This window comes from Homarus americanus, unplaced genomic scaffold (genome assembly GCF_018991925.1).
Source record: "Homarus americanus isolate GMGI-L3 unplaced genomic scaffold, GMGI_Hamer_2.0 scaffold21930, whole genome shotgun sequence".
NCBI lineage: Eukaryota > Metazoa > Arthropoda > Malacostraca > Decapoda > Nephropidae > Homarus > Homarus americanus.
In genome coordinates, this window is record NW_024732309.1 from 1 (window position 1) to 142500 (window position 142500).

The 142500-nt window shown below is 42.9% G+C and overlaps 3 protein-coding genes across 8 annotated transcripts; all 3 read right to left on the reverse strand.

The window, feature by feature from the left end:
• Nucleotides 1-2136: 2136 nt before the first annotated feature.
• LOC121868457 (transcription factor HES-4-like) lies at nt 2137-5926 on the reverse strand. The gene is made up of 3 exons (XM_042369100.1): nt 5668-5926; nt 3961-4056; nt 2137-3791 (listed from the first exon to the last, which is right to left on the reverse strand). The coding sequence occupies exons 1-3, from the start codon at nt 5716-5718 to the stop codon at nt 2856-2858; spliced, it is 1083 nt and encodes a 360-aa protein (XP_042225034.1). The 5' UTR covers nt 5719-5926; the 3' UTR covers nt 2137-2855.
• Nucleotides 5927-21267: 15341 nt separating this feature from the next.
• LOC121868458 (calcium-transporting ATPase sarcoplasmic/endoplasmic reticulum type-like) lies at nt 21268-52724 on the reverse strand. 2 transcript variants are annotated; one of them, XM_042369101.1, is made up of 11 exons: nt 52643-52724; nt 45139-45320; nt 43183-43283; nt 42902-43006; nt 42492-42630; nt 39357-39499; nt 36532-36576; nt 32704-32794; nt 29379-31425; nt 27249-27366; nt 21268-25031 (listed from the first exon to the last, which is right to left on the reverse strand). In XM_042369101.1, exons 2-11 carry the CDS (start codon nt 45254-45256, stop codon nt 24831-24833), a joined length of 3108 nt encoding a protein of 1035 aa, XP_042225035.1. In that variant the 5' UTR covers nt 45257-45320; nt 52643-52724; the 3' UTR covers nt 21268-24830. The 2 variants fall into 2 exon arrangements, with proteins under 2 accessions (XP_042225035.1, XP_042225037.1); XM_042369103.1 differs by lacking the exon at nt 36532-36576.
• A 2808-nt stretch (nt 52725-55532) lies between these two features.
• LOC121868459 (calcium-transporting ATPase sarcoplasmic/endoplasmic reticulum type-like) lies at nt 55533-101298 on the reverse strand. Of its 5 annotated transcripts, XM_042369108.1 has the most exons (12): nt 101189-101298; nt 92606-92794; nt 91842-91942; nt 83095-83199; nt 73861-73999; nt 73148-73290; nt 68555-68645; nt 65235-67281; nt 64318-64435; nt 63744-63861; nt 57409-57468; nt 55533-56533 (listed from the first exon to the last, which is right to left on the reverse strand). In XM_042369108.1, the coding sequence occupies exons 2-11, from the start codon at nt 92721-92723 to the stop codon at nt 57449-57451; spliced, it is 3000 nt and encodes a 999-aa protein (XP_042225042.1). In that variant the 5' UTR covers nt 92724-92794; nt 101189-101298; the 3' UTR covers nt 55533-56533; nt 57409-57448. The 5 variants fall into 5 exon arrangements, with proteins under 5 accessions (XP_042225042.1, XP_042225040.1, XP_042225041.1 ...); XM_042369106.1 differs by lacking the exon at nt 57409-57468 and having other exon boundaries at nt 55533-56264; XM_042369107.1 differs by lacking the exon at nt 57409-57468.
• Nucleotides 101299-142500: the final 41202 nt, after the last annotated feature.

Here is a 142500-nt window from a genome sequence, read left to right on the forward strand (position 1 = left end):
AAAGAGAAGGGAGAGGTAAAGGAAGGGAGAAAAATAATAAAAACAGTTATTTTACCCATAATAAACAGATACCTTGTAAACAACACTATTGACACGACTAACCTAACCTAAACCTAACCTAAACCTAACCTAACCTAAACCTAACCTAAACCTAACCTAAACCTAAACCTAACCTAAACCTAACCTAAACCTAAACCTAACCTAAACCTAACCTAAACCTAAGCTAACCTAAACCTAACTCCAATTCCAGGGCTGCTACCTTGATAAATATTGTTCATTTTATCTCAAGAATTTATCAGATATTAGTGAATGAGAGAGAGAGAGAGAAAGAATGGAGGGGAAGAGGAGGGGGGAGGAAGGAAGAGGGAGAGGGGAGGAGGGGGAAGAGGAGGGGGGAAGAGGAGGGGGGAAGTGGAGGGGGGAAGAGGAGGGGGGAGATGGAGAGAGCGGGCGAGAGGTGTGGAGGCTGGTATGGTCAGGTGGCCGGGAGGAGGGAGGGAGGAGGAAGGAAGTGGGAAGGAGTGGGAAGGGAGTGGGAAGGAGTGGGAAGGGAGTGGACGACAGAACACAATACATGGTGAGAGAATTAAGAGACACGAGACGATAACAAAGATAGCTAGAATGTGTGTGTGTGTGTGTGTGTCAGTCTCCAACAGTCAAACGTAACTGTAGGTATTTTAATAGAACAGTCACTTGACAGTTCCTTTCCTGTTATATGATCACCAGTCACCGTCCTTGTATAATCACCAGTTATAATCCCCGCCTCTCTCAGCCTCACCGACCCCGCTACTCCGAACCCAACGCCGCTACTCTGAACCCGACCCCGCTAATGTAAGCCTTACTTGCAGTGGTCATAGAGGTGACAGTCGCCTGCTGGGGATGATCTCACTTATGTAATTGAATATTTCCTGTTCCTCGGCCCAGTAAACTCATAACAAATTTCCTTTTAAAATAACGTATGATGTTTTCCACATCTCCCGGGGGATGGTTCAAGGTCACTGGGATGCTCGACGAATGATGAGTTTACTAGAAGGTACATGAGGCGGGCATCATGAGGCGGGCATCATGAGGCGAGCATCACGAGGCGAGCATCACGAGGCGAGCATCATGAGGCGAGCATCATGAGGCGGGCATCATGAGGCGAGCATCATGAGGCGAGCATCATGAGGCGGGCATCATGAGGCGGGCATCATGAGGCGGGCATCATGAGGCGATCATCATGAGGCGATCATCATGAGGCGAGCATCATGAGGCGGGCATCACGAGGCGAGCATCATGAGGCGGGCATCATGAGGCGGGCATCATGAGGCGAGCATAATGAGGCGAGCATAATGAGGCGGGCATCATGAGGCGAGCATCATGAGGCGAGGCATCATGAGGCGAGCATCATGAGGCGGGCATCACGAGGCGGGCATCATGAGGCGAGCATCATGAGGCGGGCATCATGATGCGGGCATCATGAGGCGAGCATCATGAGGCGGGCATCATGAGGCGAGCATCATGAGGCGGGCATCATGAGGCGGGCATCATGAGGCGAGCATCATGAGACGGGCATCACGAGGCGAGCATCATGAGGCGGGCATCATGAGGCGGGCATCATGAGGCGGGCATCATGAGGCGAGCATCATGAGGCGAGCATCATGAGGCGGGCATCATGAGGCGAGCATCATGAGGCGGGCATCATGAGGCGAGCATCATGAGGCGGGCATCATGAGGCGAGCATCATGAGACGAGCATCACGAGGCGAGCATCTGTATCGCGATTCTCAGATATGTGGAATTATATTTTTCCTAACCTTAACCTAACCTGACCAGGGCTGAAAAAACACATCTAATCACTGTATATTATCAGAATAATTACCAAGTCATCTACACCCGGTACTATGTATCTTCGTCAGAGTGAGACAGCGAAGTTTTCTGACATAATAGAAACCTTTGAGAATCCATGTGTTGGGAGGGGTGTTCGTGTGTGGGGTGTGTGGGGTGTTCGTGTGTGGGGTGTGTGGGGTGTTCGTGTGTGGGGTGTGTGGGGTGTTCGTGTGTGGAGGGGTGTGTGTGTGTGTGTGTGTGTGGAGGGGTGTGTGTGTGGAGGGGGGTGTGTGTGTGTATGGTTGGGTTGAAGAATAATACCAATACACAGTTGACAATATATTTATTAGGAAATATACTTACACATGTATTTATACTCATATTTGTACTAGTCTCAATAACATAATGGAATACATAACTGTCTTTTTCTGGGGTTGAAATTGGTGAAGAGATTAGTATATTTAGGAGAGGAGGAGAGAAACGCCGTCAGCAGCAGCAGGAGGGAGACTGAGTCCTTCTGTGGGAGGCATCATCTGCTCACACAGTCAACATGTTACTAGATGGCTCACCAGTAGCCCCAGGCAGTGTTGCGTCCTTCAGTGTTGTGATATATAAGCAAACTGAAAATGTAAGCCAGGGGACGGTACTGCTCTGGGTGTGCCTCCTGTAGTAGCCGCGTCAGCACACGTTACATCAGTAGTGGCTGATATAAATCTCTCAGACACAAGTATTCACTATACACATCACAGCACCATCGGAATTAGGAACATGAAATTTTATGAACAGTACAGTGTAGTACTTTAAGATGTCCAAAGATTCTGAAGAAAAAACTACCATTTATGACAGAGAATGAAGAGATACAAACAATGCTGTACTCGGTGTTGTAAGACAGGCATACACGAATGCCCAAGGTTCAGGTACAGGATTACAAGGCACTCATGACAGGTATGGAAGATAACATTTTCATTTCCACGTCTCACAATATTTACACAATTTACTCAATATATAAATATAGAATCTGTTAACAACTGGCCACTGAGTCCAGCTTCACCAGGGGCGCCAGTGAGGGTGCTGGTGATGGTGGTGGCGGTGGACGGGGTAGGGGGCGTGGCGACCCTCTCGGAGTCCGTGACATTGACTGGGCGCTGCCGGGGCCGGAAGGACGCACTGTGTTGGTCGCTGAACTGCTGGGGTGACGACCGGCCTGGGCAGGACAGCAGCCTTGGGTTTAAGTGTTGGGGGTGAGCGTGTCAAGCTTACAGACACGGTGAAGGATCGTTGTCTGGACACTGTCTGTGGTGCAGTACGGCGGTGGGGAGTAGCCAGGTCAAGTGGGACAACCTGGGGGGCGGGCTGGTGACCTACCGTGGCCTCGGGAGAGCTGGAGTGTCCAAACGAAGATTCCAAATGAGAGGAAACTAAATGATCACTACTGGTGCAAGTTTCAGGGCTAGCGAGGTCTTCTGGTGCGTCAGGTGCTGCCTGTGGGCTGCCCCGGGCTGACTCAGGGGAGGAGGGTGCACCTGCTGCTTCCGGGGACGCGGCGTTGGTCGGGGAACTGTTTCCGGAAGAAATGGCGGTCCAGGATGGTAATACCAGCGCCAGTTGTCCCGATGGGAGGCGCGCCTGTACTAATGGCACCCCCGTCAACGACCCCTGGGGCGCCTCCTGCTGCTGTGGTGAACCTTTTGATACTGGAACTTCGTCCATCTCTGCTTCAGACTTTATGTTGGCGGGTTCTGGTGTGGTGGTGGAACTAAGGTGTGAGAGGACGCGGGCATGGAGGTCAGGAGGCAGACCATTGAGGCCGGCGAGGAACCTGCTGACCTCAGCGGCACACTGGGTGAAGCCTGCACGATACTTGGCGGTGGAGTCCGTACTCTGGTGGCGGGAGGTAGAGGTATCCTGACGGTGGAGAGCCTGCACGTGCCTCACAGTCATCTCCAGAATGTCTGCCTTCTCCAGTTTGCTGTACCGCGTCGGCTGTGGGTGAGATATAATACATTAACAAACGTAATGGCCCAAGTGGTGTACTATTACCTTCGTCGTTAAGTGTGATGAAAATATTACATTCATTGTAGTGGAATTTCTACATTTATTATTCATTGTTGGTGACAACTACAGTCAACTAAAGACACGGATGGTGACTCACGTCTTTCCTCTGGGCGGTAAGGACGAGGTTCTTCAGCTCGTTGAGGCAGTGGTTGATCCTCTCCCTTCTACGCCGTTCCATCAACGGCTTGTTGCTCTGAAGGGACACACACACACACACACACACGGTCAGTAAAATGCTTAGAAAGACCTTCATGTGTGTACTTTAGCCTCATGTACAGGTCAATAGACACGAGAGTGATTACTGAAGTCTATAAACTGTGAAGCCTAAACATGTATACCCCTGAGGTACAGAGTTACACACACACACACACACACACACACTACCAAACCCTCGAACATGAAAAACTTGTCAGTCCAAAAATTTTTATAACTAATGATAAAACAGACGCCCATCTTGGATCACCTGAAGATTAGCACCCCAGCGTATTTCAACTCGATATTAAACCTAACCAAACCTAACCTAACCAAACCTAACCTAACCCAACCAAACCAAACCCAACCTAACCAAACCCAACCTAACCTAACCCAACCAAACCCAACCCCCTACGTTGTGTTATGGTATTAAGGTGAAATAAAGCTGAAGTAATCCCAAGCTTTCTTTCAACCGTTGATAGAAACTTTCATACAGTATATAATATATTTTGAGGGAAGTTTAAGACTCATGCAACGGTGGTACAGATGATGACCCCCCGCCCCTGACTTATGAACGAAGTGTATAAATCAAATATAGGGTTTACATAAAGGTGATTTAACTAATTAAACTATCCAACCAGGAGCGAACTCGTAGCAATGGTTCTTTTTTATTAGACATTTTTAGATTTAGGCTGGAATTAAGTTAGGTTAGGAAACAGAGTAGTGGATGAGTGGAACAAATTACCAAACATCATCATTAACTCTAATACGCTGGATAGCTTCAAACACAGGTTGGGTGGATATATGAGCAATAGGGGTTGGGTGTAAACGGGACAGACTAGTATGGATCAGTATACACAGACTGACACACTTGAATGGTCCACCTCCCCTCCCAGCGTAACATACCGAACACCTGCCAGCACGCGTCACACCACCTGTTTCATTCATTATTCTTCCTCTCTTTAACTTACTCGTTAACTTTGCTCCATCTATTATGTCTCTTAGGTCAAGTTACATGAACATAGCCCGTCAGTGTCACAACTAATGGAGAGTGAGGGAGTGAGAGGGAGGGAGGGAGAGGGAGGGAGAGAGGGAGAGGCATGAGATTACCTGCAAACAACACCTCTCAATTCCAAAGATCATCTGCATGTTAGACACCCCATCTAAGGCTTAACCAACCTAACGCTAAGCTAACCTAACTTAACCAAACTCTCTAGGGTGTCTAATCTTCAGGTCCAGTTCTAATGATTAGCTTGTGATTTAGTGACGTTATTCCCTTAACCTATACTTGCATATATTTTACTTGATAAAACTAAACGAAATGAATACATACTTACATATACACAAACATACATATACACACACATACACACACACCCCTGTACTGTGAAGGGGTACATTATAGGCCTACATATCCGCACACAACCTCTAAATTACACATTACTCTGTATTCACTAAAATGCTAGTTTAATTTACAACACACAGTAAGAACAGTGGTTGTTTGAGTGAATAATTAAATGTATTCAATTTATTTACAACAATATAACACTTTACTGTATAATGTTTACGGTAATTAAAACATGTGTCAGTCCACTACACATAAGGTACCTACTCGTCTGGTCTTGTGGGTGTCTGCCATGCTGGAGTTGCTTGACGTACACATTATCACTCCACTGTCTCTTAATACCTTCCTCAGGTTAATGTCTGTCTCGCGTAAAATAATTCTTGTTTAAATTAAGGCACTAGTCCATGGGTGTAATCGAGGCACACGTCTGCAGCGCCAGTCGCGTGTCTCGGTCTGGTCTGCACGTCCGGCACGGTCTGGTCTGCACGTCCGGCACGGTCTGGTCTGCACGTCCGGCACACGTGGCCACGAGACGTCAACTGATACTCGCACACGATATTCACCCAAGGCGCACTCCAGCAGTGTTACCAGATAGCTCTAGTCACGTTATATTACCTATTTTACCATCAGTTTAATTCGTAAAAACAGTTTTAACAAATGATTGTAAAACAGATACATCGTTTGATACTGATATGACGATAATAATTCAATATTTCCTTATTTTTACTCGTTGTAAATTATATCTCGTTATCACTAGTAGGGGGTGTGATAATGACGTCATAGTACACAACCACGCCTCTTACGCGCGCTATCGTTAAACGTCATTATCACACCGACCAATCACAGCCACGAAAAATCTAAGAACACGTGAAGAGTTCCTTGATTGGGTAGCGGGTGAGGTAGGCGGGGCCATCACCCACGTGTCAGGTAGGAGGGGGGGCGGGGCTCCTCCACGTGGCTCCTCAGATATCAATTTATAAGATTCTGTTGAGTTCCCGTCAGCCATCTCCCCTCACTCTCACCCGTCTCCTTTATTTCTGTCTCTTTCTTCTATCTTCCACCTGTCCCTCACTCTTCCACCTGTCTCTCACTCTTCCACCTGTCTCTCACTCTTCCACCTGTCTCACCCTTCCACCTGTCCCTCACTCTTCCACCTGTCTCACCGTTCCACCTGTCTCTCACTCTTCCACCTGTCTTTCACTCTTCCACCTGTCCCTCACTCTTCCACCTGTCTCTCACTCTTCCACCTGTCTTTCACTCTTCCACCTGTCTCACTCTTCCACCTGCCTCTCACTCTCCACCTGTCTCTCACTCTTTCACCCTGTCCTCACCTTTCCACCTGTCTCTCACCCTTCCACCTGTCTCTCTCACTCTTCCACCTGTCCCTCACTCTTCCACCTGTCTTCCCTGTTCTCCCACCCGTCTCCTCACTCTTCCACCTGTCCCTCACTCTTCCACCTGTCTCTCACTTCCACCTGTCTCACCTCCACCTGTCTCACCCTCCACCTGTCTCTCACTCTTCCACCTGCCCTCTCACTCTTCCACCTGTCTCTCACTCTTCCACCTGTCTCTCACCTTCCACCCGTCTTCACCTTCCAATCTGTCTTTCACTCTCTTCCACCTGTCTCTCTCACTCTCTCCACCTGTCTCTCACTCTTCCACCTGTCCCCACCTTCCACCTGTCTCTCACTCTTCCACCTGTCTCTCACTCTTCCATCTGTCTCTCACTCTTCCATCTACTAACTGGCTATTAACTAACCATCTATTTGATACATTATTAAAATAGTCTAACAAAACACAAGACCAAAATAGGTTAACAGGTTCATTTGTGTCTGAGAGAGAGAGAGAGAGAGAGAGAGAGAGAGAGAGAGAGAGAGAGTTAAATTAGACAAGTCGATGGAAAACACAACATTTATAGGAAAAAACCCAAACAATAATTTCAGGACAATGCCTTTACATATATTCCCTATAGCACTTCATTATCACTTTTATCCGTAGTCATGTCAACATCCACATCACCTCGACACGTCTAACACACACACACACACACACACACACACACACACACACATACTAATAACTCATACTATCACTACTACAGGTGGATGAGTGTACTGTATTACGCGTGGATGATATAATGTTTCTAGGTTCTTGCAATGTAAAAACGAAAAGAATATATCGATGGCTGTAATATATTCGATAAGCTGAGACCAGTATCAGATATTTCCAAGTAGTGTAAATTAACCCTGAAATGCCTTAAACACCATTTAAAATTTACGATCTTGTTTAATTTACATATAAAACAAATTTTGGGAGTTTATTTCCCTCTGAGGTTACAACATACATTACATCGCTGTATAGGAATTTTGCCTAAAATTGGATGACATAAAAAATGACGCCACCGTGATTTCATAACCAGAAAATACGAGCCGATTATCTACGTTCTTTTATTTATAGACCTAAAAAGTTATTCTTGACCTTGGATCACTTTTAACAAGGAATGCACACGGGACCATACATTACCACCCATACAGATACCAATATTTAGTTCTCTACTATATTTAGGACTATTCTATATTCAACTCTTCAATACGTGGACCAAGGATGTGGATGTGTTATATAAGTCATATTATCAAGTTTCCGGACAATACACCAAGTGTTCCTTAACATTACGAAATGCAAGGATACAGTAACCCTAATCACAACTATACTGCTTACAACACTTCCCTGGATACTGTCGATAAGGAGAAAGATCTAGGCATTGTGAGAGAGATCATTTACTATGGAGGAGATGCAACAAGTGCGGGGCAGCAGGAGAGAACAATCAGAAATTTGGGAATTATTAAACGTAACCCCCACCACCCCCAATACAAAGATGGGAAAATACTCCTTCAACTGCACAGCGACTATCCAAAAACTTATTTACACTTTAATTACCCAGAAACTAATTTAATGTAAAGATCCCAGGAGCCATAACCAGAATTTTTCACCCAGTAAGGTTTTTTTTCTTCTCATAGGCGGACAATAAAAACGACATATTCAAGAGGATGCAGCTATGTGCTTCCAAATTCCACTAAAATAACTCACTTTAAGTTTTCTTCGAATGTGGCCCTGAAAACTGAAGAGCCTGTCAAGGAGCACCTTATTTTACCACGAAATATTTTATCTGAAAAGCAAAATTTAACATTCAACAAGGAATATTGTGTTTTCTTCAAATAACTACCAGCTCATGAGAGAGGAAGAACCATAACAAACTGAGGGGATGACTTAAAGGAAGAACCAGATAACTAAGAGACGTCCTCCTCGTTTCATCAAGGATCACCAAGATCTGATTGGATCCAGATTCAATCCTCTATGGCGAGAAGTGCACTGAGAAATATATTTTACGTATTCTGATTCAATCTGGAATAGAGTTTTGGTAATGGCAAGAAACATTAGACTTGTCAGTTCTATAAGAGGATGCAAGATGCTGCAATGAAAGGTGACTTAAAAGACCAAGTAATAATGGCGTAAGGGAATTCAAAGTTCCGGAAACTGTTTGAGATAATGATATACACAAGTCACCATCTACCGTTATAGAACATCACTGGATCAAGAAAATTTACCGAGTGATACCAGATGAACAACGATGCCATAGAGAAATCCGACTGCGAGAGAGATTTAGGAGTAATGATAAGTAGGAACCTTAAGCCAAGTAAACAATGTGTTTTTGCTCGTAACAAGGCTAATAAAGTACTTGGGTTCATACAAAGGAGTGTTAGTTACAAGACTAGCGAGGTCATCCTAAAACTGTATTTTGCTCTTGTGAGACCACACCTGGATTACGCAGTTCAGTTCTGGTCACCGTATTACAGAATGGATATAGAATCCTTGGAAAGAATTCAGAGGAGAATGACAAGACTAATCCTGGGCATTAGGAACCTTGAGTATAGAGACAGGTTAAAGCATCTTAATTTGCACTCCCTCGAGAGACGTAGAGCGAGGGGTGACCTGATAGAGGTGTATAAGTGGAAGGCAGGGCTAAACAAAGGGGACATTACAAAGGTACTCAAACTATCCAACCAGGAGCGAACTCGTAACAATGGTTTTAAATTAGACAAATTTAGATTTAGGCGTGAAATAGGTAAACACTGGTTTGGAAATAGAGTAGTGGATGAGTGGAACAAGTTACCAAATATCATCATTAACTCGAATACGCTGAATAGCTTCAAACATAGGTTGGATGCTCATATGATCAATAGGGGTTGGGTGTAAACGGGACTGCCCAGTATGGGCCAATAGGCTTGCTGCAGTTTCCTCCATTCTTATGTTCTTATGTTATACAGCAAACGTGATCCCGACCATCAACGCGGGAGGTAACGGCGACTCACTCAGCAGAGACGCAAGACTCCGGAGCGAGTACAAAAACAATAACTATTATATAAAACTGACTTTAAGACATACCTGAAGTGTGATGTGTTGTGGTGTGCTACGGTCCCCCCAGGAGCTGTTAACTTTCACCTACCTGGGAAAAAAAAAACAACAATCAGATAAACCTTCCGTCTCGCTTTACTTCTATAAAAATATTGGTAAAGGTTAAGGAGAATTCCGCCACTTACACCACGTTATATATTGAAAGGGTCTCGCGTATGTGTTGTTCTAAAGTAAAAATATTTATTCGGTGTAGGAAGATGATTAAATTATGTCTATGAAGGAAAACTGTATATATTTAACATGCCTCATTAAATAAACATCTAAGCATTGCACAAAAAAATGTCTGAAAAGATTCTGCCCCTCCAAACATTAATCAAATGGCAACTCTCTCCCTAACCTTCAATTGGTACACTTGTCTATTGCGTTTTAATAGGAACAGAGGTAGTGGTCTTGTGCTCACGTCGCCTTTATGGTAGGTGAAGCCTGAAACGACATTTTCACTAAAACAACTGATGCCAATACTCGTATGTTCCTCTACTCTTCACAGTCCTGTCCGGAATAAGGCTTTAATATACTCTATGTGAACCCATTGTTATGTAATATTAACCACGAGTCTCGCAAGAAAACTATCAATTTTCTCACAAGTTAATGTATCTCTTGAAGACAACGCCTTCCCTGGGTCGAGAAAAACGGCAAATTGAAATTGGTCACAGCAATTACAAGTTAAGTACCGTTTCCTTTTGTTGGCACTTTTAATTAATTAACACGCGTCCACCTAAACGTCCGTCCATCGCCAATTCCTACCGTAATCTTGGAGCAGCTCGCTAACACCAGAACGAGTTGCTCGATTTAATTAATTTTTTCCACAGCTGTTCTTCTGATGACAGTAATACAATATACGGGGCCTAAAAGAACCTCCTGGCTAAGGATAATACTAGAGAAGGATGGTCCACTCCTACGGGCGAACTCGTTTACCTCCCTTTGGTTTGCTTAATATTTACCCTATCAGTGATACAGCCATAAACAGATCCACCAATCACAATCACCTTTACATACAGCCTTCCTTTACCAAGTATTGCCGGGTAAAATTGCGATTAGGAAACCCAGGGTGGGGTCAGTGTATCTTTAGTTGAGACTGTACTGTGCCCAAAATAGGTTATTCATTGTAGATTTTCCTGTTGATCCCAAAAATGTATATATATCGTTTTAAATATTTTTGAAACACATTATTTATAAGGTTAGGTTAGGATATATTTTCGGAATCATGAAAATCTATATACAGAAACATATTTTTACATTATGGGGGATCCGGTACATGAAACCGAAAAGACCTAACCTAATAATTATGTAAATGGTATATTTTTTCATAAATCATTTCTCAAAAACAAAACAAAAATATAGTGTACTGACCACAGTCATACATGTTAGTTAATGTAAAACCAGATGATTCATGTTACACTCAACAGCCCATAAAACATGTAGCTGTAAGTTCTTTCTTGAGTCGCCTTACTGAGACACCTGTGTTTGTATATTTAAAATTACAAATGGATGCCTAAGTGTTACTGTAAGATATATATACCTGCTTACAGTCGAGACATTCAAGGTTCATTGTGAGTGATGGTGAAAGCTTCAACTGTATTTACTTTTAATGAAATTGTCAAGTCAAGTGTTAGAGTTTGCAATAGAGGTGAGGATCCTGTCTCTGCCTGGTGAAACGTTAAGAGATTTCTCCTGGTGCAACTGAAGTCATATTGCTTTGATTCACAGTCATCAGGGAATCAGATGACTATAGAGTATTGAAATTATTATCAGTTTTATATTTAAGAAAGTCATTAATCATCTGAGAGAGACCTGTCAACTACTAACTGCCCTGAATATAATGACTGGGAATGAAAGCCCCTTGTTCCCCCTAAGGCCGACTCACCATGAAACGTAACTGCCAGTATCAGTAGTTATGTCAAACTCAATCACTGATTAGATTGTAAGTGTTAACCTTAAGAAATTGATCTGACCCATGACACTGATTCCCATAGCCCAATGTGTACTGCAACTGAGTTAAATGAATATGTACACCAGTTCTTGTTGTGGCATCATGGGGTATATAACTGATGTATGAGAGCTTGCCTCTTAATGCGCCTTCCTTATCTATCAGGTACACACTGTGCCACACACCACATTAAGTGAATTTGACAAGTTGAACTTTCTTTTAATATCAGTGTCCTGTTTTAATGTAGCTGAATGTCTTATATATCAAATGATACTGTAACGTAACTAGGCGCTTTCTGTGTTGAATGACCCATTCATTCCCTTGCTGGCCGTGTTTTGTGACGTTTGGTATTTTAACTTTAATCACTTCTTCACGCTCATTCCCAGTCTATCAGGCATAGTATGTGTTGTTGCCATTGCCGAGAGTCAGTAGCCGCCTGCAAGCAAGGTGTCCGAAACATGATGTCTTTAATGGCAACAATCGCCTTAAGTATGATTAACGCCAGCAGTACGACGAAAACGATTAATAGCAACAATCGCCTATGTATGCAGGCTGTCTTGTATGGCCACCTCGTTGGTTAGGGGGTTGCCTCGGCCGCCGCAATAACTGCAGCGTCATCTGCCGGGGTGGTCCTCCGAGGGGCTCCTGCTCTCCCTAATATAACACAATAAAACACACCCATATTCAAAATGATTTTGACACTCTAGGTTACCGAAACTGTAAATTTACATTTCAAATATAAACATGGTTAGAAATTATAATCCAGCTTCCATAACTCTACTACAGAATCTACACAATATTTTCAGTATGAAAAGAAGGTTACAGCAGTGATTATTATTTCCGATAGATCACCAACTTCAAAAATATCAAAATATAGCCTTACCCATAGTGATGCTGAATTTAGCTGTTAATAAACTTAGGTTAGGATTCCTCCATCAACCTATATAAATATTAATATGAAGTTCCGTGCTCGAGCTTTCCGAATCTTTACCTAAACCTTGAATATGATGCAGGTCTCTCATTCTCTATCCTTCATTCATCAATGCTGCTATGGTCCGCTCCTTTGCCGAGACAGTTATAACTTACAGTACCTAAGTCGTTAAGGTTACCGCTCTCCAACCATCTCCTTATCCACCTCATCACAGTTGTGGGGGACAGGCCAACTTCATGTGCCATACCCCGTAAGGAGAGACCATTATCACGGAGTGGTAATGTGACCTCTGAGCACCAACTTCTCGTCTCTCCTATTCATGTTGGCTTGGTGGAGCTTCTGGTCACTCTCATCAGCGGCAAATAACAACACCACCTCGGTGAAACACACACACACATATATACTGTGTATATAGCTAGAGTATTATACGAAAAACTTCAAGGAATGAATACATTGAACTCTTGATATATGAGCTCTGTTCGCCTACTTCTTATGGTGTTCATTCGAAACCAATTTCTCTGTTGTATTCTGATATCCGACTGAATACTCCTATCACTACAGCTTTCTTCTCTCGTCAGCAGGATATTCATATCAATATCCTTCCCATCTCTCCTTTTGATGAGAATTCGTTCGAATCACACTGCTCCGTTGAGAGTTCCACTGTGTGTGTTGGTGTAGTGACCTGTCGTCCAGGAAGGGTACAACAGGCTATGCCAGTGTACCTCGAACTTCTGAACACATGAAACCGAAAAGACCTTCGTGGTGTAAAACTGGTGTAAAGCTGTGCAGCAGCTTCCACCATCTCTCTTACTGAAGAACCGACAGGAGTATATTCCTTAAGTAGGCAAATAATTATATTTTACTGCAAAAAATCAATGTGTTGCTTTGAGAAATTATCCCAAGATATCCAAGGTTGGATGTCAATAACCTACTGAGGATTAAAAACTTAACATTGAGTGGGCTTTCCTTCTCTAGTTTTAGAATCCTTGACCTGACTGAACCAACCAAAGAAACCTACCTAACACTACCTAACTTCCTTGCCGGGTGGCAGAGCCCCCAGGACTCCATGTCATATTAAATAAAATGGACTAACTTTGATATCTGGTACTAGTGAAATCACCTTTCTTGAAGCGGCATGGTGTAATTTTACATTCCGGTTGTTGCACGTTAACAAAACACGAGCAGACAACAACACACACTGTTAATGAGAGATTTTTCGAAGGAATATTGACGATAAATAATTACAGTATTTTTTGCACATACAGAGCACGTACAGGCATCAATTTAGTGTCATATGATCAGTTTTTCACCGTGTTTTACCCCACAATTTCCGTTATCCTTCATATTCTGCCCACTACAGGTTATTTATGATCATAGAGAAAAACTAAAAAAAAAAATACTTATAATTAAAATAAATAGATGTCCTATTGATTTTTATACTTAGTATGATGCAAAGAACATTTGTGGAAAATGAATAATATCAAACAACTCCTGGTGTTAGCAGTCTGCTCTAGTATTACACCAAAACCAAACCTAACCTAACCTTACCTTAATTATCAGTTGCTGGAGGATAAAGTGATAGCATTTGTAGGTACTTTGTCCAACCGAGTGCCCTTAAACGCAATGCCACAGTGAGAATTCTTTGTCTTGGCGAGTTCCGTCTTTAAGTATAAAACCAAAGTCTGGACCGACACTTTACACACTTAACGCAAGCTGGCAGAATACCATGAGCCTTAAAAATGTAAATGGCAACGGCTTCTTTTTCTAAGATACGACCGAGACGCCATAAACACTTCACTATGACATGTTATAACACTTCACTGTGACACTATATAACACTTCACTGACACTTTTTAACACTTCACTGTAACACTTCACTGATACTTTATAACACTTCACTGTGACATATAAACACATCAACAAAGCAAGTGTCAGAGCTTCATGGGACTGAATGAACTTGTCTCATTTTACTGTAAGAAGACTTCCTATCTCTCTCCCTGAATTTACAAAATACCTGATTCGCTGATCATAGAACAACCTGCCAGATACATTTAGGAGTTAGTTCATGTTCAGTACTTGCCAGCAGTGAGTAACAGACGAGACAGATCGCCCAAGAGGCTCATAAGTGGTGAAGAGAGGATAAAAGTAAAAGTAGAAACCATGCAATTATCCGGGTTTTTTCCAACTGAAAATATTATATACAAATATTTTTTTTGTTTACTATTTTACTTATAAAGACTATTATCCCATATGACTGAGTTCATTGTAACGAACAAATATCACCCCTGGTCATGAACATTTGAAACACCACTTTAAACTCTGTCTCCGCTCAGTACTCAAAGTGTCAGTTAATTGTGAAGAAACTCTGAGAATTTTCTTATTTTGTTAAACCCAGTTTACTAACTGAATAAAACAAAAAGAAAATGCCTAATGGAACACAACTATATTAAATCGTCATATTTCGAAGACGGTCACCAGGCAGAACTATCAACACACCACCAAAGCAACGTGATAAAAGTATATAACTAAAACATTATCCTTATACACTTGTGATTCACTTCAATGTTGAACTAATGTGTTATACAGGTACAGACTGAAGGTAAACTTACTAGGAGACGACAAGTTACACTTATTAAACAACTTGGGTGTTCCATGTTTTGTTTTGTATGACGGGGACTAGCCCACCCAGGCACAGGTCATCTACCCATAACGGGGCTTTGGGGGGAAAAAAAATAAGAGTAAAGAGAAATTAAAAATAGAAGAGAAAAATATTATATTAATCTACACCACGAAGATGCCTGGAAACCAGCTTTTTGAAGTGAGACAGATTGTATGAGTATGGAAACAAACACAGAAGGCAGAGCATTCCACGGTTTGGCTGTGTGAGGAAAGAAGGGTGTACTCAATGTGGCTTTAGACCATCTCGTGGCACCACTGACATGATCTTTGCTGCCCGTCAGATACAGGAAAAGCGCAGCCAACAGCGTCGTGACCTGTACATAGCTTTCATCGACCTAACCAAGGCCTTCGACTCGGTCAACAGGGAAGCCCTCTGGTGGACCCTCAACCGTTGTGAAGTAACTCCTCGATGGCATGAACGGCAGTGTCCTGCACAACGGCACCCAGTCAGAGTTCTTCCCCATCCAAACAGGGGTTAAACAAAGGTGTGTACTGGCACCAACTCTCTCTTCCATTTTCTTGGCTGCCTTCCTTACTCGTGCCAGTGCCAATTTAGCCGGCCGGCTGGACTCAAGTACTGGATGAAGGGTCTTTTCAACGTATGACGACTCCAGGCAGGAACAAAGGTGTCGGCAACTTCCATTACTTAACTTCAGTATGCAGATGAACTCACCCTTGTCGCTCACACTGAATGCGACCTACAGGAGAACCTGAACACCTACGCATAGTATGCACACTTCAGCATTGAGTTGAATGTACATAAGACTCAGGTTCTCGTTCAGCCTGCCCCTGGTTCAGACACACCTCCACCATCCATCCAGTTTAACGGTCCTACCCTCTCTAATGTTACCCACTTTCAGTACCTCGGCTCCCACCTGTTCACCACCGAGCACATCAATGAAGAGATTTGGGGCGCTGGTGATAGAGCAGTACCGCTCTTGCCAACTAGAGTCATGTAAACACAAATACCGACACTTCCCTCGACAGAAGCAGTGACCTGTGCCCTGGTGGGCTAATCCCGTAAAAAAAAAAATAATTAAAAAAAAAATGGAGTAGGTATTGTGGAACTGCCGTATAAGAACAGGAGGATCAACCAACTTTTTTTATTCACAAGAGAAATTGGAAATAAACAAACAGTTTCATGCATGTTTGAAAGAGGGCCTTAAATGACTTGAATTATATTAAATGACTTTGAACGAGTTTAAATGTGTTACCATAGTATTAAAAACCAATAAAAATAAATAATAATAATAATAATACTAAAACTAATTTATTGTTATTAACTATTGTATGTACAGAATAATTATCACGTAGTTAATTCAGGATTATTAAATAAACTAAACTCGGCTATAGAAATTATTATTCATCGTTTTAGGTAGAACTTGGATTTTAATTTTTTATTTATATAGGGAGAAAGAAAAGCTTTATTCTAGTACATTTCCATTGCAAATTTATATTTTCCTTGTATTTTAACCAATATTACCCCCATTGCCAACAATATTAGTTCAAAGTGGCAGGGCTTTGAAGTAGAGGGAAAAAGTGGGGTAAAATACTAAAAAGAACACCAAACAAACCTTTTAAACCTTACCTAGTCCTGAGTATGTGTGAGGGGTTCAATATTTCATGATACAGCATCGTGTATATACAGATGTGTCAGTGATCAAGGTACAGTGTGTGGCAAACTGTGTACATTACTCTATAATGGTCAAAATTTTAATAAAAGAAACATTCTTAACAATACTTTATTATGTAACAAAACACATGTCATCACAGTTTACAAAGAAAAGAATGGAATGGACACAGAGTACACTGAATGTCTTTAAATGGGAACTTTTTTACTGCAATTGACAAAATCTGGTTCCAACCACAAACCCTCTCTGAAGTACTTTCACAGAATTACATACAGCAATACTTTCCTTGGTAGACCAAACCTTTACCTCTGTATGTGAGATGCAAACATGATGTCACCATGCTATCTCCATCCTAGAAGGGTTGGTTACATCATTATGGAGTCGCCTGTTTCTTTACCTTCTCACCGGGCTGCTATTACTGCCACAAACATCATATTCATAAGTTAAATGATTTGGGAGAATGTTGCAGCACAAACCAGTAACAACAGACAGTGAACTCACATATAAAGGATAAATTCATTGTCTTTGTCAACATTAGCATGAGTTGCAAGAACCTGCCTCGATGTACAGTATACAGTACTGTATCTATAAATATACTGTATAGTAAATCCTCACTATAACAAACTTCACACAAACATCTCTGTACCATATATCTTGCTTTATCATTAAGATTAAAGGATAGTAAAGTAACTGTCAACTAAAAATATATACTGTATTGTGAAATACAGTAGTATATTTTATGTCAAGATTTGACCATCCTTAATAAAATATTTAAGGTTATTTTTTAATCTTCTACATAATACACTAGAGTAAAGGAGGAGAAAATGCACAATTAGGAAACTGCCACAGTGACTGTGTGTGTGGTGGTGTGAGTGATGCATCTACTTGTCTTCATGTGAGATGTGGAGTACAAGTTACATATTAACTGTAGGAGAATGACGCATTGAAAGATTCTCGTAGACTTAATAACACTGAATGTGTCCCAGAATAGTGAAGTTATGTTAGTGTACAGGTACAGTATTTGCAGAACTAATAACAAAACCAAACTGACACAAGTACTGCACTATAGTTTAGTACATGCTCTCCATGGACACATGCTTATGATAGTATCCACTTTACATAATTATCCATTTTATGAAAGCCTCAAAAACCCTAAATTATTAGTTGACAGATATTTTACTGTAATATAACACATCAAAGTTCATTACAGAGTTAATAAGTTGAACTAAATGGTGACTTCATCCAAAGTAACAAAGACAGTGCATTAAAGGTTGAAGTACAGTCACCCAAAACACTATCTCCACAAAACTGTGTTGAAAAAATACGACACAATGGACGAAGGATTTTGACAACCCTACCGAGACAACAGGAGTAACAGTGTTCATTCTGAAATTCATCAACCCCTCAATTAGATAGTTTTTTGAGTGTCTGTACAATATATACCACAAAATACACTGTGTAGCATACAGCCCTTAGTTAAACATCATATAATATGCAGATCCTTCACACTGAATATCACAGATGATAGCATAACAGTACATTCTTTACAGTGAAGTACAGAATGCTGTTTTTGTTTCATATTTTTTTTTAATATTCTTAACTTTTATCTTCTGTTTTCAGTTGCGGTGTCCCTGATTTTAATGCGACTCTTTATACCACCGTACGTGGTTGCTTCTTAATATAAAGTACAGTACTCACTTCAGCCCTAAGTATTTTGTTATAGAGAGTTCTTACCATACATATACATTAAAGAGTAAGCCAACACTTAGTTATATATTACTGTTACAGAACCATTCCCCACTCATACTACTGTACGAGTTAAATCTTCACACCAGCAATAATATATATATATATATATATATATATATATATATATATATATATATATATATATATATATATATATATATATATATATATATATATATATATATATATATATATATATATATATATATAAAGTTAAACAGGGTCAGGTCAGCAGAATATGATGTAACAAGGTGTTGTAAAACAACAACCATCATAATCTGAGGAATGCTTTAGGAATGTTAATTACCAAGCAAAGTTTGCACTATCACTAATGACTTACTGAAATATAATCCAAATACCTTGCACTTCATTTACACACTGGCCTATAATTAAGATGAACACTAGGGCAAAAAATTTCATAAGTAATCCTATTTACAGTAGTACTGTAATGGTGTCACAGTCTGTCCATCGACCTAATATATAATGACTGGAGTATCCTCAGGGCCGGATTAAGCTTATAGGGGTCTGAGGCACAGGGCCCCCTACCCTCAAGGTATATATATATATATATAGCAAGAACATAACACCCCCAAATTTATCAATGATTTCATCAATATTAAGATTGTGCAAAATAACACATTCAATGTTCATAAGAGACAGAAAATTGAGACGTTGCTAGGACATCGTCGAACGAAGTTCATGTTTTATATGCTTCAACTTCGAGAATGTTTGGATTTGGGGGCCCCTTAGAGTCAGGGGGCCTGAGGCCAGTGCCTCATAGTTAATCCGGCACTGAGTATCCTTGCTGGAAGTGACGGGTCTTAATGCATGACTGAAGTGGATACCTGAATAAATGCCAAAGCTACAGTAAATGTAGCCTCATTATGACTGCAAAGTCATTTTACAGAATAAAAAAAAAACAAGTTCAACTACAAAACACATTTTATATTTTACAATCTAACCAACCAGAATGTCTTTAATTACTCCTATAAATTAGGTTTTAATAGATATGAACAACAACTTGGGAAAATGGAGATGATCTGGTGGGAAATAAAGCATAATACCATAACAAACACATTATTTATAAGGTAATTTGGCTCCTCTTCACCTTTATTGTCGGTAAAATGTTTCCATAATAATCAGAAGTAAATCTCTAAACATATATATTAATAATTGTCCTACTACCCAAAACCCCCGAGGCCTGGATCTAAAGCCTGTGTCAAGAAATCCCAGAGATACTATGTGATAACTTAGTCAGTGTTGCAAGAGGTCAACATATGGGTGCCTCTCAACATTAATAATTAAATAAAAAATTAAATCCTTGGTGAAGCCAAGCCCTTCATCTTGTTATCAACAATGAAAAGCATATTACTTTATTTCCCACTAAATTCACAAGGTAGAACTCCCATATATCTATCTGTGAGTCCAAGAACAGAAATACTGTAGGTCTCATAACATCAACATACAGAATGTAAACTTTTCTGAAAACTAACTCTGTGACCCATCTGAAAGTTTTGCAATGGCATCTCCAAGAAGCTTTAAACCCCAAAATACATATACTATAGTGAGGATTTAGTTTGGATAATCTTGTTTTTAACATCTTAAAGAATGTCTCGTTCTTCACAACACTCAAGTGATCCCAAGAACATTAACAACCATCAATAGAAACAGTCGGAGATTGATAGTTAATAGCAGTGTTGACAATGGTCTGTACATATACTGTATAGATCTACAGTCAAATTTCTAACTCTACAGTTTTGAGTAAATGAAAGTTTTTGTTGAGATGCTTTCACATGGGTCAGTAAGAGGGGACAAAATGCACCATTATTTCTTGATCACTCCCACCCAGTATATATATTGTGGCCTAGAATGACACCACCTCCAATTCTTTTATCTGTGCCTTATTAACATAGAATTGTTTACATCGCCACGTCTTAAGGACTTTGTCAATTTTAGAAACTAAGTGCACAAAGAAAAGCAATTCCTTATTATAAAACTTGCAGTGTCTATGATTCACTCACCATTGTGTAATATCTATCAGGGTAGCAACAGTCTGTTCAATCCACAGACATGAAGTAAGTTTCAGATTCAATGATCAAGTCTACTCAAACCTCTCTCAGGGATCTACCCTCTAAAGTGATGTAAGGATAGGAAAGCCTTACGATCAGTACAGAAAATGCCAATGCTCCACAGTGCCAAACTGCCTGTTTCCTATGATCAAATTAATATCCCCTTTGTACCAATATGAGGCTACCTACATGAATAATTGTGTTCATCAAGGTATGCATTCTCCTCACTCACTAATACACTACAGAATACAAAATCTAGTCTTGTAAGTATAATCCCTTACTTGAAGTTCCAACAGTACTCTACACCTGGTAATGTGTGACAAGAATGATTATGTCGACTCTCACCTCCAGCAGTGAACCTTCCTACAGCAATTATCTTAATGTAATGGAAAAAATAAAAATAAATTGCATCACATGAACAGATAAAGGACGACCAATATGCTGTAGAAAAGTTTTCACAATAAATATCGTAAAAACTATGGGAGTAAAGAACCCATCTAAGTATAGTACCCCGAAGTTTGAAATAATTCATACTAAGCATAGTACACATATGTGGAAAAGTTATTTAGTACAATAAAAATGGATGGAAAAAAAATGGTTTAGTACAAGGTAGATGAAAACTCATATGAAGTACTGTACTGTACATGGCAATTAGGTAGAGAAGAAATCTTTATGAATTACACCAAACTCTCACTAATTTGATATTCACAATTCAATATTTTGGTTCTAAATCAATATTTCTTGTTGATATTCAAAACTGTAGATGTAAGATATACACTAAACAGATATGTAGAGTTCGCACATCCAAAGTCACACCCAGTCTTCGTTGAGATCTGTTGTCCTCAAACAATTTTGTGTTATTCTCTCAACCATGTCTCCCAAAGTTAGTTTTTCACATAGAAACACTTAAATAGCTATAAAAATAACATGAAATATATACAATTATGTAAGAAGTACAATATAAAATACAATTGAATGTGTTTGCATAATGTCCATTTCACTGACCATGGTCCACCCCACACAAGCTATCCACCACCACCATACTATACCCATTCTTATGACAGTAAAACAATAAGTATGTAAGAATACTGTATATAAAAAGACTGATTGTGGTAGAGCCATTTATTGAGAGGTTGTGGGCATGTTCTCTTCCTCAGTCATTCCTTTACAATACTCATGTTCTTTAATTTCACCCGTTTCTTGGTACTGTACAAGGTGTGCTTGGCCAAGTGCTGCCAGGTCTTATGACACTCATTCTGCATAATGTGGGGCAATTTGTAGAGAAATAATTTCTATAAGCATCTCTACATATCTAGAAGGTTCTGGTTGAATAATGTATAAGCGATTTGACTTTCTTACATATCGGCATTTTAAAAAGTAAAAATATTTAGACAGGTTGCTGCCCCCTCCACATACTCTACTGTATTCAACTATAATTATTATTATTTGTTTATTACTTCATTTGTCTTACTATAATGATTATCATGTATTAAAGTGCTTATCTAGGCACAGATTGAAAATAAGTCATTCAAATAATGTATATAGGGTAGGTTTGTGAAGACCGAAAATGGTATCCACTAATTTTGCCAGTTGCGTGTGAGGGTTTCTGGAACCTTCCCCTCGCGAGTAACAAGGAATAATAATACTGTACAGTGTTACACATTACTCTTCACCCTCAACCTGCACACATCCCTACCATAGTGCTGTACAGTACTTGTACCTAAACAGGAAACAGCTGTTTGTTAAAAATTTCACTGAACATGTTAACCTTTCAGAATGCATCTACTGCATTAAAAAGGAATGACTCTATGGTAACAGTTTATATATACAGTACATTATTTCACTACGGAACTGTGAGGTAATTTCTGTATGGTGGGGTAATTCTATATTTCAGGCTACACTAATGAGATGGACAGAGAGCCTTGACAACATCGAACTAGTGAGAGTTTAGTGTTCATTAGTAGTACAATAAAGTAGAAAATAAATCCTATTAAGTATATTAGTATTATCTCCAATTTGTGACTCTTTTACCTTAATTTTTTCATGATATTTCCATGGCATATCCTTTAAGTGCCTCATCAAACAGCTGCAGAAATGTTGAGACAATGTTTTTAGTTGATTACAAGCCTCCAAGACTTTTGAATGTTGAACAGAGATGAAGAGTACAGTAATGTAATAACTATTGTGTGTTTGTTGTTTAATACTCCGCCCTAAACTCGCATCATGCCATCCACACCCTGCTGCCCGCACCATACCACTCACACCCTGCCACCCACACCACACCACTCAGACCCTACTACCTAGGCCACATCACCCCACACCCTGCCACCCAACCTATACCACTTACATCCTGCTGGAAAACAAGCTGAAGAGACCAAGAAAAACTCATCTCTATAAACCTATCGTTGTACAGTCATTACACAGAGTAGCATTTCATCACCTCATATTTAGGCTTTACTTTTTGCTTTACATATATAATAAATTAACACAGTATCAACTCAATGGTCAATCTTGTTGCATGACATGACTAGAAATTGCCCACAAGTCTTTACAAACATTCAAATATTCTAATGTGCGCGACTTAATCACAAACATGTACGTACAGTAACGGTAAATTTCACGATTTGTTACTTTCACACTTCTGAATCAGTGTTTACTGTATGTATTAATTTTACTTGTGTGGATCTACAGAACTTAATCATCTTAGTATAGAATATAGTATGTATCAAGTATTACCAACCTTCTGTAAAAATAACAATATTTTATCATGTTGCAGACATACCACAGCCCTGGAGACTTAATAGTAACAACTAAGTAGTATAGATTAAGATAAAAACAAAGAAAAGTTAAAAGGATTATTGGTGTCAATATCTACAGTCTGATCAATCAAATTTATCAAACAGGGTGAGTTAGTTATGAGACTTTGTATTCATTCTGCGGACAAATGGATAAATTTTATCCTAAATTTAACTTAATTTTACCATGAGTAAACATTTCTTTAGAGCTTTGTAGATGAACTGCAGCAGTTAACGTCAGATCATTAAATCATATACGCACAATACTGTACACGAGTAAGTATAAGATCATGCCGACCCAAACACAGTCAACTACAGTATTAAATAAAACACATTTAGGAATACCATAAACTCTCGGGATGAAGACTTAAAAAGGGTTACGTCAAGGCTAACGAGTTCTTAGATAAACAAAGTTGACGATGAAACAGTCTTACAAAAAATTACTTGTGCTTGCTACTCGAAGAGCTAATTGCCATCACATCAACACTGCTAGACAATGGATGATGTCTCTTGTGCTAACTTGATACTGTACATCCCATCAGTGGCAGGATAACCACAGTTCATATGAAACCTGTAAAAACATCTAAAACACAATGCAGTCCACTGCACATGGATATTAGTTAAAAAATAATAATATATAATGGTTTTGCAATGTCATGCTCCAGCTGTGCTCGCCGTGCTACATACACAGTCACAAGAGGTAATGATAGTGATGAGTTGGTCAACTTTATCAAAGTTATTAAACATGGAATCTCTGTTTTCCACAATTAAAAAAAAATGAAAAATGCTAGTTATGATATAAGAAGGTTTGCTTGTAAACACCTCACACGTGGTTCACTTAAAGAGCATTTTCAACACAACATATGCCCGAACGAGTCACAATAACAACAGCTGACAACTGTAGTAGTTATAGGCCTACAACAACAACCATTTCACATACACTAATCTTTCAAACTTGTACCTTGCAGTGGCAGATGGGAACACAACTGTGCCAACACACACAACAACACTGTAAAAACTTCCCTCGTCTCCCATCACTAACGACCCTAATCCTAGCCAACTTTATAGAGATATTCTCAATAAAGAACAAACATCGTGTTCAGTAGTTCTTGACAGATTTATGTTCCAGTTAAACATAGGTACATCCTAGTGATTTAATTATTTAGACAACTGAGGTTAAAAAAAGTAATAATTGATGTATGTGATGTAGACAGCCCAGGCTAGCACAATCCAATGGCAGGAGAAGAGAGGATTCTCTCCGTCGGCGTACTTACGAGACACGAACTTAAATGTTTCGTCCAAAATAATCACAGGAAGGGATATATGCAACACGGCCATCCACTGAGCCACAGAGAGGGGCTGCACTTGGAACACCACCTGTGTATAAAAAAATTGGTGTTAGCAATGCAGTAATATATTATTATTAAAAGAGTGCAGAAAGTTTCCATTGGGACAGTGTACTTACAGCACTCTTAATGCTGAGACTTAACATTTCAACACACAAAGAAGCAGCATTACCTGCAGTACACATGGCCAAAACCTTCACTTTAACAGCTGAAAAGTTAGGCACCTATTTACAATAAGTGGACTGGGGTGTCCCTGAATCAAACCAGTTACCTTTGAGGCAGGACACAAATGCTGTATCCGCTCACCCACTGCATCCTGTATGACTAAATTGAGGAGCTCCGGACCATAATCTGCTAAGTGCTAAAATGGAAAATGGAGGAAAATAGTAATTTCGGAGGACTCTCACCCACACGTACAGTCAGTCAAAGATGCACTGACTCCACCCTGGGTCTCATGCTCGCAATTTTACCTGTCAATACTTGGTGAAGTAAGGCTGTATGTAAAGGTGATTGTGATTGGTGGATCTGTTTTTGGCTGTATCACTGACAGGATAAATATTAAACAAACCGAAGGTAGAATTTATATAATAATAAACTATTCATTGTTATTTAAGGTTCATGAGAAGTTTCCAAATGTTTGTGTATTTGTTTAAATAATGAAGAAATTATATTAATGACTTAGCAACTCAACTACAACCACAGCTGCCACAAGATTCTCACATAAAATTTACTTCACCAAGTATTGCCAAGTAAAATTGCGAGCATGAGACCCAGGGTGGAGTCAGTGCATCTTTGACTGACTGTACATGTTCCCTCTATGATTTACCCAGGGGACAGAGGAGAGGTCGGGGAATACAATGCAATACATAGCACGTTTCAGCAATATATGACTCTTAACAGGTTATGGTCCGGAGCTCCTCAATTATAAGGAAAAATGTAGCCAAGAAGATCTCAGATTAGTAGAGACTGCTGACCTCTGTGATACCAGAATAATGGTGGTGATGGGTATTTTTATATATAATGCATTAATACTAAATCTTTTAATTTTGTGTACAATTCCTGTTATCCTCAGTTAATTATGTGTACTGTATACATCTTATAGTAGTTCTTTGTGGTACAATGTCATGTTTTATGTAATTAAAGATACTCCTGTGATTTCTGGAGATGTAATAATACAGTACTTTATTCTTATATTTTGTTTAATAATAATAATAATAATAATTTACAAGTGTGTTTATTAATCCCTTCAATATATTCAAATAGTCTACATTTGTTTTAGTTTTTGAGGGGAAAGGTCTTTGTGATTGTCCCAGAATGCACAGTACTGAAAGCACATGGTAGTCCACAGGTCAATAATGAAGAAAGTTTTAAAATATACAAGAAAAATAGCAAGTTCCACTGAGAGTTATTAGAGCGTTAAGTACCGTACACCTTCCTTCAACTGACTTAATCCATACACCTTCCTTCAACTGACTTAATCCACACACCTTCCTTCAACTGACTTAATCCACACACCTTCCTTCAACTGACTTAATCCATACACCTTCCTTCAACTGGCTTAATCCACACACCTTCCTTCAACTGACTTAATCCACACACCTTCCTTCAACTGACTTAATCCACACACCTTCCTTCAACTGACTTAATCCACACACATTCCTTCAACTGACTTAATCCATACACCTTCCTTCAACTGGCTTAATCCACACACCTTCCTTCAACTGGCTTAATCCATACACCTTCCTTCAACTGGCCTTAATCCATTCCTTCAACACTTAATCCACACACCTTCCTTCAACTGACTTAATCCACACACCTTCCTTCAACTGACTTAATCCACACACCTTCCTTCAACTGACTTAATCCATACACCTTCCTTCAACTGGCTTAATCCACACACCTTCCTTCAACTGGCTTAATCCATACACCTTCCTTCAACTGGCTTAATCCACACACCTTCCTTCAACTGGCTTAATCCACACACCTTCCTTCAACTGGCTTAATCCACACACCTTCCTTCAACTGGCTTAATCCATACACCTTCCTTCAACTGACTTAATCTACACACCTTCCTTCAACTGACTTAATCCACACACCTTCCTTCAACTGACTTAACCACACACCTTCCTTCAACTGACTTAATCCATCCATCCTTCAGACCTTCCCTACAGCTGGTACTCTTAACTTATATTTCTTTCAGTTATATATAAGCTTCGTTAAGTTGTAATGAGGCGCTTCCAGCACTTACCGTGAGAATGTCAAAGTAGAGGATGAAGAAATGCAATATCATGGAGAGAGCCATCGCCGCCAGCAACCACATGTTGTACCAAGGTGGCATCATCACCAAAGACTGGTTCTCAGATAAGCTGTAGGAGTAAGGAAAATCACCAATTACTGTACTGTTGCAGGAAGAAAAGGACCTACAGGGCGAATATCAGAACTAAGAAAATGATATTAAGTGCTCAACAATAGGAACTGAGACATACCCATCATGAAACTTCTTCCTCACAGGTTCAACCACAAGCTCCACGCTGCACTGATTTCTAGTTCAGTTTCAGTGTTGAATATTCTGCATTACAGCGTTTCATTTTTCACAGACTTTTTTATTTCAATTGTGTGGTTGATGTAACTTACCATGAGCCATGATGATGTGTCATATTTACCAATTACTGGAGCACCTCAAGGCCCTATCTTAGTAAATATGGACATAGCTGTGTATGTTAATTTTGACCCAAGTGGTAGAGGTACAAAGTGCCCCCAAAATTGTGAAATAATTACCAAGTGATCATGTGTTAAGGAAGATGTGTCAGGTACATCATCCCTAAAGCTGAACTTATGATTAAGGAGCTGTGAAACTCACAGTTTGGAGGGAACAAGGTATCCCATTTTAAATGCCAATTACACTAGGCCTCTTTACCATGAATATAGACAGACTTTACCATTTAAAAATGTTACTTTTCACTTTCCAGATGCAGTAAAACAATAATTTTGGCCACAAAAAATGCCCTACTGTACCTGGTGTTTCAGCAAAATTGGTCAAAATTTATATTTGTTAAAATTTAATATAAAAATACTCCTCAACATGCTGGTTGGATCTGGACCCAAAAATTCTAAATTTGAATAGTGTAGTTAGTGTTAATTAATGGCCCTTGTAATAATTACAACTAATTTAAGACACTTAAAATACCGATTACACTATATAAGCATTCTTCGGCATTCCAGAATTCACTGACCTAAATATTCTATTCTGACGCCTCTTTTTTTTAACTCCGAAGGTGATTTTCGCTTATCCAAACGTTGGTCCGATTGAAAATTAAAATTGTGTGCAAGGCAGAGCCCAGCCCAGGAGTCAGCTGGGGTGGCCATTTTGGTCCCCCAACTGTTATACCCCCCAAAAAAATGATAACACTAAACAAAGTACATACATATACAGTACAGTACTGTACATTACCTTACATTGGGCTTTGTGATGCTTCATTATCTCAAGATTGGTTCACATTACCACAGGTTTGTGGGGTCTCCTGGTGACGGTGGAGTAGCAGAGGAATCACCACTATACTTGGATGACGTTGTGTTCAGATTCATGAAAGGGTGGATGGAGAGAAAGAGTGAGAGAGCACTTCACTTGTACCCAACAGACCAAATGACGTGAGAGGAAGTGGGATGGGGAGGGTGTGACGTCATCCGCTTTGACCAAGAGTACATTCACTTGGCCATCCCAGCTGACTCTTGAGCCATACCCCACATTCAAATACACGAATATCACCTTCAGATAGCGAAATGAGGCAAATTTTCGGACAGTTATGATTCAGTAAGCGAGGGATGCCTGTAGTATCTAAAACACCACCTATGTTATACAGTACTGTTACTACTGTACCTATAAGTTTTAAATTACATTATGTTTTACCATGAACAGAGACTGGCTTTACCATTAAACATGTCACTTTCCAAATAATAATAGGTATCTGGCCCAAAAACACCTGACTTACTATATTGTGTTTGAGGTCAGGCAGTCAAAATTTAGGTTTTCTTCAAATTTCCTATAAAGGTTCCTGTAGTCAACATGCTGGTTAAAGATATAGGTTCAAAAATTTTAAATTCAATTAGTGTTAATTAATGACCCTGGAAATAATTACTAAGTGAAGACTGAAACAATACTTGAAAAGACTTGTTGAAAAGTTTTATAGTTTGGTTTACTGTCACATAAATAGCTGCTTCAGTAAGCATGTATCTCTAGAAAATGAAAGTTCTTCCAATAAATTACCAAAATATTATTGCACACACATGTCCTTGTTGCAAAAATCATTTGTTAATGTTACAGGAATCATTATTCAGTGAGGATGTTAATGAGGGTTAAATACATAAAAGACTACAATACCTGTTAAGAGCGTTGAGCATCTCGATGGTGACCAGTACAGACAGAGCCATCGTCATAGGAGCAGGATGGGCAAATATACTGCAGTCCAATCCTATAAAGTTTTCTGGGTCAGTTGGACATGAGAGATGGTGTGACATCTGATAATAGGTAACTTGAGGGCCAGTAGGATCATACATGAACCACCATGATGCAGCAAACACAGTAGCAAACCCAACATAACAGCCAATGGCCATGTAGCGGAAGAAGAGCCAACCAGAGATGAGGGACTCGTTACCCTTACGAGGAGGTCTATCCATGATGTCAAGGTCGGGAGGGTTGAAGCCCAGGGCAGTAGCAGGTGGACCATCAGTTACCAGGTTGACCCACAGAAGCTGGACAGGGATAAGAGCCTCAGGGAGACCAAGAGCAGCTGTCAAGAAAATGGAAACAACCTCACCAATGTTGGAGGAGATCAGGTAGCGGATGAACTGCTTCATGTTGTTGTAAATAGCACGGCCCTCTTCAACAGCAGCTACAATGGTGGAGAAGTTGTCGTCGGCTAACACCATATCTGAAGCAGACTTGGCTACAGCTGTGCCTGAGCCCATAGCAATGCCAATCTCGGCTTTCTTCAAAGCAGGAGCATCATTGACGCCATCACCAGTCATGGCCGAGATTTCATTCTCTCCCTGAAGGTACTCGACAATCTTTGACTTGTGGAAGGGCTCCACCCGAGAGAAGAGACGGGCACGCATGCAGGCTGATCTCTGTTCTGCAATACTGAGCTCGTCAAATTCCCGACCAGAGTAGGAAAGACCAGCTGTGTCTTCGTTATCGCCAAAGAGTCCAATACGACGGCAAATAGCTTCAGCAGTGGCTTTATTGTCTCCTGTGATAACAATAACACGGATACCAGCAGCACGACACCTTCTGATGGCATCTCGAACTTCTTTTCTGGGCGGGTCAAGCATACCCACTACACCAACAAAGGTCATGTTGACCTCATAAGAATGGAATTTGGTAGCATCTGCAAGGTCCATCTGCTGAGGCGATACTGGACTATCAATAGTAGCCAGGGCTAGGCAACGGAGAGTGTCACGTCCTCCACCATAAGCACGAGTAACGGCCAAGATCTTGTCCTTAATTTCAGCAGTAAGAGGAAACTTTTGAGTACCAACACGTACATGGGAACAGCGATCAATTATACTCTCTGGAGCTCCCTTGCAGAACATCTTTGGTCCAGTTCCCAGGCGGGTAGGCTTGAGGGGCACGCAGTATGATGACATGGATTTGCGATCTCTTGAGAATTCCAGAGTAAATTCCTTTTTCCACTTTGACTCCATATCATGTTTGCAAATGAGAGCAGCGGTGCGGCGATCCACACCATAATTATTAAGAGAATAAGGATTGATCTTTTCTGACAAAACAATAAGAGCTGTTTCAGTTGCCTCACCAACTTTTTCAAACACATTCTTGAAATCATTAAAATCAATTGAAGAGTCATTGCACATGCAGGCGATGGTAGCTAATTCCTTCAACCCCTCAAAGTCAGTGCCCTTCACTCTACTACCCTTCAGGTATATGTCGCCAACAGGTTCATAAGTAGATCCAGTTATTTCAAATTCAAGTAAAGAACAGTCATTCCCCTCGACCTTGTCCATGATAAACATGCGAGAGACAGACATCTGGTTGGTGGTGAGTGTACCAGTCTTGTCAGAACAGATGACAGAGGTGCAACCCAGAGTTTCTACAGAGGGAAGAGACCTGACAATGGCATTCTTCTTGGCCATACGGCGGGTACCCAGGGCCAGGCAAGTGGTGATGACGGCGGGCAGACCTTCGGGGATGGCCGCCACAGCGAGAGCAACGGCAATCTTAAAGTAGTAGATAGCACCCTTGACCCAGGAACCACCATGAACAGGATCATTGAAGTGTCCAATATTGATAGCCCAAACAGCAATACAGATGACAGATATAACCTTGGACAGCTGCTCACCAAACTCATCAAGCTTTTGTTGAAGGGGCGTCTTGATATCTTCAGTCTCGACCATCTGGGTACGAATTTTCCCTGCAAGACATAACAGTACAGTATAATAGACAATACAAGACTAATGATAATTCAATAAAATTTACCAAGAGATAATATTAGTCAAAGCACTTCATACTGTCTACACAGGGGCAGATCCAGGAATATCAAGAAGGGGGGGGGGGCAAGCAAAGCGAGCCCACTCAACTGGGTATTTTGAGGCCATTTTGAAGCCATGTGCCCTTGATAGGAGATATTCTGAGGTCAATAGTAAATACTTTTTATGAACAAAAAAGCCTGAGTACAATACTGCATTTAAAAATAGTACTGGAATTTTCTGATGAAAAGGGGTCCGCACCCCTAGGGCCCCCTGGATCCACCCTTGCTATAATACACAACAGAAAGATAATTACTCGGGGAAAGTAAAGTCACACAACACCAACGTGAAAGCAGTTAGCACAAGAGTTTGTAAGGAGTGAACCGATTCACTGACGATTATTATGAAATGGCCCGCAACACAATGGTCGGCAACACAATGGCCCGCAACACAATGGTCGGCAACACGTACATTACTATGATACAACACAACACATAAGAACTCCAGAAAGTTGTGTTTGTTGGTACTGTGTTTGAGGAGAAGATCCACAACTAGTGACCACCATTTATTGGCAGGATCTAAGGTATTGTACTTATCACAACAAATTTTCTCAATTATATTACTTAATGCATTTTGTAATATAAATAATTTCTCTTCAATGTTTAAAAGCTGTGACAAAAATTTGCTGTTTCCTTTACATTTTTATGTGGTGTCATGTACAGTCAGGATCATAAGTTTACTCCCTTCCAAAAAGAAGAGGCAGCATTGACCCCCAAACAAGATGAAACAACACACCCGCACCAGATGACAGTCAGGGTAAGTCATGATTCCGTTTCACCGCAGGGAGCCAAGTTTTTTCCATGACTGTACATTAACAACAGCAAAAAGAATTATTGTGTGATGTTGTTCCATATAAAATAATTCTGGCACTTGAGGGTATTGTAATGTTAACCTAAATGAAGTTCTTAATGAGTGGACTGTTACTTGCTCTGTCAGAAAAAAGGATTTCAGGATCAACCCACCATTTCTAGTTATCTCCCTAAGTGGTGCAGCTCTTGTATTACACCAAGATAGAAGAGGTGTTACCACATAATCCATCACCATGAAGGTCACAGCACCACATCCCTAACATTGTTCTCCACGACAAACTAACGAGAGGTTGAAACAAATTATTCAGGTACTGTATAGTGTACTACTTTCTCAAGACATAAATCAATACTTACCAATAGCAGTTCCAAGTCCAGTACCCATAACAATCCCCAGGGCCTTGCCTGCCGCTACGTTGGTACCAGAGAAGAGAATATTTTTCTTGTCCTACAAGGAGAAAAAATAATTATGTTAAACTCTTCCGTTAAGATAACACAACTACGGTGGGGAGTCAATAATCAATATGAGTATCATTTGTTTAGGCACTTGGTAAGCATGAAATTGAATTGAAAAATATCAACAAAAATTAATAAAAAAGATGTGAAAAATGGCACTGCAAGCGTAGCTCTACACACCTGTTCTGGATCACCTCTGTTTACCAAAGCTGAGCCTCTGCTTAAGTGTTTGAGCATTATAATAAGGCAAACAAAGTAAAGATTTTCATTACGGAGGAGCAGGTTTCATGCCAAGAGACGTAGCATGAATCTCACAGTACTGTACTATGATGTGGACTAATATATACTGTAGAGAGTTGTCACACAATTAAACCTCTTTGTTTCGGCCAGACACTGTGCGAGCATGTGTATCACTGTGTACACTTACATGTGTGTGAGCATGTGTATCACTGTGTACACTTACATGTGTGTGAGCATGTGTATCACTGTGTACACTTACATGTGTGTGAGCATGTGTATCACTGTGTACACTTACATGTGTGTGAGCATGTGCATGACTGTGTACACTTACATGTGTGTGAGCATGTGCATGAATATATACACACAGACACATGCATGCTTGTTTGTAATTGTGCGGAGACATATTTGTGTGCATAAGCTTGTTTGTATAAACCTTATCAAAGTGTGTAAGCATGCATGGTTGTGTAAGGGTGTGTAAATGGTTCTGTGAGTACATGTTTGTATGTATGCAATAGGATGTCAGTGTCTGCTCTTTGTGAGTACAGAATAGATGTTTGTATTCATATATTTGTGTCTATGTGGAAGATTATAAGCATGTGTTTGTGTGTGCACAATTCTCTGCAAGAACACTTTTACACATACTGTAAGTGGGAAAAGTACATGCACTTCATGAATGTATATTTCTGTAAAATTCCTCCAATCCCAGTCACCTAATGTTCCTACAAGCCAGATACTGTTAAGTGTCCAGGGAATTTGTCCACAACTGTACATGTGTGTATGCATCATGAACCTACACGCAGATGTACACAAGTGCAAGTGCCATATACAGTAACAGTGTATGTGTGCATATCGTAGGTGAGTGAGTGTGCTTGTATGCATGTGTGTGTGTGACTAACTTACCACAATTGACTTCAATACCATATATAGTACAGTATAGGTTAAACTGAACATCCCATCTCTTAAAGATACTGACATTTGAAAACTGTACTGTACTAACACTTCTATTACCAACCTCCTGCTTCACTCATGTCTGACTACACAACCGTTCTCCCACAAGGCAGCAAGAATGGCCTCAAGTACAGTATGACTCCCCCAAACACCGTTGATCATCTTTACCGACATCCATCTCAAAACATATCTTCACTATGACTCTTCACGTCATATTACAAAACCTTTCCACGGGTTGTCATTTTGTTTTTCGACTTATGGTACAAAGTCTCTCTGCTACAGCTCGATAAGAGAGCTATCTAAGATGACTGACCATAAATAACTTTTTAAATCATCTTCCTATTCTTACTTCTCTTACATTAATCCACAGAATATTTCATCTCTTACAATTCTACCACTAACCTAACCTGATTAAACCAAATGCACAACTAACCTAACCTAACCATACCATAACGCTAATCCAGTAACCCCTCTGCAGTTTATAATAAATGTGGCCAAAGTGTTGACTTAAGTTCCAAAATATTCCAAATTAGGTGGAATTTTGTGAATGTTTCCATTGTAAAATCACTGTTGTGCATTATAAATCCCAACAAATAATTATGTGTAGATTAACTAAATAAATTATGGGACAAAATTAAATAATCTCTCTCTCTCGGGTCCAAGTATTTACCCACGAACATCATCGTCTACTGTACTATTTACCTAATCTTAAAGTACAGTACTGTTATTGTGTGATCAAATCCACTGTGAAAATGTTATGAAATACAATGTACTGATGTATTTCTGCCATATGATCACACCGCTAAGAGAGATTACTGAATTAACTTTTGGAAAGGCAAGGAAATTACCAGAAAGAAATTAGCCCCCAAAAATTCAGAATAATCATCTGAGACTCAAACACTAAGAGTTTAGAATAAAAAAAAAATATTCCAAATACAGAGGAATACAAAATCTGTAACCATCATAGAACAGAAGTATTACTGTACTACTGCTTATCCATACTTGTGTTAATAATCCAACACAATATCCTTTCTTAAAAAAAAAAAAAAAAAAAATCGGCTCCAATATTCTTCAACATGACTCATCTCAAACAAAATAAATACAGTGAAACCTCTATTTAATGGACGACATGGAGAGGAAAATCCATTATATCAATGATCCATTAGACGTGAAACTTCCAGCCAATGAACTATACTGTATATAAGAGATGAAAATCCATTATATCGAGGGTCCGTTTACATGAAGAGAGATGTCCGTTATATGGGGGTTTCACTGCATGTTCAATATACACAATCAATAAAGACATAACCTAACCTAACCAACAATACACATTTCTAACTAAACAAGTGTGTTCTAGATTACATGGACAATTTTCATGCTTAAAATAATATATATATTCATAACAAAACCACTATTTTTGCATTATCCCTCATAAATATTTAATACGACTTTACTAAGATAACTGTTACAAATATGTGGAAGATATAACCAGAATTCCTCATCTTTTCAAATCAAATTTCAGCACTCTATTTTCTGAGGTTTTTTCCAGTTTCCCACAACCATGACCAGTACAGTACCAAGAAGTACTATTTTGTATTCATAGCTTGTAAGTCTCAAGATGTAACATATCTCAAGTATTTCAGTTACTGTTTACTCCACCTGACTCTGTACACCCCACCTGACTCTGTACGCCCCACCTGACTCTATATACCCCACCTGACTCTGTACGCCCCACCTGACTCTGTACGCCCCACCTGACCCTGCATGCCCCACCTGACTCTGCATGCCCCACCTGACTCTGCATACCCCACCTGACTCTGCATACCCCACCTGACTCTGCATACCCCACCTGACTCTGCATACCCCACCTGACTCCGTAAAAAGTGAAAAACAAAAATACTAACAAACATAAACTTAATAATGGTGAGTGCACTAAAATGCCATCACAATGAGGGCAGAGGGGTAGAGATTTGTTAACAAGTACAGTAATTACTTATGTACATCAAGGGTATAAAAAACAGTTTTAAATGCACATGTACAGGAGAGTACAGTACAGTGTACACTTTAACAAAAGCTAATGAACTGTAATAATGAAGAGGGTGAGTGGATCTTTCAGGACAATGGTGCCAGTGAGAGGTGATAATTATACACATGTTGTAAAACAGAACATCTACTGGCGGAGGAGGAGGAGGCTCGCCACCGAGAACTCTAAGGCAGTGATGCTAAAGAACCGTAACAGTATCCAGGTTAGACCATCATATGTGCTGCAGAGAGATCCAATAATAATTGAGGCCAGCAACAACAGGTTACTGGTACAGGAGAGTTGTTCTCTTATACAGTACTCAAGTCTCACTCATTCTGCTCACCTTAATTTACTTCATTTGAAAACAGAAATATGAGCAGACAATGATGTTCCTCCTACATGCAACTGGTGTTTGCTCTGGGAATCATAGACAATTAGTGAATAGAGCAAGCACACTACCATAAACAGCGGTCATATTCAAAGAAAAGGATCAGAAGTATATTTCAAAGAAGCTTTACCTGGATTATAGCACGGGCAATACTTGCCCCATCCTGGTACGAATGCTTGTAAAGTGAACATGGTTTATAAATTCCATCATTACATGGCCTACCTCAACAACTTAGCTTGTGAGCTAATTTTCAAACTACTGTAGTAAATGTAAGGAGTCCTTTAACTGGTGTTTAATGGAATAACCTCTGTACCCTTTTTTATGTCCGTCTCACCATGGTTACAACGGGAATACAATGCACAGTACTGACTCTACACTTCATCATATACAATTCAATGCCCCGAAGCTCTCAAAAAAAAACCCAGTAAGTCTAAGAATCACCATTAACCAACAGACTAAACTCTCAATCTGGAAAACTAACAAAGTCTAGCATAAGAAAATAAGACTAAGACACTCAACCACACATGATGGCATCAATACTTGCATAACAGAACACTTACACATAAAAACTGTAACATTATTGTTCTTCCGTTGACTCCTAGTTAACAGCCATCAAGGGTCCCTCTAATATTTGAGTACATCTACAGAATGTAATAACTAAACTCAAGTCTCATGCATCTGTGATCCCCTATGAATCCTTCTCTACAAACTCACACCCTTCCCGCAGTACGACAATCACCGTTGTCCAGTCATGAAAATTGTGATTAAGTGTATGGCAGTTTTCTCTATATTTTTGTGGTATCTTTAGTGTTATAACAACCAATTTGTTGTATGAGTGGTGAGAAACACAAGCCTCACAATGATGGTTATGTCATCAACAGCAAACTGTGGCCAAATAATGATATAATAAATAATTTCCAATGTTCTCTACCATCTGATTCAATAACTACAGTATTTAGACACTAACCTGGCCCATAAGCCACGCCCCTCTTCTAAACTAATAGCCGATTGGTTCACAGAAAATTCAAACTAGATGTGTTCACAATTGATAAGCAGACCTGTTATTATCTAAAATAATGTTAAATATCTGAACTATCAAATTGTCAATGATTTCAAGGCATTAGCACTTCAGAGAGGATGTTATAAATTTTTTAATATTTACCAAAAAGGATTGACCTGAATACCCTCAGTCCGAGGGAGGTAAAACACTCAGGGGAACCAATCAGCTATTTGTAGCTATAGACGATGGGCGGGGCTTATGGGCCAGGTTAGCATGCAAAGGGTATAGTCTGGTAATGTACAGTACTCCATCTTAATGTACAGTAATGTGTTGTGTAAATAAGGAATGATACAAAATGAGGCTTTCATTGTCACTCAACACCTGATCTACCTCTCACTACTCATATTTTACCTCATTTATCTTATTTTTAAATGACGGTACATTCCATAACTAACAGTTGAATTAATTTTTTCACCATCACCCCAAAATTCTTTATGCTTTTCCTTAACTCACATCACTGATCTTTTCAACACAAGACTTTTCTATAATAATATCTAACCTTGTACACCTTTCATGATGTTATCTCTTCATTTCTACATTATCATCACTGTTTTCTGGACATTTTCCATACATATGTGGGTTACCAATGATTGCCTGATGGCAGCTCTCCATGCTGCAGTCTCTCTCACCAGGTTTTATCTCTGAGGTCATTTCTTACATCTCCCCATATCATTCTTGGTCTATCCCTGGCTCTCCTCCCTATATTCAAACATGCAACTCTTGACTCATGGTCCCCGTCATTCTCTCCACGTGCCCAAATCATCTCAGACTCCCTCCCCGTGCAAAACCTTACCCATACTCTCAATGATGCATGAAGAGAATGTAAGAAATGACACCAGAAGTAAGAGCCTGACATGAGAGTCTGCATGAGTCCATGCATCGTGAAGAGCTGCCATCAGGAAATTGTGGTCAACCCACACAAGTGTGGAAAATGGGCATAAAACATTGACGGCGATGAACAGACATTTAACTTTCTATGGCTCTTAATGACCTCACTTGATCTTCCCCACATAACCTTATAAATTAATTCAACGTGGCAAGATAGCTCCCACAATTGCTACCATTTAGTTGTCTCAACATATATCTACCTCCTAAATCCTTTTGTTCAGTTATTTAATAAACAAGCAATAACCTATGTAGTGAACTATACCCATTTTCTTCTGGCACTTACAACCAAGACAAATCAGGCACAAGGATCACTTACACAGGTCTTACATAGTATATCAACAAAGGTACAATACTGTATATGAGATGTACAGTCATGGACAAAAGTTCGCTCCCCGCCGTGAAACTGAGCCACGGGAATGAGTCCCTGAAATGACTTACACTAACTGTTGTATCTCGTTTGGGGTCGATGCTGCTTCATTTTGGGAGGGAGCGAACTGTTGACCCCGACTGTACAGTACTCGTGTACATTTGAGAGGAAATATTGTACTGTACATACATCTCCAGTTATAAAAATGTTGGCAAAGTAGGCTATGAAATGATCCCATAGGTGAAGATGAGAGTCGAGTGTTGGTTTGCCTGCATCAGACTTGTAGGTAACAATATGTGAACACACAACAGATTTCCTTAGTTTAATAGTAATAATTAGGAGTGTTGTTCAATCCCTTTACAAATTTGGTTTCACACTTTCAACCCATAGCTTCCTGACTTAACATCCTTACTCTTATACCTCACTCTTAGTCCTGAACCATGTGACCACAGAACAGTGTCTGCATCCTTGTATCCATTACCAACACTGACACAGTGATGAACACAACCCACATGTTGTTTTCTCCTCAGATACAAAACCCTATCTGTTAAGTCCTCTGATTCTAGTTATCAATGGTTTCTATTAGTAATTAAATTTGTAAAAATCACCAAATTAGAGATACAATAAAAACTAAATTTACCTGATTGACAGCTTTGGGATCTGGAACAATATCTGTATGTTTGATTACTGAAACAGACTCCCCAGTCAGGATGGACTGATCAATGCGTAAGGTGGTGGAATATATCTTGATCAACCGCATATCTGCAGGAATCTTGTCACCAACTGAAATACAGACACGTAACACAATTAGAACCGGGAAAGACATCAAGTTTTGAGAAAGGACTCGGTTATAATAATTGAAGGAGTTATCTCCCTGATGCACTAAAAGTTGAAGTATTGTAAAGAGGAAATCAAAACAGAGATAGAGAGAAGAACAAATACTGTATCAAGGTCAGGTGGAGTCTCATTAAGACTGTGCCACATAACCCTAGATGGTAGACGGACTGCACTGACAATTGATACAATTTTGATCCTGTGAGAATCCACAGCCTGTTCTCATAATTTCACCCAAGATGACTCTAGACCAGTATTATTCACTAATTTTTGCAGGGGGGCCACTTTGGCAAAACACATTCATTGAGAGAGCCACATCTACCGCTAATCAGCAGAATACATTATTAAGAGACACTGCTTGTTGTAGCCTTTACATATACAACATAAGTCACTTTTTTTTTCGAGAGCCATGCAATGAGTAGCTACGTACTGTATAGTAAATATTGGGGCTGGTATCCATTTCCAATAGTTACTGTAAGCAGAAAAAAGTCAACAACTACATTTTTAATTATTTCAGCAGATGATCAGGGACTTTTCTAACACTGTACAGTACAGTATATATAAATCAAATGGAAGATACTGACCATCTTACTGGACAAACATTGGGTATTCTTTAACACTTTCATAGTGGGAAAAATATTACTACAGTATTAAGAGCACAGGTTTCATTTATACATATACCTCAACAATATGTGTTAAGAAACCTATTACTGATAACCCCAGACAACTGTTTAACTGGGATATGTTCCAATGGGTCAAAATAAAACTATAATAAAAAAAAGAACCAATTATTCCCACTGACTATTATTATTTTGTACCTTCGACAATTAAAATTAATATATTCAGTATATACAGTGGAGCAAAAGGAACGGTGAACTTGTTGGTAATCTTCGGGAAATACTGTAGAGCTGTCTGGTTGTCTGTCACTCTCCTTCGTAAGTTTTCTCTCTTCAAATCATAAAGTATGCAATTTTCTAAAGACTTGATTCTCGTACAGTAGAGCAAAACCTCTATTTAACCCTAAAGTCCCGGGTTAGGGTGCTGCTACCCATCTAGTGAACTATATATAGATATGATAGTTTGTTATATCGAGGGTCAGTCAGATGTGAAACCCCCATCTAACGAACTACAGTGATATCCCCGTCAGTCGGAACAATTGGTGCAGAGCACTTCCGGGAATGAGAGATTTCCGGGTAACGAGACGACTTTCTCAAAGCCGCAAAAAACTCCCCTATCCCCGGAATTTTCTGAGTAACAGAAACAAAATTTCACGGAAGTTCCAGAAATTTCTCATTACATCATCTCTCGAACCCGGAAAAATATCCCTCATCCTCAGAATTTTACAGGTAACAGAAAAATTTTCTCGGAATTTCCAGAAAATGCGCCTGATTTTCATCTCCCAAACCCGAAAAATTGCCCCATCCCCGGAATTTTCCGGACATTGGGAAAATTTTCTCAGAAATTTCCAGAAATTATGTGCCCCCCCAGAAAATCACTCCCAAAGCCGTAATTTTCCAGAAAATTCCGGCTTTGGAAACAAATTTCCGATAAAATTTCAATTCCGGCTAACGGAAAGTTCCGGGTTTGAGGGATTCCGGCTAACGGAGATATTACTGTACATAGAGATGAAAGTCCATTATATCGAGGCTCTGTTAGATGTGCAATCTAATGAACTATATAGAGATGAAGGCCCATTACATAGAGAGTAAAGTCTTGTTGCTGTATATGAAGGTTTCACTGTAAATGTACCTCACTTTACCAAACTCAACACCTACTACATTTGCCATGATGAAGAGCTAGGGAGAACTACACATAAAAATCTTCCTAAGGCCTCACAGTACACTAGTCCAGCTGTAAACAAAGCTAGTCCACCACTGAACATGTGGAGACAAACAAGTTCTCAGGTAACAGGAGAACTAAGACCCATACATTACTTAAGACTGCGTGACCTGAACAAAAGCACACGAGTTAAATCGCAAAAAAACTGAATCAAAATTATACTGTGACTTTTATAACTACACGTTCCCTCGGTATCATATATAATTAAAGCAAAGAATTATTTTTAAAGTATTGTATTCTCTACCTTAATCTCATCCCCAAACATCTGTTCAGTGAAGATAATGTCAGTGGAATTGTGAGGTAATACAGTATTTACACAATCATATTCTGACACTTTTATTTACTTTTAAGAATCATGACTAAGGATGCCTGTGTTACATCATCATCATGGGTGGAAGGAGTGATGTAACATGCTCCAAGAAAACGAGCAGCATTGAGAGATAGAATGTTCCGGAATGTTCTCTTCTTTCCTAGCTGGAAATATCTGAATTTCTGTATTAATGATGTCTGGATTATCAAAGGTTTCTTGTACTTACAGTTGAATAAGTTAACACTACGTACCCTGCATCCCTGTATATGGTGGAGTAAGGGTGACAGAATTGTCTTCTACCTGAGTTAGTGACAATTGAGAAGTCAAGATTATCGCCACTCAGCTCTATAATGCCATCAATTGTCTCAAACATAACTATTATCGCTCCTGTAATGACGATTCAAACAACCAGATGCAGTAAGGTGTTTGAAATGACAAGTTTTCAAATGTTAAATATAAAGGCTGGTGTTTGACAAATAAACCTCTGGGCAAGATGGAAAACATTAATCCCAACTATTTCTTGAAGATGATTAATGCTTCAGACAAACTGACCAAGATGTCATGCAGAAAAGATATTAATACTGTACACAACAATCTACCAAGTGTTGGCAGCAAGAAAGTCTTAACCTAAAACAAGATTATCAGGAACACTGGGGGATTTTAAACAAGCTGTGGTCTTTCTTTCCCCGTCACTACGTAGCTACTCATTGCGCAGCTCTCGAAAAAAGTTCTTATATTGTACATGTAAAGGCTACCACAAGGTAAGTAAACAAAGAAGAGTATTTGACCTACCTGACACTTCAATTATATCTCCAGGAACGATCTCTCTGGCACGAATCTTTTGTACTCCCGGCTTATTGGCACGAATTACTTTTCCCATCTCTGGTTCATATTCCTTTAATGCCTCAATAGCAGATTCAGCATTACGTTCCTGAGGAGAAATAGAAAAGACTAATTCATCACAAGAAAATGTTGCATAGCTCAAGCTTTATCCTCTCTATAGCAGATTACTGTGGGCTAAAGGCTGATTAGGGACAGTGTTGATACAGCACACAGTAGACTAAGCCTTTGTGAGATACATAAGAAGGCAGTATGACTGGCACTGAACTTGCCTGCCTTCATTTCCCTAACTGTTAAAATATTATAAGATGTACCACAAGATGATATATTCAAAGTAACATGATTGTGTAAGAAGCACATACCTGCCACACACCAACTATGGCATTAGCTATGAGGATCAGCAGAATAACAAAAGGTTCAACAAAGGCAGTAACGGTTCCTTCACCTTCTTCAAACCATGCTAACACCTGCAACACACAATAAAGATACACATGGGGGCATAAGTAGATTTATCCAGGAATGTAACAAAGCACCAGTAAATTTAAGAAAACTATTAAGGAATTTATTTCAGTCTTTGGCAAGAAAATATATAATCAAGAATTAAGGATATTGATAATAATGGTAAATGAGGTAAAATACTTACAAACGATATTATTGCTGCCATTAACAAAATTTTAACAAGTAGATCATCAAATTGTTCGAGGACCAACTGTAGGAGAGACTTGCCCTCCTCTGTTGGTAACTCTGCACAGGGGATAATTGTAAATTAATAAAAGAAAAATAACTACAGTATTTTCTTAATATGTACAGTATACAGGAATTAAAGTTCCTGGAAGTTTAATATCACAACTACAACCTGCATGTCCAATAACCAGGCTGGCTACTGGTTGTTTTAATACAGTATAGTATACAGTACTGTATTTCATTTACAGTAGAAGTCAAAGCTAGAAATGAAGGATTGACACTGAAATACCACTGGCTGAAGCGGACTCATGTTACACAATTATGTCTACCGGTACTGGCAGGCTTAACCCTCAATGGTGATGGCCAAAAGTAATCCATTATCTGTACCATCCTGTCTTATATGGGCACCTTAGGATACACGTTACAAATAAAGGTTAAAGACAGTGAGTGTAATCATTGCACTACTCACTGGGAGGATGGTGAGGGTGAGTGAGTTCCCCACCCACACTTGGTTATAAAATGAGAGCTTTATCCTCTATTCAAACCCTCAACACCTAGCTCAAGTGACTAGTATCTAAACCCAGACAAATGAGGTAAATAGTGCCCAAAACAATCCCCAAATGCTTATGTAAGAAGCATCCAACTACAACAGTAACCCAAATACCGTAACAGAACAGTTGACCTTGGCCTGAGTTTATATACACAACTCCCCAGAGCCACAATCATCCAGCACCATAGTTTGTTCAGCCAGGTAGTGACTATTAAAGGTCCTTTTTTTTAGGTGACAGCAAGAACATACCACACAGGAAAGTGAACAGACACCGCTAAATACTCACCTATGTCCAGGAATAAAAGAGAATAAAATAATCCCCCAAAAGGTGAAGATTATATTTAGATGTGATTAACCCCACTGTCCTCCTCATCCAACAAGGAAAAGATATATATATAATGTCTAGTACAGTAATTCCACTTCTGACCACACCACAGTACACCACACCTGCACCTGGTATAAACATAACAAACACAACTTCTCCACACAACAAGCTAGGCTACACACCATGTCTTGTCAGTGCTGGATACAAACACACTGGTCAGTACATGTATGTCATTAACCATTTGTAAACACACCAGCAGGAAAAATAAATAAAAAAAATGACAATAATGCTTAGAACTATGTAAAAATGGGTCCCATATGCCTGATGGCCCAAAACAGAGTGCAGCTGAACAAGAAACCAGAGTAGCAGACGCAGCACTCACCAACCTTCACTTTCCCAAATGTTGTTTGGTAACCATTCACAGCTGGGTGGACTAGGTGTGTCCCAAACACAAATCAGTAACCAATAGGAGAGGAGGCAATTGCTGTACCCACTCAGCTTCCACAGCCTACTAACCCCCTCTATGCGACAACAGTTAAACTAATCAACAAGGTAAGGAAGTATGAGGATGCACTTACATAGGTACTGTAATGCATGAGTTGCCACAGCCAGGTCTTGGGTACAAATGTATCTTAAGAGTAGCTGCTGTACAGTACGTATATAAAAAATAATACATAAATATTATAATGTACTTATTGCAATACATAATGTAAAAATCATAAAGGTGTTTTGTGGTGGTTGAAAAACTATCGGTATTATTTTGTGGTATTGTGTTTGTTAGTTTGAACAAGTCTGAACCATTAGCCTTGATACCTAAGTACCCCAGCTGGCTACTGCAGTTTTCCTACTGAATTTCAAAGATACAATGTTGTGAAAATAATACAGTACTGTACATTATTAGTGATACAATGTCCACCAGAGAGAGCCTTTATCTGCCACTTTCTATTAAAATTCTTTCAGAGCTCAGGAGGGATGGACAGAACTCTTTATACTGCACTGTACTCTATATGGAATTCAAAATTAAGTTTACATAAACTTACCATTAGGGCCATACTTTTCCTGGCTGTTCTTCACTTGGGCCTCAGCAAGACCGACATTTGGTTCAACCGCAAACTGCGTGAGGACATCCTCGTAGGAATATGTGTGAGCGTCTTCCATGACTACTACTTGTTACGAGGGAAAACACACAACGTTCACTCACACTCCAAAATACTGTTATTCTCTGAAACAAAAATAATAAGAATTAGTCTTTGTGCTATTTTAATATAACATTACTGTACTATTGTAGTACAGTCACAGAAAGCTGAACGTGTCATGATGATGTGCTAAAAGGAAATGACTTGTGAATGTCTCCCTCCACTCTGAATTCAGGATAATACTATACATACTATATGCTATAGGCACAATACCCTTCCTTAACTCAGGTAAAGGTATAAATGGGATTAAATATCATGAAGCAGATATGACACTATTTTATATCCTGTTCCACTTCAATTACTTTTAGAACTGAGTATAAAACCCAAGTTCAATTCACCTTCCTGTACAGTACATGTAATTACAGTACTGCATGTGAAGTAAAAAATACTGTACCTGTAGATCAATATTTATTGACTTCTTAACCACTTGTGTATGGGAACCCCTCTGTGCTGAACAAAATTGTCTGGCATTAGCTAAATATTAAAAGTGGCATCCCCATAGTGAAGGGGTTAAAAACATACAAACATTTGCAGTACAGTAATGTGTTCACACAAAATAAGTCAATAAGTGGACAAAATTACCAAAATAATAGGGATGGATACTTGACGTACAGTACACACGGGGTTGTAATTACATACAACCTTCCCTAAACATCTCGGTGATCATCAAGTAAAGTACAGGGGATCCCCGGGTTACGAACAAGTTCTGTTCCTGAGGATGTTCTCAAGTCCTTATATACTGTATATCTAAAATTACTTAATTTAAGACAAAAGAAGAAATAGAATGACAAAATAATACAGAAAATGAAAGTAAAAAATAAGTCCGTGTAAATTTCGAGTTTCACCCCGTTCGTACTGGCGGGTAGTTGTAAGTCGGGGACCCCTGTACCTGTACTGTATCCAACATCTTCAAATGGAGAAACACATTGAATCCAATGAAAAAATCTACACAATGGTTTAGATATCACAAGCATGAAGAAGTCACCCCTTGAAGAAGGAAGTAACATGATCATCACCACCTCAGTTGGCACATTACTGTACAGTATATAATAAGTTCTCTCAACTGGTGCACCAGGGTGTTGGTCAAGGGCAAGTTTATCTTAAGGAGTAAATTTTACGAGGGACTGTGGAGGTACAGAAAGGAGTAGTTACTTTCCAAATATTCCAAAGTGTGTTCAGACCATTTCATTGAAGGTAGGCTACAGGCTTCTCCTAGATCGGCCATACAATTAATATGGGCACATTGTTCTTCCCCACTTACCTTGACAATTAACCACGGCTGCAATGGTGTGGGATTCATACTGTGGGAATGGCAAACCCTGCCGGACACTAGAATATTATCACCGAAGTTAATACACTTCACTTCTTTAACCCATCCACAGATGAAATTTTTTTGGGGCATCTACGGACTTGTATGCCCTGAGTTCATCAAGTGTATAAACCTTTTTCCATAAATCATACCAGTTATAATGTCCATGTTCACTACCGGTGGAAAGTATCTGGGTATACCGACCATCTTAATGTGGGAATTCTGTACGGGTCTTCATTGTCAACAAGTTTCAATTTCTCCAAATACCTTGTCCGTGACGATGTGTCTAAAGAATCAATATGTTCCTGTGTGTTTTCTTTATCAGCACTGCCTGGTTTCTCACTGGATAACAATGTAATATTTTGTAAACAAAGCTGCAGCAGTAAATAGTCGCGTCGAGTATGGCGTGTTGTTGTTGACAGTTGTAAGGCTATGTCCCATGGGCGAGCGTCCTGCGGCATCGAGCGACCACACGAGGAACACGCCACCTTGGTGTCACGGACAAACATATGTGTTTTCTTTGATGTGTCAATGATGATATTATGGAAAAGTGTAGCACACTTTACAGTGTCAACATCAGTATGTACCTTTATTTCAATACCTTTATTTAAAATTTTCCATTTACAGTACAGTACTTGTACAAATTAAAAATACAAACTCTACAACACGCCTGGCAGGTAACAATCTGTAATTATTACTTTTTATTTATTCAGAGCATTCCTAGGATAGGGTTTCAACACATACACCAAGTGGGTGGGCCTCGTCCCCCATCAGAATACATTCTGGTGTACTGTACTCGTGAAACTTCTGATCTTGGAAAAGTTCCTTGTAGAGATGGTGAAATTCGCCTACTTCCATCTTCTTCTGTTATATGGCAAGTTTTATACCATGCATTGAAAGGCATTATTTCCTAAATGTACCAGCAATCAAACATCTGCACTGCATAGATGGGACAGAGGTCCCTTTGGAAAGTAGGTCGTGCGTCTAAGCCCTGTCGCTCAATGTCGCAGGAGGCTCGCACATGGAACATAGCCTTACAGATGCAGGGAACACTGCATTAAAATCTGGGGTGCACCAGACAGACTATCCAGGCACTGTGGATATCACTAAGAGCCCTCAGCTTAGGTCTAACACCATTTGTTTTTCTTATTTTTTTAATTCTTTCTAGAATATTCTGATTCTTACTGGACTTGAGGATTACTGTAATTACAGATGAAAACTAATTATCTCTTGAAGCCCTTGGAGGAGCAGTACTGTGCTATAGTGGACCAGTTCTAAGGGCATTATAACACCATTTCTTCTTAACACTGGTTATAGGCACATTTCCCAATGACTCCCATTATGTAACTAAAGATATGTTCTCTAAAATAATAATAATGACGATGATGATGATAATAATAATCCCACGCTCGACCCCCGACGAGCTATTCCATCATCCTTTGTTTATGACACAAATGCTGCGATCACAAAAACTCGAGCTACAACCTTGGTTAATAATGGTTGTGTTCTGTATTCTTTGTTTAATAATTTTATATTTCCATCAAACAAACACAAAAATGAAAGTACTAAGTTTAACAGTGCTAAAAGGAAGCACGAGGTGCTAAGTGCATAAAAAAAGTAATAGTTCTGCAAAAACTTGACCAAGGACACTATGAACAAAGTGTCCAGATAGAGTACTATATCTGTACTAATGATTCAAGCAATGAAATGTAAGGAATGAGGCACAAAATGTTCCATACACCAACCAGGGATCCCACTCCTCATGCAGTGTTCATATTCTCTTTAGCTCCCAAAAAATTGCACCTCCAAATTCCAGACCTTCTCTCACAACTCTACACCTTTATTGTACATATTTAATATATACAGTACCGTATATGAAATTTATGAATACAAATCATTTTCTTTTATTCTATTTTCCACATTCAGTACTGTACTGTACATGGGAGTACAACATGCCCTTCAAATTCGCAGGGTTTAGGCTCATCAAAATGGCCGCAAATCGCCAAATCTGCGAATAACATTGGCTGACGGGGTGTTACATTTTTACTTGTGTACAAAGAAATGTATATTCCCCTATGTGTTTGCTGCCCTTTGGACAATTATTTCTTTTACCTGTATTGTATATATGTGAGTGTGTGTGTAGACACACACACACACACACACAAAACACATACAAATAAATAGGCTCTGATGATGGAAAATGATTTTTCCAAAACATTAGTGATTAAAGAAACTCAACTTAGTCAAGATGTTTGTGTTTTCCCTGGTTCTCCTCTTTGTTATGAAACTACGCTTCACACACACACACATATATATATATATATATATATATATATATATATATATATATATATATATATATATATATATATATATATATATATATATATATATATATATATATATATATATATATATATATATATATATATATATATATATATATATATATATATATATATATATATATATATATATATATATATATATATATATATATATATATATATATATATATATATATATATATATATATATATATATATATATATACAATACAGGTAAAGGAAATTATTGTCTCTAGAATGAATGGCTCCCTGTCCTGGCCACGAAAATTCCAGCAACTTTAAAACTACCCTTAGACATTCTTGGGTACATCCAGGGTGTCATCTGTGAATAATAGAGGACCGTGAAATAAAAATCCGCAAATTATCTGGACGTACTGTACTATATATAAGGCAAAATTGAATGATCAAGCACCATGTCAACAATAATATCTCTCACCACATCTCATAAAAACAAGACAACTGGGGAGACTGGAAGGAGGCCAAAACTACCAATATCAGAGATGCTACCAAGGACTATTTCCGACTTGAAAATACTGTACTACAATATACTGACACTTTCCTGAAAAAGAGAGCAGAATTTGACACCTTACTCAAGACCCATCAACACAATATAGTACCTTGGTGTTGTGGAACTGTTGTATAAGAACAGAAGGATCGACCTGCAGGGTTGTGAGTTGTATATACTAGGTGGATATGATTCATTTATGAACCTTCCTCAGGCAAACTGTAAGAAGAGTGTGGTTTATTTATGCTAGAAAGAGCCTTAGAGCCACCTAGGTGAGGGTGCAGGATGTTTTTGAAAGAGTCAAAGCTGTGTAAAATTAAACTGAACCTTATTCGTTGTTGGTTGTATCTAAAGGTCCTCAAATTGGTTGTGTATGTCGACAACAAAAAGAAGTTCTCAGACCATTGTGAGAAGGTGAATCAAGCAACTAAGCAGTAGGTCTTATAAGAGGGGCATTCACACCTAGACGGTGTCCCTCATAATGCACATCAAAAGTGAGGTGATTCTCTGTTTGGAGTAATCACCCCATCAGGTCCCCAAGATATGCTAAAGACTATCAGTTGATTGAAAATGTCTAAAGCAGGACCACCAGACTGCTGCCCTCACTACAGCATCTCAGTTACATAGAAAGATTGGAATACTTGCAGTTGCCTAATTTACCAGTATACTAGCGAAAGGAAAGGGGTGACTTAATAAAAGTCTATAAACACCTCAAATGGCATTACCTGTACTCAGTCAAGCATTCATTCCTGGAACTGGCAGATGCTGATCCAATTAGAGGTCCCAGCTTAAAGTTGAAGAAGCCATAGGTTCAGAAAATGTCAAGGCAAACTTTTTAGCGGAGTGAGTTGTGAACTCTTGGAACAATCTGCCAGAGAGTTTTGTGATGGCACTGAATGTCAACTCATTCAAGACCAGACTTGACCAATACTTTCACAGGTACAGACACATTATGGTGCCAGTAAGTACATGACCAACTCTTGCCAACTGTGTAAGAAGAGATGTGACCAACCACCCAAGCCGACAAGTGGCGAAGAGGATAATGTAAAGTGATGGTGAGAGTTACAAGTCATCTGTCTTCACACAAGTTTGAGTAAATTATGTGGCAATTGTACGAGAATGAAAACACATTGAAAACTTATTTCTAGATTAATAACATTGTAGGTGTAAGAGAATAATGAAATAAGTAAGCATGCAGATTGTACAAAAAATATATATACTGTACGTTATATTATTTAGCATGGGGGCAGAAGAAAATCATAACTCCTAATTTTAGTAAATCATGATCAGGCTGTCCTCTACACATTAAACATAAAGAATTACACTACCACTTTGGCCACTTAGCTACATGAAAACCACCAAGAAGATTCCACTAAAATTGTTATAAATTTTGTTGAACTTTGATGCTTCTCACATTTTAGGAGACATTTAAGTGAACGTGGGTAAGTACAGTACAGTACACCATTTTCTATATAATGTAAAACTGTTTTGTCTGTATTTTTCTGTGAGTCTCAATCATTCTTTTATTTTATTTGATCTTCTTTCATATTGTTTTTTTTAATTACAGTACTGGTATACTTATATATCTTTTTTTTTCAAATTCTGATTGCCAAAAATTAATCAGTGTATCCCCCTAACACTAATGAGGATTTTCAGTTTCTCTTCACCTTAACCTTCCCCACCGGTTAAACAAAGAACTATATTTTACATTAAGAAAGGCCAGACCACTCAATCAAGTATTACCAGCTCAAATTTAGGTTATGTTAGGTTAGGCTGTATATCACATGTCATACATTTGTAGAGCTTCGGGTCACAACATACGACGTTTTGATCTTTTGTGGGCCTATTTGAATAAAAAAGGGCGGGCCTAGCTAGATTATGTTGCCAAGTAGAGATTTATCTTTCATTCACTCACACGTGAGAGCTTCTCAGTCTCTTCTCAGTAGCTTTTCAGCTTTTGTGATGTAGGAACCTCACCCTTGGACTTGACTTACTTCACCATGTGTTTCTACCCCAACCACATGTCTAGAATCATGATCAATTAGTGGAGCAGTAATATTGTTTGTTAATAATGTGAATAGTAATAACAGTATAATAAGGGTAATCCTGGAGCAGATGGCTAACACCAGTACACAGTGTTCGATTTTGTTCATTTTTTCCACAGATGTTCTTTGGATGATAATAAGTAATAAAAATTATACAACAATGCACAGAAACTAATAGAACCTGACCTGACCAGACGAAAGAAACCTATCTAACTTTCCTCACTGCCATATTAACAGAAAGTACAGCACAGGAATACTTATTTTGATATCTAGTACCAATGAAAATAACTTTTTGGAAGTGTAATGGTGAGCGTAATGGTGAGCGTAATTTAAATTTTTTTGTGGACATGAGAGTATGCATGTAAAAAGCAGACAACATGCACCAACAACGGCAGATATTTGGGAGGAGAATTTACAGTAAATAGTTAATTTCTTCGTAGACAAAGCACCTAAGATAAGTTTTTTCGCCGTGTTTTACCCCACAATTTCCCTCATCCTTCATATCGTGACCCTTACAGGTGATTTATGATCATAGATTGAGAAAAAAATAATAATATAAATAAAAAAGTTGTCGCATCGTTTTTATTTCTTACTATCATCCAAAGAGGAATGACTACCGTAGCCTGAAGCCCATGGGTCAAATATAAGATTAACTCCTTTATTACTGTGTTAGTTTGTGCCTTACACTACAAAGTATCATCACTGCACACTCTTCTACTTCAGACACTTACACACTTAATAAAAAATTACCTCCTTCCAGGCTATAAACCTACATATATAAGGTAACATTATTATATATATAACCCGTGGAGCCGAGGACCATAGTTGATGGCTGAGGGTGTCCTGTATACAGCGTTATTATAGATTCATCAAGATAAAATAATGTTCCTAAGATATATAAACCACCAGGCATGCCCTACCGTCACCCAGGTGCAGTAGAACACACAGCTGGGGGGAATACCAATGTGATAATTCCACGTAATAACCTAACAGCCAGCTGGGTGATGACACCACCACCCGGCACCTCACTTTAATCACCACTATCCTCTATATACTGCCCTAGTACACATATTTCCCTTCTCATTAACACCTACGGGATATTAACTATGAAAAGCTCTATAAATAATAATAAAATACTCACAGGAAGAAGGTTAAGAGAAGGTTTCCATTCAGCTGGACATTACACGTCAGGTTAACATGTGAACCTTCCTACCAGACCTTTAATCCGGATCCGTGACGTCACATGAAATACTTTACTTAAAAAATATGTAAATTAAAGCTATTTTAAGTCTTTTTAAGTGATATATTTCCCCCAGGAGCAACAATTATAACTACAGGTATGTGTTTCTTTAAATTACTTAGGTTTTTATTCATATTCGTCTGGTAATAATTATGGTTCGTCTTCTATTCAAATGTTTTAATTATATTTTTTATTTCTTTTTTTTTGTATACTCGTCAGGTAATGGAACTCTATGGCCAAGGAACTTTAAAAAATATTTAACAAATTATAATTGTCCATAAAATTGCAATAATGGTACTTTGTTATTTCCTTTGGATTCTTTTCTGTTTCAAGTATCGCACTAAGATAAATATATATTTTTTTCTAATTTAGATTTTTATATTATTTCCAAAACAATTTTCCGGTTTTTTTTTAAGAAATAGATAGCAATAAAATGGTTAAAATCACTTTCGAGTTATGGATTCACTCCCCATCTGAACACCGAAAACTACCCCAACCTATACTACTGAACACCGAAACAGGGATTTACTTGCATATATAATTATATTTTTTTATTTTATTTTTTTTGAGAATTGAATAGCAAAACCATTATAGCCCTTTAAACTTTCAATTTTCTACGTTTAAATGTTACAATCTATATATATATATATATATATATATACAATATATACAATATATATAATCACATTTTTGGAATCAGCAGAAAAATCTACATTAGATTTTTTTGTGCGGTACATAAAACCGAATACATCCAATTTTTCAAAAAAATCAAAAAATTAAAAAAGGTGTAAAAAACATTTAAAGTAGTGTAGGGGTATCGAGAGATTAATGTTATCTAGCACTCAGGATGGAAGGATGCTCTAATGTGGTTTTCTTGTATAATATAAGTTATATGATAGACAGTCTGGTGCTGGAGGTGCTTGTTCAGGAAGATGGGCAGAATGAGAGTTGGTTGGTGAGGAAGCTCAGAGAAGGACGGCTGGTGGGTCGCCATGCTCGCTGGCGGGAGCGAGGACCGCCAGGCAGGCGAAGAGATGCGAGGGCTGCCAGGCAGCGGCGGAGGAGGAGGTGTTGCTTGTTGTAGAAGAATGGTCAGAATGAATCTCAATGGAGAGACAGAGCTTATATACCCAGCAGCAGCCGCTATGAGTCATGTTGGGAAAACCCAGAAAGTCGCCGGTGACTAGTTCCGTTGCTAAGATACGGTAACATCTGGTTGGTTGCTAAGGAAGGCGGCACATTGGAATGCGATACGCAGTTTGAAGGGGAGACGTCCACTACAGTATTTTTGAGGGAGGTGGGGGAGGGATGGTCCAAGAGAGGGTGCCAGCTAGGAACTTCAAGGACCACGTTTGACCACACCTATACCCTTGAGGACCACAACCACCTTATTTAAAGGTTAATGGGAAAACTAAGAATATAATTTCGTGCTGAAAATCCCTGGTGACTAGACATTGTTATTATTATAATGTTATTACTGCTCTTCAACTACTAAGGTCTTCAAGTATATAAGGTTAGTTACTATTCCTCCAACAATGGTTTTTCTGTATTATTCACTGTTCCTCTTTACACAGATTGAATTCAGATGATCAAATGATACATGTGATCCCCTGCCAGTAGTAGTGAAGCTAGTGATGGCTAAATGAATCCTTATGCTGTTGAATGTTAATCCTTTATTGATGATGTTTGTAACGTGGCTGTGGAAACTACTGTATGTTTACATCAGCAGACCAACTGGTTTTTTTTTGTATTAAACCTTTATAAATTTAATGAATTAAACATAGTAATAATTAAAATGTATTTAATGCTTCTTTAAGAAATGAAGCAATGTGGATATGCTAAAATGATGAATACCGTAAACAATTCTTAAGAATCTTTCCTCTTTTCAACACTGATCCCATCATTTTAAAAACTTTTACAAATTATTCTATAACTAACTCTCCTTCGGTCTGAACAACTGCTTCCTGGACTGCAGTTGTCAAGACTGAAGCTGTCTTCATTTACCTGGCTGGTGGTCTTTGCCAGCAGATACTGTGCTCCACTGTGTATGTAATCAGTAGTCATTCGTACAATAATGAACACCTCCACTTCCTCCTGCCTGTATACACATACTGTACAGTGTTGAGTTATATAGTATAGTAAATATATATACCGTATATGGTTAGAATGTGTTTTATTTATTGCTGTACAGTAATTGTGTGATTAGTATGCATTTCTCTCATTTATTTCAGATTAACCCACAAATGTAACCAAACTTGACTGGCTAGGACCCTAACCCACCCTTATTACATGGATTTTCATTGGAAAAATTGCTGCATTATTCATATAATTGTTACATGGTTAGAACAGAACCCATACGGATAATGAGGTCTCCCTATGCATATTCCAATTTTAACTGCTTTTCAAAAGGAGCAGTAACACCTCTACATTTTGCCACTAGATTTTAACCTAAGTAGCAGTCACGCCCCTATATTTTGGCCCAAGTAGCAGCACCGCCACTTTGGTAAACATTGATTTTAAGATGGTAAATTTATAAGCGAGTTATACTCACAGAGAGAAATTTGTTAGAGAGCACTAAAGAAGAGAGAGAATTAAGAAGTGTAACAATTATGAAAATCAAATGAATACCAAAGGCCTACAAGGCTGTATGAGTGACCATTGAGGAGATGCCACCCAAGTCATTCTTCTGTTCAGCACATAAATGTTCCCAGTTTGCCTATTTAACAACACAATGTTATCGAATGAGATATGAGGTGTACAAATTTTTGAGAGGACAGTCAAGACCATAAACTATTTTTAATTATTTATTCTATCATCAACAATAAATGAGTGGCACGTACAAAATGAGGTACAAAATTGCACCTCATCTTTGCACTTGAACAAGTGGATGTTTGTATGGTCATACATTGCTCTCTGATGGGCGATTTCACATGAGCACAGACACAGGACACAACACACTTGGTGTGACTTTTGGTAATGTTTGCCCAAGAGCAGTTCGGCTAACAGTTTATTTTAACAAGGGAATCAAAATAATCTAGTTACTCTAAATCAAATTACAACACAAGTAAATGTACATATTCATCCTCTATATCATCCATTGGATGGAGAATGTTGGCAAGGTGATGGGCCAATGGTAGAATCCTCCCCCTGCATGTGTGGTAATATTAAAATGGTGCACCGGACGCGAAGAAGGCCGAGGCGCTGCAAGGGGAGGCTGAGATCTCTGGTGGAGGTGAAGGACCTCACACACCACCGCCGTATGCTTCTGCCCCTCTGTTGACCCACAGCCACTGCCTCTTGAGAGTCCTAGGCATCAACTTGAGGGATGGAAAATTCCCCATGGTATCAACAAAAGTTTTCCTGTGGCGGTGGCCATGGCGGGGTGGTGCTAAGCTCATCACAGGCGTGGCACTGACAGTTAGCAGGTTAGTACGGCTAATGCTACTGGCTGTGAGAAATTAATAAAAGCTGGAGCAGATGTAAAGTCTCAGCCTTTACCACTTTTGCAGAATTTCATCGGGTACTGTAAAAAAAGTATTATTGGCATTAAAGTCTAATTACAGGTGAAAGATATGTACTAGGTTAATAGATGCTGCTACTTCTATGAGGCATTTCTATGTATTACTAAAAGAAAAAGAGAAAAAAAATAAAAAAAGAAGAAGAAAAGTTAGATAAGTCAGATGTTAAAAGAAAATCTACAAGTACAACAGCGGAGTCAGGTGCCTGAGGAGACTGTGATGGGCGGGGGTATACTTCTCACTGATGACTGCTCTTACACAACCTGTTCGGGCACTGTAGGGAAGAACCACAAGCATTATGCATCTGTTCACGAATAAATGGTCAATCATGATGGACAATAAATATCCTAATTCCATCCTGTACCATTTGTACCTAAAAACTTTTAAATGAAATTAGCATACTGTTCCATACATCAAAACTTGACTCTTGAATATTTAATTTATAAGTGACACATATGATTCATTTAATTATTATAGAAAAACTCGTGTGTTTTAAATTATTTTATGTACAAATGATGAGAACCTGACAATAACTGATAAATTGTACTGTACAGTACTGTACATAAATAAATCTATACAGTACAGTACCATTGATATATATTATCTAGTTACCCGGTATTAAAATAATATACTGTATTTCATTACTGTATCGCAATGGCCAGATGTGTCAAGAAAAAGATCTTAGTTTAGATGTAATAATATGTACACAGATGAAACATGGAAACACACTATTATTATTCTTTTCTGAAAGTTATCAGTTTAGGCTCTAAAGCTATCTATTGTATTAGCTTTTTTCATTTCTAAGCTTCTGCGTCCAACACACACCGCTAGCATCTTGTGACCTAAGTTTCCTGTAACGTACAATGTTTTAGTTCTTTATGATTCTATTAATGAACTGATATTTCTTAATAAACTTTATGAGTTTCCTTATTGTTTGTAAAATAAAAGTTAATCTAAATGCTAATAATTATGTTAACCATACAGTGCATCCTATTAAGAGAATCATGGCAATAAGGCACAATGGCATCATTAAGCTATAAGCATCTATAAAGCAAGCATATAGTCAATAGTTGAATCTCCTCTATTTTACATTTCTAATAGCACCGAGAACAAGTAGCCGCTGTAACCTGACCACCAACGAGAACTTACTGTCGGCAACCAGAGAGATCTACAATTGCCAGAGACCAGTTCATTTTCTGCCTTCCAAGGCTGAGGGAACAAAGGGATAGGGTAAGTACATGGCAAGCAAAACGGGAGGGTACACAGGGATGTCACGAGGGGGCTATGGCAACAGCCTGTAGATCAAATACTTGGTATGGGAGAGTTACAGGGCAGATACAACAAATACTGTAGGGTACTCTGGGTATACTGAGACAAAGCATTTTTCCAAAGAAATTAAGGTGGATTAGGGGAATCTGTCATGCAGTTTCTATAAGCAATGTGATTTTTTATATTATCTGGGATAGTTTGGTAACAAATTGATTACACAAAAATATACAGTTAATGTAGTCATATTTTCTGGATAGGATAAATATTTTTAATAATAAAATATTTATGGGTAAACAAATGTAATGCTCAATGGGAAACAAAATACCAAAAGCACGGTACAATACACTGTACTAGGGAGTAGTTAAACTATTATATCTTGGGAGCAAAAGGTGAAAAAAATATGGTTTACTGAAAAATATTTGAAGTAAAAAACCACAGGTATACTGGGGAAGAGATATACTGTATGATAAAAATGGGTTTATTGGGAAGTAAAAAAAAAGCACAGTTTAAGCGGTGGGATCAATAAGACATTAAATACGTTCAGTGGCAGACCATATACTTGGAAGGTTTTGGAAGGACTGAAAATAAATGACTGATATATAAGAATTTCTACCATCAGGAGGGACAAAGAATTGGGGAGGAGTGGGTAAACTCATCACTTGCACCAGGTCTTGTACGGAGCAGAGGGGAAGTACAGCTAGTCTGCTTTAAACAGTTGTCAGTGGAACAAGAAAAACTTTTGATTAGCTATGCTATTGTTCTTTTGTCTGATAATATTCATTAGGTGCCAAAAACTTGGGCCAGATTTTCATGGGGAGAACTTGAGTAAGATCTGATCAGTTTTTTGTTACCTAAGATACGGTAAGAAGGTCATTGGCTTAAATCCTGGTAAATATTTTTACAATACACCTTATACTGTTGTTAAAACTAAGACAAAACAATATACGAGTTCTGCCTGAAATACCTTACAACATCGAGCTTCAATAGAACTAGAGTACTGTACTGTACTGTAATTCTACAAAGTTTTAAGTTTTTTTATATGGTGGTGGTGTTGACGATTTGTCTGAGGAAACAGAGTTTTTAGAGCAATATTCCCCAGCCTTCGACTTGAAGCCATCTCTAAACTGATGGTTCATTGTGGCTTTCGTAACCAATAAAGAAAGTTTAACTCGAGGAAAACTTTGTCCAAAGCGAGTCAGTGTGTTTCTAATACTGTATATCCCGGAGATATATTTATTTCTAATACAGATACTTATATCGATCTGCTTATCTTGGTCATCCATGGAGACAATTCTCCTACCTGATGTGCACACACACACACCTTCATTGTACTGTATCACTTGTTCTCCATTTTCCCCTTAAAGTCATATCAATCACACTTCCACATCTAAACCATTTCCTCAGGTTTCCTTTCATAATTCAATGTACTACCGGTAATTGTACTATACTTAAATTCAGTACTGTAACATTCCATTCACACTAAACAGTTTAAATTCCCCCAAGACACACACACACACACAGGTCTTAAATAATGTCTTCCACCATTTTTCTTTATACAAGTTGAAAGCCAAATTTATTTCCAATCACATTCAACTCCTGAAACACTCCATACAAAGACAGCCTTTCTCAAAAAATCTGTATGAATTTGATTCACAAACTAATTATTATTCTTCTTTATAGCAAAGAACTGTAATGCTGAAAAACAAAACATTATATACAGTGTACAGTACAGTATATAATATATACTATAGATATACTGTTCTGTACTGTATAAGGTATTAAACATGGAAATTTACACCTAACAAGGATTAACCTTTCAGAAATAAAGTTACTGTAAGTTCCATACAGCACTGTATATTAAACTTCTAACAGGGTATTTTTATTACTGTACATCTATACTAAACACTACAACAGAAATATGACTCTTACCTTGAGAATCCTATGTAAAGCTGGGGAATTAATTAGTCACACTCCACACTACATTAAAGTTGAACATTGTGGAGATGGCCTCTGTAGAAGGGCCATTAAGAGTTGTGCCATTAATAATGGGAACAGGGTCACACAAACTACAGCACAAGGCAAGACAACACACACAAAAACTCTTTACATCATTTCTTAACAATGGTTTATTATTTTCTTAACAAAACTCATGACATCACAGCTTATAAAGGAAACAGCATAAATGGTATGGACACAGTGAACAATATATGCTATTCAGAAAAAAATATATAATTGCCACTTGTATATCCAGTCCAAAGTATTTTGATGCTACTTGTGTACTATGACACTACACAGAAAACCTTTCTATAGACTGGTTTTTACTATAAATAAGTGTGGCAACACTGATTCCTACGTGAATTTAAAAATGTAAATTACTTACTAGCTCTTCCTCCTCTCATTGACAACATTAATAAAAAATACTGAAATTGACAGGTGCTTTGCCTGATTAAGATGGTTGGTAATGTTCACATGTGCCTTTCCACTTATAAGTTGTAAAAATGGTAGTAAAATGTTGAACAAGTGAAACAGGAATTGCATGACAGTTAGTTGGGCTGACAAACGTGTTCACTAGTGACATGGTCAGTGCACCACAGCAGCTGCCACAATAATCTCAATGTGACAAATGACACATTAGTTGTCAAGCACATCTTGCACTTCAGTGGTATACTATTCCTAATCACTGGATTCTTAAGGGTTTGGGACTAAGAGCCTGATGTTTGTGACTCCAGTCTAACCACACAAAGATAGCAAGATCTTTGGTGATCATTACAATGTTAAGACAATCCAGGAGTCTATTACTTACAGCTAATTCAAGTAAAAACATCTAGCTACATTGGATGAAAATATTTTTGTATTCTACCATGGCAAGATAATGTAAAGTTGTGAAGTTCAATAAAAAATTCTAACATGAGAAGTTATATTTTAATAATCTTGCCAGGTATACTATACTATAAATGCCATGAAGAAGGGAGAAATATATGATCTCTTTTCCTTAAGAAATAAATGAATAAAGATGAATTAGAGGTAATGATTACAATGAGGTAAAAAAAATAATACTCACAGCAGTTTTGTTGGTGTGAGTGAGTCTTGGGAGAGTTGCAGAAAAAGGTAATGAAAGGGTAGATGAAGGTAATAGGAAATAGGAAAATCCAAGGAGGAGAAAACACAAAAAAAAAAAGAGCTTAAGTTTAAAAGGAGTTGCAGTTCCTCTTCACTTGGTTGGGCCACTGTTGGTTGTTCTTGGTGGTCTCCTTAGTTGTAGGTGAGGAAGGTGTGGTATATGGTGGTAAGAGTTCACGAGTATCAGTGATGGCCTTTGTTCCAATTGTGGCCGGAACCTTTTACACTTAAGGAGGTAGTGGTGGTGGTGGTGGTGGTGGTGGTAGTGGTGGCGGTGATGGTGGTGGTGATGGGGTAAGATGATGGTGATGATTGTTAAAGTAGTAGCACTAATTAGGTTTGAAGTTTTCAGGTAAAGTTCAGGCAAGTAGAACCACACACTTGGACTAAAGGGTACTGAATTATGCTACAATTTCTCTATATAACTTGAAACTTTATGTATATCCAGGGGCTCTTCCAGTTACTTCCAGACTTTTCCTTGAAGAAAGTAAAGTTATAGGACAGGGACATGTAACCTACCTTATATCTCCCAACAGTCAGTGGTTTCTCCCATTGATACACCTCAACATAGAAGGATTTGCCACTATTTCCAACCCTTTAGGAACACGGGTCTTCACCTCGTCATCAGACTAGAATTTCTATTAACCTTAGTGATCCTTCAAAGGCCCCAAAAAATGAAAAGTGCAAGTAATCAAGTCTAAACTGAAGAACAGGTGAGAGAAAACCACTCAGCACAGACTCTGAAGTGTGACTGTGGAGGTATGTGTGGGTGGGTATTATCCTGAAGCAGAAGCATGGTCTTGGACAGCTGGCCCAAAAGTATCTTAATGGATACAAACACATTATATACAACGTGTATCCAGACATAAGGAGGGAATGCTTCTGCTTTAGGTTGACGACTCCCTCACATGACCATAGAACCACAATCAACCTGCGGAGTTTGACTATAGTTCTCGCTCACTTACACAGTTGTCTAAACTTGGTTGCTAATGCCTGCCATTGGTTTGGGACACCAAAGTACCACCATCATGGGCAGCAATTTGAAGTCTGACGAATAGGTGAGGATCCACATACTGAAATGGTTTGAGCATAGGGGAAAATTTATCTAGGCTGCAGTATTCAGGTACCAGTATATTATAGAGGGAAGTGACATGAAGAAATAAGGTAAATTTAGTGTGCCTGTCTCTATAACTCTGACTTCAAATAAAAGAAGTCCTGAAATAACTTGATCCTCCCTCATAAAATATGATTGGCAATGACACTAGTATAATATGATCCATTTGGTCATTTATGGAGATTACATAAGATAATACTGATAAAGATCTGATGGCTACATGGAGTCTTGCTTAATTTGGCATAAGCACCCAAGCACTCCTCTCTACACAGATCCCTATGAATTTTTATGCACCTGCTTGGATACTGGATATTAGTAGGTGGCACATGGGTAAAAATTAAGAGGAACAACCTTGAAAACTGAAGAGGGAAAAGCTCCACAGGTGTTTGAGGAAAGTGGGGGTATAATGTGTGGTATAATAAATAAAGAGGGAACTATAATGAATTTATTCCAAAATCTGTCAAAGAACCAATTATGCCATGCAAACAACTCAACCTCACAGTCCATAAATAAGGGTCTTCAACAGGATCCTTGTGTATACAGTCCCAAGGATGCAATGGGTAATGATGGCAAAGTTTTTGAACTATATTTTGCAGTTACTCGTATTGATCTCCTGACAAAATACGTACTCCATGGAAAAAATAAAAATTAAAATAAAATAATTGCTAGTTCTCTTGTAATAACCATGACCTATCGGTCAAAGTAAAAATATATTACATATGTCAATTGCACATTCTGAAGTTTTAAGGGGATATTTGAACACTATTATGAATGAAGAGTTCAGCTTTTGGGGGAATGAATAAGGATACCAATCAGGAGCACTGTACTGTATATGTAATAATGCACCAAGAAAGTTATGTATAAAAAACTACATTATCCATTGCACATATCCACATGTTATTACAAACTGCAATGACCTTACACTACACACTACAGGGGAATACTTTTAATGTACATCTACAAGATGTGAACCATCCAAATGCTCTTGGTAGGATACAATGGCATGCTGGGGGAAGGGTTGGGTGGGGTGAGGCAGGGTCCAGATGCCACCAAATAAAATGAAGGCACAAATTTTAAAAATTGTCTACTTGAGACATCTCACTATATGTACCCTAAAAATACCATTTCATAATTTCATCAAAAATTACTTATAAAAACTGACTATTCCCTTACTCTGAATGCAGAAGAATCATGTATCCCACAAGCATGCATTCACTTTCATTAATGCAGATCATTAGTTTGTAAATTTACCAAACAACCCTATCAAAAAGGTTTATATAAATAGTGATGTCTTGATCCCAATTTCAGGATTTTGCCCTCAACATAAAATGAATGGAGCTTGGGCAGTTATCTAATCCAATAGATTGTCTGCCTTTAGTTCCAGAGGTGCTTTGGTCTGGCAATCAACCACCATCTTGGGACAGGTGGTCAAGTGTCTTGTATTTTGTGTCAACTCTCTCAGCATTTCATTATATATGTACACTATACTCATCAATCACACTGCCCCTAACTTAAGCAACAGCAGTGGCAACAGCAGCAAACAGCAGTGGCAGCTGACAGCCACAGCAGCAACAATAGCTGATTCACGTGGTGTAATTAGGGGCAACAACACTTGTCCGACTTTCAAGACTCATGTCACACACCCTGAGTCTTCCAGTCCCACTTGTACCTTTCAGTGAGAGCGGGGAGCACAACAGCGCCAAAGTGGCACACAAAAACATTGTAAAAAAGTTGATTATCTCCATGAGCGATGAGGCCGTTCTGACAAACCTCCCCAAATGGGAAAATTCTACACAAGTCAAATCACAATGTTTTTCTTGCTCCCATCAAAGAGTAAAGTTTCCAAATAATATGGGTCTGATTCCCGGCAGCGCATTTTGTTAGGGTGGTGACTGAGGTTAAAAGAAGTAAATCTTGATGTAGGCAAAATAGAGGGCCCAGGCTAGCACAATCCACTGGCAGGAAAATATTGGGTTCTCACCATCGGTGTAATTACGGGCGATGAACTTGAGAGTCTCGTCCAGCAGCAAAACGGGCAGGGAAATCTTCACGACAGCAATCCATTGGGCCACAGACAGTGGCATTACCTGGAACACAGTCTGTACACAGAGAAATAAGGTTAGTTTACCAGTAATAATCCTCTTTTGTTCAATTAACATTCAATACACGAGTGACTCAAAGTAAGATTGGTTGAAGCAATAGAGGGCAGTGGCATCTTGAAGACTGGGCAACTCCAGGAGCTATTTGTTAAAGCTCTAGCACCTGAAAAGTACTGTTGAACATAATGATCAAATATTATACAACAAATCCACCAACATAATGGATTTATTCTGTGTGATAATTAAATGGCAAAGTAAAGCATTTTATCTAATTTGAATTTTTACTTAACCTTTATTTTCAGCAAAGAAAGGTAAGAAGGATTTTTATAATGTATTTTAGCCACAATAAACATGCATTACTGTATATAAAGCCAAGAGACTCGGAGATAAACTTTTTTTTATGTGTAATAGAGTATAAACGTGATGGTCTTCCCTTCCCTAAGATATAAAACTTACACCAAGGATGTCAATGTATAGGATGATGAAGTGGAGGGTCATGGACAGGGCCATAGCCGCCAGCAGCCAGAGGTTGACCCAGGGAGGCATCACCAGCAGTGACTGGTTCTCAGACAAGCTAGAAAGGCATCACCCAATTAAATACTTGATCAGGGGAAAAATAAGTATTTTAAATGAAGCACAGCAAAGAAGTAAAACTGACAAATATAAAATACAGTACCTGGCATAATACTACTACTACTAATAATAATAATAATAATAATAATACATAAAGCACCTGTGTATTTAATAACTGCCACATACAGTGTAATAAAATATTTACTTTCATACATAAAGTTGTGAGCACATTATTCTACACTGTTAGTTAAGAGTGAACATACACACTTAAAGCAACACCTCCACTAGTGGCACTGTACACAACTCTCTCATCGTTATGATCAAGTGTTGGGGGAAGGAACAAGTGCAGAAGGTAGCTTCCATATTTGACCTCAACCACTCATGTCAAGTCATGGTTGTTGAAAATTATGTTATCCAAGAATGAATCACGTTTGAGTAGTTTAGTTCAAATATCTTAAATTTGTCTAAAGTTATGAAATAAGGCAAACATTTAAAGGATGTAAAACATGTATCTCAAAGATGGGTGTACGAAAATACAGTAGTTCTATTTAATACACACACAAGGTGTGTATACCCATAAAACATGCAGCCATACTAATGTAATTGATAACTAAAAACTGTATGACCCAAGGCATAACATTTATAACCTGCAACCTTCACGTAAATGTTTATGAAATTATCTATTAAGTGGTAAAAATATTCAGTATTGTTATTTAGAATATTTCATTCGAATGCATCTGCATGAAACCAAATTCAAATATTAACTCTTCAAGAACAAGTAATTTTAGAGGCCACATTACCTGTTAAGAGCATTGAGCATTTCAATGGTGACCAGCACAGACAAGGCCATTGTCATAGGAGCAGGGTGACTGAAAATGCCACAGTCCAGACCTTCAAAGTTCTCAGCATCACCCAGGCAGGCCAAATGGTGAGACAGCTGGTAGTAGTTCAGTTGTGGGCCAGTTGGGTCATACATGAACCACCATGATGCAGCAAAGACAGTAGCAGCTCCTACATAGCCACCAATGGCCATGTAGCGGAAGAAGAGCCAGCCAGAGATGAGGGACTCGTCGGCTCTGCGGGGGGGCTTGTCCATGATGTCAAGATCGGGAGGGTTGAAGCCCAGAGCAGTGGCAGGCAAGCCATCAGTTACCAGGTTGACCCACAGAAGCTGGACAGGGATAAGAGCCTCAGGGAGACCAAGAGCAGCTGTCAAGAAAATGGAAACAACCTCACCAATGTTGGAGGAGATCAGGTAGCGGATGAACTGCTTCATGTTGTTGTAAATAGCACGGCCCTCTTCAACAGCAGCTACAATGGAGGAGAAGTTGTCGTCGGCTAACACCATCTCAGAAGCAGACTTTGCTACAGCTGTGCCTGAGCCCATAGCAATACCAATCTCGGCTTTCTTCAAAGCAGGAGCATCATTGACACCATCACCAGTCATGGCCGAAATTTCATTCTCTCCCTGAAGGTACTCAACAATCTTTGACTTGTGGAAGGGCTCCACCCGAGAGAACAGTCGAGAGCGGATGACAGCAAGCCTCTGATCAGCAGGACTAAGCTCATCAAATTCACGGCCAGAATAAGACATACCAGTCGTGTCCTCATTTTCACCGAAAACTCCAATACGTCGGCAGATGGCTTCAGCAGTGGCCTTGTTGTCTCCAGTAATGACAATGACACGAATACCAGCAGCACGACATCTCTTGATCGAGTCACTAACTTCCTTCCTTGGTGGGTCAAGCATACCAGCAACACCAACAAAGGTCATGTTAACCTCATAGGTATAGAACTTGCTACTCTCTCCAAGATCCATATCTTCAGGCTTCATAGGAGAATCAATTGTAGCAAGACCAAGGCAACGAAGAGTGTCACGACCACAACCATAGTCACGGGTGACAGCCAGGATCTTTTCCTTCACACCAGCTGTGAGAGGGACCTTCTGAGTACCAACACGAACATGGGTGCAGCGATCAAGGACACCCTCGGGAGCTCCCTTGATGAACATCTTTGGTCCAGTTCCCAGGCGGGTAGGCTTGAGGGGCACGCAGTATGATGACATGGATTTGCGGTCACGTGAGAACTCCAGGGTGAATTCCTTCTTCCATTTTGTCTCCATATCATGCTTAGCAACAATAGCAGCAGAACGGCGATCCAGGCCAGTTTTAGACATGTTGTAAGGGTTGATCTTCTCACCAAGAACAATAAGGGCAGTCTCAGTTGCTTCACCAACCTTCTCAAAAATATTCTTGAACTCATTAAAGTCAACAGAGGAGTCATTACACATGAAAGAGATGGTGGACAGTTCTTGCAGACCCTCAAAGTCAGAGCCCTTAACCTTAGCACCTTTCAAGTAAATATCACCAATAGGTTCGTAGGTGGAGCCAGTGATCTCGAATTCCAAAAGAGAGCAATCATTCCCCTCGACCTTGTCCATGATGAACATGCGAGAGACAGACATCTGGTTGGTGGTGAGTGTACCAGTCTTGTCAGAACAGATGACAGAGGTGCAACCCAGAGTTTCTACAGAGGGAAGAGACCTGACAATGGCATTCTTCTTGGCCATACGGCGGGTACCCAGGGCCAGGCAAGTGGTGATGACGGCGGGCAGACCTTCGGGGATGGCCGCCACAGCGAGAGCAACAGCAATTTTGAAGTAGTAGATAGCACCCTTGATCCAGGAACCACCATGAGCAGGGTCATTGAAGTGTCCAATATTGATAGCCCAAACAGCAATACAGATGAGAGTGATAACCTTGGACAGCTGCTCACCAAACTCATCAAGTTTCTGTTGAAGGGGCGTCTTGATTTCCTCAGTCTCAGCCATCTGGGTACGGATCTTACCTAAAATAACAAACGTAGTACAGTAATTGATAACTTGACAAATAACCGGTGTCTATAAAGCTTTTGATGGTGCAATATCTCAGCATGTATATTATGTTTTTCTATAAGATACAGTACAAGAGGAGGAAGGACTTCTAATAATGACAGTATGGATGACCTATGTATTTATCTTTATGTACTGTATTTCAGCAACTGGTACTATGAAGGGATACAGTATATAATTTTGATTAAACTAGAAAAGTGAAAAAGTAAATAATGTGGGAGTTTCAGAAAGATAAGTAGAGAGACTTCTATGGATCATACAAGACACAGTACCAGATACAAAGATACAGTAATAAAGACCCAAGAAACTGCAGCAGTACAGTACTACATTAATAACTGGAATACTATACACGGTTATAAGTGGTTTATGGAGATACTGTACTGTGAGTTGTGTGGGAGTGACGTAGATAAACCAAAGTAACACATGAAGTGGGAGAGCACGATCAATGTTAAGAGGAGCGAGTTGGCAACAGTGAAAAAAAAAAGTGTAGGACAAGGCAGTGACAAATTATAAGCAATATGAAAAATATCATTGAGGAAGATTGGGTGAGACAAAACAGAGAGAGGAAGATTGGGTGAGACAAAACAGAGAGAGGAAGATTGGGTAAGACAAAACAGAGAGAGGAAGATTGGGTGAGACAAAACAGAGAGAGGAGTAGACAACAATAATAAATAGGCTTGGACCTACGTAACTGGAGATGAGACAGTAGGTATCTCCCTATCATGCCAAGGTTCCGTACTGGATACTATTAAACAAAACGGTTACTCCAAGGCGCACATAACCATGGTACACCTCTTGAAATTCACAAAATGACCTCAATTATTGGTCTCCTTATTGATTGATTATATTATTAAGTACACTACCCTGGTGACCTCTTTCTGATCTATACAGTACAGTCTATGCATCAACCTACAGCACGCTCTCTCTCTGTCACATCACCGCCATTTTTATATATTACACAAACTACTGACATGTTGTACTATCTCAAGTGTCTTTTTCTGTCAATTACATGGCTGATCCAAATTAAATCTGTACTTAATAATTGCAGGATGTCGAGTATATGGACGATGCCAAACCAACATAATTCAATATGGTGAAAAAATGCTGTTGAAGAAAATTGAAAGATGACTGGATTACTCACTGGCTAATATAACTACATGAATTATCACAATACTCTCACTGATTACTGTTGTATGTTATCACCACATACAGAGAAAGTTGTGCACTTACCAATAGCAGTTGCGAGACCAGTGCCAATGACAACACCACGAGCCTTGCCAGCAGAAACATTAGTGCCAGAGAACAAGATGTTCTTCTTGTCCTAGAGTGAGACATAAACAGATTAGTATTGACACAAACCATCACAACACTTAAAATATATTTTTTCCAATGACAAATTTTATCTTTGAGGTAAAAACATCAGCAAAAACAAAAATATAACTACTACAGTATATATTATTACTGTATTAGTTAAATATATAAACAACCATAACTCAAAATCAAGTATTGTTCCACTAATATTATGTCCCCAATATTTACCCACCTACATACAACACACCTGACTTGAAATACAGTATATAACAACAGTCTATATCTCTTTATAATATTAAGAGTCGTGTACACCAAGAACTACTGTAATCTGTGATGCATTTTCTGATACTTTATGTAAAAATGTGCAGCTGCATGAAAATTCACTTTATTTTCAGTCATGTTTCAATGATCTAATCATTTACCTGTTAAATTGAATACATCAAGGTTAACTAAATTAGAAAAACCTTATGGCTAAAGTCTGTCAACTTTTCAATACAGTTTTGTCCACTGTTGTCATGGTGAAAACATAAAGATTCCTACTAACAGATGGTCTAACCCTTGTATGGCACTAGTCAACATACTCTACTCTACTCTATAACAAATTGCAATCATTTACACAATACTGTACTAACAAATCCTGATAAATATTTAAGTGCCAGTTAACATTTTTAACATCTACAGTATAGACAGTGATAACCAATTACATCCCTGACTGAATGTTGAGGATGTAGTGTGTCGGTCCTGTGAGACCAAACCATGCTGAAGAATCATCCACAAGCAACACAACTACAACTGTCTAACCAAAATGGAGTAATACAAGGAGGGGGGCAAGTCACCATCATCAATGTTTTACGACCATTTACCAACCTTACAAAGTGATTCTATTTCAACGTGACAAAGGACACTGATTAACCACAATGAGAAAAAAAAAATATACAATCATGAGAGGGAAGGATGAAAATAAATTAAAACGTTGGGAACAAAATATAAAGTAAAGTTTCACAAGATCTGTAGCCAGGAACATACACAAGAAACTATATACACCATGTCTTATAAAGAGTTGTGTGAGGTTTATTTCACAAAATCTTAATATCAAGAACTATAACCATCAAATAATGACAGAAAAATAGCCACGTGAAGCTGGTAGTGTTATCCCTGCAATCTGACTTAACACAGGCACCAACAGCTACACCAGCCACCAACTAAACATAATATCTGTGGTGCTACTCTTAAACCTTCTGACCTCATTCTTGAAGGGGGTTTTCTTTAAAAAATAATTAATAAACTATCATAATTGATCAGGTTGAACACAGTAACTATTAGAAAAGTCTAACAACTTTAATGGCCACAACACAACAGTCAAGACAGAGAGGGGAAAGTAAAAAAAAAAAAAGAAATACTCTGTAAAAATAATTTTAAAATCACACATTATGGTCAAATCCATCCAAAGTGACTTGTGAATTTAGCACTACAGTAAGCCACCAACTCGGGTACAGCTTAGACATCAATGGCTGGCACTAATTTAGGTGTTAGTTACACTGTCAGCTCATATACAGTAAATCCCTAGAAGCAAGTCACCATTAAATGTGAAAAGTAGAGAGTTGTAATGTCACTCTTGCATCTGTCCACCTCCCCCGTCAACTTATGACTTGAAGCACCCCTAAGCAACTCTCACATATAAGGATGCCAACTAAATAATAGGAGGAGGATACACCAACTTTTATTTCCTAATAGCAGAGTACAAGCTGCCCAGCACCACACAGTCCTTTAGTGTAACTTCTGTATCTAAATGTTGTGTGACAAAGTTGTTGTCAATGACCGAGCATCTGTGCAGGATGATGGACTTGATGCACATCCTACAATGCCCCACCCATAGGTCACAAGTCTTAACCATGCCACCAAGGTGTGACAATTTAGTAGATATATAGGTTTTGGAAGCTTCACTTTATCAATGATTTACTGTCAATGTTTGCTGATGACAGTGGTCTATAATCCTACAGTAAGAATTAACTACTGTACAATAATTACCAGTAGGCAATGTTAAAAATAGGAACCACTGTAGTTAAAAGTTTTTCTCTGCTTGGAAATGAGAACATTTAATTCCTAAGCAGGGAGTACTGTCAGTCTCTGTGAAAACTTTTAGGCTCATGTAAGACTTGCCCATAAGTATGAGAGGCCAAAGAGGAAACCAGAACCTCTCCTTGAGGCAAGAGTCCCTGAGATCCTTCTCTGTGAAGCTACAGCAATAATTAACCTTCAGGGAAGACAACTATGAACTGAAAAAACTCTTCTTTTACAGCTCCTAATACTGTAGTCCAGAACTTAAACCAGTTCAAGAGTGTAAATAACCCCTACCTCTCCCCTAATAACCAACAAGCCATAAAATTTCAGACCAGAGACCAAGTCACAGAAGCACTTAAAGAAGAAGTACTGTACCCAGGCTGATTTCCTGCACCTGGTACAGTATAAGAAAACTGTCAAATACATCTGAATGAGTTTACCTCCTTGACGCAGCCTGGATTTGGTCAATGCTCAAACACACACACCAGTGATACCCAAACAGGACCATTACCAAAGTTGTGAACAAATCTTGCAATGTGATAACAACAAAGGTAATAGGAGTTTTACTGTACTAATACAAATGCTTAAACCGTGTGACTCTGTTATAGGTTTCTCTGGCACTAATAGAGGTAAAATCATTAAACAAGAAGAAAACCATACAGCCTGGTAGTGCAGTGACTGAAGCCTGGAATTGAAATTGTGAGGCGAGATATGAACACATTGATGTGATGTCACGATTGACTGCTTTCTACCTTAAGAGATCACTGTTGCTTCAAAAGATCCCATTTAGGGATTTGGTAGTGATGAGAGTGTGTACCTTACTAACCAACCAGTTCCAGCCATTAATGTCTCACAGTTTACTTTGACTTAAGTGTTATAAAGCAAGAGTCCCTTAAGAGGAGAACTTGGCCATAAAATCCCATTGTAAGAAACACAACCTAATACACAGCAAACTTTGGAAAGATAAATAATAAATCCCTGGACACAAAAAACACCTCCTAAGAACCCTTCACCATTACTCACTTCACCTTGCTGGCTTACCTTACAATATGTACTCCAAGTACTAATGTTAACAAGGCTTAAGAGGGGCACTTCAGGGTTCACAGCTGGCATGATACTGTGGCTCCTGTACACTGGCAGGCTACAAAAAATAGTATCATGCCAACCTCAAACCCCTGAACTGGTCCCTTAAACATGTTGGCAGTAAGGCAGTAATAATGAACAATAAAAGATGCGTTAATGATCTACTAAAGCCAATGAATCTAATATTGACTGACAACACACTACATTTTACTACAAGATAAATTAACCTACAAAAGATATTCTACAAGCATAGTGACTGGTAAAGCAGCATTATCAGTTAAGAAAAATAGCATTACCAATTTCACACCTACTTAAAATGCAAGTTACATGCAGCCATCATTGCATCATGAACACTGTGGCATACAATACTACTGACTAACTCTAATGTGCGGTTGTGAATGTCATGTGGTATAGTTCAACAGATGTATCAGGGAGGAAGGTCTTATCATAGATATATACATATAGTCTAATGACCACTCAAAACTTTAATACAAACTACTGCATATAATTTAGCTACAGAAAACTGATGACTTCACTAGTTAAAACACAGCACTAACTAAACATTAATTATACACAACGATCTACCGTATATTTTAAGATTCTCATCCACCATTATATACAACTTCCTCCCTTACACATCACAAGTACTGTACATCTATCTCAGGTAAACTGCAGACATGGACACAAAGAGAGAGAGGTGGGCTGAGAGAACAGGTGGTAGTGACCAGACAGTAAGCATACTAGCAAACAACTCTTATATTTAAAAGTAAAGGATTAGGGGACCAGAGGTAGATTTTGGATTCTTTACCTGAATAATGGCACGAGCAATACTCGCCCCATCCATGTCTGCGTGCTTGTAAAATGAACAAGGTTTGCACTGTATGCTCAACTACAGGTACAGTAGTTACTTTTAGCTTATGTGCTAATTTTTAAAAATAAAAATAAAAACTACCTTCAAATTCTGGTATGATACGAAGACATGTTTAAAAATTCCTTTGGTAGTCTCTTTATTTTAATCAATGTTGTGTATGATCACTTGACAGAGTCTGCTCACTAAAGGTCTGATAAAGAAACTATAGTTAATGAGGAAATGCATTTCGTTGTTAGTAAACATCTAACATTGGTACACAGGAACACCTAAGGGGCAATATTCCCTGTTAGTATGGGAATACACAGAATGGTATTAAAAAGAGAGCTTGGAGAGGGTCACACCAAGAACATGTGAGCAGATCAAAGGCTCCACAGTGGAGTATGCACTTTATAGCCTTAAAACTCTGATCCTTGTTAAAGATTATTTTGCCACTCAGAATAAAGGAATATAATCAGAACTGTTTCATTAACTGATGAGGAGGCAAGAGAGGGACCAACCTGGTTAACGGCCTTGGGGTCGGGAATGGCATCGGTGTGCTTGATGACGGAAACGGACTCTCCAGTCAGGATGGACTGGTCGATACGGAGGGTCGTGGAAAAGATCCTGACCAGACGAAGATCTGCGGGAATCTTGTCACCAACTGTAAAAGCAGGATGTCGTCACTGGTCTATCTCGGTATAAGTACAGTAAATGGTACAAAAAAAAGCACTAATAATAATGCCAAATAAATTCTGACAAACTTAGAGTTGAGGTAAATAATTATATTACACAATTTCAGTTTTATATAAATACTGTACTGTATAATATATAAACTCATCAAATCATCTGTTTTGAGTTATTAAATAATTCCCACAAACAAAGAGTAAGAGAACGATTTAACAATTCAATTAAGAGAAGCTAACAACTGCACACGAGAATACAGTACTTGTGCACTACAGTACAGTATATATAACAAAACCAACTGCTGGCATCTAACACTGACAGGTAACTCTTCTCTGTTGTCATCGTCAGGAGGGTCACTCACTCGTCCATACAATGAACAAACAAGGAAGTGTTCTCCCTCAAACAGTGACTAACAAAGGCAAGCAACTTGTTCACTACACTGTACAATGATGGTAGAGTGTATGACAGTGAAATATGGTGAAGTACATGACAGTGAAATATGGTGAAGTGCATGACAGTGAAATACGGTGGAGTGTGAGTGACTTACCGGAGATTTCAACCATGTCTCCAGGCACAATCTCCCTGGCACGGATCTTCTGCACGCCGGCCTTGTTGGCACGCACCACTTTGCCCATCTCTGGCTCATACTCTTTCAAGGCTTCGATGGCCGACTCCGCATTCCGCTCCTGGGGACGACAACAACATTTGGTTAATTATGTGTGGGTAGTATATTAACGTAAGAAAAAATACAATAATAATGACAATGCCTGTCTGTATAAATTACTATGTCAGTTTATATAATAATATATGTGAAAAAATTTATAAACACACACACACGACTACCAGATAAATACTGTTTATCACTGAGAAGTCTTCGTTCGCGCGCGCGCGCGCACAGTAAAACATTAACCAACTCCAGGAAATTATTCACGCTGAAAGCCATTTTAACTCAGGATCTCTCTAACATTATATCCTGTGGCCGCACCATCATGTTGCCACCGTGTGAAGAGAAACAGGAAATCTCACACAGGCTGGAATTCCTGTATGCAAAGTCTGTCTACAATTAAAACGCCAAGTGTATTCAAGCAAAAACGCTCAATTATGTTAGTCTTCACATTATAAGTTCGTAGGATCGTATCAGCTAAACACCCACCCCGCCTGCCCACTCCACTCCACCTAGCCAAGCCTCCCTACCCCACCCGCCCACTCCACTCCTAGTCGAGCCTCCCAACCCCGCCCGCCCACTCCTAGCCGAGCCTCCCAACCCCACCCGCCCACTCCTAGCAGCAGAGCCTCCTACCCCACCTGCCCCTACCCCACCTGCCCAGCCAAACCTCCCACCCACCGCTCCTCCGCCAGCCCCCAGCCACTCCGCCTCCCACCACCACTCCACCAACCACCCACCCACCCCACCGCCTCCTCCTCCCCGCCCGCCCCTCCCTCCACAGGCCTCCCAACCGCCGCCTCCCCACGCCCTCCACCTAGCCGACCGAAGCCATCTGATAACCCTCACATACAGGGCCAACCACCCCCATGTGTCTCTGAGGGCAACTCGAAGTACAGTACAGTGGATAGGAACGAAGAAGACTTTCGGGTACGGCTGGCAAGGGGAGAGTGGGAGTGTGTAGGGGGAGAGAGAGAGGGAGTGTGTAGGGGGAGAGAGAGGGAGTGTGTAGGGGGGGAGAGAGAGGGAGTGTGTAGGGGGAGAGAGAGAGAGAGAGGGTGTGTGGGGAGAGGTGTGGAGGAGGGGCGAGATCGTGGCCAGGTGCCCCGCCATTGCCAGGGCTGGGTCGCCATATATGGCAATTATCGCTCAGCTGGGGAGTTTGTTGGCCTCTTACTCCTCTCCTCTCTCCTCCCCCAACAACCTCCACACACACAGAGAGAGAGAGAGAGCCAATAACCTGGGCGGAAATACTTCACCTGGCAGTCCACCTTCGGGATAAAACACCTCACCTCCTGCCTCACTCAGTACAGCAACACAACATGTAAGGCAGTCAGGCAGACCTTCCCCCTACCCGCAACACAACAGCTCCTTCCACCAGGTGTTGCCACTTCACCACTCTCGGGAGGTAGGTGTCTTCCCCCACATCACGTGAGGTCAACCAAAGGTCAAGCATGAAGTGTCTGGCCCACGGAACACAACTTTCCCTCACTCCTGCTTCTACTCTCTTACTGCTGTATGTATGTATGTATGTATGTATGTATGTATGTGTGTATGTATGTATGGCGACCTGTGGTGTATTGGTCAGCATGCTACCCTCGGAAGTGAGTGGTCGCGGGTTCGATCCCCGGGCAGGGTGAAACTATGGGCAAGTTTCTTTACGCCATTTGCCTCTGTCTACCCAGCAGTAATTGGGGACCTGGATGTTAATCGTGTTCCGGGGTAATGGTTAGCCAGTGCAGTTGGGTCATGTAACTCGTTAACTCCGGGTGTGGTTGTTGTGTTGGCGATAGCTTCTACACTTTAAACAAATTCACGCATAGGTGGACCTTGGGCCAGCCATCCTCGTTACACAAACCTAACCGTCTCGTAGACCGCACGCTACAGTACTACCACAAGGCCGCCATTACGAGTCACCACCACACTCACTGTATAATACATTAGGAGTGCTGTCCCTTCACAATACAGCAACAAAATTTTGACATCATCTTAAAGTATTTACTGAATTTTATTTTGTTTGCATCACCCTGTACACAAGAGCTCCCCAGCGAACGAGACTAAAGGCTTCATTTAACTTACAACTCTACAGACGTTCACATCAACACACTGTAGCTACAATAAATCCTAACCTAACAAGGGTGACAAACATTAACTTCTACCACATACATCCAGACTACCCCCCCCCCCCTCCCCTCCTCCCCTCTCACACACCAAGTTGGTCTAGCTAAGGTGAGGTGATAAGTGCTCAAGAAGTAGTATCTGTTATTCTTCAGCTGCCTTTAATCTGATCTAATAGACTGTGCATAAGAGTAACACGGGTTCATTAAACATTTATACACTCATTTGAGAGAAGAGAAGGACCTCCCTCATGACAAATGCTCTCGAGTACCCTACTACAGAAGTCAGTTCGGGGTCATACCAGATTTCTGACTGTGTGTGTGTGTGTGTGTGTGTGTGTCTCTAGCTAGCAGGTGGCGACGCTAGCTACAACACTCCTGGCTGGGGTAAAGGGGAGGGCTCAGGCCACCCGCCCACCACTGGGTCACACACACACACTTATTATGGATAATATGCTAATAATATGTTAATACAGTTCCCTTATTAAATCACAATGTCGCAATAACCTCCTTGAGTGCCTCATTAACTCACTCTCTCTCAATTTGTGTGGACCAGCTAAAGATTAACCACCCAAACACAACACCTCCAGTTATATGAAATACAAGAGAGAGAGAGAGAGAGAGAGAGAGAGAGAGAGAGCATACAAGCAAAGAAAGCAAAAGGTGAGGAAGGGAGAGAGGGCAAGGGAGAGAGAGCAAAAGGAGAGGAAAAGGGAGAGGGAGAAAGAGAGGGAGGTCGATACGGTGTTTACTGGGGCGAAGGTGAGGTTCCCGGAGTGAGTGGTGGTGATGGTAGTGTTGGAGGCTGGTGGTGGTGATGGTAGTGTTGGAGGCTGGTGGTGGTGGTGATGGTAGTGTTGGAGGTGTGTGGTGATGGTAGCGTTGGAGGCTGCGGGTGGTGATGCAGTGCGGGAGCTGGTGGTGGTGATGGTAGTGTTGAGGATGGTGGTGGAGGCTGGTGGTAGTGTTGAGGCTGGTGGTGGTGGTGATGGTAGTGTTGGAGGTTAGGTGGTGCTGAGACCGGTGGGTGGGTGATGAGCGGTAGTGTTGGGAGGCTGGGTGGTGTGGTGGTGTTGGAGGCTGGTGGTGGTGGTGGTGTTGGAGGCTGGTGGGTGGTGGTGGTGTTGGAGGCTGGTGGTGGTGGGTGGGAGGCTGCGGTGCAGGTGCTGGAGGCTGGTGGTGGTGGTAAAGGAGGCTGGTAGAGTGGAGGCTGGGTGGTGGTGGTGTTGGAGGCTGGTGGTGGTGGTGTTGGAGGCTGGTGGTGGTGTGTTGGAGGCTGGTGGTGGTAGGACAGAAAAGGAGGCTGGTGGTGATGGTAGTGTTGGTGTTGGAGGCTGTGTGATGATGGTAGTGTTGGAGGCTGTGGTGGTGGTGGTGTTGGAGGCTGGTGGTGGTGATGGTAGTGTTGGAGGCTGGTGGTGGTGATGCAGTGTTGGAGGCTGGTGGTGGTGATGCAGTAGTAAGGGAGGCTGGGTGACATGGTAGTGTTGAGGCTAGTGGTGGTGGTGTTGTTGGAGGCTGGTGGTGGTGGCAGTGCTGGAGGCCAGGTGGGGTAGCGCGGAGGCTGGTGGCAGTGGGTGCAGTGTTGGAGGCTGGTGGGGTGGTAGTGTTGGAGGCTGGTGGTGGTGGTAGTGTTGGAGGCTGGTGGTGGTGGTAGTGTTGGAGGCTGGTGGTGGTGGTAGTGTTGGAGGGGGCTAGTTTATTGGGCACCCCCTTGCATCCTGTACACAAAAGCGATTAAAGTACCAACAGGAAAGCTTGTGACCTTCCTGACCCACACACACAAAAGGTTAGGTTAATGAGGGAAAGGTCAACAAGTAAGGTCAAGTAGGGTGTGTGTCTTATCGGCCCGAGACATCTGGTGGCGCGCGCACACACACACACAACAAAATTCGCATCTTTATGTTTGGTTAAAGAAAGAGTATTACTGCCAGACAATAAAATACATAGACTAATATGTCCATGGAATAGGGTCTCTCTCTCTCTCTCTCTCTCTCGTACAACAAGCAGGCCGAGGTGAACAAGAGAACACAGCCGTCACAATGAACAAAGGCGCCATTGAACAAAAGCGGAGAGTGGGAGGGACATTGTGAACAAGAACACCTTTTTCAGTCACCCACATCCGAGAGAGATTTTTTTTTTAACCACGCCAGCCAGGAGGATCTTTAACGGGTCGTACGTCGAATTGTTCCTCCCCGTACGTCGAACTGCCCCGCCCCCCTACGATGTGTGAACCAGAAGGGGGTGGGGGAGGGGGAGGAGGTTTAATAGTTCGTAAACTGAAGAAATTTAGGACGAGGTATGGAGGAACACAGATAAGGGGAAGGAATCAGGAAATGTAATTAAACAGAGAGAAAACACAATTCCACAATAAAGAAGGAGGATGGAGAGAGAGAGAGACAAAGGTTATCACAGTGAGAGTGTGTGTGTGAGTCGGCCATAACCCACACTCGTGACGGACTTACGACTTAGATACAGCAACAAGTCTCACTCCTGGGAACAACAATACCAACGGCTGCTATATACAGGGCCGCTCATAACAAACTCCCTAACACACACACACACACACACACACCCACTGTAGGCAGCGGTGACGAATGTGACCTACTGACGGCAGCACCTGTGTACCGTACAATACTTCACCTACTTCTACACCATTACCAGGCGCACACACACACACACACATATATCCAGGGTCACACGTACTAGCCAATGTACCGCGCAACAGATAAATATTTAGACATCAATCAGCCATCAGGTTGCTGCCTCAGTACCTGTATTGCGCACGCTGGTGTGTGTGTGTGTGTGTGTGTACTTCTGCATTATGAGGTCATGGCATTGTCACAGGAGCCACCACTACCTTCCCCACCACCAGTCAAACAGTTACGGCTCCACGTCAATAACTAACACCTTAATCTTGCCGGAAGGAGGGAAGGAAGGGGGAGGAAAGGAGGGTAGAAAAAAATTAATCGACTCCTGAATAATGCATGTACTGGACGCTGGTGCCACAATACGATAGGAAGCCATTACCATCAGGGATGACAGGGGGTGGGGTGGGAGGGGGTGTGGGTTCCTCCAGCCAAATACAGCCTCTACCACCTTAGCTCTTCCCTCAGTTCAGTTCCCCCTCCCTACCACACCTCACCCCTACCACACACCCACCTACTACCACACCTCCACACACGCCCGCCGCATCTAAGCTTACCCCCAGCAGTCACCACACTCTGAATGATTATGTCCATCACTGTGAGGACTGATCAATCATTAGTCACACACACACACACACACGTGAATAATTAGAGTTGGAGTCAATTAAAAGGAGAGAACTTTATAGGGGATAGAAGGTGAAAAGAGGGAGGGAGAGAGATGGGGGGTGTGTGTGAGAGGGAAGGGAAGAGATGGGGGGTGTGTGTGTGTAGAGGAGGAAGATATGGGGTGCAGGGGGGGGGAGGGAAGAGATGGGGGTGTAGAGGGAATGTAGGTTAAGTGGGGGACGGAAGAAGAGGGGGAGGAAGAAACAGTGAGGCCTCCGTAAATAGCATGGGGTGACATACCTACCGGGGCGTCACCAACATATTGTGGCCGGGAGACGACCTGGCCGGCTGCACTCCTGAAGGAGGTAGGAGGAGGGGGGTGCCAAGGGAGGGGGGTAAGAGGACGCTGTTATCTTTACTAGAGGTAGTCAGTCAGCGCTCATTAAACACCAAACACGCGCGCCTCAGTGATGCGGTAGAGGAGGAGAGCTTGAACTGGCCTCTTCCCTATAGCTACCAGCGCCTCATGACACCCTACCCCTCTATACAGTATTAGAGAGAGAGAGAAGAGAGAGAGAGAGAGTCAGCATCGCGTCAACAAAACAGTCCAAGAATCACAGTTACTCACAATCCTATCCTCCTGTTCCATCCCCCACCTACCCAAATAACCTTTCCATAACATACACACACACACTCCTCTCCTGCCTCTGAGATCAACCAACCTCCACCCTTATCTACAGTATATCCTCTACAGCCACCACCCTCCCCTATACGGCTAAGTCTCTACTATAATCGTCAACACAACGTCTTTAATCACTTGACCATCGGGACACACACACGCGCGCACACACACACACACACACACACACACACACGCGTCCTCAGTGGTACATACACACAAGTAACGACGAGTAGGACAGTGTATGAGTTACCTGGACCAGTGTGTTAGTTACCTGGACCCAGTGTATGAGTTACCTGGACCAGTGTATGAGTTACCTGGACCAGTGTACGGTTACCTGGACCAGTGTATGGTACCTTGGACCAGTGTATGAATTACCTGGACCAGTGTGCGAGTTACCTGGACCAGTGTATGATTACCTGGACAGTGTGAAGGTAAGAGCTGGACGCGATACGGCGGTGAGGAAGGGGGAGGAAGGGGGAGGAAGGAGTGGGAGGGGGGCAGAGGAGGGAGAAAGGGGAGAGCAGGTGGCACACTGCCGTCCTCAAGGTACCTATTTCTCAAGTTCTTTGTGAGAGAGAGAGAGAGATTTTGTTGCAGGGGAGGTGAGGGAAAGAGGAGAAAGAGAGGGGGTGTGATGGGTAAGGGGAGAAGGGGTAGGGGATAGGGAATAGGGATGGGGGCACCACACAGTTGCCTTTAGAACAGTTACGGACGTGAATAGAAACTTGAACACTTGCCAACCTATGCACCCCACTCCCACCCCCCCTCTTCTCTACTCCCATTCCTTTCCTCCCCACTATCCTCACACCTCTCCTCCCCACTATCCTCACAGCTCTCCTCACCTGGCAAACGACAATTTCATCACCTATTTGAGGACAGATTTTGAGTGGGGATGAGCAGTGAGGAAGGCGCGGGCGTGGGGACAGCAACAACATTTAAGGCTTCTCAACTAGTTTTGTGCTTGTGTGTATGTACCCTTTAACACACACACACACACACACACACACACACACACACACACACTAGAATATTACCACCGACCAGCTGTTTCTCACACATCACCATCACCACCATAATCACCATCATCACCACCATAATTTATACGTCATAATTTGTATTGATTTTTTTCTTCGACCCTCCCCCATCACTTCTTGTCTCCCTTCCCCGGCAGGTGGTGGCAGCGGGGGCGTGTTTGGCACCAGCGTCGTGGAAGGAACAGACCACTGCCTCTGCCGGTGGAAATAGCCTACAGACACGCCCCTCCCTCAACACACACTATCACCATCAAGCAACCATCACTGCCAATAAGATCCACAACCGACTAATTACCTTTCCACGGTTCCTAAACACCATCATAACCAGCACCACAACACCAGCATCACAACCCATCTCACAATTACAACACCACTATCCCACCATCACAACCCGTCTCACAATCCCAGTTTCACAACACCAGCATCACAACCCGTCTTACAATTACAACACCACTATCCCACCATCACAACCCGTCTCACAATCCCAGTTTCACAACACCAGCAGGCAAAAAGTTAAGATCGTCAGTGTGTGTGTCTGTGTCATTATTCGTACACATGTAGGCGGCGGTGACGTAGGTTATAGTGGCTACAGTGTGTAATATTCTCCCTCTTTTTTTGTCTCTCTCCTCCATGTGGACTCGAAGCTCACTCCCACTCCACCCACTCGTCGAGGTACCGAGAGGGCGGGCGCCTATATCCCCCCCACACACAGCTTCAGGGGACCACATAACCCAAGAGCCTCGATACTTCTTGTTTAACGCTGCAGAATACCGACCCAAGTACCCCTCACCTGCCCTACCCTCACCCCGGCACACACACATTGTCTATATGGGACCACAACCTGCCCCTACACCACCTCCCCATTTCTAACAGTCTTAGTGCGCCAGTTATAACCAATCCACAGCTCCACTATTGAATAACAGCAAACAAACATTTACTGGGATGGTCGTAGGAGTCAGAAAGTGCCTCACATACACCCCATGTCACATGATACTGCAACAGGTGAAGTGCTTTGAGTCGGGGTTACAAGTCCCTTTAGCTCTCTCTATATTTTTTTTCTTTAACTAATACAATGGAGAAGAAGTGAAGTAGATGGTCTAGAGGAAAGGGGACGAGTAATAGGTGGAGCTCCAGGGGGACTAAGTGATCCTCCAGGGTTGTTCTCACACTCCAGGGTGTGCTTGGCGGCCTCCACTCGTGGGGAAGAGCTCCTTGAGGCTCTCCATCACCGCCACACTTAACACCATACCTCACCAACCACTCCACTCCAGTCCCTCTCACCTGTTCTCTCTCCTCACCTAACTGCTCACAACTTGCACCAGAGCAGAACACACCTACCGTCCTGCTAGCCTCTACCACCTACACTACTAACTTAAACTAACAGAACACACCCCCCCTCTACACTGTCCACTGAACTTCCCCCTAACCAAAGTCATTAGCAGCATTGTCAGTCTGAGACAAAAAAAAGTTTCCTCAGATGGACAGTAAGGCCACCCCTCTACTGAAGCACGCGGTGTGGATGACGCTAAATGGTGGAGCATTAACGACGCATCACTGATCCCCCCAGTTGATGATGCAACACCCGGAGAGACACACACCAGCTGCTGGGTGAAGGGTGATGTCTCCTCCTCCCCCGGGCCTATACACCGTGACCACCACCCACACCATATATAACACACTAAAACTCTACTCCCCGACACGCCACATCACCCCCCCCTTAACATTCTGTAAGCTCCCATGATGCACCACATATCTCCCTTTAAGGTGCCACACTGTGCTCAAACCTCTGTATAGGTCTGAGGTAAGTGGAGTATAGAGGAGTGGTAGTGAGGTAAGTGGTAGTGAAGCAGCACCACCTTCACCAATATCCTCTCCTTTAACGCAGGTGAGGGCAGACAAGCCGATCAGTCCTGCAGTGTTAAAGTGGTGAGCTCTCCATACAAGGGGCCTGAGGTGGTGTTGAGAGCGGCCACAGTATGGTAGAGGCCTCAACACAATGTGGCTCTAGAGACCAAGAAGGGTTAACCTACCTGCCACACGCCGACGATGGCGTTAGCGATCAGGATCAGCAAGATGACGAAGGGCTCGACGAAGGCGGTGACGGTCTCCTCTCCCTCCTCGAAGCAGGCCAGGACCTGTTGGGATTAAAAAAGAAATCTGGGTCAATCTTGAGGAAATGCGAGGTAATCATCTCTGGAGTGAATGTGAATTAATTGATCATTAGTGACACAGCTTACACACACATTATATCCCGAGGTAACAGTCCCCCCCCCCACACACACACACACACACTACGCACACTCACCACACATTACGCACACGGGGCGACTTGACACAACACCCCCGCGTTCCTTCTAACAAGTCAACTGGTACAAATTACAACAGACGGTGACGAGAATCCTTGGGCGGTGGAGAGTGAAAGTGGCTGACAACACCTGCGGCAGGAGGAGGAGGAGGGGGGGGGGCTGACATACGACTGGAGGCCACTTTCCCCATACTTGGTCGGGCCTGTTTTCCGGAAGGAGGAAGTGAACGAAGGGGTAAAGGATGATGTGAACGGAGGAAGGAAGGAGAGGAGAAAGGAAAGAAGGATGATGGATGGAGGATGGAAGGACGACTACCAAGAAAATTTAACACACAAGGAACCAGACACACACACACCAAACCAAACCTAACCAAACCAAACCTAACCAAACCTAACCTAACCCCATGCCATCTCACTACCTGGTGTTATTCGTGCTGTCTTCATTATCACTCCCACACGACACAACTCTGGTCGTCGTATATAAATAGTAACAGACGTGATATGATAAACACAGGGGAGCTTAATGAACTCTGCCGGGAAACGCACACAGAACACATAATGGCGTGAATTTGTTTGTGGTGTAGAAGCTGTCGCCAACACAACCACCACACCCTGAGTTAACGACTTGTATGGCCCCAGTGTCAAGGAATAGTCCGAGAAGACCGGACAACTCGCCAACTGCACTGGCTAACCATTACCCCGGAACACGATTAACATCCAGGTCCCCAATTACTGCTGGGTAGACAGAGGCAAATGACGTAAAGAAACTTGCCCATAGTTTCACCCTGCCCGGGGACTTCCATACAGGAGAGAGAGAGAGAGAGAGAGAGAGAGAGTTCCCCTACAGTCATTACAGCTGTAACTTTCTCACCCCCTCGTGTAGTACAGTTGGCTCAATCTGGCCGGCCTCACATTCACTACAGTATGAAAAAAAAAAAAATTACCAACCACACCACAGGTCAGGTCAGGGCTGCCACACCTTGCCACATCTTCCACACCACCCAGTTAGTTAATATTATTACCCATGCCGCCCACACCTTCTCTTATTAACCCATGCTGGCACACTTTCCTCACTATATTACCCATGCCGCCCACTTTCTCAAATATTACTGCTGGTGGGGTGGGAGAGGGGGGTGTGGGGTGAGGGAGAGTGTGGTGGAGGGAGAGGGTGAGGGAGGTGGGGTGAGGGGAGAGGGATGAGGGGTGTGGGTGAGGGGGGGTGTAAGGGGGGGTGGATGAGGGGGGGATGACGGGGTGTGGATGAGGGGTGTAGGTTGTAAAGTGTACAAGTCAGCCCTCTCCTCACCATAACAGCTGACCACCATCCACACCTTAATAAATAGCTGACCCGGGGCTGTGTGGAGTGGTCAGGTTCACTTGTAATGACCAAATCACCTTCATTGGTTCACGTCCTACCACTACTACTACTACTACTACTACTGCTGCTACTACTACTACTACTACTACTGTCTTTATACAGCAACAAAGAAGACGGGTTTGAGTCTTGGGTGTGTGTGAGTGAGCGGAGGTGGCGGAAGAGAGGGGTTGTGGGCGGGCGGGGTTGCGGGCGGGCGGGGTAGCGGGCGGGTGGGTGGGTGGGTGGCACGCCCCTCTCCTCTCGACCTACTCTTCACTAACAGTTTACCTTGTCTATCAAACGCAGGCCGCCACTCCAATACCTGGGTCCGTATTCTCACAGCTTCCCCCCACCTCTGCCCTCCCCCTCCCGCCACCTACCCCTACCTCTGCCCTCCCCCCACCCCACCTACCCCTCAACCCTGCCCCCTCAACGGCGCATCAAACGGGATAAATATGACGTCGATATGAAACCAAGACTCGACCTCACTAACCACCTCACTAATCACCAAACAGGGAGAGGGTGGGTAACAAGCCCAGGGGGAGGGGGGGGAGGAGGGGGAGAGGGAGAGGAGGAAGGAAGAGGTAAACAGAGATCATCACTTCATCCACCCTACTTCCCCACGCCATAACATACCTGTGCTAGATTTACCTCTCATCTTACCTGTCTATACCTACCTCACCTGTCAATTTCGGGAATGATGGGGGGTGAGTGAGAGAGAACGGGGAGGTGAAGGGGGATATGAGGGGGGGGGGGCGATATGTATTTCTAGACACGAGAGCAAACATTCCTCACCTATTTGACTCGTCTCCATAACATCTTGGTGTAGTTAGTTCCACGATGGACACTCAGATTAGCCAAACAACCAAGGAGAGTAGTTAAGACCCTAGAACCAACAGCCGCCCACAAGCGCCACCATCAGACGTAAATATTTACCAATAAACCAAATTTTTTTTAATTACCACACATACATACACACTCGTTACTACATGGCCTTCTCCCACAGTGTGACGTGACTAAAATCTACCAGTGTGACGTGACTAAAAACTCCCAGTGTGACGTGACTAAAAACACCCAGTGTGACGACTAAAAACCCCAGTGTGACGTGACTAAAAACCCCAGTGTGACGTGACTAAAACCCCAGTGTGACGACTAAAACACCAAAGTGTACGTGACTAAAACTCCCCAGTGTGACGACTAAAAACTCCCAGTGTGACGTGACTAAAAACACCCAGTGTGACGTGACTAAGGAAATTTACCACCCTCCTTTAGCAGAACTACATACTAAATTGAGATCAACAACGAAGGTGATAAAAATACGGACAACACAATCCAAACCTCTCTGTACCTGGCAACCTCAACTACCTCGTTGATGGGTAAACTCTTACTGACAATCATACAGGTACCCCAGTGAGAAATTGTAACAAGCGACCCCCCCCAGTGAGAAATTGTAACAAGCGACCATTTTCTTTGTTTACCGCCTTACAATATTAGACACCATCACCGATAAGCGTCACCAATCACCACTAACAGTTCACGGTGCAGCAGAAGTAGTGAGCCATCAATTGATTATCCATACAACAGTAGTGCCACAGAGCCCAGCCAAGAGGAGGGAGGCGACGTGGACTGAGACGTGGAGGATGTATACTCAGATTACCCACCGATAACGTGATAGAGGGTGGAGCGCTACCATTTCCTGTCTGTCTTTACTACACAAGTAATTATATTTGACACGAAAAAAATAAATTAATTAAAATTCGTATAATCTCAACCTGGGTATAATGAAATTCTCGGTGTTGTGGATAATTGGCGCGACACACAAACACACTCACTCACTCAAACACACACAATCGCGCTCCACTCAGTCCGGTTACCCAAACACCTGTGTAATTTTCCCCTTGAGGTATAGATGGCCGGTACATGAGTTGAGCCGTACCGTATCTTGGTTAAACTCTCGTGTTGCTCGCTATCGTGTTGTAATTTTAGACCTTCAGTGAAAATAATGAGACGAAGAAACAATCGGACATCCGCCTCGTGGATTCACCAACCAACTTAGTATAACACCTCAAACTCCACACCTACGGCACTTTCCCCTTCGTGATTTCAACATAATCGACCGAGAAATGAAAAAATAAATAAATAACAAGGATAAACAACAGAGCACAATAAAAGATGGAGTGAAAGACGTGACGACACATATAATAATAGTTGCCTCTCGTGTAGCGAGGATGGCCGACCCAAGGGCCACCTAGGCGTGAATTTGTTTCAGGTGTAGAAGCTGTCGCCAACATCAACAACCACACCCTAAGTTAACGAATTGCATGATCCAAAGTCAAGGAATATTCCGAGAAGACCGGACAACTCGCCAACTGCACTGGCTAACCATTACTGCTGGGTAGACAGAGGCAAATGGCATAAAGAAACTTGCCCCTAGTTTTACCTTGCCCGGGGATCGAACCCAGGTCTTCTCGCTTGCGAGGCGAGTATGCTGACCATTGCACACACACACACACACACACCAGTAAAAATGGTGGTGGCTCAAGTGTGGGTCCCTGATGACGGCTGTGCCTGACACCTGTGCTGATCAACAATTACCTGCGACACCTGAGTCTCTTAAGGGAGCGCACACACATACACACGCACAAATACGCACGCGCACACATACATACATACATACATAGGCAGGCAGGCAGGCAGGCAGGCACGCACGCACACATACGCACGCACGCACACACATATACATACGCACGCGCACATACACACACTCGGAAGCAATGTTAGAGGCGAGATACTAGTGCACCCGCGACCAACCAGGAGGCTCGCTAACAAATAGAAATATGAAACGGCAACAAACGCCACCACACTCCCGCTGAGGTTACCAACTAATGACTTTCCTCCCACCATCAGGTCACAGTCACTCCCCCGAAAAACAAGTGACACAAGCAGAATATTTATTTTTTCCCTAATTAAATACAATGAATTATTTACTTGGAACACAATTACGGGAACAAATCATTAAACATCTTGCCAGGCAGCCTCTCCTCTACACCCCAACCTTGAATGACGCAAGCACACACGTCAGAGAAGTGACGTCACCTGTCACGTGATCCACCAACAGCTTCCCCTCTAGATTTCTCACCGAGTTCTTATGTCGCCGGCCTTCACGGGGATTCAACCAAGCGACCGACCCGTTCTTGGGAGTGTCCAGTAACCAAGTTTACTGTGTGGATGAACCCCCAGCTAGTGGTGGTGGTGGTAGCCGCAACAGTATGCCTTCAATGGCGCGAACCTCCCCCCAGCCTGGCGGACGGAGAGAGCTTCCCGCCTCTTTCCCGCGGACCAGGATCAATTTTGCGCGTTATATCCACACTTTCTTACCCAATGTCTCCTGAACAGTTCAAAAAGTCTACCCCCCAACCTCTCACTACCACAAGACCCTGAGAACACGGCCATAACCCTCCACCACAAGACCCTGAGAACACGGCCATAACCCTCCACCACAAGGCCCTGAGAACACGGCCATAACCCTCCACCACAAGGCCCTGAGAACACGGCCATAACCCTCCACCACAAGGAAACACCTCCACCCACAAGACCCTGAGAACACGGCCGCAACCCTCCACCACAAGGCCCTGAGAACACAGCCCAACCCTCCACCACAAGGCCCTGAGAACACGGCCATCACCCTCCACCACAAGGCCCCTGAGAACACAGCCATCACCCCTCCACCACAAGACCCTGAGAACACGGCCATAACCCTCCACCACAAGACCCTGAGAACACGGCCATAACCCTCCACCACAAGACCCTGAACTGCCTTAACCCCCCACCACTACAAGACCCTGGATCACCCCCCTCTTCAGGGCCCCGAAAACACGACCACGGGACCCTGAATCAGACCCCCACTACCCGGGCAGCGGGTTGGACGGGTCCCTCCCACTGAGCCAATATCTCACCCGAGTTCCACAAACCCCAACTAAATTGCATTCTTCCCGAGAGAGAGAGAGAGAGAGAAAGAAATGAGGCAGCAAGGCAGGAGAGATATAATGGATGGATGGAGGAAGAATAGAAACAAGAGAAGGAATAGAAGAGAAGGTGAAGAAGAGGGAAGAGGTGGTGTTAGAAGAGCCACGTCACGTCCTGCCCATAACGTGGAAGTGGAATTTTATCAACATTCTGAACTAAGTTGGGCAATGGTCTCCGTACACGACCCCAAGGACAAACGTAACCCCCAACCACCACCACCTCCTCCCCCACACACACTGGTCCGGGAACCTTCGCTCGGAACACCCGGAGGAGGTAACGCAACACCCTACTGGCCACTCCTACTGGTTCCGCCCCGTGTGGAAGTAATGTATCGTTGGTCCATCATGGGGGAGGGTCATAAAATGGGGTAAGACGTCATCATGGAAGACGTCATCATGGGGAAGACGTCATCATGGAAGACGTCATCATGGAAGACGTCATCATAGGGGTAAAGACGTCATCATGGGGGTAAGACGTCATCATGGGGAAGACGTCATCATGTCACCATGGTGAGAGCAGAGACGTCTTTCTGTAGGTTTTAGTCCACCGCCTGACCGGCTAATGTAGGTAACCAACGGTGTCGGGTGCGCCGTCTCCTGGCTTGGGGGAGGTGACCAGGTGCACCGTCTACCTGGCTTGGGGGAGGTGACCAGGTGCACCGTCTACCTGGCCTGGGGGAGGTGACCAGGTGCACCGTCTACCTGGCTTGGGGGAGGTGACCAGGTGCACCGTCTACCTGGCTTGGGGGAGGTGACCAGGTGCACCGTCTACCTGGCCTGGGGGAGGTGACCAGGGGCACCGTCTACCTGGCCTGGGGGAGGTGACCAGGTGCACCGTCTACCTGGCCTGGGGGAGGTGACCAGGTGCGCCGTCTACCTGGCTTGGGGGAGGTGACCAGTGGGGCAGCGGGGTGAGTGTGACAGCTGGGTGAGTGGGGCAGCAGGGTGAGTGGGGCAGCATTACAGGTAACACCCGATGTAAAAGGTTAACAACGACTGTACTGACGGACGACACGACGACCAGGAGTGACATCACCACAAGGAACGACGACCAGGAGTGACATCACCACAAGGAACGACGACCAGGAGTGACATCACCACAAGGAACGACGACCAAGAGTGACATCACCACAAGTAGGGTTACCTCAACAACCTAACCATGTGATCAACCACCTGACTAGAGTTAAATAGTAATAATACCAACAACATAGCTGTAGGAGTAGCGCCGTGTAGACCCGACTTTCATAACTCAATCAATAACTAACACTTCACATTTTTATCACTAGACACTTCCCCTATCGCTCGTAACAGCTTATAAACGATGTCCACCCCCCCCTCTCCTCTCCTCTGACAAACAGCACTAGCCTTGAGCAATACTTAACCATGTTCTCGCCTATTACAGACTCCTTATTTTCTTATGTTCTTATGTAATGTCTGCACACAACACAACAAAACTACCCTGCACTTAATTAATTATTGCGAGACTTGGGGAAGAGGAGGAGGAGGAGGTGAGAGTGGGAGGAAAGGAAGAGGAGGAAATAAGAAGGAAGGGAAGTGGGTGGTGGAGGAGGAGGAATACGAGAGTGAGTAGTCGACATGATGAAACTCTCAATGTTCCAGAAGGTGGTATGAGGCAAGACCCACCCACCCACCCACCGCTCGCCCCGTGGCCACCAGTAGCTCGCTCACGTCACACACACACACACACACAAGAGAGGCCAATCTGAGCCATATGTCTACTGTTATGCTACACGTGGACACTAACAGCCAGTCTGCCAACCAGGACACGGGGTATCTGACTTTCCTATCAACTTCCTTTGTGGGTATTCCTGATTAAATACAAAGGAAAGCACACGTTTCAATAAATACGCGTAAAAATTCATCCTGTTTGTGTCTCTATGATACTGGTGCTGATAAACAAGGAAGCAAAAAACAACAACAGATAATAAAAATACTAAATTAATTAATATATTTCCCTTGCGACGCTGCCACACTTATGACGTCAGCAGCTCAGGTTTATGACGTCAGCAGCACAGGTGATTAAAGGTTTCATTACGTCATCAAGGATAAATAAAACGGAGGCAGTCAACAAGGTCACGGGGGAGGGAGTGGGGGGGGGGGGCGTTACGAGTGAGTCACCACACACACACACACACGACAGGTAAGAGAGAGGGGGTCACCTGTGCGTGTAGTGTAACCCAGCACTACACACACTACACCTCTTCCAGCACTATAAACAACAACAATGCTGAGATTAACCAAGTAAACTCCTCTAATCTCAAGTTTTCTTCCTCTGTGTTTTTTAGTTAACAACAAAACAAACTTATCATATTATTTACACATTATTATCAACATTGTTTTTGCTCGTCTAGTGATCTACATTTGTAATCACTGGCTCCATTAAAAATACGACTAACAGTTGAATTTTACCCACAGTCTCTCTCTCTCTCTCTCTCTCTCTCTCGCCACTATGAAATAAAACTAAAAAAAAAAATCACTCCAGATCCGATAAAAAAATAAGTAATAATAATAATAAGTGAAATACTAATCTGTGGTCGACGCCAGATTAATATGGTATTATTTTCAGACCCCAAACCCATGGATCCAGTGAGGGGAAGAGGGTGTTGGAGGGGGAAGAGGGGGTTGGAGGGGGGTGTGGAAGAGAGGGTTGGAGGGGAGGAGGAGGGTGTTGGAGGGGAGGAGGAGGGTGTTGGAGGGGGGATAGGTTGCTATTTACCTGACCTGATACCAAAGACGAGTGTACAGGCAATTATGGCGACAATAATAATGATCGATGATGATAATGACACTAATAATGACGGATAATGATGATGAGTCTGCTGTAATAATGATAAGATAGACAATGGCGGCCAATGACAGTGATGAAGGCATGAATAAACACCATGATAACATCCTCTAACAACAACACTAAGTTATAATACCAGCAACAACAACAAAAAAACAACAACAACAATAATGACACTTCACCAATAATAAATAATAAAACCACCAACAAAACAATAACAAAAACAACAAAGACTAACAAATACAATAACAATGACAATAACAAATAACAACAACAATACTCACGAAAGAGATGATAGCGGCGAGCAGGAGGATTTTAACAAGCAAGTCATCAAACTGCTCCAGAATGAGCTGTAGGAGTGACTTGCCCTCTTCTGCCGGTAATTCTGTTGGGCGGAGAATAACAACTCTGATTACTTTATTCTTGATGGGGGGTGAGAAAGAGAGAGAGAGAAAGAGAGAGAGATAATAGAATAGACATACACTATTTAAGACATGGATGGGGGTCTATCTGATAAGCCAGCAACCCCCACCCCTCCTATCTCACAGTAAATGCTAAGTCACACAAGCTTATCAAGATCTCACACGTTAGCGTTAACACTCACTCACTACGAGAAGTTTAACCAAGTCCCGGATTATCTAAGATTAGTGAGGTAATCTTCTTCCCCCCCCCCATCCCCCCCAACTAACGGGAAACGTGAGACTGCACCAGATTCCCTCTAGTTAGGTTAGGGTAGATTTGGCTAGGTTAGGTTTGGCGAGGCTAGGCTAAATTTGGTAAGGCTAGGCTAAGTTTGGCGAGGCTAGGCTAGGTTTGAGGCTATGTTAGGTTAGACGAGGGTAAGTTTGGCGAGGCTATGTTCGGTTTGGCGAGGCTAGGTTTGGCAAGGCTAGGCTAAGTTTGGCGAGGCGAGGCTAGGTTAGGTTTGACGAGGCTAAGTTTGGCGAGGCTAGGTTAGGTTTAGTGAGGCTAGATTTAGTGAGGTTAGATCAGGTTTAATGAAGCTAGATTTGGTGAGTAATACCCCAAGTACCACACCACCACTTACCGTTGGGGCCATATTTCGCCTGGTAGTCCTTGACCTGGGCGTCAGTAAGGCCGGATTCCTCTTTCACACCGAATTTCTGCAGAATGTCCTCGAAGGGGTAGCAATGGGCGTCATCCATGGTGGCGGCTTGGTGATGGCGGGCGATCTATTCTCTGTCACTTGCTCCGTCCAACTCAACTGCTTTCCCAACTGTGGACAAAAACAATCCTCATCAACCTAACCATCGGAATGTATGGACGGTAAATAATAGTATAGCATTTTGCAACTAACTACAAAAAAAATACCTTAAAGTTTATAACACACGCCACATACACACGCACACAAACACACGCCACATACACACGCACACATACACACGCCACATACACACGCACACATACACACGCACACATTAGTACTTCAAGTGTCAAGCTAATACTGTAATCACTGTAGTCATCCTGCAATAAATACGACCATCTACAAAATACATTATGTACTGAATAAATAGTAACATCAAACCTAACCTAATATAACCTGACCTGACCTAATATAACCTAACCTGACCTAATATAACCTAACCTGACCTAATATAACCTAACCTGACCTAATATAACCTAACCTGACCTAATATAACCTAACCTGACCTAATATAACCTAACCTGACCTAATATAACCTAACCTGACCTAATATAACCTAACCTGACCTAATATAACCTAACCTATATTTATCCAGTTTTCAATGGGGACAACTTGCAGCCCTCAATACGCCTGAACCAAGTCAAGGTCAATACTATACATTAATGCTGTTTACAATCGTCAAGAAGCTAACTGTACCGTGAGATAACTGTACCGCGAGAAGATAACTGTGTACCGCAAGAGAAGCTAACTGTACCTTGAGATAAATGTGTACCGCAAGAGAAGATAAATGTACCGTGAGGTAACTGTGTACCGCAAGAGAAGCTAACTGTACCGTGAGGTAACTAACTGTGTGCAAGAGAAACTAACTGTACCGTGAGATAACTGTGTACCGCAAGAGATAACTGTACCGTGAGAGCTGTGTACCGCAAGAGAAGATAACTGTACCGTGAGAGATAACTGTACAGCAAGAGAAGATAACTGTACCGTGAGGTAACTGTGTACCACCAAAGAGAAGATAACTGTACCGTGAAATAACTGTGTACCGCAAAAGAGCTAACTGTACCGTGAGATAACTGTACCGCAAGAGAAGATAAATGTACCGTGAGATAACTGTGTACCGCAAAGCTAACTGTACCGTGAGATAACTGTGTACCGCAAGAAAGATAACTGTACCGTGAGATAACTGTGTACCGCAAGAGAAGATAACTGTACCGTGAGAGATAACTGTACAGCAAGAGATAACTGTACCGTGGGGTAACTGTGTACCGGGGAAGCTAACTGTACCGTGAGATAACTGTGTACCGCAAGAGAAGCTAACTGTACCGTGAGATAACTGTACCGCAAGAGAAGCTAACTGTACCGTGAGATAACTGTACCGCAAGAGAAGCTAACTGTACCGTGAGATAACTGTGTACCGCAAGAGAAGCTAACTGTACCGTGAGATAACTGTGTACCGCAAGAGAAGCTAACTGTACCGTGAGGTAACTGTGTACCGCAAGAGAAGATAACTGTACCGTGAGAGATAACTGTACCGCAAGAGAAGATAACTGTACCGCGAGAAGAGAACTGTACCGCGAGAGATTAACTATGTACCGCAAGAGAAGGTAACCTATATACTGGTTGTAAACTTTTTTTCGTAACTATTTGAAATCGTTAATACTAGTATGTGTTGCGTACATAAACGGGGATAGCATTAACTTCTTTGCACTTGCTTTTCATTCATGGTAAAAAAAAACCAGCATCTTACAAGTGAACGAACTCTTTCACAAAGTAACATTAACCTGACTCGCGCGTTATGTGATACCCAAGGTGGGATTTATCTTACAAGTCCCCCCCACGAAGCGAGAATTCGACCAACAGGTGGTATACACTCTGGCATTTTAACATTCAATGATTTCTTTTGTGTGTGCTGTAACTTCATCGGTTTAAAGACAACTTTGATCCCACCAGCTACAATCATTCTCTCCGTCACTACAACTACCACGCCACGGGACAATTTTGACTAGATATTTTCTTTCTAACCTCTGTATTTTGCTTAGCTTCCATGCCGCATTTACACATCACCACCCCTCTCTTCCTCCTCCGATACGGTAAATGGGGTCAACGCACAGTATATATAGACTAGTGGAATAAGATAAGATTGGATGGTCCAACTTGGGAGGACGGGGGTCACCTTATCACCAAGACACGTCACGTCTGTCGAGCGCCTCTACTGATACTACTACTACTACTGTAATTACTCAACAAATCTAGACCCGGTGTCTCTGTATAAAGTCCGGTACCATAAGCCACGTTGTCGTTTCTCCCCTGACTGGCAATATATGATCTCTTCTAGCTAGTGAATTAACACCTACAACACCCTATAACACCATTACACCGAGACTATCTTCACTACCATTCTGTTTAGAGAGACAAAGTTTGGCGTACAGGTCAGCAGCACACTCGTGAACCCGGAACTACACTGCACTACTCCCTTACCGGCACCATAACTACACCTTTACCGGCACCGTACAATATAACACCGAGATACCGAGGATTACAAGCTAGATTAAATAACTCGAGATTATTATACCGAGTAAACATGATCAGTATAACTTAATTTTCAGAAAAAAAGTTTACCGTATGGCGGACAATGAAAACTCTATACGCTTACGTTGCCGGATAGTTAATAAAACCGTCACTTATAAACTGTTTTACTAGTGAAACCGCGAGTTAGTATGAAATATGTCTTCGATGGCGACAGTATGTGACGAATACATGCATCTGAATTATCGCCAATGACTCGGTAAAAACACGCTCACTACAGCCCAAAATTGACTCAAGAGATAACCTCACACCGAGAACTGAAATTACCAGACCACCTAACTTGCACTTCTACAGTTTGGTGCAGATATTGGGACGTGGTACCATTACTCAGGGCGCAGTATAACTCACGTTCCCAACACAACTTCATAATCTACTCAAGGAAAAACTATTACACAATTTAATATACCTGGTAGTCATAATGTACAAACAAAATTAAACACAAGTAACCTAAGATAGCTCTACCAAACGTTCCCTCACTCACAGCCTTGGACTACATATGGCATATACAGACCGATGCGCTTGAACTGTGATGGCTCTTATCTGAAGGATGTACTAACGCGTATACCACTTTAGGCTTATCTCTAATGGCGTAACGACCTCTCTTATCATAGTTACAGTAATGATACAAGAGACACATTCTCGCGTTACACTTGTTAATAATATCATAAGATGAGTCGAGGCTTCACGTTTCACTTTTTTATACGGAGATTGTACCATATTCATAACACCACAATATTTGACAGCTAAACACCGCTATCGACAATGTGCATAAATAAATACGTCTTACATCATGTGCTTCTGATTATCTAAAATTTATGATCAAAACAACTCGTAAGGAAACAAGAAAGCACTGCGAGTTACCACCTTTTGTCACCCGTCACGAGGGAATATTAAAAAATTCACCCAAACATTCCGTGCCAAAAACCTTAACAAATTCCTAAGGTGTGATGGAAGTATTGTACCAGCCCGCAGGGGGGAATGAACGATCACCAATCAATGAACCAAAACACAGGCAGCAGCAGCTTCAGGGCGACAACACTGTATCACATCTCACACCTGCTTGAACACCACGATAAGATGATGGAAGCACTTGATGATAAAGACAAGGCCAATATGATATACCACTATTACTGTTTGTATATGTGAAAAATGGAGTCATGTCCCCTTTAAAAAATCTGAATGTAAAACAAGACTAACTAACGCGGGAGAAACAGAACACAACCGACCTAACAATACTTCCCAGGGCAATATAGTGTTAAACTGTTGCACAATAAGCGTGTTACCGACCTAGTAAAAGTACCATCTGGTAGAAAAGTTCACTGCTCTCAATATCTACTGAAACACGAAAATCACTAAGAACGCTGAAAAACACCCAAGCGGTACTGAGTGGACGGCAGGTACAGTAGCTTATAATCATCAATATATCGGCACAGTAGACAGCTATGAAGGGACAGTATATGAAGTGCAGAGAAAAATATCAACAAACTGGGGAGGGGTCTCAAGTGGTGGGGATTTTTTTAGCTACCTTCACAACAGCTAACATGGAATGAACGTACGAGAATGTGATCTTACGCCGAAAATGTGCGCCTGGCGTCACCACTCTCTGTAAAACCTAGCAACAACACGCTGCCGAGCCGATAAAAGTCAGTTATGCTAGGAACGAACACAGTTTCAACACCAGTAGGCATATACCCCCGCCTTTGTCCTTACATCAGCTGAACAATTGAAAATCTTGACGTTCAATGGTAGAGGCCAGGAACAAGGAAGCTATGATCTGGGCCCCGAGCTCCAGACAACGGGCAACAAGGTCATTCAAGTATAATGAGGACGTTGACCTCCGTGTGTGCTCCGAAGTAAGTCTTGGTGATGCTTTACAGGTGAATTAAGAGGAACCTTAAGTGTTCTCATGTCAGACCAACACCTGCCGTTATATACAGTAACTGGTTCTTTTTAAGTCATTAGTAAATTAAAATGTCATTAAATGGAAGGGTAATTTAAGCATCGAGGTACTGTACTATACAATTCTAAATTCGCGAGACTACACTATTCAATGTATAAATATTGTACTTATAATGGGGTGGAGAACTCTAGCTTATTTTACAATGCTTAATGATCGTAACAGCCTAAACTCATCCCTCAAATAGTGTTACGGTAGTTAATCGTTAGGTGAAATAATATATATATATAAGCAAAGAATAAGTTTAGCTATACAGTACAGTGTTTCTGCTGCTTTCAATTTTTCAGAATAAATTAAATCTCTATAATAAGTATACATTTAAGAACTTAACTATAGGCCCTCAACGTGCGTTAGACCAGTAGGTACAGTATGTCACAAAGATATAAAAATATATTTTGCGATCACAACTCTAGTAGACGTATATGGTTTTAACATATTTACTTATAATTATACCAGACATCTACTGTACGCATCACAAGCTGGGTAAAAAATTCACAACACTACCTGATGCTGTGTTGCAGGACTTAGTAAGCTAATACATTGTCGCACACCATTCAACAACTTTGCAAATGTTATGACTCAACTTCTTATCAATACAAAAACAGTGTTGCATAACAGGTGAATATATACATAAGTAACATCTTAGCATGCCAAAGGTCTGGAGCACCGTGCCAGCTACTGAACGCAACAAACATGGCTCAGTGCCACTTTTTTTGCCATGAATACATTTGGCCACCTGGCACAGTGAGACATTACTAACACAACTTCCTAACACATCAACTGTAACGCTGAACGAAAGTGATCACACGTGAACTGACACACAAACGACTCCCTTATTTTCTTATGTCTAGTTATAGTGGTAAGTTTGGTAACTACACGAGATGACAGGTGGTAAGGTTATAGGAGTCCAACTACCCAAAAAAAAATTCTTCAAAACTAAACTGCCTAAGTGCCATAATAATCTAGAATTCCCAAAACTGTGCTGCCTAACTGTGAAATGACACAAGGTTAATGAAATGAAAACCATAGTGCAAGTTACCCAGGTATTCCTAAACTTGCCTTAATTATAAAGCTACATTGATTGCTTCAGGTGATTCAGCATTATCCCTGAACCCGTAGCGAAGATTAATATGCACTGGACAAAATAATGAATGAACAACACTTTTATCCTACATTTACTCATTCAAACAAACCATTATGTAAAATCATTAAAATACTACAACTTAACCGACCACCACACCTGTCTGTACCTTACGACGGAACAGTCACGACGGAACACCACAAGTAACCTCTGGTATGAACTATTCACTACACAAGTGGTAATAGTGTAATGACCACACTGACCTCTTAATTCTAAAACGTCAAGTAAACAAAAGACATTTAATCTTGATCCTAAGGGGTGGTATTGGCACTCACCCGTCATTAGGTGATGGTATTTACTATTTCCATTACTCTGTGAGAACAGTTCCTGGCAGCAGCTGATGATGGCCCAGCACAGCGTCCTGCCCAAATACAATTAACCCCTAAATACGTCACTTGAACTTAACACTAGCACACTAAAATGATGTCAACACAACACAATATCATATCCACGACAACAGACGTGACGGGAGTAAACTGGAGACTTAAGCACGAGTTTTTAAGTGAGATTTGTTCATTTAAGTTCGTGTCAAACACCCACCATCACCGCCAGAACAACACTGAGGGCGTATGGCCACGTACCGTACGGGCGTCTCATGTAAAACAACTGAAGTCAGAGTTACGTGCTAATGTACATATTACGCTCAATTGACCACATATATATATTATAATTTGATGAGAACTAAATGTTAGAGTTTAGTTATGTTAAAGAAAATATTTCAGCATATGAGGAAAGCTATATATAAAGCACAATATTATCTCATGACAATGGCAGCAGACGACGCACCTACAGCTGATTCCTCGTTCACCATGACAGTAAATAAAGCTGTATATTGTACTGGAATCACGAAAATATTCTTCCCTAACCTAAAATATAAAATCAATAGAACATTAAATACTACAAACTAACTACAGTAAGACAATACTACAGTAAAATCCATGTATATTAAGATTTACAGAGTTGCCGAGCAGCTAAAACGTGATACTCAATGTGGATGGCTATGATTGGCTTGCGCGGTGCTGACGTATACCATAAAGGAGCTCTCATTGGTCGGCGCTGCCTGGCTTAAAATAGGAAAGCCCCATTTCGAGTGCGCCAAGTTCAAATGGAGTTCATTTTTGGCCTACGGGGTACCAGCTCCCTTGGGATGGCCGGCGTGTTTAGAAATATCTAAAACGAAGCTGCGCGGCGGTTTTTCATTGCTGCCAAGTTGAAACTAATCCCCTAACCTTGAAAATATTAAAGAAATAAATATCTAAGTCATGATTGGATGCAGTAGAGAAGCCGAACTATAAATCTATTTGTAGTGTATACTGTTCTAACCCAGTGTGTGGCAGATGGCTCGGGTAACATGATACGCTGTGGAAACAAGTGATTATACTCGCCTTCTACAGCTCTAAGTTAACACACTGTACGCCTATCTATTATATAATCTTGATTTACACTCTACCGTATCTGATAATAGAATACATTGTGTGATAATGAACACCGCCTATGTGAATATTTGAGAAAATGAAGAACAATCACCATTTCTTTAACACAAGCTTTACTAAAACCAATTTATTACCATTGTTAAAGTGTTTATTACTCCTTATTACGTTTTCATCTAGTAAAAATATATATAATTTCCTTTTTTTTTCATTTATTCTTGTGTTTTTAATCACTCAGTTGACTTAATAGAAAGATAGAACTTATAATTTGTGGTTATATTAGTTATAGGCTCTGTGTGAGAGAGAGAGAAACGTTTATTTAAATACATAAAACGTGAGTGAACTTGATAAATTGCCTATCATAATTATATTCCAAATATTATGCCATTTAGAAATTCACTATTCTGTTGGTATAGGTGGTGGTGTGGAGCGATGTGGTGGTGTGGTGCTGTTAAGGTGTGGAGTGAGGGTTCGAGGTGTGTGTGGGTATGGTGAGGGTGTGTGGGTATGGTGATGTGTGGATGAAATGTGGTGATGTGGGTGAGAGTTTTAGTGTAGTGTGTAAGAGGAGTCAAGTGCTACTTAAGTGGTTGTGTCGTGTCAAGTGTGTGTGTGTTTGGTGGTATCATAGCCGGATGATCGTCATATTCGATTCCGAGTGACAGCAAAGTAGTAGTAGTAGTAGGCGGTACTGTGATGAATTTGTGTGGATTATTTAGGCGTGGTGGAGACGTGAAGTGTGTGTGTATGTGTATGTGTGTGTGTCACAGGTACACCTCCCGTGTGCACCTTCACTAGGCACTTTCCACACGCGCCCTCCCGAGGCTGACCAACACACACTCATCCCCTACCCACACTCACTAGCTTCGCCAAAATCAAGCGGTCGGCTTATAGTCTTCAAAAGTAAAAACACTTTCTTCAGTACTAAAAAACGATGGCACTTAAGAGCACACGACTTGTACAACAGAGTCCCACTGGGGCGATTGGCGACCAAAATACGAGACGGTGGATCACATTATTACATCCTTCCACAGCGTGTTGCTCACTCACGCTCGTCGTAAAACTATGGCACTTCACAGGCACTGGAGAGCGGTGCCGTGGGCAGCAGTGGCCACAGGAGAGCCCTGTGTGCCTGGTGGCCACAGGAGGCTGGCAAACCTCCGCCCTTCTCTCACCACCAACCACTAGTCCGGCTTGAAGACTCCGTCTACGAGATAGATTTCTTGACTGGTCGTCGTGTTGGAGGGTAAGTGCACATTTTACGCATATACACCACATTTTCAGAAACACGTAGCTACAGGGCTATGAGTTGCACACACACACGGCTTCCAGGTTGGCTGGTGTTCACTTACCTAAGGACACGACCCTGGGCCAAAATGACTGGCTCCCAGGAAAGAGACACAGAAAGGAAAAGGAACGCCCGCCTTGCCCTGTCCCGCCCAGGAACAAGTGAGAACTCTAAGCCTACCCCTGTTCTTTTTAAAACCTTGGGTGCCTGGCCTGCCCTCTAGCGGCGAATGATGCTGGCAGCGGGCCGGGTCGGGGCTGCCAAAAGCCGGTGCTGCCCGACCCTCTCCCTCTATGGCAATCTTTCCACGCTCCCCTAACTACCAGCATATCACCGCGGCGCACCTGGGCCTCGCTCCACACTCCAGTCCTACTTACAGACAGGACACACCTCCTTACCGATACAACCCACATAAATCAGTCTTAGACGAAGCCAAGCAGAAGAATGACACACATCCAAATTCACCTGCTCGAGCCCCCCGCTGATGACCTAACCCGTCAAGGCTCACACACAGGTGATTCCTACCACTTGGCACAAGCGACTCGGGACGCACAACAGTGTACAGTGTGAAGGTTGAGGCTGCTCACATGCCTTTGCTCACCCATCACTAGACAAGACAAGCTGCTGTCCACGGACCGAATAATTTCACAAAGAGAATCGCCGACTTTATGACGTTTATGTTACTTAACGTCGCCGAATGAGGGAATAAATAACAGCGATTGTCATTGATGGGATGAATAAAAGCGACAGGTTTCGTCATGGACTGAATTACAGTAACAAATATTTAGCAACTATGATTCCCAAGCTTCACAGTGTCGTGGTGGAGGCGAGACACAGCTGCCACCTTTGGGCCTGTCGGTCACCCTGACGATACAGTAATGTGATCCTACGGGGGCCCCTGTGGTAACCAGTGTCTCCAAACGGCTCCGTCGCAATAATAGTATCACTGTTTATGAATGATTGGGTATTGGTTATGTAACGACGCACGTGATTGGTGGATACATTTGCTATAGGTCATTTAGGTTGACCATTTGGAGACCACGGGTTACCACAGGGGGCATGGAACACATTACCACAACTGTACCATCTGTGGTTGTGTGTCAGACGGAACACCCAGTGAAGGAGACGGAACACCTAGTGAAAGAGACGGAACACCTAGTGAAGGAGACGGAACACCCAGTGAAGGAGACGGAACACCTAGTGAAGGAGACGGAACACCTAGTGAAGGAGACGGAACACCTAGTGAAAGAGACGGAACACACAGTGAAGGAGACGGAACACACAGTGAAGGAGACGGAACACCTAGTGAAGGAGACGGAACACCTAGTGAAGGAGACGGAACACCCAGTGAAGGAAACGGAACACCTAGTGAAGAGAGACGGAACACCTAGTGAAGAGACAGAACGAACACCAGTGAAGGAGACGAACACCCAGTGAAGGAAACGAACACCCAGTGAAAAGGAAACGAACACCTGATGAAGGAACGAACACCCAGTGAAGGAGACGGAACACCTAGTGAAGAAGAGAACACCCAGTGAAGAGACACCCTAGTGAAGAGACGAACACCCAGTGAAGAAGAGACACCCCAGTGAAGAGACAGAACACCCAGTGAAGACGGGAACACCCAGGAAGGAGACGGAACACCTAGTGAAAGAGACAGGGCTACCCAGTGAAGGAGACGGAACACCTGGTGAAGGAAACGGAACACCTAGTGAAGGAAGCAGGAAGTGAAGAAACGGAACACCCAGTGAAGGAAACGGAACACCCAGTGAAGGAAGAGACGGAACGGAACATAGTGAAGGAGACGGAACACCTAGTGAAGAAACGGAACACCCAGTGAAGAGACGAAACACCGGAAGAAACGGAACCAGTGAAAGAAACGGAACACTAGTGAAGGAACGAGTGAAGGAAACGGAACACCTAGTGAAGAAACGAGACGAGAACAGTGAAGAAACCACCGAGTGAAGGAGACGAACACCTAGTGAAGGGAGACGGAACACCTAGCGAAGTGAAGAGACGGAACACCAGTGAAGGAGACGGAACACTAAGGCTGAACACCTAGTGAAGAGAGACGGAACACCTAGTGAAGGAGACGGAACACCTAGTGAAGGAGACGGAACACCTAGTGAAGGAGACGGAACACCTAGTGAAGGAGACGGAACACCCAGTGAAGGAAACGGAACACCCAGTGCAGTGGGAACCGTTAACTCGACTTCACACACACACACACACACACACACACACACACACACACACTCACACACACTCTCTCTCTCTTAGGACATAACTCGAATGAAGTAACAAGACGCAATAAAATAAATATTAAAACAAAACCAAGAACCGTAACGCTAACCTACACCAACCTAACCTAACCTAACACTAAATTACACCAACCTAACCTGACCTAACACTAAATTACACCAACCTAACCTGACCTAACACTAAATTACACCAACCTAACCTGACCTAACACTAAATTACACCAACCTAACCTGACCTAACACTAAATTACACCAACCTAACCTAACCTAACACTAAATTACACCAACCTAACCTAACCTAACACTAAATTACACCAACCTAACCTAACCTAACACTAAATTACACCAACCTAACCTAACCTAACACTAAATTACACCAACCTAACCTAACACTAAATTACACCAACCTAACCTGACCTAACACTAACCTACACCAACCTAACCTGACCTAACACTAAATTACACCAACCTAACCTAACCTAACACTAAATTACACCAACCTAACCTAACCTAACACTAAATTACACCAACTAACCTAACACTAAATTACACCAACCTAACCTAACCTAACACTAAATTACACCAACCTAACCTGACCTAACACTAAATTACACCAACCTAACCTAACCTAACACTAAATTACACCAACCTAACCTAACCTAACACTAAATTACACCAACCTAACCTGACCTAACACTAAATTACACCAACCTAACCTGATCTAACACTAAATTACACCAACCTAACCTAACGCTATCCTAACCTAACCTAACCTAACCATCATCCTGACAGAGATAGAAATAAAATACACGCGAACGAGGGTATGTGTGTATGGAGGGGTGGGACAACAGCTGTGGACTCATGTATTGACAGGTGTCTCAAGTGCTAGCAACAGGTGTGCAACAGGCTGTTCAGGAGGAGGAGGAGAAGGAAGGAGGAGGAGGGGGAGGTATGAATTTTATCAGTATGTCCATGAGGGGTTGAGTCTCCCCCCCCACCCCCCCCCCCCCCTCCCCCCGGCACCTTCCCCTCAGGTTAGGTTAAGTGAGGGGTGTGTGTGTGTGCGTGTGTGTGTGCGTGCGTGTGTGTGTGTGTGTTTCTCCTTCCCAGTAAACATTAAAAAAAGATGAACACACAGACACACACACACACAGAGAGGGTAAATACGTGCATGACAGGTGTGTACATGTGCGACAGATGTGTACATGGGGATAGTGATAAAGATTGTGCAGGTATATAGTTGGCCACTATACCTGGTGGTCGGTGAAGTATGACAACTACAGCGATGCTTCACATACTTGGAAGAGACATGAAACACACTTAACGAGTTAGTTATCTAATTTGTTACTTAATTAGTTAGCTAAGGTAGTTAAATCTCTCTCTCTCTCTCTCTCTCTCTCTCTCTCTCTCTCTCTCTCTCTCTCTCTCTCTCTCTCTAATTCTATATGTCCGTCTGTCTGCTCCTCTCTTCCTCACTCTGTCTGTCTTTCTGCCTGTGTCTGTCTGTGTCTGTATGTCCATCTCCCTCTCTGTCTCTCTACCTCTGTCTACCTCCCTCTCTGTCAATCTCCCTCTCTGTCAATCTCCCTCTCTGTCTCTCTACCTCTGTCTACCTCCCTCTCTGTCAATCTCCCTCTCTGTCTCTCTACCTCTGTCTACCTGCGTATTTGTCTGTCTTACTGTCTATCTCCCTCTCAGCCTGTCTCTCTTCCCCGTCTACCTCTCTGTCTCTCTCACCCGTCTCCCTCTCTGTCTCTTTATATCTCTCTCTCCTGTCCAAACTTCAAGCTGAAATAAACACACAACTGCCCAGTGGACATAAGCCTTCATGGTCTGCCTTTAGTTGAAGCGTTGTTTACCAGCGCGTTTGTTTACCATCGTTTGTTTACCATCGTTTGTTTACCAGCGTTTGTTTACCAGCGTTTGTTTACCATCGTTTGTTTACCAGCGTTTGTTTACCATCGTTTGTTTACCATCGTTTGTTTACCAGCGTTTGTTTACCAGCGTTTGTTTACCATCTTTTTTTACTTTGTTTACCTTTGTTTGTTTACCTTTGTTTGTTTACCATCTTTTTTTACTTTGTTTACCTTTGTTTGTTTACTTTGTTTACCTTTGTTTGTTTACCAGCACTGTCTATTTACATAATGAACCTGTGTCAACCTTTATATACGAATTACTGTGCATGTATGTATGTATGTGTGTATGTATGTATGTATGTATGTATGTATGTATGCACGTATGTATGTATGTATGTATGTATGTATGTATGTATGTATGTATGTATGTATGTATGTATGCACGTATGTATGTATGTACAGTATGTATGTATGTATGTGTGTATGTATGCATGTATGTATGTATGTATGTATGTATGTATGCACGATATGTATGCACGTATGTATGTATGTATGTAAGTATGTATGTATGTATGCACGTACAGTATGTATGCACATATGTATGTATGTATGTAAGTATGTATGTATGTATGCATATATATGCACGTATGTATGCACGTATGTATGTATGCATGTATATGTATGTATGCACGTATGTATGTATGTATGTATATGCACGTATGTATGTATGTATGTATGTATGTATATGTATGCATGTATACTTAACTATATATATATATATATATATATATATATATATATATATATATATTTCACTCAATCATCCTCTCTACACAGTCATCCCACACAGTCATCCCCACACACAGTCATCCCCACACAGTCATCCCCACACAGTCATCCTCCCACACAGTCATCCTCCCACAGTCATCCCCACACAGTCATCCCCACAGTCATCCCACACACAGTCATCCCCAGTCATCCCTCCCACAGTCATCCCCCCACACAGTCATCCCAGTCATCCCCACACACAGTCATCCCACAGTCATCCCCACACACAGTCATCCCCACACACAGTCATCCCCCACACAGTCATCCCCACAGTCATCCCCACACAGTCATCCCCCACAGTCACCCCCACACAGTCATCCCACAGTCATCCCCCACACACAGTCATCCCCACACACAGTCATCCCCACACACAGTCATCCCCCACAGTCATCCCCACACACAGTCATCCCCAGTCATCCCCACACAGTCATCCCACACAGTCATCCCCACAGTCATCCCCCACACACAGTCATCCCCACACACAGTCATCCCCCACAGTCATCCCCACACACAGTCATCCCACACAGTCATCCCCCACACACAGTCATCCCCACACACAGTCATCCCCACACACACAGTCATCCCCACACAGTCATCCCCACACACAGTCATCCCCACAGTCATCCCCCACAGTCATCCCCACACACAGTCATCCCCCACACAGTCATCCCCACACACTCGTTCATTAGGTCACCATGGGCTGTGTGTGTATATAGAGCGATGGACGTCGGATAAATACTGCCTATAAATACTTATTCTAACCCATAAATACGAGACGAAACTCACAGGCAATACCTACCTGACGAAGGCGCTGAAGGGGTTAATGCTCTGGCAGATTGACGATGTCCTCTCTCTTTTTTGTACCAGAGGGAGAGAAGAGAGGTGGTCGTACAGGGTCCTTTGGGGTGGGAGGTGGGTTGGGGTAGAGGGAGGGGGTGAGGGTAGTGGAAGGAGGAGGGGGTGAAGGAGGATGGGGGGTGAGGAAGGGATAAAAGGGAGGTGGGAGGAAAAAGAGTGAAGGGTCGTGATGTGATGTATAATGCTTACACACACACACACACTCGGTAAAAACCTTACTTCCATTATGTCCCTCCCCTCTCTCTTTCCCCTCCTCCCCTCCCCCTCTCCCTCTCTCTCTCTCTCTCAAGAAAATAACTTACCCTTCAATTAATATTATTATTATCTAACTTAACCTAACCAAGCTAACGTAAACTTAATATAACCTAACTTACCTCTATCCCATCTTAACATAACCTAACCTAACCATCACCACTAATATATCAAACTCCAAGTTAGGCAGCAGCTCTGAGAATACTTGGTAACACAGAGCCTAACTTAGGATACTTTTGGAGATCGTATTTATTCATTTGGAATATAAACAGTTTTAAGGATGAATGATGACAAGATATTATTATTATTATTATTATTATTATTATTATTATTATTATTATTATTATTATTATTATTGTTATTGTTGTTGTTGTTGCTGTTGTTGTTGTTGTTCATTCGTGAAAACTAGAACACCAAGATTCACAGGTAATAACAGAGCAGGAACACAAGATTAATGAAAGCACAGAGGTAGGTTACAACACACAGGTGAGATTGATGAGTTTGATGGAAGGGAAGGAGGAAGGAGGCATCAGGAGTAGGAGGAAAGAGTAGAGGAGTGGGATCACTAAACCCCGCTTCTCTTCTCACAATACTCTCAGAATGCTACCTTAAAATGATGTGTGTGTGTGTGTGTGTGTGTGTGTGTGTGTGAATAATTATGAATGGGAACACGGGTGTCTATAATATGGTTTGGGTGTGTGACGGGGGAAGGGGAGGTGTGAAAACAATACCTGGCCAAAATAAGGTGTTGTGCTGCTTACCTGTCACTAACTGGAATACCTGTACAATGCTTGAGTCTAACACACGTTGAGTGAATGTTCGACTCAGATGAATGTTAAATAAAATGTTATATATATATATACATGATTAAATAACCTGGGTAGAGAGACATATTTAATTCATGTGAACTAAGTTGACGTGTGTGTCGCTTACTTGTTGTGTTAATGTAACTATAAACGCCTATATTATACACACACACACACACACACACACACACGTTCCTCAAGGCAATATTGTATCCCTCTACTTTACTCTATACCCGGGGCGCAGTCTCGTTCACCTCCCCCTCAATCCACACACACACTGATCTACTGGTCACCAAGCTCGCATATGTCTTGAACTTCTACTTTCTACGGACCAGTTACTGAATCAGGAATCTCTCTCTCTCTCTCTCTCTCTCTCTCTCTCACATAGCAGATCATTGTCCGCGTTAAGGCTAAAGTACAATATCAAATATCATTAGTTGCCCTGGGGTACGAATGTGACGTCAACAGTCGATTGGAGTACGGTTGGTGATATCAATAACTGGATCTACAGTTTTGCTTGATTATAAAACAAAAAACAACAGGAAACCTAACCTAACCTTTGTTTATTTATTATCCGAGAGTAACGTTATTCTGGCCAGCTTGTTACCCGCCTTTCCAAGTGCACTGGTTATTCACATCACAGGAAGAGGTTATACTTATCTTATCTTTAACTTGTGTGATAGGTGACGCCCAGGCTACTGTACCTGACGAAGGTGTGAGAGAGAGAGAGAGAGACACCTGTGAGACATAATATTAACACTGTTTCGACACCTGTGAGATATTAACACCGTGTCGACACCTGTGAGATATTAACACCGTGTCGACACCTAAGAGATATTAACACCGTGTCGACACCTGTGAGATAATAACACCGTGCCGACACCTGTGAGATATTAACACCGTGTCGACACCTGTGAGATATTAACACCGTGTCGACACCTGTGAGATAATAACACCGTGTCGACACCTGTGAGATATTAACACCGTGTCGACACTAAAAATAACATGGGGGAAGAAATAATAGAGTGTGTGTGTGTGTGTGTGTGTAGCAGCAAATATAGGTGTGATAGTCTCAGCCCGCCACACTTTATGTCGTGGTCTGGGACTATAATGTACCAGGTTAATGTATCACGACCTTATAGTTGGAGGTAGCAAAAATATACTCTATAGTCACAATATGGGACACACACAGGACATTATTTCGAGGTACTGTCAGATTTATTTACCAAAACCCCCGTAAGTACAGTTGCTTCCATTTATAACTGGTACAGTAGGCTGGCGTGTTTTATGAGATGTGGCACCACCGTTCACCAGACAACAGATAGGAACCCATAATGTTGTACTTAGTAATGTATTTTAAAACTATAGCCATCCAGGAAACGCCCACAGTGAGGGGGAGGGGGCTGTTTATTTATCATCCTTGGTCTGGTTACTATAGTTAAGACCATTCTGCTAGTTTGATTATGTAAACAAACAGTGGTGCCAAATCTCACAAAAACACGCCAGACTACTGTACCAGTTATTAATGGTGGCAGCTGTATCTCTCTAAACCACGGAGCTGTACACCAAGTTTAAGAGAACTCTCACTCTACATGCATATAGAGCCACTGACAGCTCTCACTACACACATAGAGCCACTGACAGCTCTACACAGCCTGAGTCTCGCGTTTTATCCTCAGTCGCCAGAGGTTGGTGGAGATAACACGTGGCAGAGGTTGGTGGAGATAACAAGTGGCAGAGGTTGGTGAAGATAACAAGTGGCAGAGGTTGGTGGAGATAACAAGTGGCAGATATAACAAGCCTTGACACACTCCTATGAGGGTTACAGTGGTTCCGTTGCGTCAGCTGCCTGTAACACGACCACTGCTGTGATGTAGCAGTATAATGAGCTGTAGGTGGTGACGCCGCCAGCCTGGTCCTAACCCCCTCTCCCCTGTGGGCCTTCACCTTCCACAGTCTAACTTTAGAAGACCGAGACTCTATACTGTGAGGTACATCAAAATAACACGTCACACTACTACACCTGTCCCTCCTATTGTATACTCCTCCTTCAGGTATTCCTCCCCCTTCTCACCTCCCCCTCCTCCCATCCTCTACCTCCTTAACAAAGCTGAAGACTCACATACAAATATTCATCTCTGTCAGCAAGCAACACCACTCAATTGACTCGAGGTTAATCTACGCAGGTGTTGTAGTCATCACCATCTGCACCACAAGAGTATACCAGACATAATCTTAACTGCTGACAACACCTGCTGTGACACCACTACCTACTGGGATGCCGACTCTTGACCCCCAGCCAACATTACAGAGGGGTGGGGACGGGGGAGGGGGGAGGGGGGTGTTAATGTTGGCTGGAGGTCAAGAGGTCTCAACATAATCTCCCTATTACGTCTTCGGTCTGGTCCAAGTACCTCCACTAGGTCAGGGTCTGTTTAGAACTGCTCAGCCATTGTGAGAGAGAGTTTGCTCGTAACAAGGCTAATAAAGTACTTGGGTTCATACAAAGTAGTGTTAGTTACAAGACTAGCGAGGTCATCTTACGATTATATCTTGCTCTTGTGAGACCACACCTGGATTACGCAGTTCAGTTCTGGTCACCGTATTACAGAATGGATAAAGAATCCTTGGAAATTATCCAGAGGAGAATGACAAGACCAATCCCGGGCATTAGGAACCTTGAGTACAGAGACAGGTTAAAGCATCTTAATTTGCACTCCCTCGAGAGACGTAGAGTGAGGGGCGACCTGATAGAGGTGTATAAGTGGAAGTCAGGGCTAAACAAAGGTGATATAACAAAGGTACTCAAACTATCCAACAAGGAGCGAACTCGTAACAATGGTTTTAAATTAGACAAATTTAGATTTAGGCGCGAGATAGGTAAACATTGGTTTGGAAATAGAGTAGTGGATGAGTGGAACAAGTTACCAAACATCATCATTAACTCTAATACGCTGGACAGCTTCAAACACAGGTTGGGTGGATATATGAGTGATAGGGGTTGGGTGTAAACGGGACTGTCCAGTATGGCCCGCTGCAGTTTCCTCCAGTCTTATGTTCTTATGAGAGAGAGAGAGAGAGAGAGAGAGAGAGCAGGATGCCAACAGGATACACACTAGTAGCTACTATGTATAAAGTAAGAAATGAAGAAATAAAAATTAGCACTGAATTATGTTGTTGTTTTTGACAGCTAGACAGAGGAGGAGGAGGAGGAGGAGGAGGAGGAGGAGGAGGAGGAGGGAGGAGGAGGAGGAGGAGGAGGAGGAGGAGGAGGAGGAGGAGGAGGAGGAGGAGGAGGAGGAATGATGGAGGAATGATGGAGGTGGTTAATCATCAGTACTGAAAATTATCAAACAAGATTAATTCTGTAAATAATAATAATAATAATAATAATAATAAGAATAATTACACCAGACCCACAGTGCCACCCGGTGAGTGCCAAGCCTCGCCAGGTACCCGGAATGGCGACGACTTAGTGATACGGGTATATATATTTTGTAGTGGGCAAGACTGTGACTAACTCAGCAGTGAGGGAGACTTATGGCTGCTGTTAGAGACATCACCGCCCTACAGTACTGAGAGAGAGAGAGAGAGAGAGAGAGAGAGAGAGAGACCCTTCACTCTATTAAACTATTTTCAATCAACACTTGTAGATACGTTGAAATAATTTATCCAATGATTCACAATTATAACCCTTTGAGGACGATGATTTAACCCTTTGAGGACGATGATTTAACCCTTTGAGGACGATGATTTAACCCTTTGAGGACGATGATTTAACCCTTTGAGGACGATGATTTAACCCTTTGAGGACGATGATTTAACCCTTTAGACGATGATTTAACCCTTTAAGGACGATGGTTAACCTTTGAGGACGATGATTTAACCCTTTGAGGACGATGATTTAACCCTTTGAGGACGATGATTTAACCTTGAGGACGATGATTTAACCCTTTGAGGACGATGATTTAACCTTTGAGGACGATGATTTAACCCTTTGAGGACGATGATTTAACCTTTAGGGACGATGATTTAACCCTTTGAGGACGATGATTTAACCTTTGAGGGACGATGATTTAACCCTTTGAGGACGATGATTTAACCCTTTGAGGACGATGATTTAACCCTTTGAGGACGATGATTCAACCCTTTGAGGACGATGATTCAACCCTTTGAGGACGATGATTTAACCCTTTGAGGACGATGATTTAACCCTTTAAGGACGATGATTTAACCCTTTGAGGTCCATTGGTTTAGTAGCTGGAGGTATTGTGAGGTCAGAGAGACTGAAGGTAGACAGGTGTTATAGGGAGGTGCAATTAGTCAACTCCACACCTCCCTAAAACAAAGAGTCATCTCACAGACAAACTTCCATCAGGGGGAGAAAAAGGGGATGGTGGGTGGGTTGGTGGGTGAGTGGGTGGGTTGGTGGGTGGGTGGGTGGGTAAAAATCACATAATACAGCAAAACTTATTCACTTGTCATGATAATATAACAGGAGAAAGGGGGGAGGGAGGAAAGGGGGAGGAAGGGGGAGGATATGTACCGAGGCGTTGGTGTTCCCCCTCGTCAGCGTCGCCTACGAGAGGTTCGTCATGGCAGCTACAAGAATTCGTCATTACATTTCCGCCCCGCTGGTGTTATGTTACCAGTCTGTTGTTATTTCTGGCTGTGGTTCCCCTGCTGCCTCCTGTAACACGTTCATGCTGTGGGAAGGGGTAGGTTGAGGAGGAAGGGGGGCGGAGAGGATGAGGAGGGAGGAGGAGAGTAGTATGGGGAAAATTAGGAAGTGGTCTTGGTGGTACTAGTTAAAGATGGCGTCTACCTGACACAGATTATGCTAAGGTGGACCTGGTTGGTGTGGGTCAGTGGGTCAGGTTGGTGTGGGTCAGTGGGCCTGGTTGGGTATGGGTCAGTGGGCCAGGTTGGTGTGGGTCAGTGGGCCAGGTTGGTGTGGGTCGGTGGAGCCCAGGTTGGTGTGGGTCAGCGGGCCCAGGTTAGTGTCAGGTCAGTGGGCCTGGTTGGTGTAGGTCAGTGGGCCAGGTTGGTGTGGAGTCAGTGGGCCAGGTTGGTGTGGGTTGGTGGGCCAGGTTGGTGTGGGTCAGTGGAGCCAGGTTGGTGTGGGTCAGTGGGCCAGAGTAGAGCCCAGGTTGGTGTGGGTCAGTGGGCCAGGGGTGGTGGTGTGGGTCAGTGGGCCCAGGACGCCTGCCAGATATTCTCAGGTAAAATGTCATAGCTTGTTCCTGAGTATAATCCGGTGACACCGTACCCAGGTGTTTCCCATACACTACTCTCCACCTGCTTGCCCTGCCCCTCCACCTCTTACGTCCACCTACCCTCCCACCTGCCCTCCACCTACCCCTCCACCTGCCCTCCACCTACCCTCCTGCCCTCCACACCTACCCCTCCACCTACCCCTCCCTCCACCATGCCATGAGAGGAATTTAGCCTAGCTTGACCTGACACAGGCTGGCTGGCTAAAAAGGTGGGAAAAGGGGAGATGGGATGGGAGAAGAGGAAGATAAATAAGGGGAGAGGAAAGAGATGAGGAAACAGGAAGGAAAGAGAGGGAGGTGAGAAGACCTCCTCACTCTCTCCCCTTTACCCCTCCCTTTACCCCCTCCCTCCCCCTCCCTCAAGCGTCGTAAAAAACTGTAAAAAATAATAATAATAATATAAGTAAAATATAACCCGGAAAAAAAAATTATATAAAGGGAATTCTTATTTTTTTTTCCGGGTCGTTAAGTTGAGGTCTGTGGCTTTATTCTTGACATACCTCCTGGCCATGTATGTATGTATGTATGTATGTATGTATGTATGTATGTATGTACAGTATGTATGTATGTATGTATGCATGTATATTTTTTTAAGTGACTGTACAAGATATAAAGTTGGATTCTTCAAAGTTTTAAGTTAATTTATTTTTAAACTAAATTAAATATAAGAAAATATATCTAACTGGATGATTTAAGTTAATGTACAAATTTGGTGAGCAAAATGGCACCGATACTCTAACTTGACCTAACCTAACTTAACTTAAACTAACCTAACATGACCTAACCTAACTTAAACTAACCTAACATGACCTAACCTAACTTAAACTAACCTAACATGACCTAACCTAACCTAACGTAACCTAACTTAACTTAAACTAACCTAACATGACCTAACCTGACCTAACATGACCTAACCTGACCTAACTTAACTTAAACTAACCTAACCTAAAACCCTTATTGCCAAAACACCTCGACTTTGTAGGAGAACCACGACAATTTAGACTTGATGCTGGAGGAGGAGGAGGAAGAGGGAGAAGAGGAGGAGGAAGAGGGAGAAGAGGAGGAGGAGAAGGAGGAGGAAGAGGGAGAAGAGGAGGGGGAGAAGAGGAGGAGGAAGAGGGAGAAAGAGGAGGAGGGAAGAGGGAGAAGAGGAGGAGGAGGAAGAGGGAGAAGATGAGGAGGAGAAGGAAGAAGAGGAGGAGGAAGAGGGAGAAGAGGAGGAGGAGAAGGAGGAGGAAGAGGGAGAAGAGGAGGGGGAGAAGAGGAGGAAGACCACAGTGTCGGGGAAGAAAGTTAGGCAACTCATTTGAAGTTTTAATTGTTGTCTACGAGTTGCAGCTCCAAGTTTTAGACCATTAATACGTAACATTAAACCGTCTCTATAAAACCCTCGAGGCGTAGCTCTCCTGACCACGCGTACGAACAGATGAACACTGCAGTACTGTCTACACAAGTTTTAATGAGGTTAGGTTAGGTTGGGTTCGTATGACATTCTGATTGGTTGATGGTCGGCCCAGGGCTTATCAGTTCGGCAGTTCGCCCCAACACTGTAAACGCTAAGTACTGTACCATCACTAAGGCTCATTAGGGCTCTCACAACAGCAGTATCATGACTCAACAGGTTACAAAAATGATCCAGTGTCAACCAACATCTCAAAAAAAATAATAAAAAAATAATAAATAAATAAATAAATAAATATATAAATAACAAATAAATCAATAAATTTGTTACAATAAAAAAAACATTTCTAATTTTGAAGAATAATTTCCAGGACCACCTCACCTCACCTCCTGACGGTGTGTGTAAAGGAGCTTCAACAATGTCAACAAGGGATCAGGAGGCCTTTTGACACACCCTCTCACACGAGCTTCACACGGCAAATATTTACCGAGGTCCTCCACGACACAAGGTGCTTTACCTCACCCGGGACACACACACTTACCAGCGCCTCTCTTCTCTACACAACTACAGGAAGAAAGTTTGTTCTTACTGGTGCACGTGGGGTCACCTGGCCGGGGACTGTGGTGCACGTAGGGTCACCTGGCCGGGGACTGTGGTGCACGTAGGGTCACCTGGCCGGGGACTGTGGTGCACGTGGGGTTACCTGGCCGGGGGACTGTGGTGCACGCGGGGTCACCTGGCCGGGGGACTGTGGTGCACGTGGGGTCACCTGGCCGGGGACTGTGGTGCACGTAGGGTCACCTGGCCGGGGACTGTGGTGCACGTGGGGTCACCTGGCCGGGGACTGTGGTGCACGTAGGGTCACCGGCGGGGGCTGTCAATGTATACAGCCTTAACAACATCAACCTGAAGTTGACTTGTGAAAGAGACCTGAGGGGTACTTAGCCCGGACCTACGGCCTGAAAACAGTGCGTTAATGTTCGGAATAAGGCAAACAGAGTATTGGGTTTTTATATCTCAGACGTAAGTAATAAGAGTGCAGAGGTCTTATTGCAACTATATCTTGCGCTAGTCAGGCCGCACCTCGATTATGCGGTTCAGTTCTGGTGCCCTTATTATAGAATGGATATAAATTCACTGGAGTCGGTGCAGCGAAAAGAATGACAAAATGATTCCGGGACTTAGAAACCTTCCATATCAGGATAGGTTAAAGAAACTAAACTTGCATTCCCTAGAACGACGAATAGTGCGGGGAGATATGATAGAAGTATTTAAATTGGGTGAAAGGATTCAATAAAGGGATATAGATAAAGTTCTTATAATATCCGAGCAGGATAGGACTCGGAGCAACGGATTCAAGTTGGATAAGTTTAGGTTTAGGAGGGAGATAGGAAGGAACTGGTTCACAAATAGGGTGGTGGACGAGTGGAACAAGCTTAGCAACTTTGTAGTAAGTGCTGGAACTCTGGAAAGTTTTAAAAGGAGGCTAGATAGATTCATGGATGATAGAGAGTGGTAGTAACTCTCGACAGGAGCTGCCATGCACAGACCAACCGGCCTATTGCAGACTCCTTATTTTCTTATATTCTTATGCACGTGGGGTCACCTGGCCGGGGGACTGTGGTGTACATACCTATAAATTAGCGAGACTTTCCTTTACCTACAACGGGACACACACACACAGGGCGTCTCTTCCTTGGGCTGTGGTATGTTAAGAAGCTGCCAGCCATGTGAGGTACAGTACTCCCCGGGTATCGTGTGTACAGTACTCCCCGGGTATCGTGTGTACAGTACTCCCCGGGTATCGTGTGTACAGTACTCCCCGGGTATCGTGTGTACAGTACTTCCCGGGTATCGTGTTCAACTATTAAGAATTAAAGAGTTAGAAATTTGTGTAATTCTACTATCTATCTATCTGTCTATCTGTCTAACTGTCTGTCTGTCTGTCTGTCTGTTTATAGTTAGCCAGTCCCTAGATGACTCGTAAACTGACTTACCTGATGTGCTGTTGAACGCGAGAGTACCCCAAGACGTTCACACCAATTTACCTGCAATAAATCGTAAACGAATGGATTAATTAAAATATAAAAAAATACAAATTTACAAAATAATAAATAATAATTGATAAGAATTAACTTGTATTTATGTAAGTTGTTGCCAAGTAGAGGTGTACAAGTCACGCTGATTTACCTGAGTGTCAATTAAGATCTACCTGTGTCTCAAGTGTTAATTAAGATGTACCTGTGTCTCAAGTGTCAATTAAGATCTACCTGTGTCTCAAGTGTCAATTAAGATGTACCTGTGTCTCAAGTGTTAATTAAGATCTACCTGTATCTCATCACTACCCCAATGCCACTCACCCATCTGTCACCTGCCTTCGTCTGTACTGTTAATTGCTTCTGTTGCCTTGAGTGTTGTACAGGTGAGGTGAGGTTAGGTTAGGTTAGGTTAGGTCTAGCTGTAACCAATTTAACCCCTACACAGAACTACATTCACGTCACCTAACACATAAATTGACTGAAAATAAAGGTGTCGGATCCACCTGTCTCCTGCATCCAATGGTGGTAGTGCCAATAGCGGTAATGGACAGGGTAGTGCTGGTAGTAGTGATGATGGTTGTGGCACTTCCTCGGGAGACAGTGCCAGTTAGGATGGCCCTCTACAGTAAATGGAAAGCTCATTAGGCCACAGTGGCACACATGGCCCTGCGTCTGATACACGTTCACTATTAAGGTTATTTATAAACACCTGTGTGGCCCTTGAGATACTGTGGCCATCGAAAGACACTATGGCCCTTAAGAGACACTGGCCATCAAGAGATACTGTGGCCCTCAAGAGACACTGTGGCCCTCAAGAGACACTGTGGCCCTCAAGAGACACTGTGGCCCTCAAGAGACACTGTGGCCCTCAAGAAACACTGTGGCCCTCAAGAAACACTGTGGCCCCCAAGAGACACTGAGGGGGAGTGTGGGAATAAGGCTGCCCCCCCACCCCCCCCACACACACCTTAAATACATTATATAACCTTTACTTAACACCTGAGTAATGTTAAGAGAATGTATGGAGAAGTTCCTATGGTTATCATGTTAAGGTTATCATGTTAAGGTTATAATGTTAAAGTTATCATGTTAAAGTTATCATGTTAAAGTTATCATGTTACAGTTATCATGTTAAGGTTATCATGTTAAAGTTATCATGTTAAAGTTATCATGTTAAGGTTATCATGTTAAAGTTATCATGTTAAAGTTATCATGTTAAGGTTATCATAGAAAGAGCCCCATCATGGTCCTCGTCGGTACTGGCAACAATAGTGAAGGTCAGTAAGGCGGTGTGGCAACGATGGCTCTTCTCCCTCCTGGTAACTGCTCCCAGATCTGTAGTGGCAGCATCTGGCGGCCAACCCTGCCAACTGTGCCTCCCTCCCCTCCCCCCCCCACACACACGTACGTTTATCCCTGTGAGAACGTACAGGAGATAACAGAAGAATACGAAGGAGGCGATGGTGGGGTGGAGGAGAGCGGTGATTGGAGGGGAGAAGGATAGGAAGTCAAACAAGTGGCCACGGTGGGGAGGTAGGGGTGTGAGGTGGGTGGGAAGGGAAGAGGTGGATAGAGAGGTGTGTGTGTGTGTGTTAGTCTCCTTGTTCTAACCTCGCACGACCCTGCCAACATGCACTCCCCGGAAACATCTCTCTCTCTGTCTCTGTCTCACCAATAACCCCCCCAAAAACCTCACCCACTTAGCACCAGACGCCTCCATTATTTCCCCAGTGGATTATGACCTTCACTACCTCCCAAGTTCTATCTTCGTCTCTCTCTCTCTCTCTCTCTCATACCAGCCACCCTAAGTACGGCATCCTGTGTTATAGAACCAATTTGAAGTATATCCTCTCCTTATACTTCCACACACACAGAGGTTAGAACTGACCGACCACAGCCTAGGACCAATAATATAACAGACCTCCAGTGGCCCGGTCGCTGAAGACGTTACCCACAACACACATATTAGCAGAAGCAAAAATCAGGGGTGTCAATCAGCAGCAGTCAGTAGAAAAAACAGAATCAGCGGTGTGAGTTGGGAAAAGAAATAAATAACAGTATCTATTAGCAACAGTAGTATGGGTGTTCTTCCTCTCTGAGTCACCAACAATCACTGACCTCTTTCCTTGCCCCGTATCGTCACCAGGCAGTATTAACCTTTAAACCATCTCTTGAAATATACTACAAATTCACATCAGGTCGGTTTGTTCGTAAGGTGATAGACGCAGAGCCACAAAATATAAACTATTTTATTATTTGTTGCATCAAGTGCTGGTAGGAGTGACCTCTAGACGAGCCGAGGCGCTGCAACAGGTCGCTGGGTGAACCTGTAGTCTCTCTGCTTCTTTCAATAATTCTGGAGGTCAGCTCATTCATGGAACTCTGAAGCCTTGGTGTCCAAGAACCTCTGATTCTATTGGGACACACCACTATTGGGACACACCACTATTGGGACACACCACTATTGGGACACACCACTATTGGGACACACCACTATTGGGACACACCACTATTGGGACACACCACTATTGGAACACACCACTATTGGGACACACCACTATTGGGACACACCACTATTGGGACACACCACTATTGGGACACACCACTATTGGGACACACCACTATTGGGACACATCATTTTCCTGGCTCAAGGTCAATTTTGTTTTTGTTTTGAATCTTCGTGGTTTTCCTTTCAACTGCACTCCAGTATGTATGTATGTATGTATGTATGTATGTATGTATGTATATATGTATGTATGTATGTATGTATGTATGTATGTATGTATGTATCATGACATACATCTAAGAGGTTCAACTTGCCGTGACGTTACCATGGCACATCCCCGGGAATAAATTTTTCATTGGTAAAAAAGAATAACAAAAAACAAGGTTGAATCTGTGAGTGTTACCAATTAAGGCGGCCATACCTGTTAGTGGTGCCAGGTAAGAGTGCCACGGTCACCCTTACAGTGTGACTGGGTGACACCTGCTGAGGCATCTTACAGGTTATATAAACCTAAATCCTCGCTGTCTCAGGCCAGGAGGGAAGTGGCTGCTTGCAATACCGTGAATGTTGCCTCTCTGTGCATTGTTTTTGTAGCAGATAGCAATGGACTATGTAGCGGAAACACAAACTGCTGTAGAGGATCATATTATAAATGTATACTGTATGTCAGGGGTGTAATGGAGTCTTGTGTTGTATGACTAAACTGTTGCTGACTCTCTGCTACAGACCACAAATCGCTAAGGCACACGTTAAAACTCGCTAAACTTAACTAAATGTTGCTGAAGGGACATTGAAATTCGCTATACTGAGCTATCCTGACTGTGTGGACAACAGCAAATGAAAAAAACTCACAAAAAAACAATCATCTGCGGACATACGAACAGACAGACAAGACTAGCTCTATATACTATCTTGTACAGTACTTTCATAGAGGCTCGTAAATACCAGATAAACGACAACTGATATTTCATGAAAAAGGAAGTACGTTAATATTTGTCTGCCGTTGATAATATTGAAAGCCACTGTCAGCGTTATACTACACCGGACATATATATTTCCACCAGTTACGTCAGGAAAGGCGGAGACTGAGCTTGAAGGAACAAGGAGTTGCTCCCCCATTCACCCTTAGAAATATTTCATGTCTATAACCTAACCTAACCCAAACCAAACCTAACCTAACTTAACCTAACCAAACCCAACCTAACCTAAACCTAACCTAAACCTAACCTAAACCTAACCTAAACCTAACCTAAACCTAACCTAACCTAACCAAACCTAACCCTAACCTAACCTAACCTAAATGACTCCAGGTATTTTTGGTGATTTGTAAACACCTGAAGATCGTTAATGGGTTACGAGTGTTGTGTAGCACCTGAGTGACTCTTGGTTAGGTTAGGTTAGGTTTAGGTGACGTAATCTGGAAGAGTGGCAGAACACACACACACACACACACACACACACACACACACACACACACCAATCCCCGCGTATGAGTATACCCGGGGAGGGGGGGAGGCTGATAGACAATCAACATCATCACCACTCATCACCATCACCACCATCACCATCATCACCACCATCACCATCATCACCATCACCATCACCCATCACTCATCATCACCATCATCACCATCACCATCACCATCACCAACACCATCACCATCACCACCATCACCATCACCATCATCATCACCATCACCATCATCACCATCACCATCACCATCATCACCATCACCATCACCATCATCAACACCACCATCAATCGTTCAATCACCACTGATCACCACTCACCATCACCACTCAATCACTCATCACCATCACCACCACCACCACCACCACCACCATCACCATCATCATCATCACCATCATCACCATCACCATCATCACCATCACCATCACCATCATCATCATCACCATCACCATCACCATCATCACCACCATCACCATCACCATCACCATCATCACCATCACCATCAATCACCATCACCATCATCACCATAATCACCATCACCATCATCACCATCACCATCATCATCATCACCATCACCATCACCATCATCACCATCACCATCAACACCATCACCATCACCATCACCATCACCATCATCACCATCACCATCATCACCATCACCATCATCACCATCACCATCACCATCATCACCATCACCATCACCATCATCATCAATCACCATCACCACATCACCATCATCACCATCACCATCACCATCATCATCATCACCATCACCATCATCACCATCATCACCATCATCATCACCATCACCACCATCACCATCATAACGCGGTACAATTACCTATAGGATGAACGAGTCACCATCCTATTACCAAATATCCTTGTGAGGTGAATGATGTAGGACCCCTGATAGGACTCTTACTAGACATCCTTACTACCACACCTGCCACCACACTACCATACCTGCCACCACACTACCACACCTGCCACCACACTACCATACCCGCCACCACACCACCACACCCACCACACCACCACACCCCACCACACTACCACACCTGCCACCACACTACCACACCTGCCACCACACTACCACACCTGCCACCACACTACCACACACACACACACTACCACACACACACACACTACCACACACACACACACTTACACTTAACACCTTCCCTATCAAGTGTTTTTAAGTGCACAAGGAGATACGATACCACTTAATATTCAGTACAATGTATCAATATATAATGCATAATGACTAAATAAATCAATTCAAAAAATAATTCTCAAATATAAATGAAAAAATTAATAAAACACAAGAGAATAAACAAATAAAAAAACAAAAAAAAACAAGAGGAAATAGTGATCGTGTATATAAAGTAATTGATTATTATTTATTTTTGTTGTATTTTTACTAATTACACTATTTTTTGTCATTTATCCTAAGAATAGTTGTATTATTATTATTATTATTATTATTATTATTATTATTAACACTTTCTACCATTATTATTTTTTACTATTTCTATCATTACCATTACTATTATTGTCATCATTCCTATCCACTATCATCATCATTATTACATCATTACATCTGTTTCTTCTAAGATTTATCGACTTGTTTAAAAATAGTTGTCACCCCCGGCCACTAGAGGTTCCCAGGTCCGTCATTCCTCCTATACGTAAATTAAAACCTGATGAATCAATAAGGAGGTTGACACGAAGAGAGAGATAGAGGGAAGGAGGGGGAGGAAGGGAGAGAGAGAGAGAGGGAAGGAAGAGAGAGAGGGAAGGGAGGGAGGGAGGAAGATCTAACAAGAGGGTTGGCAGATGCAGTGACACCAACAGAGAAAAGAAAAACGGCATCAGTGAAAACAACAGGAACTAACAGTGGTAGCAAAGGGGGACGCTCCAAATAACCCAACAACAGAAACGGGGACAGGAAAAGGAAACCATTATCAACAGAGCAACGGTAGACAACTAAACGGACACACTTAACGGGAAGGACAACAAACGGTAGAAGCAACAGACTGAGGGGGATGAAAAAACAAACGGAGGATGGCAACGGTAGTTATATTGGGTGAAAGTAACAGACAGAAGAAGGAACAACAGGAACAACAGACAGAACCGTTGGCAGGAGAGAGAACCAACAGTATATTAACAACGACAAAGAGACGAGACACTAACAGAAACCCACAAGTAAACGGCAGAGACAACAGGGGGGGCCATTGGCAACGGCAGTAATGTTGGCAGGAGGCAAAACTAACAGTAGCAAGCAGGGGAGGGGAGGGGGGCAGGGGGAAGGGGGGAGGGGGAGGGGGAGGGGAGGAGAGATTGAGGCGAAGCAAAAAAGAGGGGAGGGGAGGTAGGAAAGGGGGGGGGAGGGGAGAAACGAGGAAGGAGGGGAGGGAGAAGAGGGGAGGGACGATGAAGGGGGGGTGGTAGAGGGGCAAAGGGGAAGGGAAGGGGCGGGGGAGAGGGGAGAGGAGCGAAGTATATTACGAGAATCTTGCTACTATTAAGGCCAAGCTATGTAATCGCTTGCAGAAGATTCACCCTTGTTGGCAACCTCCCTCTCTCTCTCTCTCTCATCTATTTTTCCCTCCTTTAACCTTTTTTCTCCTCCCTCCTCCTTTATCCCCCATTCACCCCTCACGACCCCTCACACCCCATCTCACAACCCGCCTCACAACCCCTCACGCCTCCTGCCTCACACCCCATCTCACAACCCGCCTCACAACCCCTCACGCCCCACCTCACAACCCTCACGCCCCACCTCACAACCCTCACGCCCCACAACCCTCACGTCCCGCTCACAACCCTTCACGTCCCCTCACAACCCCTCACGCCCCCCTCACAACCCCCGTCCCGCCTCACAACCCCTCACGTCCTGCCTCACAACCCTCACCCTCTCAACCCTCACGCCTGCCTCACAACCCTCACGCCCCGCCTCACAACCCCGCCCCTCCCTCACAACCCCACGCCCTCCACAACCCCCCCACGTCCCGCCCCACAACCCCTCACGTCCCTCACAAACCCCTCACGCCGCCTCACAACCCCCTCCCGCCTCACAACCCCCCACGCCCCTGCCTCACAACCCCTCACGTCCCGCCCCACAACCCCTCACGTCCTGCCTCACAACCCCTCACGCCCCGCCTCACAACCCTCACGCCCCGCCTCACACAACCTCACCCTCCTCACAACCTCACTGGCCTCACAACCCTCACGCCCCGCCTCACAACCCTCACGCCCCTGCCCTCACACCTCACGTCCCGCCTCACACCCCTCTCCTGCCTCACCCTCACAACCCTCACGTCCTGCCTCACAACCCGGATCACAACAGTTGTATTGCACCACCATCCCAGAGTGACGCTCCTACTATAAAACTACTGTCACACACACACACACACACACACACACACACACACACACACACACACACACACACACACACACACACACACACACACACACACACACACACACACACACACACACACACACACACACACACACACACACACACACACACACACTGTTCATCTCAAATAACGTGATATTTATACAGGCAAAACATGTCACGGGTGAGGCAAGTTACTATGTTAATATTATCATGCTTAGGGTGTTGGAGGGTAGGGAGGTGAGGGGTGGAGGGGTGAGGGTAAGTGGAGGGGGAGGTGGTGGAGGGTAGTGGAGGGAAGGGGGTGGTGGAGGGTAGGAGGAAGGGGTGAGGTAGTGGAGGGTAGTGGAGGGAGGGGCGAGGTGGTGGAGGGTAGTGGAGGGAAGGGGTGAGGTAGTGGAGGGAGGTGGTGGAGGGTTGTGGATCTAACAGTAGTCTAATGTTCTTATCCTTTCAATATTGGTCACATATTTACAGCTCTTATGAGGGCAAATACCAACCTACTTTTGAAGAAGTACTGTTTTAAGTGTTTAGAAGTGCACCTGTTGTCAGAGTCTGTCCACAACATTGATGAGTCATAAATGTAAGCTGATCTGAAGGAGAGATTAATTATATGAGGATATATTCGGTTATGTATTGTTAATGCTAAATAAAGTTGATTGTTTGAGTGATATAGATTTATAGTAAGCTTAATATGTGTGGTGGAGTGAGTGAAGAGGAATACTGTACACTAAGGTGGTATGGACATGTGCCGAGGGTGGATGAAGACAGGATGACAAAAAAAAGTTTATGATAGCAAGAGAGAGGAGGGAGGGGTAGAGCCACCCGGGAGAAAAGAGTTAGAGTTTGTTGAAGAGAGAGCGGGGAGGGGAGGAAGAGTGTTTGGGACAGCGAGTGAGGTGTGCAAGGATAAAATGGCCTGGTGACACTTCTGGGGAGTTCCTGGGAGGGAACAATTATGTCCGCGATATTGATTGATTGATCAAAACACCGGTGAGCTCCGGCAGCACTGTACCCCTGGTTACAACACCACACAACACTTACAACACAACACGACACACAGGTTTTCTTAGTGAAAATAAATTACCACACATTAGTATTAACTCACCCCTCGAGTTGCGACACACAAAGTTCATGTTAAAGATGAGAATAAAACAATTAATATTTATCTCTCTCTCCCTCTCTCTTTTTTTCACTTCCGTTACGTAATAATTCTTAACAAACACCCCCCCCCCTCCCCGGCAACACTACACAGGGTGGACACAGTGAGGGTCAGTGACTTTGGCAGTGGCAGCCAGTGACGTCACTTCCTCATCACACAAATATGGCGGCGCGGCCCTACATTCACAAATCATTTACGGTAGAATTGCCTTCTTCCGTAACAAAAGTCAAGAAAATCGTCCAAAAACGTTCTTGTGTTCGACTTTACTCATGAGTGTAAACATGGGCCAAGAGAGTGATCATAGGCCTAGTCGTGGGCAGGTAGATATGATTCATCGACCCCCACCCTATCATGCTAACACGTAATCCCAACTATCCTGAAGGGGAGGGGGGTGGGGGGGGGGTGAGTCGTGGTATCATGGTGACGGGCGTGATAAGACGATAGGTTAGCTGATTATTTCTGTCCGCCAGCGAGAACAGTGAGGGTGTACAGCGGTAAAGGCAAATTGGTAACCCTGGTACAATAATAGTGGAGTGACGTCATCTGGTACCTTCCTTCCCCCCTCCCTCCAGGTCGTGCAGTGTTTATTATCCTCTAGTGTATATTTTTTTTTCAGTTTGTAGTCAACGTGGTGGCCCGTCCTTCCTGACCTGACTAGTGAATGATCCTCGGTCGTGAGAGGTTTATATTACCCCCAGACTGAATGCTGCCAGTGACCTTGTTATTTTTTTTTCACTTGTTAGTTTTGCTTTTTTTTAATCAACCAAGACTTTTACACACACACACACACACACACACACACACACACACACACACACACACACACATCAAATCAATAGTTTTCTCCACAACACAAAACATCAATAACACCGTAAAAGTAAATAAAATGAAAGGAAGGAAAAAAAAATCTAGGAAAATAGTCACTGTCCAATTAGTATCGTTAGTTTCCCCTGCAGGTGTGTGGTGCAGGTAAGCGATACCACCAATCAGGGGATACCATCTGTCTTGCTCAATCTTACCTGTGCCTTACGTTTGTATAAAATAATCGTGTTTTAGCTTTACAATATAACCTCATTTGCTATTGTTGTGAATATATGACTGTTATTGTTATGTGGTTGTTGTTGTTATGATTATATTACTGTTGTTGTTGTTATTAATATTAGCAAAATAATTATTACTTAACCAAATCTTCCATCTCTTCTCCTTCTCCTTCTCCTCCTCCTCCTCTCGTGTTTTCCCCTTTCCCTACCTACCTATGAGGGAGGGAAGGAGGGAGGGAAGGAGGGAGATTAGGAAGGGAGGGAGGTTAGGAAAGGAGAGGCAAAGTACAAAAGATTTAATCATAACTTGAATACAATGATGAGTTTTCCCACATCACTCCTTCCTTCTTTCCCTCTATTCCTCCTTCCTTCCTTCCTCCCCTCCTTCCATTCTCTCTCCCTCCTTCCTTCCTCCCTCCACTCCATCAATTCTTCCTCCCTTCCTCCGTCCGTCCGCCCGTCCGTCCCGTCGTACCTTGCTTTTCGGGTCACACTGTCAGGTATTCTTTAATTAATTTACATCACACCTGGACTGATGAGGTGAAGGTCACGGAGACAGAATGAGAGAGAGTGTTGGTGAGGTGTTGGTGAGAGGTGTTGGTGAGAGGTGTTGGTGAGAGGTGTTGGTGAGGTGTTGGTGAGGTGTTGTTGGTGTTGGTGAGGTGTTGGTGAAGGTGTTGGTGAGAGGTGTTGGTGAGAGGTGAGGAGGTGTTAGGTGAGAGGTGTTGGTGAGAGGTGTTGGTGAGGTGTTGGTGAGGTGGTGGTGAGAGTGTTGGTGAGGTGTTGGGGAGGTGTTGGTGAGGTGTTGGTGAGTGGTGTTGGTGAGAGTGTTGGTGAGTGTTGGGTAGGGTGTTGGGTAGAGGAGTGTTGGTGAGGTGTTGGTGAGGTGTTGGTGAGAGGTGTTGGTGAGGTGTTGGTGAGAGGTGTTGGTGAGAGGTGTTGGTGAGAGGTGTTGGTGAGAGGTGTTGGTGAGAGGTGTTGGTGAGAGGTGTTGGTGGGGTGTTGGTGAGTGTTGGTGAGGTGTTGGTGAGGTGTTGGTGAGTGTTGGTGAAGGTGTTGGTGAGGTGTTGGTGAGAGTATTGGTGTGAGGTGTTGGTGAGGTGTTGGTGAGAGGTGTTGGTGAGGTGTTGGTGAGGTGTTGGTGAGGTGTTGGTGAGAGGTGTTGGTGAGAGGTGTTGGTGAGGTGTTGGTGAGAGGTGTTGGTGAGTGTTGGTGAGGTGTTGGTGAGGTGTTGGTGGGGAGGTGTTGGTGAGGAGGTGTTGGTGAGTGTTGGTGAGAGGTGTTGGTGAGAGGTGTTGGTGAGAGGTGTTGGTAGTGTTGGTGAGGTGTTGGTGAGGTGTGTTGGTGAGAATTGGTGAGTGTTGGTGAGGTGTTGGTGAGAGGTGTTGGTGAAGGTGTTGGTGAGAGGTGTTGGTGAGAGGTGTTGGTGAGAGGTGTTGGTGAGGTGTTGGTGAGAGGTGTTGGTGAGAGGTGTTGGTGAGAGGTGTTGGTGAGAGGTGTTGGTGAGAGGTGTTGGTGAGGTGTTGGTGAGAGGTGTTGGTGAGAGGTGTTGGTGAGAGGTGTTGGTGAGAGGGAGTTAGTGAGAGGTGTTGGTGAGAGGTGTTGGTGAGAGGTGGAGAGTGTATGTGTGTGTGTGTCTGAGTTTATAGGCACCACACCTACAAATATATCATCAACTCTACTCAGACAGATTAGTCAACTCTTCCCTCCTCCTCTCCCCTTTATCCTGCCTCCCTTATCGTATTTTATCTCTTTACTTCCTTATTCTCCTTTCCTTTTTTTTGTTTACTATTTATTAACTTGTATTTTGTTTCAGGTTTTAATTATCTCTGAGGTTAGGTTAGGTTCTTGTCAGGTCACGGGACGGACACCTAACCTAACTAACCTAAACCTAACCTAACCTAACCTAACCTGACAACACAGCAACACCTAACCTTAACCAACACACCTAACCTAACCTAACATTTGAGTATGTATACGTCTTTATAGAACTGCTCACCATTATTAATCACCATCCTCCCTCACTATCACCAACACATCTCACTTTCTCCAACATCCTCTCCCTCATCACCAACACATCCTCCTCATATCACCAACCATCCTCCGTCACCATCAACACATCACTCCTCACTTTCTCCAACAATCTTCCTATACTATCACCAACACATCCTCCCTCACTCACCAACACATCCTCCCTCACTATCACCAACACATCCTCCCTCACTATCCACACATCCTCCTCACTATCACCAACACATCCTCCTCACTATCACCAACACATCCTCCCTATCACCAACACATCCCCACCACACCCTCTATCACCAACACATCCTCCCTCACTATCACCAACACATCCTCCTCACTATCACCAACACATCCTCCCTCACTATCACCAACACATCCTCCCTCACTATCACCAACACATCCTCCCTCACTATCACCAACACATCCTCCTCACCATCACCAACAATTACAAATGTCATGGATAAATACTGCACTACAGGAGAGTTAGGACCAGGTCAGTGGTATCCTTCCTCCCTCCTTCCCTCTCCTCCATCCTCCCCCACCTCCCTCCCTCCCTCCTTCCCTCCTCCATCCTTCCTCCTCCTCATCCCTCCCCTCTCCCTCTCTCTCCCTCCCTCTCCCCAACACACCGCAGCAAGACCTCACCTTTAACGCTGTCCTTGGGTACAGTTCTCACAGGCACCCTCTACTATGCCAGGGTTAGGGGGAGAGAGAGAGAGAGAGAGAGAGAGAGAGAGAGAGAGAGATTTACACTGTATAGATCAAAACTCTGATATATTGAATGGTGTTGTGTGTGTGTGTGTGTTGTGTGTGTGTGTGTGTGTGTGTGTGTGTGTGTGTGTGTGTGTGTGTGTGTGTGAAACCCGTAGTTTTTGTTGCAAATTCTTTGTTTACATAATTACGTAAACATTTTAAGGAGTGTGTTTACAGGCGCACCGCACCTCACCATCACCGCACCTCACCATCACCGCACCTCACCATCACCACCTCACCATCACCGCACCTCACCATCCCACCACCTCACCATCACCTCACACATCACCGCACCTCACCATCACCGCACCTCACCATCACCTCACCATCACCGCACCTCACCATCACCGCACCTCACCATCACCGCACTCACCATCAACCTACCATCACCTCACCATCACCGCACCTCACCATCACAGCACTCACCATCAACCTCACCATCACCGCACTCACCATCACTCACCATCACCTCACCATCACCGCACCACCATCACCGCACTACCATCAACCTCACCATCACACACCACCATCACCTCACCATCACCGCACCTCACCATCACCGCACCACCATCAACCTCACCATCACCGCACTCACCATCACCTCACCATCACCGCACCACAACAACATTCCGTCCCCCCAGGTAGACTTAAAGGTGCCGCCTGAATCAAGAAGAAGAGGGGAGGAGGGAAGAAGGAGGAGGAAGAAGAGGGAGGGGGGAAGAGGGAGGAGGAAGGAGGGAGGAGGAAGAAGAGGGAGGGGGAAGAAGAGGAGGAGGAAGAAGGAGGAGGAAGAAGAAGGAGGAGGAAGAAGGAGGAGAAGAAGAGAGGAGGAAGAAGAGGGAGGAGGAAGAAGGAGGAGGAAGAAGAGGGAGGAGGAAGAAGAGGGAGGAGGAAGAAGAGGAGGAGGAAGAAGAGGGAGGAGGAAGAAGAGGGAGGAGGAAGAAGAGGGAGGGGGGGGAAGAGGAGGAGGAAGAGGAGGAGGTTGCTGAGTAGTGAAGAAGAAGAAGAAGAAAGGAGGAGAAGAAGAAGGAAGAGAGGAGGAGGAGGAGGAGGAAGAGAATGTGGGAGATATTTGCACTGAGGACCAAATTAGTCTGGGAGTTCTAAAGAGTGCTCAGGCTGCTTGTTGGTTTCACCGTTGGGAGTCGGCCATCACCACGATGATTCTGTTTGTGTGTGCGTGTGTGTGTGTGTGCTAACCAGACCTCTTTCATCTCCTATGTCTAACGCAAAATACAATATGCCGAACATTTTCTGTAACCTAACCTAACCTAACCTAACCTCACCACCTAACCTAACCTCACCTAACCTAACCCTAACCTAACCTCACTTAACCTATCATCCTAACCTCACCTAACCTAACCAACCTAACCTACCTAATCCCCTCCCCACCCAGGTAACGCTCAGGTGTTGTTTAATCATCAGGAGAAATGGTGAAAGGGGGTTTGGAGGATGGGGGGTGGGTGGATGGGGTTGGGTGGATGGGGTTGGTGGATGGATTGGTGAATGGGCTTGGGTGGATGGGGTGGGATGGTTTGTGGTGGGTTTGGGGTGGATGGGGTTTGTGGATGGGTTTTGGGTGATGGGGTTGGTGGTGATGGGGGTGGGTGGATGGGGTTGGGGTGGATGGGGGTTTGGTGGGTGGATGGGGTTTGTGGTGGATGGTTTGGTGGTGGATGGGGGGTGGGTGGATGGTGATGGGGTTTGGTGGGTGGATGGGGAGTTTGTGGGTGGATGGGGGTTTGGTGGATGGGGGTTTGTGGTGGATGGGGTTTTGGGTGGATATGGTTAGTGCAGTAGAATTAAGGTAGAGCACAGACATGGAGCAGAGACATAGGACACAGCTGGCACACACACACACACACACACACACACACACACACACACACACACACACACACACACACACACACACACACTCTACTGAACCAAGACGCACAGCAACAAGGAAGGCTGAGCTGATCTGAGATAAAACCCAATTGAATGTACGTCTCTGTGGCAGTTTACACCATGCCGCTGCCACTACCACCAGCATTGCAACCACCAGTACTGCTGCCACGCACTGCTGCCACCACCACCAGTACTGCTGCCACTACCACCAGTACTGCCACCACCAGTACTGCTGCCACTACCACCAGTACTGGCTGCCACTACCACCAGTATCACACCACCAGTAATGCTGCCACCCACCACTGCCCACTACCACCAGTACTGCCACCACCAGTACCAGCACTGCCACCACCACCAGTATCACCACCAGCAGCCACACACCAGTACTCACACCACCAGCATCACCACCACCATACATGCTGCCACCACCACCAGTATGCCACCACCACTGCCACCACCACCACCACCACCACCACCACCACCACCACCAACACCACATCATCATCACCACCACCACCCCCACTACTCCACCAGTACTCCACCACCAGCACTGCTGCCACCAGCACCGCCACCACCACCACTACTATCATCACCACCAGTAACAACCACCACTACTATCACCACCACCAGTAACAACCACCACTACTATCATCACCACCAGTAACAACCACCACTACTATCATCACCACCAGTAACAACCACCACTACTATCACCACCACCAGTAACAACCACCACTACTATCACCACCACCAGTAACAACCACCACTACTATCATCACTACCACCACCACCTTCCCACAGTCTGGACACATTGTTTAAGATCCACCTTTTGTCTCTGTCGACAAATTCAACTATTTCGCCTATCTTTTCTTTTTCAACTGCAACAGGAGAGGAGGTGAGCACGGCAGACATAGGTGCTGTATTTACCCTCGGGCTATTGATGAGCGCCACGAGTTTGTTTGTTTTATATTATTTATTCACGCCGCGACAACAGTGGAGGTCTGTTGTATGTTGCGACTATGAACCAAAAGGCTGGCTTTATGCTGACGCGGTGTAATACCAGTGGGAGGAAGGAAGAAGTGGGAGGAGGGAGGTAGGAGGAGGAGGAGGGTAGGAGGGTAGGAGAAGGGGGTGGGAAGGAGGAGGTAGGAGGAGGGAAGGAAGAAGGAAAGAAGGAACGAAGGAAGGAAAGGCAGAATGAGTAGAAAATGTACCAAAAAGAGAAGGATGTTAGAGAGAGAGAGAGAGAGAGAGAAGAAAAGGAGAGGAAGAGGAAGAAGGAAGAAGAGCAGAGCAAGGAAGAGAAGAAGGAAGAGGAGAAGAAAGAGGAAGAAAAGCAGAAAACAAAGTAAAAAGAAAATATGATGACAGGCAATAGTGAAATAAATGATAAACCAAAAATAAAAATATATCCTATTAGCTCTTCTCAGTATTATAATTTATATTAATTAATATTATAAATATAAATTAAAAGTATTATTGTCAATATTATTTTTTATTATAATTATTTTATGTATACAATGAGATATTTGAATATGGCAGCTCTGACCCATAGACTATACCTACCACACACACACACACACACACACACACACATACACACAGTAAAGGTAGCAAGTTCACAGTATGAAAATTAAACAAAGGAAATGAACAAGTATCGAACACAGGGAACGAACCACCAGTACCGAACACAAGAAACGAACCACCAGTACCGAACACAAGAAACGAACCACCAGTACCGAACACATGAAACGAACCACCAGTACTGAACACAAGAAACCACCAGTATCGAACACAGGGAACGAACCACCAGTACCGAACACAAGAAACGAACCACCAGTACCGAACACAAGAAACGAACCACCAGTACCGAACAGAATAAATCAGTATGGACCAGGACGCATCATCATAGTCAACAAGACTCGTAATATCAAACCATCTGATCTCAATGTAAACATCACTTCAATCGGCAACACTTACAATGGGTGGTACATCATACAGTGACAAAGGTTGCCTCGGCTCGCTCTCTCTCATTCTCCCTCCCTATACCTTCCAGCCTTCCCTCTCCACCTTCCTTCCAGTCGTACCAGCGTTCCTTCATTCCTTCCTTCCTTCCAGCCATCCCTCCCTCCCTACATTCCTCCCAGCCCCCCCCCCCCCCCTCCCTCTAATGCAACAGGGCTCTCAGCAATGGCGAGAGCTGACCTTCAGACTCGTCGTGTGTGGCCCCAGTAGAAACCTTAAAGTAGCTACCTTGTTGTAACACACACACACACACTTAATTACTACACTACGTCAGGTCCCTCATAACACCATCTGTGAGGGAGTTACTACGCCACGTCAGGTCCCTCATAACACCATCCTTGAGGGAGTTACTACACCACGTGATGCTCCTCATAACACCATCCTTGAGGGAGTCACTACACCACGTCAGGTCCCTCATAACACCATCTGTGAGGGAGTTACTACACCACGTCAGGTCCCTCATAACACCATCTGTGAGGGAGTCACTACACCACGTGTCTGCTGTTCAACACCTTAGCTCACATGATCTACGTGACCTCCACTGCAAACATTAATCTGTATGTTCACTGTATGTTCCTTCACCTTTCTCTAGTGAAGGCTGTTGTTAAACCACCAATGTATGTAATAAGTCATTTATGTCCAATGTATATTTTCAGCCTTCGGGCTGCAGAAGTTTTTCAATAAACCGTTAATTATTATTATTATTATTATTATTATTATTATTATTATTATTATTATTATTATTAATAAAAAATCTGAAAAAACTGTTAAACTTCCAATCGCCTTCACCTAATGATTCTCAAGCATTTACATGGAGAGAGAGAAAGAGAATATACTCCCATAGGCACATCAAGGATTCAATGAAAGACCACACAGTCAGTAATAAACATGAGCGATACCATACAACCTTCACCAAACTCCCGAGGTTATGTGCAGGTTAATAATAATACCTCGAGATAAGTCAAACCATTTTGGCAACACAACACAGGTGATAACACGAAGCAGGTGAGGCAACAAGTTTTACTCTATAAACAGAGAGAACGTCAAGGTCTTGCCGACTATACGCTATCCATGGCTCAGGGGGATACGTGTAAGGAAGGACAGACGATAATATATACAGTAGATACGGTGGATGGCGGGAAGGTAGACTATCTGGGATTAGTTGGTGACACTGGCGCCAGATGTCGTTGGAATTCGTAAACAAACTCCACCCACAATGTCACCCCCTCCTTCCTCCTCGTTTTTCCTCAGTAGGATTTGAGTCGATTGTTTTTCATAAACAAACGACGAATATATCCAACCAAACATAAACTAAACTAAGACAAAATACAAAAGGGACGAGAATTTTACGCATGACAAAGAAAATCAAACAGTTTTAGGATGAGGAAACTAATGGAAAAAAGACAAACCCGAGGAAAAAAATTAAAAGCTGCGCGAACCTGTGAGCCGAAGAAACCACAAGGGCCACCCACTAGACCTCGGGCTGGGCTACACGACGACAGGTGCAGTAGTGTTGTCCTTGCCGAATGCTCACACCTGGAGGCCTTTTACGACAAGTGACACGTGTAGGAATCTTCATACAGCGGTCGTGAGTGTCTTGGTGGTGGTGGAGATGGTGGTGATGATGGTGAATGGTGGTGATGGTGGTGGTGGTGGTGGTGGTGATGGTGATGGTGGTGACGATGGTGATCATACAAGGATCAGATATACAGTATAAGGTTGTCTCTGGAATCTGGTAAGGACTGCAATAACCCATCCACTGTGAGGTACTGAACAGCCAAGCTGACCTGATCTGACTTGACCTGACCTAATCCATCTACTGTGAGGTACTGAACAGCCAATATAACCTGGCCTGACCTAATCCAGCCACTGTGAGGTACTGAACAGCCAAGATGACTTGACCTGACCTGACCTAACCTAACCAAGCCTCATTTCCTCGTGGCTTCGCTTTAAGACGTGGAAGAGTGAACGCCGTAGTAGAATACACACATACATACTTCAGCGCATCTATAACACATTTATTCTCCCCAAACTAACGTATGCGTCACCAGCCTGGTCGTCTTCTCTCAACTCTACCCAACAACGTCAGCTAGAGAAGGTACACAAGAGGGCCTGCAGAATCATGCTAGGCGCAAACTACTCCGGCTACAACAACGCTCTCTCCACCCTGGAAATGCCATCCCTCAGTGACCTCCACCACCAAGCACTAGCAGGGCTTGGCAGTGGACTACTGCACCATCCTCATCATCGCCACCTCCTGCCACCGGCAGTCCCCCGCCCACCTCGCGCAGTCCGCCACTACAACAAAATTCAGCCCATAAGAGCCCGCACTGATAGATATAAGAACAGCACCATCCCATCTATTGTTAAAATAATAAACAACTCATGATTTATGTACTATACAACCCTGTAAATGTACTGAACGTATATTATTATGTCTAAATCACATGTAAGTTTGTATATTTTCAGCCACTGGCTGCAACTCTATTAATAAACCATTTATTATTAGTATTATTTACTACTATTACAATTACTTTGCTGTCGCTCGAGATCGAGTATGACGATCATCCAGCCATGATACAATGATATGAGTTATTAAGGATGTCACCTTCGTTGGTGAGTTCTAAGGTGACTAAAGAGGCCGATACGGGACCGGCAGGATCGTTCACAGATGTTACACGTGTGGGGGGCTACATCTAGTGCGGGAGGGGGGGCCGGCAGTAGCGTCTTTCCGGCGTTGACGCTTGTCTGCCTCGGTATGCAGTCGGGCTAAATCGAAAGTATTGACACCTTCTCGTGTGGAGTAATCGTCTCCCAGGTGAGGTGGTCCATGTGGCAATAGTTTGTGGCGTCCTAATTGTCACAGATCAATATCCTCTTGTAATTGTCTGAACTTATCATTAGCAACAACAACAAAATATCGAATAATCTCTTGGCTCTTCCTCACCACACATACATACATACATAATTATACACACAAATACATACATATATCTTACACCCACACAACTACCGCCTGCTTGACCTACATGTGTGCGTGAGTCCAACGACCTCTCCAGAAAAATGGACTCAAGATCAATACTCAGTAGCAAGCTGTTACATCCGGGTGTGTTGTGGCGCCGCCGTGAACACACAACAACGTGAAGAAACGCCAAAATAATTAAATATCTTTACAATTTTGTGTCGAGACAATATGACACAACGGACGAAGGATTTTGACAACCCTACCGAGACAACAGGAGTCACAGTGTTCATTCTGACATCCATCGATCACCCCGCGTACAGATAGTTTTGTTTTTTTAGATTGTCTAACGTGCTCACTGTTGCAGGTTAATTGGATTAGTTATACCTGACCTTCATCCTACACTCGCCCATTATAATAATATTTCTGTTATCTCCTCATCCCTAATTATAAGACCAAAGTATCTCATTTGTCTTTTTCTGTACATTTCAAGTATTTCTCCTCAAGTTTTTGTTAATCTTTGTAGTTCTTCATTTGTTTTCGTGTCAGTGTAGCTTATTCTTAACATTCGTCTATAACACCACATATCATAGGCCTCCAACCTCCTCCTGGTGTCTGTCCACGTTTCTCACCCACACATCAGTCCTGGCCACATAAAGCCTTTCAGCTGCCCCTTTTTCTTAAATTAAAGTTAATGTCCCTTTTCATTAGGTCTTTTAGATTATTAAATGCTGTTTTTGGTTGATCTATTCTTGTTATGGTTTCTTCCACACATCTCCCATCACAGCTGATGTTACTTCTCAAATACACCGGTTTTGGTGTGGTTGATGGTGACCTTGTTCTCCGTGGTCCATGCCTGTAGCCTGCCCAGGGTGCCTTAAAGCGATGAGTAGTCTGGTGAGGTGTTGTCCACTGAAACCTCTACAGTGCAGTCATCCACGTACTTCCACCTGTGAGGAGTGTCCGATAGAGCGTCGTTGATCAGGATGAGGAAGCACAGTGGTCCCATCTTGGTCCCCTGGGGAACACCGCAGGTGAGGTGTTGGAATGTGGAGACCAAGCCCTGATACCTCACTGCCTGGCTACGTCCACTCAAGAAATCAGTGAGCCAAGAGACCAGGTTGGTGGGCAGCCCTAGTGCAATAGCCTTGTTGATAACAGTGCAGTGATCAACAAGGTCAAAGGCCTTCCTGAAGTCCACAAGGGTAACGGCCAGTGATGTCTTACGTTTCTGCAAGTTTTTGTGCAGAAAATCCAGAAAGCTCACCAAGCAGTGTGATGTAGAGGAGGTCCTCATATTGCCAAATTGCTGTGGATCAATTGACTGATAGATACTGGCAAATGCCCACTCAAAAACAAAGTCCTCACAAAGTAGACTGGGTATGGCGGCAATGGCAACTGGCCTGAGGTCGTTAGGGGACTGTGGGGTGGTGACCTTGGGGATGGGGGTGACAAATGCGGTTTTCCATTCATTAGGGCATTTGCTTTGTCTGAGGGATGCATTAATAATAGAACAGACGGGGGTGGCAAGTTCGACTGCAAACTCGTTGTATATTTTGATTGGGAGGTCAATTGGGTGGGTGTGTGTGTCAGAACAGGTAATGTAAAGAGAAATAAACCACTACATTAAAATTATCCCATATGAAGATAATTAACATTGCCTCAACCTGACCATAACGTACAGGTAAAGTAATTAAGGTAATAATTAAGACCAATTAATAAATAACACTGAAGATCACTAAAGATGGGACTGCTTAGGTTTGTTTATTAAAGATTATCATCATAAACAAATAAATGGCAAGAGGCTAACTACAGGTTTCTTAATACCATCGCTCTCACACATACATACATACATACATACATATACATACATACATACATACATACATACATACATATACATACATACATACACTTTCGGTTGAGGGATGAGACAAAAGATTTACGATTTTGTTTTGCTTTCACGATCCTTGTGTAGCCTTGTCACTTGGCACCGACGACCAGTGACACCCATAGTGTATCAGAGCCAGGGTGCCACACGCTCTCGAGGCACCTCTTCCCCCTCCCCCCTCCCTCTACCCACCCTCCCTCCCTCTAGCCACCCTCCCTCCCTCTAGCCACCCTCCCTTCCTCCCTCTACCCTCCCTCCCTCCCTCTAGCCACCCTCCCCTTCCTCCCTCTACCCTCCCTCCCTCCCTCCTTCTTCCCACCCTCCCTCCCTCTACCCACCCTCCTTCCCTCTAGCCACCCTCCCTCCTTCTACCCTCCCTCCCTCCCTACCCACCCTCCCTCCTCTACCCACCCTCCCTCCCTCTAGCCACCCTTCCATCTGGCAAGTTAGTAACGCTGTACCCATACCGGAACACTCAGCATGTAAACTTTGTGATAAACCTTTAAAGCATACACTTGAACACTATATTATTGAATGTGACACTGTCAAAGACTTCAGGCCACCTGACTTACTGTATCTTGAACTATGTAATTACTTCATTGAATCAGGTGTGCTTGAGGACATTCTTGCTGTTTATCCCAAATTTGCTAGCCCACACTGATTAGTCTTCAATTAGAATATGACTCCAATGTATGTGATCCACTGACCCATATATGCTGCTGGTGAATGTGATGTATTTCCTTCTTTGTGTACGAACCTCTGTCCTGCGTGGCAGTGAACAGTGGCATTACCCACATGAATCTGACCTATATATAGTGTCAATGAATATGATGCATTCTTTGTGTACGAACCTCTGTCCTGTATGGCAGTGGAAAGTGACATTACCCACATGAATCTGACCGACGTATATGTATGTATGTGTGCGTGTGTGCATGTATATGTACGTGTACATGTATATGTGTATGTATATACGTATATGTATGTATATGTGTGTGTGTGTGTTTACATATATGTATATGTACTGTCAATGAATATGATGCAACTCTTTGTGTACGAACCTCTGTCCTGCATGGCAGTGAACAGTGACATTATCCATATGAATCTGACCGATATACATTTATAGTTGTTAATGAATATGATGTATTTCTTTGTGTGTGAACCTCTGTCCTGCGTGACAGTGAGAAGTGATACCACCCTCAGTGTCAAGACCTGACTGAATTACTCAGAATAAGCAAACTGTACTACAAGCTCTGCCAATAAATTTGTTAAACTAAAACTAACTCCCTTCCTCCCTCTACCCTCCCTTCCTCCTTCTACCCTCCCTCCTTCCTTCTACCCACCCTTCCTCCCTCTACCCTCCCTTCCTCCTTCTACCCTCCCTCCCTCCTACCCACCCTCCCTCCTTCTACCCACCCTCCCTCCCTGAATCGAACCGAACCTGACCTAACCTGACCTAACCTGACCTAACCTAACCTGACCTGACCTAACCTGACCTGACCTAACCTAACCTGACCCCTAAGTAGTGTTAAGGTGTTTAATTATCAGGTGAAATAAGAAAGGGAAGGGGGCTAATCCTCAGGTGTTCCAACGACATAGACAAATGAAAGCTTTGTTTTACTTGCGTTGATAGGGCTGGTGTAGGGTGTGACTGACAGGGTGTGGTTGACAGGGTGTGGTCGACAGGGTGTGGTTGACAGGATGTGGTTGACAGGGTGTGGTCGACAGGGTGTGGTTGACAGGGTGTGGTTGACAGGGTGGACAGGGTGTGTTGACAGGGTGTGACAGGGTGTGGTTGACAGATGGTCGACAGGGTGTGGTCGACAGGGTGTGTTGACAGGGTGTGACTGACAGGGTGTGGTTGACAGGGTGTAGTCGACAGACGACAGGATTGACAGGGTGTGGTTGACAGGGTGTGGTCGACAGGGTGTGGTTGACAGGGTGTGGTTGACAGGGTGTGGTCGACAGGGTGTGGTTGACAGGGTGTGGTTGACAGGGTGTGGTTGACAGGGTGTGGTTGACAGGGTGTGGTTGACAGGGTGTGGTTGACAGGGTGTGGTTGACAGGGTGTGAATAAGGGGCTACACCATCCCTGATAATACCCTTCTCACGACCGAACAGCAACGACGGTCCTTGATGAGAGAGACGACCGAACTGTAGAAGCCCTGAGACACCCACGGACACCCAAGACACTCACGGACACCCACACGGACACCCACGACACCCACACGCCCCCAGTGACACGCTTATGGAATCAACGTCTGTCGAACGTTCGCCCGCCTTCTGACACCAGCGCTGGAGCTCACTCAGGGTACAGACGCAGTAGTACAGTGCAGTAGTGAGCTAACAGTGAACAGAAAATCGATCAAGTTCATGAAACGTGAAGGGAAGGTGAGGGGAGGTAAGGGGGGAAGGGAAGGGGAGGGGAGGTAAGGGAGGGGAGGTAAGGGAGCTAAGGGAGGGGAGGTAAAGGGGGAGGGAAAGGGAGGGGAGGTAAGGGGGGGACACTGACCAGCCTCGGAACATGGCGAGTCATCCTCCGCGTCACACACACACACACACACTACAGCCGGAGGGGCAGATATGATAAGTGTATATCTCCCCTACACTACTACCTCGCTACACCCACTACACTACCTACCACACCACACCTACACTACTACCTCGCTACACCCACCACACGCGGCATAGTCCAACTGGAGATCACTGGACTGTCAGGTTAATTCACTACACCACCACGCTGGCCTGGCTCCAGTAAACACATCTCTTTAATTTACAGCCTCCAGGGCGTGTCCCAGCACCTGACCCCCCCACGTGCCCCCCTCCCTCCACGTGCTCCAGGCCACCCCTCACTGCCCCCCACCCCCCACCAGGTACAACACGGCAACTCCCCGATAGAGACCTGCAACACGGTCACCAGACACAGACAAACAAGACCAGGTGACACAGGTGTAAACAAGACCAGGTGATACAGGTGTAAACAAAGGCTAGTGAGGTGGTCTATCATCATGGTAAGGAATAAAATCACTTATACTCGCCGTTCCTCAATCCCCCACCCCGCCCTATTTACTCCCTAATCCTCACCTCCTAACGCCCCTTGCCCTCCTTCCTTTCTCCTCCCTCCCCTTCTCCCCACCCCGACACACAGGCGTGTGTGCATGTTTCCTCTCCGCGACTTATAACCTTCAAAACTCTTTAGGCTGGCTGTCCTGTCTGTCACTGTTCTTGAGTTCCTGGGCAGGGGAGGTGGGGGGCAGGCAGAGGAATTAGAGCCTGAAGAATTGGGGAGCTGAAAAAGGGGTGGGGGCCAGGCTGAGGAGTGGGGCCTGAAGGGGGGTGGAGGCGGAAGGGGGTGGGGAGCTGAAGGGGGGTGGGGCAGAAGGGGTGGGGAGCTGAAGAAGTGGGGGCTGTGAAGGGGGTGGGGCTGAAGGGGGGTGGGGGCGGAAGGGGGTGGGGGCTGAAGGGGTGGGGCTGAAGGGGGTGGGGAGCTGAAGGGGTGTGTGTGTGTGTGTGTGTGTGTTAAAGAAGATGTTTGCAGCATGTTTAAGAGCCTCACTCACCTCCGTCTCTGTGTAGGGCTGAAACACGACACCATCATCTCCTGTGATCTGACCATCACCTGCGTCACCATCACCTGCGTCACCATCACCTGTGTCACCATCACCTGCGTCACCATCACCTGCGTCACCATCACCTGCGTCACCATCACCTGTGTCACCATCACCTGTGTCACCATCACCTGCGTCACCATCACCTGCGTCACCATCAAGGCCATCTGTTGGACACGTCATTAGCATCTCCTGAAGGTGCTGGACTCTCCTGGTCACCACCGCCCGTCACGAGGACCTCCCCTGGCGACACCTGCGTCAGAGCGAGAGGTGGAAGGTTAATTAATATGTCCACACCTCACCTGAGCACACCGGCTGTCTACTTTGTGACGGCTGCCAATTACTGTGTGTGTGTGTGTGTGCGCGCGCGTGTGTGTGTGTGTATTTAGATGACCATTTACAGCTGGATGGACTGGAAGTGACCCGAGATCGAACCAGCGATACTTAGGACAGGCGGTGAGCTATGTATCCACTCAGCCGCCGCACTCTGGTGATTAATTACAGCACACACACACACACGTAAGACGCCCATTACACTAACGACCCCTAAACCAACCACACCATTATTAAAACGTTTTATATTTTAAAGAGACAAGCGGTAAATACTCCCTTAGGAAACGTGTACAGTACAGATGATGGCCGCGTCTTAAGCGATCACCAATATTATTATTATTATGTAAAACTAACTAAAGTGCTGCTTGATGTTTACCTCAGGGAAAAACAGCATAAACATAGGAGGGAAGGAACGGAGAGGGAAGGAGAGGGAGGATGAAGGGGAGGAGGGGTAGGTGGGAGAATGTGGGGGAAGAGGAGGAGGGTGAGGGGAAGGTGAGAGGGAGGGGTGACGGGGAGGGTGAGAGGGAGGGTGAGGGGAAGGTGAGAGGAGGGTGAGAGGAAAGGTAAAAGGGGAGTCTAAAATGAGAGGGGTTAACTCCACCACTAATGATCTCAAAAGGGGACCTCTAGGACCAGCTCTGTTACGTCATCGATCATATGACCAAGATAAATATTGGCCAGCTGGTTGATGACGTCACCATAACCACGTGACACTTGTGTAAACAC

Coding starts and splice junctions, on each gene's coding strand:
- LOC121868457 (XM_042369100.1), bottom strand. CDS start 5,718: ATGTGTACGTCAAGCAACTCCAGCATGGCAGACACCCACAAGACCAGA. Junction 4,057..5,667: donor ACACCCACAAGACCAGACGA/GTAGGTACCTTA, acceptor GTGTCCCTTCAG/AGCAACAAGCCGTTGATGGA. Junction 3,792..3,960: donor TTACCGCCCAGAGGAAAGAC/GTGAGTCACCAT, acceptor TCTCACCCACAG/CCGACGCGGTACAGCAAACT.
- LOC121868458 (XM_042369101.1), bottom strand. CDS start 45,256: ATGGAAGACGCTCACACATATTCCTACGAGGATGTCCTCACGCAGTTT. Junction 43,284..45,138: donor GGAAAAGTATGGCCCTAATG/GTAAGTTTATGT, acceptor TCCCCTGTGCAG/AGTTACCAACAGAGGAGGGC. Junction 42,631..42,901: donor CCATAGTTGGTGTGTGGCAG/GTATGTGCTTCT, acceptor ATTTCTCCTCAG/GAACGTAATGCTGAATCTGC.
- LOC121868459 (XM_042369104.1), bottom strand. CDS start 92,723: ATGGATGACGCCCATTGCTACCCCTTCGAGGACATTCTGCAGAAATTC. Junction 83,200..91,841: donor TCGCCGCTATCATCTCTTTC/GTGAGTATTGTT, acceptor TAATCCCAACAG/GTCCTGGCCTGCTTCGAGGA. Junction 73,291..73,860: donor AGACATGGTTGAAATCTCCG/GTAAGTCACTCA, acceptor CTGCTTTTACAG/TTGGTGACAAGATTCCCGCA.